Source organism: Macaca mulatta, chromosome 20 (assembly GCF_049350105.2).
Source record: "Macaca mulatta isolate MMU2019108-1 chromosome 20, T2T-MMU8v2.0, whole genome shotgun sequence".
Taxonomy (NCBI): Eukaryota; Metazoa; Chordata; class Mammalia; order Primates; family Cercopithecidae; genus Macaca; species Macaca mulatta.
The window spans coordinates 42,080,166-42,224,003 of NC_133425.1; the positions used below are offsets into that span (position 1 = coordinate 42,080,166).

At 44.8% G+C, this 143,838-nt stretch overlaps 3 protein-coding genes and 1 pseudogene across 13 annotated transcripts; 2 read left to right on the top strand and 2 right to left on the bottom strand.

The window, feature by feature from the left end:
• Positions 1 to 2,149: 2,149 nt before the first annotated feature.
• On the bottom strand, positions 2,150 to 34,193 carry VPS35 (VPS35 retromer complex component). 3 transcript variants are annotated; one of them, XM_015126074.3, is made up of 17 exons: positions 33,999 to 34,193; positions 27,192 to 27,290; positions 25,758 to 25,854; positions 24,737 to 24,860; positions 24,056 to 24,238; positions 22,338 to 22,551; positions 20,707 to 20,790; positions 19,662 to 19,771; positions 17,353 to 17,449; positions 17,103 to 17,251; positions 15,058 to 15,265; positions 14,497 to 14,652; positions 11,768 to 11,890; positions 5,924 to 6,103; positions 5,189 to 5,428; positions 4,670 to 4,813; positions 2,150 to 3,134 (listed from the first exon to the last, which is right to left on the bottom strand). In XM_015126074.3, the coding sequence occupies exons 2-17, from the start codon at positions 27,204 to 27,206 to the stop codon at positions 2,955 to 2,957; spliced, it is 2,304 nt and encodes a 767-aa protein (XP_014981560.1). In that variant the 5' UTR covers positions 27,207 to 27,290; positions 33,999 to 34,193; the 3' UTR covers positions 2,150 to 2,954. The 3 variants fall into 3 exon arrangements, with proteins under 3 accessions (XP_014981560.1, XP_014981559.1, XP_077843318.1); XM_015126073.3 differs by lacking the exon at positions 33,999 to 34,193 and adding an exon at positions 33,794 to 33,862; XM_077987192.1 differs by lacking the exon at positions 33,999 to 34,193 and adding an exon at positions 33,794 to 33,862 and having other exon boundaries at positions 24,737 to 24,880; positions 25,412 to 25,854.
• Positions 33,228 to 42,451, top strand: ORC6 (origin recognition complex subunit 6). 2 transcript variants are annotated; one of them, XM_015126046.3, is made up of 7 exons: positions 33,228 to 33,366; positions 35,661 to 35,790; positions 37,019 to 37,182; positions 37,726 to 37,815; positions 39,356 to 39,468; positions 39,885 to 39,953; positions 41,632 to 42,451. In XM_015126046.3, the coding sequence occupies exons 2-7, from the start codon at positions 35,743 to 35,745 to the stop codon at positions 41,757 to 41,759; spliced, it is 612 nt and encodes a 203-aa protein (XP_014981532.1). In that variant the 5' UTR covers positions 33,228 to 33,366; positions 35,661 to 35,742; the 3' UTR covers positions 41,760 to 42,451.
• A 7,777-nt stretch (positions 42,452 to 50,228) lies between these two features.
• Positions 50,229 to 106,548, bottom strand: MYLK3 (myosin light chain kinase 3). 8 transcript variants are annotated; one of them, XM_015126075.3, is made up of 13 exons: positions 106,237 to 106,548; positions 83,031 to 83,121; positions 80,656 to 81,088; positions 75,187 to 75,647; positions 73,514 to 73,619; positions 72,797 to 72,890; positions 72,322 to 72,431; positions 70,538 to 70,679; positions 64,604 to 64,674; positions 57,759 to 57,887; positions 55,738 to 55,890; positions 54,659 to 54,791; positions 50,229 to 50,634 (listed from the first exon to the last, which is right to left on the bottom strand). In XM_015126075.3, exons 1-13 carry the CDS (start codon positions 106,285 to 106,287, stop codon positions 50,575 to 50,577), a joined length of 2,034 nt encoding a protein of 677 aa, XP_014981561.2. In that variant the 5' UTR covers positions 106,288 to 106,548; the 3' UTR covers positions 50,229 to 50,574. The 8 variants fall into 8 exon arrangements, with proteins under 8 accessions (XP_014981561.2, XP_014981562.2, XP_077843314.1 ...); XM_015126076.3 differs by having other exon boundaries at positions 106,233 to 106,540; XM_077987188.1 differs by lacking the exon at positions 106,237 to 106,548 and adding an exon at positions 100,516 to 100,770.
• A 23,871-nt stretch (positions 106,549 to 130,419) lies between these two features.
• LOC100424637 (nuclear factor erythroid 2-related factor 3-like) overlaps positions 130,420 to 143,838 on the top strand; it is a 13,670-nt pseudogene continuing 251 nt past the window's right edge.

Consider the following 143,838-nt stretch of genomic DNA (forward strand, 5'->3'; position numbering starts at 1 on the left):
TAGGAAAGTCTAACACAGCAGGCATCTCTCATCCAATCACAGCATCGTCCTAGCTGTGTCCTCCTGAGCTATCCCTAGCCCTGGCTCAGCATTTCCATCCACCTGTGAAGGATTCCCCACCACACCCCATTTAAGGACAGGTACTTTTTTGTAAGATACAATAAAAATTACTAAAAAAGGAGAACAGGGAATAGCAGACACACAAAACACAAAGCCAAATGTTTATTACATCCGATAGACATAAAATTACTGTCAAATTGCTATAAAAGGTTTTAAATGCCAAGTCAATTTTTAAATACTTATTTCACTACAGACAGCCAAGAGTATAACTTGCTTCAGTCCATGGGTCTATCTGAGTAGCCTGGAACTGCAGGCCAAAGCACTGGCCTCAGAAGGCTAAATAGGCTATTGGACTTGACGTTCCATGAGAATTCACACAACCCTCTGCAGAACTTGCCCATCTCCAATCCCTCAAAGCTCTTCTTCACTGCTCTCCTGGGCACACCCATACCATCTTCTGTAACTACGGGTCTGTCTTCACAGCAGACTAACATTCTTGAAGCTAGGGACTATGATCTTCTTCACCTTTAGATTTAGTGCCTAACTATATCTGGTACTGAGTTTTTGTTCAACAACAAAAAAATCTGTAAGTTAAGGATACCAGCAGCGCTTTGCTTTCACTTTTATTTACTTTTTTTGTTGGTTTATTATTTTTAAAATTGGGTTTATCTCAACCCAGAAAATGAGATAATTTACACACTGTACTGACATTATTTCACCTGCAAACCAACCTCTCCAATTCAGTTCAAATTCAAGTATTCTCATGTCTTTTCTACTATTCCAGTTGTATTTCACAAAACATGTAAATCATATGGCTATGTCAAGCCATAATCAGGTTTATACAGGGTAAACTAACACCTGCAAAGAACAGAAAGGGTTTGCTGGACTATGACATACCACAGAATGGCTTAAGATTTGATACATTTTAGTGGTACTAATTCTTGGGAAACATCTGTTCATGTAAACCCCAGCAAGGGCTAGTCATTAAGTGCTAGCAATGGGAGGGCAAATGGTGAGGGGTTAAGTGATGTAGTCATTTGAAAATGTCTATAAATTCTCCCTTCAAGAGGTGGAGCTTAATTCTCTTTACCCTTGAATATAGGCTAGACTTAGTGACTCCCCACTAACAGAATAAGGCAAAACTGAGAGTGTCACTTCCACAGGGAGGCCATTGAAAGGCACTGTGGTTTCCTTCTTGCTTTCGTACTCAGCCACCATGCTGTGAGGACACTCTATGGAAGGGCCCTCAAGGAGAAGAACTGGGGCCCCTGCCCTCAAGGAGAGGAACTGGGGCCTCTGCCTAACAGCCAGGTCAGTAAGCAGAGAAGTCAGCCCCAAAGTGTCAGATGACTGCAGCCCCAACCAGTATCTTGCTTGCAACCTTATACTCTTTGCCTTATACTCTTCGCCAGGACCACCAGCTAAGCTGCTCCCAAATTCCTGATCCAGAGACCTGTGAGATAAATATTTGCTGTTTTAAGACATTAAGTTGGCCGGGCGCGGTGGCTCAAGCCTGTAATCCCAGCACTTTGGGAGGCCGAGACGGGTGGATCACGAGGTCAGGAGATCGAGACCATCCTGGCTAACACGGTGAAACCCCGTCTCTACTAAAAAATACAAAAAACTAGCCGGGCGAGATGGCGGGCGCCTGTAGTCCCAGCTACTCAGGAGGATGAGGCAGGAGAATGGCGTAAACCCCGGAGGCGGAGCTTGCAGTGAGCTGAGATCCGGCCACTGCACTCCAGCCCGGGCGACACAGCGAGACTCCGTCTCAAAAAAAAAAAAAAAAAAAAAAAAAGACATTAAGTTTTGGGATGGTTTATTATATAGTAGGTAACTAGTATTGCTGGTGAGCCTTTGGGGGGTTTATGTGAATTCATCATGCCTTGGGAAAAGCAGGGTAAAGTTGAGGAAAGAAAAGGGGTATAAATGACTAAAAGAGTAGATGCTGCCTTGTTCAACAAGTGCTTAAAACCAGAGTTAAGTGAGCTCTGTGAATATATGAGAATGACTATTAAACTCTATAGCCACTCTATTAGTTCTTTTTATCAATTAAAGATAGTATGAAAAGAGAAAAAAAGCTCCAAAATTGTTAATAGCAACTTTATTGTTTCACTGGTGCAAAAAAAAAAAAAAAAAAAATCATAATTGTGATGCATTTCCTGCTAAATTTACAATGAAGGTGATACATAAATTATATAGATCACAAATTTTCTTTTATACTATTTAAAACCAAATTATATTGATAAATATGTCCAGAGGACAACATAGGTTCTTAATGGATGGCTGAGTCCAAATATGCAAAATATAACTTCTCGTTTTGACCATGGTGTTTTAAAATTCTCAAACATGCATTAATATATTCTAGTTTTAGGGAAAATCTTACACATGGCCTTATCTTGCAATTTAGGGAAAAGCCCAAGCTGAATTTCACATACAGTATTCCTTTCTTCTAAATTAATCTCAAATTGGACTAAAGAACAAAAGAGACAGACACTTTTGGGTTAGTACTCCCCAATAATGAAGAAAATACACAATCAACAATGAAACAAACAAAAAAAAAAAGGAGGAGAGCTTCATTAGTAGCCAAGATAAGTGCTTGTGGGGTTTTTTTTGTTTTGTTTTGTTTTGTTTTACAGATCACAGGAATTTTAAATAGCAGATCAGTCATGCTACTTGGGGTGATCAGACAGACTTGAACACTTACCAAGTGAATAATTTTATTAAGGTCCTGAAGGTGAGTGTCCGGAGGTGCTGGGTAAAACACATCACAGGTAAGAAACGGGAAACCTACCTCAGCATTTCTGAAAGGCACAATCTATGGAAGGAAAACCTAGCATAATAAAACCCTCACTGCATGTACATGGAAAGGAGTATGGTGAGCTGTTTCCTTTTTAAAGGATGAGACCTTCATAAATTGGCCCCTCGGATTCTGGTGATTCCCGCCGCAAGCGCAAATGCTCCAGTGTGTTATGAAAATGTTTGTTAATCTGCTCTGTTTCTTCACTGGATTCAAGATTCGGGAGGTCTTCTCGAATCTTTTGGATAAGCTGGTTTAAAACCTGAATTGTTACCTACAAAAGAATATGTACAAATTCATGATCAAGCACATACCACAAAAAATGAAAGACAATTTATTTTTATTTATTTTTTTGAGATAGAATCTCACTCTGTCGCCCAGGCTGGAGTGCAGTGGCGAGATCTCGGCTCACTGCAACCTCCGCCTCCCGGGTTCAAGCGAGTCTCCTGCCTCAGCCTCCCCAGTAGCAGGGATTATAGGCATGTACCACCAGGCCCAGCTAAACACAATTTAATAAAATTGCTTTGAGGAGCTTCTGCTACTCTCATCAATTACCTAAGTAATTATGAAAAAAGAAAGATGGGGATACGATTCCTAGTTTGAACATCTACTGACTATCAAAAAAACCCAAACAACCCTTTAAAACAAGCAAAATTGGCCCCAGTGCTGTGGCTCATCCCTATACTCCCAGCACTTTGGGAGGCTGCGGCGGGCAGATCACTTGAAGTCAGGAGTTTTAAGACCAGCCAGGTCAACATGGTGAAACCCCATCTCTACTAAAAATACAAAAATTAGCTGGGTGTGGTGCTGGGCACCTATAATACCAGCTACTCAGGAGACGGAGGCATGAGAATTGCTTGAACCCAGGAGGCAGAGGTTGCACAGAGCTGAGATTGCACCACTGCACTCCAGCCTGGGTGACAGAACGAGACTGTGAAAAAAAGGAAAATTTTATTTAACTTACAAATCTTGACCAAAACTGTATTGCTAAAAGGATACTGCATTTAGGAATTATCTTTTTTTTTTTTTTTTTGAGACAGAGTCTTGCTCTGTCGCCCAGGCTGGAGTGCAGTGGCATGATCTCAGCTCACTGCAAGCTCCACCTCCTGGGTTCATACCATTCTCCTGCCTTAGCCTCCCGAATAGCTGGGATTACAGGCGCCTGCTACCATGCCCAGCTAATTTTTTTTTTTTTTTTTTTTTTTTTTTTGAGACGGAGTCTCGCTCTGTCGCCCAGGCTGGAGTGCAGTGGCGCGATCTCGGCTCACTGCAAGCTCCGCCTCCCGGGTTCACGCCATTCTCCTGCCTCAGCCTCCCGAGTAGCTGGGACTACAGGCGCCCACAACCGCGCCCGGCTAATTTTTTGTATTTTTAGTAGAGACGGGGTTTCACCGTGGTCTCGATCTCCTGACCTTGTGATCCGCCCGCCTCGGCCTCCCAAAGTGCTGGGATTACAGGCGTGAGCCACCGCGCCCGGCCTGCCCAGCTAATTTTTGTATTTTTAGTAGAGATGGGATTTCACCATGTTGGCCACGCTGGTTTCGAACTCCTGACCTCAGGTGATCTGCCCGCCTTGGTCTCCCAAAGTGCTGGGATTACAGGCGTGAGCCACTGTGCCCGGCCTAGGAATTGTCTTAAACTAGAACATTATGACAAATTAGGCTATTACTTGACATCTGTAAATTATTTTATATTTTTCAAATGAACAGTGATTAAAGTATCAGAATGATAAACTTTTGTACATATCAAATTTCCTGAGTAGGAAGGGAAAATGTTAGTTTATTAACAACACTTTACTAATTCACTTACCGCATCATTTTCCTTTTCATAAAAATAGATATATCTGTTCAGAATTTCTATAAAAAGCTGCACTTGTAGAGAGGGGTCCATGCACTGATTTGCTATTTTTAGAGCTTTCTTTAGGCACTCCATTACCCTCTTGCCTCCGTGAAGCTAAAATAAAAGGGCAGGGGGACAGTGAAGAGATTAACGAAACGTCCCGTTTTCATACAAAGAAACACAACACTACCGTGCTCTTTCGTGTTCTAAAGGGACACAACAAATTTAAATCCTTTTCATTCTCCTTCTTCTTTTGAAGTATACAGCTGTATTTTTTTAAAAACAGGTAGTGGTTTGAACTTGCTATGTTACAATATCCTCAAAGCAGAGGCTTCACTACAGGATGAGACTCTTTTTTAACAAAACAAAGCAATTCTCTTCATCAGATTTCCAAGCACCCCAAATGTTTCACCTCCAGAACACAAGGCCATGGCAACCGATCCCTGTTATCGATCCTGTCTGCTATCATGCAGTCAGGAATGACCTTACCTCCTCCCCATTTTTGTCCGTGTTTCTGCCAGACCAGAAGAGGTGTGCACAGGTGCTCACAGCTCGGCCCTGATCGGGTTTCTTCAGAAGTTTGGATGCAGCAAGGGCACACTGAGTCCTCAGAGGTTCGTGATTCTCTTCACTGAAGCACTTCATCCTTTCAAAAGTGCCAATGATCAAGGTGATGGCAGCTAACTGTGCTTTGGAATCGCTGATTTCATCTTCATACAGAGAAAAGGCCTAGTGAACACAAAGCAGAAAGGACTTTCAAGAACCAACCATCCTCTAGTTGAGCATTTTCCAAAGTACTTCTCACCGAACCTCCATCCTGTGAGACTTCTGCAGCCTTCAAATCAGAAAATGCTGCACCCTCTCGAGAGCCACAGGACACAGCTGAGATGGTAAAAATGCTAAAAAGTTGCAATAAAGAAACTTCTTTCAACTTTGTTTAACCCGGGTTCCCAAACTGAATTTTGGGAATGGAATGCATTTCCCAAATTTCATGTTCCATGGAACACTTTTACCATGACCCACTTGGAAATCTTAGATTTCATCAGCAAATGATCAATACCAGTCAATTATGACAATAATATTAAGAGGTTCCATGATGGTGGGAAGGTGGTTGTTACATATTCAGTAAAAGAAGAGTAAATTCATGTCATTACCACCATGCCTGCAAACAAGCAACTGACTCAGTAGAGCTGACGTGACAACACAGAAAGAACAGATCATCACCTGGGACATGAATTCATATGCGACTGTTTCATGATTTTCAAAACCAATTTCCCCAGCAGCTAGTGCTCCTTGAAGAAAAAGTCTTAAGGGCAATTCTGCCAGCTCTGCTTTGATCAAAGCACTGATAGTCTGGTGGGCAAATGAAAAAATCTTCTGGCATTTCTTTTCCCATTTGTCATCCTAAAACAAGAAAAAACATTTTAAGTTACCTTAAGTTCAAAATTAACTTGTTCCATGATTCCATTTTATTTAAAACTTTTAATAGAACAAAATAGTGAACACGGTAAGTTGAGCGCAGTTTTCCTGTCATTTTCCTTCTCTGTTTCAGTTATAGGGCACACAAGTAAATCAAGCAGGATGTCTTCTCAAAACATCATTTGAAGTTAAACTGCTTTTGCAATGTTAACGTATTTGATATTTGTTTTTTCTTTTTGAGACAGTTTTGCTCTTGTTGCCCAGGCTAGAGTGCAGTGGCGCAATCTTAGCTCACTACAACCTCCGTCTCCTGGGTTCAAGTGATTCTCCTGCCTCAGCCTCCAGAGTAGCTGGGATTACAGTGCCTGCCACCACGCCCAGCTAATTTTATATTTTTAGTAGAGGCAGGGTTTCACCAAGTTGGCCAGGCTGGTAACTCCTGACCTCAAGTGATCCGCCCACCTCAGCCTCCCAAAGTGCTAGGATCACATGCATGAGTCACCGCACCCAATCTGTTTTTTCTTTCCTTTTTTTTTTTTAAGCTCTGTTACCCAGGCTGGAGTGCAGTGGTGTGATCACAGCTCATTGCAGCCTTGAACTCCTGGGTTCAAGTGATGCTCCCACCTCAGACTCCCGAATAGCTAGGACTACAGGCTCACATCATCATACCTGGCTAATTTTTATTTTTTTTATAGACACAGAGTCTCATTCTGTTGCCCAGGCTGATCTTGAACTACTGGCCCCGAGCAAACCTCCCGCCTCAGCCTCCCAAAGTGTTGGAATTACAAGCATGAGCCATTACAACTGGCTGATATTTGTTTTTTCTGATTCGTAAGTAACATTCCAAAATTGGAGAAAATTAGAAAAATACACAAAATCATCCACACATCATCCCTAAATCTACCATCCAGGGATGATCATTGGTAACATTCTGATGCTAAATGTCTTCCTTTCTTTCTACATAAATGTAACTGGAATTTTTGTGTGTGGTTTTCTTTTTTCTCTTTGGCACGATCTCGGCTCACTGCCACCACTGCCTCCTGGGTTCAAGCCATTATTCTGTCTCAGCCTTCTGAGTAGCTGAGATTACAAGTGTGCCACCACGCCCCCGCTAATTTTTGTATTTTTAGTAGAGAAGGGGTTTCACCTTATTGGCCAGGCTAGTCTTGAACTGCTGACCTCAAGTGATCCACCCACCTCGGCCTCCCAAAGTGCTAGGATTACTGGCCTAAACCACCGCATCTAGCCCTTATTTTCTTACTTGAGAGTTAAACAAAATCGATTCAAGTAATTTGTATCTAATTTTTCTTTTTTTTTTTTTTTTGAGACGACGTTTCACTCTTGCTTCCCAGGCTGGAGTGCGATGGCACGATCTCGGCTCACCACAACCTCCGCCTCCCAGGTTCAAGTGATTCTCCTGCCTCAGCCTACCGAATAGCTGGGATTACAGGCATGTGCCACCACACCCAGCTAATTTTGTATTTTTAGTAGAGACGGGGTTTCTCCATGTTGGTCAGGCTCATCTCAAACTCCCGACCTCAGGTGATCCGCCTGCCTCGGCCTCCCAAAGTGCTGGGATTACAGGCGTGAGCCACCGCGCCCAGCTCTAACTTTGAGTTCACTTATTTTATCCTAACAATTTTCCCGATACTAATTTAAAATCATTGTAATGACTAGAAAATATTACAGAGACTGGCTATGGCATAATTTATTTAACTATTCCCTTTTAGAAATAATCTCTAATATTACAATGAATGTTCTATATACACTAAGCTTTACTGAGACCCTAATTATTCCCTTAGTATAAATTCTTGGAATTCTACTTGTAGTAAAATTATTGGATATTTTAACACCCTACTTACATACTGCCAACTTCCTAGAAGTATTACAGTAATTCACACTGCCAACATTAGATGAGAATGAATTTTCATCACACCATCGCCATTGCTAAACCTTATTTTTCATTTCTCTTTGCCAATTTGATTTCTTAAAAGGTTCGCTGTTGTAATTACAAGCAAGGTTAAATATTTTATCATGATTGACTATCCAAATTTCTTCTTGTTAAAGCAATCAGTTCTTTTCATTTTTAAAAGATGGCAACAGGCAGGGCATGGTGGCTCATGCCTGTAATCCCAACACTTTGGGAGGCCAAGGAGTCAGGAGGATCACTTGAGCCCAAGAGTTTCAGACCAGTCTAGGCAACACAGTGAGACTCTGTCTCTACAAAAAATAAAAAATTAGCCAGTGTGGTGGCACATGCTTGTAGTACCAGCTACTCAGCAGGCTGAAGTGGGAGGATCACTTGAGCCTAAGAGTTCAAAGCTGCAGTGAGCTGTAATCACACCACTGTATCCCAGTCTGGGTGACAAAGACCTTGACTCCAAAAAAAAAAAAAAAAAGTGACATTGACAGTCACAGACCTTGGCGCAGTGTATGGCAACACAGTAAGTAATGGTAGTAAATAAGTAAAGGCTAGTTACTTTTATTTATTTGCCCTAAATCATTTTGATCCCAGAATTTTTTCATCTTATAACTGAAAGTTTGTATTCTTTGGCAACTAGTGTTCTAGTCTTTGCTTATACAAGTTCAACCATTTTTTAGTGACTGGGTCTCCCTCTGTCGCCCAGGCTAGAGCGCAAAAGAATAATCATAACTCACTACAGCCTCCAACTTCTGGGCTCAAACTGTCCTCCTGCCCTAGCCTCTTATTTTTGAGATGGAGTCTCACCTTGTCGCCCAGGCTGGAGTGCAGTGGCGCAATCTCGGCTTACTGCAACCTCTGCCTCCCGGGTTCAAGTTATTCTCCTGCCTCAGCTTCCCGAGTAGCTGGGATAACAGGCATGTACCCTCACGCCTGGCTAATTTTTGTATTTTTACTAGAGACGGGGTTTCACCATGTTGGCCAGGCTGGTCTCAAACTCCTGATCTCAGATGATCCACCCACCTTGGCCTCCCAAAGTGCTAGGATTACAAGTATGAGCCACCACACCCAGCCCTGCCCTAGCCTCTTGAGTAGGTAGGACTACAGGCATGTACCACCACACCTGGCTAATTTTTTAATTTTCTTTTCTTTTTTTTAGACGGAGTTTCACTCTTGCCCAGGCTGAAGTGCAATGGTGCGATCTTGGCTCACCGTAACCTCTGCATCCCAGGTTCAAGTGATTCTCCTGCCTCAGTCTCCCGAGTAGCTGGGACTATAGGCATGCGCCACCATGCCCAGCTAATTTTGTATTTTTAGTAGAGATGGGGTTTCTCCGTGTTGGTCAGGCTGGTCTCGAACTCTGACCTTAGGTGAACCGCCTGCCTTGCCCTCCCAAAGTGCTGGGATTACAGATGTGAGTCACCACAATCGGCCTTTTTATTTTTTAATAGAGATTGGGTCTTGCTATGTTACCCAGGCTGGGTGAATTCAACTTAAAAAACAATTCTACATATAAATGAAGTCATGCAGTATTTGCCTTTCCGTGTTTGGCTTATTTCACTTAGAATAATGTCCTCCAGATTAATCCCTATTGTCATAAATGGCAAGATTTTCTTCATTTCTATAGCCGAATATTATTCTACTATGTAGAGAATGTATGTACATATATATATACACACACACATACACGTATATACACACACATATATACAAAACACAATGTCTTTACTCATCTATCGATGGACACTAAGGTTGTTTCCGTATCTCAGCCATCGTGAATAATGCTGCAATGAACATGGGAGTGCAGGTATCTCTTTGAGATACTGATTTCCTTTCCTTTCAATACATAACCAGATGTGGGACTGCAGGGTCACATGGTAGTTCTAGTTTCAGTTTTTTGAGGAACCTCCATACCGTTTTCCATAATGGCTATACTAATTTATATTCCCACCAATAATAAACAGGGTTCCCATTTCTCTACATCCTTGCCAACACTTGATTTTCTGTCCTTTTGGTAACAGTTATTCTGACAGATATGCGGTAATATCTCATAGTGGTTCTGATTTGCATTTTCCTGATAAATGATGTCGAACATCTGTTCATATACCAGTTGGCCATCTGTATGTCTCCTTTGGAAAAATGTCTATTCAGATCCTTTGCTCATTTTTAAATCAAGTTATTCATTTGCTTGCTACTGAGTTGCATTCCATATATATTTTGGATACTGACCACTTTTCAGAAGTACAGTTTGCAAATATTCTCCCCCATTCCATTGGCTGTCTCTTCACTCTGCTGATTGTTTCCTTTGTTGTACAGAAGCTTTTTAGTTTAATAGACTCCCACTTGCTTATTTTTGCTTTGATTGCCTAGATTTTTGGTTTCACATCCAAAAAAATCACTGACCAATGACAAGGAGGTTTTTCCCTATGTTTTCTTCTAGGAGCTTTATGGTTTCAGGTCTTTAATCCATTTTGAGTTCATTATTATATATGGTACAAGATGAGAGTCCAATTCTATTCTTTTGCATGTGGATATCCAACTTTCCCAATACTATTTATTGAAGACACCATCCGTTTCCCCTTTGTGTATTCTTGGTGTCCTTATCAAAGATTAGTTTATTGCACATGTATGGGTTTATTTCTAGACTCTCTATTCTGTTCCGTTGGTCTATGTGTCTGTTTTTACGCCAGTACCATATTGGCACACTGTCTTAATTACTATGGCTTTTTAATGTAGGCTGGTTGCTATTTTTATTGTTATATTCACAAATTTCTATCCGTAAATGCTGGTAAAGAGTGAATGATAAGCTGGCCTAATACAAATTGGCCAAAAGTTGCTGTTTCATGCTGGTAGGTCTACTTAATACATCCTTTTTTCTCTATTATGAGAAAATCAAGTCCCTACTGAGGCCGGGTGTGGTGGCTCACACCTACAATCCTAGCACTTGGAGAGGCTGAGGCAGGAGGATCACTTGAGGCCACAAGTTCGAGACCAGCTGATCAACATGGCAAGACCCTGTCTCTACTAAAAATACAAAAATTAGCTGAGCATGGTGGTGCACACCTGTAATCCCAGCTACTTAGAAGGCTGACACACAAGAATCGCTTGAACCCAGGAGGTGGAGGTTGCAGTGAGCCAAGACTGAGCCACTGCACTCCAGCTGGGGGACAGAATGAGACCCTATCTCAAAACAAACAAACAAACAAAATTAAGTTACTGAGGTTGTTCCTTAACATTAACCTGACTGTCCAACTTTCAGGTACATGAGCTTGAGGTATTTTCTTCAAAACTACACCGTGAAGACTCAAGCCATGATTCTGGTTTGAGGAAGAAAAAAGCTCATAAAAAGTTGCCCACAACTCATGATATTATGCAATTATATGCCTTTAGAGAGAAATGACTGCAATGCTAGACCCTCTCCTTAGGTTTTAAAGCTAACCTGAATTAGAACTTAGGAAAGAGTTTCAGCATAAATTCACACTGCTTTAATCTTGCATTTCTAAGTGCTTTTTATGTGATCCCTCATTTAGTATGTGATCCACCAACATCACCATTAGGAACACTTAGCACAGGATAAGTAACAAATACAGAGTTGCCAAAAATGGGATTTTATTATACCACTGTCTATTTTTGTATGTTTGAAATTTTTTATAACATAAAACAAACACACACACACTCAGAGTGATGAAAAAGGAAAAAAGTGCCTAAATATTTAAAAGTAAACTCACCACTTTAGAATTCTCTTTGTATCGAAAAGCCAGCTGGTAAGCTGCAAATACCAATGGTGGCAATGTGAAGCGAATCCGCTGATTTCCACCAGCTCCAAAATGTTTTCGTGCTGTGTTCAAAATCTGACCCAAAAGCATTAAAGAAAAAAAATTTCCAAACTATGATTAATCATTTGTGAAATAAATGTGGGCTCTAATCATCATTGCTAACATTTTGTGAATATATACAATGTACCATAGTTTATGGCAGGCAATTTATATATTTCTTATCTCCTCAAGTTGTCACAACAATTCAGAGACAGATACAATTCCATTTCACAAATGGGGAAGTATGAGTTTCAGAGAGGTTGTATAACCTGCCCAAGATAGTGAGTTAGAAGCAAAGATATATTTAAATATATTTTCATATACACACATGCAAAGTATGCTGCATTGATAAAGAATGTAGGCTCTGGCCAGATGTGGTGACTCATGTGTGTAATCCCAGCACTTTGGGAGGCCAAAGGTGGACAGATAAGTTGAGGTCAGTAGTTCGAGACCAGCCTGGCCAACATAGGTAAACCCCGTCTCTACTGAAAATACAAAAATTGGCTGGGCATGGTGGCGTACACCTGTAATCTCAGCTACTCGGGAGGCTGAGGCAGGAGAATTGCTTGAACCCAGGAGATGGAGGTTGCAGTAGTCTGGGATCATGCCACTGCACTCCAGCCTGGGTGACAGAGCAAGATTCCATCTCAAAAAAAAAAGAGAAAAAAAGAAGGCTGTGAAGACACTCAGAGACTCACATTTAAAAGTAAATCCTAATACTTGTTACATGTGTGGCTTTGGGCAAATTATTTACCTTCTCTTAGCCACAAGTTTCTGTAAACTCCCAGGGTTGTTGGGAAGATCAAGTGACCAAGTGAGGTTTCACCACTACTTAGCACAAGGCATACGCTCAGTAATATTAACTATTACTATGATACAAAACAACTATATGCATATTACTGGTACATCATACCTCCTCATTCCAAAAAATATTAAGACCGAAAAGGCTAATATACTTTAAAAGAGCTACTTGTGAAATATTCCATGAATTCTGTGTTTTTCTTGGATTTTTTTTCTGAAATGGTACAACATATAGCCAATTCAGAAAAATTACAAGAAAAAGAGTTTATAAAATGTTTTTAATATGTGTGACACAATGACATTCAGATTTTGTGAAATTCCTGATATGGCAGATGAATAAGAGAATGCATTTTCCCTCGGGCAGTCAGAGCTAATGACCCTATTATTAAAGATCGTTATACATGGGAATAACCAATCAGCCACATGCAGAAGGCATACTTTTTTTTGAGACAGAGTTTCACTCTTGTTGCCCAGGCTGGCGTGCAATGGCGTGATATCCACTCACTGCAACCTCCACCTCCCAGGTTCAAGTGATTCTCCTGCCTCAGTCTCCCAAGCAGGTGGGATTACAGGTGCCTACCACCATGCCTGGCTAGTTTTTTGTATTTTTAGTAAAGATGGGGTTTCACTGTGTTGGCCACGCTGGTCTTGAACTCCAGATCTCAGGTGATCCATCCACCTCAGTCTCCCAAAGTGCTAGGATTATAGGTGCGAGCCACCATGCCCAGCGGGAAGGCATACTTTCTAACTACTACATTTGGTATGCAATAGAAAATGAAAACACACAGACACACACAATCTCACACACAAACTTAAGGGAAACAGTTAAAATACTCAGTCACTCTGTACAGATGACATAGCTCACAGAGCACAATACCACAGTCCTGGAATGTTTGCTACTAAGCCAAGAGAAAGACCATCACACTATCAACAGCAGTCAGCCTCTTATTTCACACTGATTATGAAGAAGTACAGGAGTGTCAACTACAATGAAGAAAGTCAACAGAAAGAGATAAAACAGTCAGGACATCCTCAAGCAAATGTCTTTTTCATCATAGCAGCCTAACAGCCTTATGCATCCAAGAATGGTTAAACTACTTTGCCCAAACAATAATTAAGCAGCCAACCGTGCTAACCCTTCACTAAAATAAATTCTCTATCTAGTATCGATCACTGATACCCCTACTCAGGCAACATGCTTTATCCATTTCACAAAGTTTCCCTGTGGACTAATAATAAAGAGAACCTCATGTGATTGTTCTTTATCAGAAAAAAAAAAGTTAAGAAAAAGGCAAAATGAATTTTAAAACCTCTCATCAAAAAACAAAAACGCACATTTTCAATGTGACAAATATAATTTATACTTGCAAATTTGGAAAAGTAAAATTAAATGTAAGAATTGTATTTCTTATAAAGTTTATTATAAGCAATACATAGTTCAGAAAAAAATCAACATGGAATACTTATGGGCACTCAAGTAAAAGAAGAGACTTTTTTGTAATTCTCAGAGAGTCTTCAAAAGAAATCAGAGCAACTGAATTGTTACTCACATGCTCCAGAAATTTACAATTATGTTTATATATAAAGTAAAAGCCCACAGATGCTATGAATCTCTTTTTTTTTTTTGAGACAGAGTCTCGCTCTGCTGCCCAGACTGGAGTGCAGTGGCGCAATCTCAGCTCACTGCAACCTCCGCCTCCCGGGTTCAAGTCAATCTTTGATTCAGTTGCAATTCCTTCAAAACCGTCTAAGACCAGAAGGTGAATTAAACCATTTTAAGCACTTCAACATGTGATTTCACTAGGAGCTGATACAGGGATATACTAATAGTAAACTCATACCAAGTACTGCTGGTCAGGGTCCTCAGAGCGCAGTAGATGAATGAAGCGGCCCACAAGGCTCTGCTCATCAGCAAAGTCTTCTGGATCAGGGTCCTCTACAGGCTGATCTGGCTGATCTTGAATCAATGTGGATACCAAATTCATGATGGAATCCACCTGTAACATGTGAGGCATAAGAAACCCACTGACGTGAAACCATTGGCATATAAAGCCACTGTCAAAAGTGTTTCCAGTTATAAAATTACAATACAGTATCAACAAGATATTCCTTTTTTTGGATAGAAAGTCGATACACATGTATGCCATACACACATATACAGACAAAAGTCTGGACAGATATGCACAAAATGTTAATTTACAGTGGTTATTCTCTATCTGGTGGAATTATAAATGTTTTATGATTCTTTATACATCTCCAATTTTCTAATTTATATAATGAATAAGTTACTTGTACATTTTCTTTAGTATTGAATTACCCTCCCCTCCCATCTCAGGTATCTAGGTCCATAGTCTAAAATTGTAACACTGTTTCCCTAAAATAGCATGTAGGTATTCTCTTACCTGGTCTTGAGAGACAATTTCTGTATTATAATCCAGAACGTTACTAAGCACATAACAACTCATGCTCTTTCTGGACTCATAGTCAAAGTACTCAAAGAGTGGGTGAAAATGTTTTAATTTCAAGACTGTTAAAATATTGTTGTAAGTGTCAACTGGTATTTTCAAAAGTCTGGTGAGTTCCTTTGAAACTGCACTACTGGTAGCAATACTACAAAAAGAAAAACAGAAGTCTTAATGAACAAAATTAACTTTCTCTATACACAAATAGCACTTGTTCTGTAAGAATTTGAAATTTTTCATTACACATTAAAGGAAATGGGTCAGGTGAATCATACCACCACAGAAGACTGTAACAACCTCCTTTCAAGAGGATAAAAAATGCCTATCTAAACATAAATATATATATTCATCTATTATTTTTCTGTTGATACAAAACTAGAAACAGTTTCCAACTCATGAACAGACGGTATAGCTGGAGTTAAGATGACTGTCTAGAATTCGATGACATTTCTAAGGGAAGTATTTTAAGTGGTACTTTGGTTCCCAGGGGGCAGCCAACAAGTATTGTATATTCACGATGAAAATAAATAGGAAAAAAAATCCATGCAAAACCAGCAATTTGACACAATAGAAAAATATATAAACTATTTCTTCTGTATCAGATGTTGGTGATTAAGGAAAAGCAGGCTGACTGACTTAGGTAGTGGTTAGTAAAAGCATTCTGTAGATACTGAGGCATATTGGGGCATTTATTACAACCTCTTTAGAGTTTGTTATTTCCAATGATTTTGTCTATTTTTACTTTAAAATTCACTTGGGGAGAAAGACATAGATACATCATTTAGTTTTTTTATTTAAATTTTTTTAATTTTTAATTTTATTTTTTATTAGAGACAGGATCTCGCTCTGTTGCCCAGGCTGTTCTCAAACTCCTGGGCTCAAGTGATTCTCCCAACTCAGCCTCCTGAATAGCTGGGATGACAGGTGCAAGCCACCACACCTGGCACATCATTTAATTTTCACTCATACTTATTCCATATCTGAACTTGTTTTCCGTTCGCACACACACAAAACCAAAATGACCAAAAGAAAAGGGTAACACAAACGGAGGAAAAAAAGAGTAAATTTTCTTGATGCAGGTAAACCACTAGAAGGGAGATAGAAAGGAGGAACATGACATGAGGTAAAATTCTCAAGAATATGGGCGGGGGAGGCAGGCCTGGCTTGAACCAAGTCCAGAGCAGTGGGGAATGGGGCAGGAAGGGAACTGCGGGGGAAGGTAACAGGATCCGAGCTGCCCACAGTGGCCACTACAGGACGCCACAGGTCTAGGACAGAACAGCTGAGGAGGCTTCAAGTTGGAAACAGGACTGTTCATACTTCCTTGAAGGTATCAAAATCAAAGCTCAAAATAGAAAAGATATTTAAACCAATTTAATTCTGCACCTTAAATATACATACACCCTTCATTTTTCACCATGTGCTCATTCGTAGGAAAACACCTCTTATGGAAATAAATACTGCCTGAGAAAGTTTCCTTACCAGTTTAGGAACTCATTCACATACAGCAAGCTCGTCCAACCCGCAGCCCACAGGCTGCATGCAGCCCAGCATGGCTTTGAATGCAGCCCAACACAAATTTGTAAGCCTTCTTAAAACATTATCAGTTTTTTGCAAGTTTTTTTAAAGCTCATCAGCTATTGTTAGTGATAGTGTATTTTATGTGTGGCCCAAGAAAATGTTTCTTCCAATGTGGCCCAGGGAAGCCAAAAGACTGGATGCCCCTGATACACAGAAAGAGATCCAAATTGGAGTCACTGGTCCCTGAAGACTTCATATGGTCCATAGGTACCACAATTTCATTAATATACACAACCAAGTAATTGGTCACCACTTTCTACCCCTAGTAGTGCTAAGCATGACAATCTTAATGCATGATTAAAACAAGACAAATGCCAGCATTTCAAAAAACAATTGAGAAAGAAAAGCAAATCTAGGAAAAAAGTGTCTTTATGAGGATTTTTACAAAAATGTAACTGACTTACTGTTCAAGGTTGAGCTTATTGAATATCTCCACTGTTGTTTCTAGAACTTTATCAACATAGTCCACACGATCAGGGTAACATTTCATGGCAAGATTAATGAGAGAGACTTGTAAAGATACAACATCCTCTGAAGGCATGTCTTGTCTAGACTGGAATGTTTAGAAAACCATACAATTTATTTTAAACAATTGTAAAAGGAAGGCAGAGAAGTTTCAAAATTTTGAGAACTTAGGAGAAATGCTACACAAACCTGTATCACTGTAGCCACCTGCTGTGAAAATATATCAAAAAGTTTAATATCCGCTGGGATTCCAGGTCCATCTTCACGGTGAGCAAATAAAGCTAATCTAAAAAAAAAAACAAAACGCCTTTATTTTAAAAGATACAGGGTTTGGGTAGTGAGATCATGGATGACATCTTATTCTTTATTGCTTTTCTATATTTTGTATGAGCCCAAAAGGCTTGTTTTTTTAGACAGAGTCTCACTCTGTCAGCTAGGCTGGAGTGCAGTTGTGTACTCTCAGCTCAATGAAACCTCCACCTGCTGGGCTCAAGCTATCCTCCTCCCACCTAGGCCTCCTGAGTAGCTGGGGCTAACAGCATGTGCAACCACGCCCAGCTAATTTTTGTGCTTTCTGTAGTGATAGGGTTTCACTATGTTGCCCAGGGTGGTACTAACCTGGACTCCAGCAAGCCTCCCTCCTTGGCCTCCCAAAGTGCTGGGATTACAGATGTGAGCCACTGCACCCGGCCTTCTCAATTCATTTTTAACTAAACAGTTTTGCCAGTGCAACCTTTTTTCTTCAGCATTCTTATTTCATACCATACTAAGTAGATTTTCAACAAGATAATTCTCTCAAACTCTTTGAAGCATAATTAAGTAGATATGGACAGAAATGCATTAAAGTGACAAATGTATTCAACAACCATGATTCAAATAAATAATCTTTAAAAAATAAAAGTACATAGACTATTTTAAGATACTGCATTTTTACTAAAGTTTGAAATACAACTAAGTCTAAAATTCATAAAATTAACTTTTATTTCCCTCATCTTAAATTACTCAAAATAATGTCTGTTTCATTATCATTATCTGTTTGTCACAGTCACAACTACATCCACATTTTGTTACGCCCAGAAGCATCACTACTGACAGAGATGGGTAAGTGACATTACAGGCAACACAGGAAAATCCAGTTACTAGCTTCCTTTAAGAGGGGGCCCAATCAGTATGGGATTTTTGCTGCCCAGGATTGAGCTGATAATTTGGAAAATTTTGTAATCTGAATTCTCAGACTTTAAAATGAATAACTTAGTTTTTCAAAAAACATACAAAAGGTATCTGCAGAAATAAATCTTCACTTAGGTTTCTGGTTTCATGACAATGCTTACAAGTAGTAGGACAGACATTCTGTACTACTACACAACATGGCTGCAAAAAAGTCACCCATTGGCCAAACACAGTGGCTCACATCTGTAATCCCAGCACTTCAGGAAGCGGAGGCAGGCTGATCATTTGAGCTTAGGAGTTTGAGACCAGCCTGGCCAACCTGGCAAAACCCCATCTCTACTAAAAATACAAAAATTAGCCGGGCATGGTGGTGCATGTCTGTAATCCCAGCTACTCGGGAAGCTGAGACACTAGAACCCCTTGAACCCAGGAGTTGGAAGTTGCAGTGAGCCAAGATAGCACCACTGCACTCTAGCTTGGGTGACGGAGTGGGACTCTGTCTAAAAAAAAAAAAAAAAACTAAGAAAATAAAACTTAAAGTGGATGTACTAAACATATTTGATACTTAAAATTTTTTCTTTAAGAAAATGTGGGCTGGGCGCGGTGGCTCAAGCCTGTAATCCCAGCACTTTGGGAGGCCAAGACGGGTGGATCACGAGGTCAGGAGATCGAGACCATCCTGGCTAACATGGTGAAACCCCATCTCTACTAAAAAATACAGAAAACTAGCCGGGCGAGGTGGCGGGCGCCTGTAGTCCCAGCTACTCGGGAGGCTGAGGCAGGAGAATGTGGCGTGAACCTGGGAGGCGGAGCATGCAGTGAGCTGAGATCCGGCCACTGCACTCCAGCCTGGGAGACAGAGAGAGACTCCGTCTCAAAAAAAAAAAAAAAAAAAAAAAAGAAAACGTGATGATAGAGTGATTACTTGAACATTTCCAATCATCTGTATCTTATGGCTACTCTAAACCAAATGAGTTCCCACTGCAAGATACTTACATCACAGGAAAAAACAAATTTTGTTCTTCAATATGATCTCTGGATTTGTACAATTTAAAACAAAAGTCTGCACAACGTCTTTAAATGTCAATTAAACACACAGAATAAATATCTTATCTTCATGTCTCCTGCACATTTAAGTTAAGCCTCTTTCGTGTCTAACCAAGGCAAGTACCTAGTACTCATACTCACAAAGCTACACTATTTATAGTATAATTAAATTAAGATCATTGGTATGATAAAGATGTAACAGAGACAAATAATTCAAAAAATGTTTAAAATTCATTATTGTCAAGTCCGAGCATGTATCCTCCAGTGTTGGAAGGTCTTACCTATCAATTAAAGCAATGATTATGTTTTTCACATTTACATTCTGGTGTAACTCAGCACAGGCCCGAAGAAAAGGATTCAAAGTCTGGAGGTGAAATTCATCAGGGAAAACCTGAAAATCAAATGATCAATACAAGTAAAAGTATTTCACATAATATTCTGAACTAATATGGTAAAGTTCACATTTGTGGGGAAAAAAACACTGTAATCTGGTCGGGCGCGGTGGCTCAAGCCTGTAATCCCAGCACTTTGGGAGGCCGAGACGGGCGGATCACGAGGTCAGGAGATCGAGACCATCCTGGCTGACACGGTGAAACCCCGTCTCTATTAAGAAATACAAAAAAAACTAGCCGGGCGAGGTGGCGGGCGCCTGTAGTCCCAGCTACTCGGGAGGCTGAGGCCGGAGAATGGCGTGAACCCAGGAGGCGGAGCTTGCAGTGAGCTGAGATCCGGCCACTGCACTCCAGCCTGGGTGACAGAGCGAGACTCCGTCTCAAAAAAAAAAAAAAAAAAAAAAAAAAAAAACACTGTAATCTTATACAACTAAATTTGAACACATTACTTCTGAACCTCTCTACTAAACATAAGCTCAGACAGAAATATTCCAATAAACAAAGTGCACCTACAATTAAACTAAAGCTACAGAGACCAAGAAAACTCAGATGACTCATTCCTACAGTTTGGAGGAAAACAAACCACATTGATACAAAGACCAAGTTATAAGTCGGAAACAGAAAATCCCTGTTTTTAAATTGTTTTTAGAAGAAGCAAGATTACATGAAAAAAAATTTTTTTTTAATTATTTTAAGTTTTTATAGAAATGGCATCTTGCTATGTTGCCCAGGCTGGTTTTGAACTCCTGGCCTCAAGAGATCCTCCCACCTTGAACTCAGAAAGTGCTGGGATTACAGGTGTGAGTCACCACACCCAGCAAGGAAAATTCTTTATTCAGGAAAGCTTATTTCCTATTCCTTCAAAATTTTTTCAAAACAAACTTAACGAAAGATAAAATAGGTCATTTTTAAAAAATGACATGTTCCCACCTACCTGAATAATACACTCCATGAGATATTCTTGAGCCAAAGCATCCCTACAGTTTACAACTTGCTCCAATATGCCAGTCAAAACAATCTAAAAGAGAAAAAAACACACATAAGGGTTAAAATCTGTTTTCAAACTCTTAAGCTATTCCTCTAGCAACACATTTGAACTACTAACTTGAAAATCATATTTGAGATTTTTCTCACCAAGACTTCACTTCTAATCTTTAAAAGCTATTTTCTTTTTGAGACAAGGTCTTGTTCTGTTGCCCAGGCTGGAGTGCAGCGGGACACTCTCCACTCAATGCAACGTCCACCTCCTGGGCTCAAGCCATCCTCCCACCTCAAGCCTCCTGAGTAGCTGGGACTACAGGTACATTCCGCCATGCCCAGCTAATTTTGGTAATTTTTGTAGAGATGGGGTCTCTCTATGGTGCTCAGGCTTGTCTCGAACTCCTGGACTCAAGTGATCCATCTGCCTTGGCCTCTCAAAAGTGAGTTTTTTTCTCCATGGCTTGTGCTTTTTTGTGTATCCTCAGAAATCTTTGTCTAATCCTAGGTCATAAAGATTTCCTCTGTGTTTTCTTCTAATAGTTTTAGGTTCTATATTTAGGTCTCTGATAGATTTTGTTTTTTCTGTACGGTATAAGGGATGAGGGTCAAGGTTCAGGGTTTTTTGTTGTTTGCATATAAACATCAAATTGTTCCAGAATCACTTGCTGAAAAGGTTGCCTTTGTACTTTTATCAAAAATAACTGCTCATAAATATCTGGGTCTATTATGGATTGTCTAGTGAGAGATCGGTAAACTGAGCTGCTGCTTGTTTTTACAAATAAAGTTTTACTGGAACACAGCCATGCCCATTCACTTCCATATTGTCTGTGGCTGCTTTTGCAACATATCTGCAGTGTTAGTAGTTGTAGACCAGGGGTGTCCAATCGTTTGGTTTGAAGAAGAATTAGAAGAATTGTCTTGGGCCATACATAAAATACACTAATAACAGAAGATGAGCTTTTGAAAAAAAAAAAAAGCAAAAAATCTCATGTTTTAAAGTTTACAAACTTGTGTTGGGCCACGTTCCAAGCTGCCCTGGGCCGCAGGTTGGATAAGCTTGTTGTAAGGCATACGTCTTGCAAAGCCAAAAACCATTTATTATTTGGTCCCTCACAGGTAAAGTTTGCCATTCCCTGTTTTATTCTCCTCCATTGATTTGTGTGTCTATCCTTTTCACCAATACCACACAGGCTCTCACTGTAGCTTTAGAGTAAATCATGAATTCAGATAGTCTGGGTCTTTCAACTTGTTCTTCCTTTTCAAATTTGTTGTAGCTGTTCCAGGTTCTTTGTTTCCTCATATAAACTTCAGAATCAGCTTCTTAATTTCTACAAAAGTCTGCTAGGATTTTGTCTGAGATTACATTGGATCTATAGATCAATTTTTTTTTAATGCTATCTTGACAATATTAAGTCTTCCAATCCACAAACATTGCATATATATCTTTCCATTTAAGTCTTCTTCAATAAAAGCCATTTTAAGATGTTTTTCAATGTACTATTACATAACAAAAATATTCTGATTTTAAAAATCAGATTTCATTTTATCTCAGAACATAAGAAGAGGTAACAAAAAGATATAAACCTGTTTGTAACGTTCCACATTTACACCTTCCAACTGACTGAGGCGCACCAAATTTGTTCCCACTAAAATTCTCAGTTCTTGTCTTTCTCGTTCTCTTTTTTCTCTATCTCGGCTATGTCCCTGATGCTGCATTCGCACCCAGAGTTTGTTCATTTCTGCAAAGTTGAGTAGTACAAAATCCATGGAATCACTGATGTCACCAGTTGTTTCTTCGCTGCAAAGAAACAGAAAAGTCTTTACACAGTATTTACAGAACCAACTTACTACTATCCCTCTCCTTTGTGCATTTCCTACTTATCTCTGTAGTACACCAATGCTTTATGAAAAACCACTTTCAACTTCATTGGCTTAGTGTTAAATTTCAAAGGGAACAGACTCTAGGGTAAAAAGTACCATGAAAAGGACACTATAAATTTAAAGGGCAAATTACTTTCCCCAACTCTGTATCTGGAGTTGGGCCAACTGGACTTGCTCTTATGGCAAATTCCTTAATTCAAAAGGCTAGAAGGATGGACATGGGGGCTCATGTCTGTAATCTGTGCTTTGGGAGGCCAAAGCAGGAAGATCGCTTTAGGCCAGGAGTTTAAAACTTGCCTGGGCAACATAATGAGACCCCATCCCTACAAACCAAAAACAAAAACAAAACGCTAAAAATTTCAACACTTATGGTGTATTGCTAACTACATCATTTTACTGTTGAATATTTTGTTTTTAATTGGAATGTAAGTTTTGTGAGGGAAGAGACCATGGATTTCCTGCTTTATTTTTCTACGTCTCCTAGGATGGAGACTTCGGCAGCTTTCAAAAATTTTTATTGATTGCCTAACTAAATGCTCAAAATGGACAGTCAAAACATAATAAAGCAAATAACTTCATCGATTTCTCTACACTGTTAATTTTTTATCTTTTCTGTACTGTTTAAAAAGAAATTGATGCAGATATATTAAAAACCATTGAATTGTACATCTCAGAAATAAATGATTTTTTTTTTAAAAAAACAAAATCTGTTGGAGCAAACTGGAAAAAGATTAAAAATTTTAAAAAGAAAATAAATGAATAAACTTTTTTAAAAAGGAATGAAGTTCTTTAATCTGAGGACCTGTCATGTGAACAGCTTACCCCACTGAAGACCACAGTTGGCTGACCATCTGCCCCTGCTGTGGGATAAAAGTACAGTAGACTTTGATGCTAGAATACTGATTACACAAGAGAAACGAGTGTCTCTGAATGGCTTTTATTATTTCTCTTCTGGAGTTAATAGGTAACTTGTAACAGATAACTCAAATCACTTATATTCCAAGGTAACTAGCAGTCTATAAATTATAAAAACTGATAGACATTAAAGGAAAAATTATGAAATCCAGCGGGCTCACACTTTATTATTTCATTACAAATTTAATTTCCAAATATAACCCTCTTAAAAAAAATTGTATTTTCAAAGAATATTTAATGTAGTGCAAAAATGCTCAATTACATTAACTGAAAAAAGCAGGTCCTAAAAATCCAAAGATAAAATTTGCATAAGAGGACATTGTAGAGCATGCTACATATACTGAGGAGTTCTATATTACAAAGAAAATCTCTATACAAATGCTACCTAAATGGCTGACTGGGTGGAAGAATTATTCATACCTACTTTCTGTACATGTTTCCACGCTTTTATACATTCTACAATGAAAAAAAATGCTGCAACAAAATCAAGAAAGTAAGTCACTTACTCTGTTGGCTCTCCTTCATCAGGTAAGATGTTTCTGGTACACTGAAGAAGGTAATTTCGAAGAAACAGACCCCTCAAGGGATGCTGCACACCACGGCACATTTCTACCAAATCTTTCAAAATATCCTTCCTGGACTGAGGAAATGACTTGACATATACAACTCCAACTGTGATCAAAAGGTAACTAGGAGAAGTATGAAGAAATGCTGATTATAAATAAAATATTGAAATCAAGAACTTATTTCCAAACACACTGAACAAAATATTAAAGATAGGAACCATGTTGTTTTCTCCTGCATGACAAGGAAAATATCTGATTTAAAATATAACCACTGATCTCTAAAAATACATACACACACACACTTATACTGTACATACACAACATAGATATTACCTTTAAACATATTAGGAAGAGAACAATTATATTAATTTTTCTAACAGTCAAGACATTAAACAAAATAGCAAGCATGTACATTTTTTCTATTTCTAAAATTCCTCAAATATCTACATAAAACGTAAATCTAGTTACTCTAAAAACAAGTAAGAGAGTATCTACCAAAATGTTAATCTCTATTTGTTAAGAAATTACCCTTAAAACTTTTTCTTAAGCTGATAATCATAAAGGACATAACATAAAGTGGGAAATACAGACACAAAAGTCCTCTGATTTGTTATTACTTACAGCCTTGGGATAATGTTTCCAGCATACTGTACAAGTTCATAGAGATCTGCCACTTTCCTTCCTTTAGCAAACTCATCTGTCAGGTAGACCTCCAAGTAGTGCAGTTCATCAGAAATGGCCATATCTTTTAATTATGATTAAGGACTAAAAATAAAGATAAGTCAACCTAAGCAAAACTTTGAAACTTGGTGGAGTCATTGAAACTTGGTGGAGTCATTATTAACTACTGGGCAGGTATCTTAAGTTTTAGTCTTTTAAGAGAGTGTTCAAGTGAAGGCAGAATTTTAGTTGGGCTTTTCTTACTTTAAAATAAGGGTTTTGGCCGGGCGCGGTGGCTCAAGCCTGTAATCCCAGCACTTTGGGAGGCCGAGACGGGCGGATCACAAGGTCAGGAGATCAAAACCATCCTGGCTAACGCAGTGAAACCCGCCTCTACTAAAAAATACAAAACAACTAGCTGGGCGAGGTGGCGGGCGCCTGTAGTCCCAGCTACTCCGGAGGCTGAGGCAGGAGAATGGTGTAAACCTGGGAGGTGGAGCTTGCAGTGAGCTGAGATCCGGCCACTGCACTCCAGCCCTGGGTGACAGAGTGAGACTCCGTCTCAAAAAAAAAATAAAATAAAATAAGGGTTTTAAAGCATGTGTGGTGAAGCAAAGCAGTAAATATAACGGTTACCTGTCAAGACTGTTAATGGGTTTTGAAATGGCAAATGATTAAAATTCCTGTCCATTTGAGGCTGCTGCGTAATAATATCTAAGTATTAAAGAATCAACTGCGTCATAGCCTGAATATCCTCATGAAGGGTCTGAAAATTGAGATGCACCGACAACACACTTAAAGACATTGAGGCATAGGAAAGGAGTACTCTCCAAGTGTTTTCCTCACTTAGCACATCTGCATGGAGGAGTGCCATGTGACTCAGATAAGGAAGTAACTCCAGACAAACTTCATAAAGAACAAACAAAATTATCCTTATCAAGAAAAAGGTATGGTCCAAATGTCTTCAACATTCAAAAGATACAAAGTTCATAGTAGCTCTTTGGTGATAACATAGAAGTCCGGAGTTCACCAAGCATATTAGAAGCATGTTTTAGAGCATCCATAAGCTTGTTTTTGTCCTACAGAAATACCAAGAGAATAGATGAGAATGCTTAATTTAAATAAACATTTATCTTGGTTGTACAAACTCCTTACATCAAGGACTTGTTACATAGTTTTAAAAGTATACAGCACTTAAATGATTTTTAATCACATAAAAAAATCAACTTAGATCAGTTCACTTTGCCGTCCCTACTGAAAAAGAAAAAGATCCATGATACCTAGTAGAGTTCACATAGCTAAGACAGCAAGCTTCTTGATAGAATGTTAATCTTTTCAATCTATAGAGACTAGGAAACTAGCTCCATTCATCACATTTTACCTGCAATTAAAAGAACTGGCATACGGATTCAGGCGAAGGAAGATACTATCCTGACATGGCTTTGTCATGGGTTAAAGACTCTTCAGAGCTGTCTGAAATAACTATTCATGTAAGTTTGCTTTCTTCTTACATATTTCAAACCCTCACAATGCCCATATGTTCCACTTAACTCAGAAATGCAAGCAATTCAGTGAGACAGAGGAAACACTATCCATACCCAGGAAGAGGAAGAAACAAGCAATAGCAAAACCATCTTCTCCGTTCCAAGACATTTATTTTTCATTCCCAACTTGTTGGGAATGAAACCAATAAAAGATACAAGAGCATATTACTGTGCTTTGGAAAACATAGTAAGACATTTTACAAAGGTAAGACAGCAGCATCTTCATCACAGTAATTTATAGCTTGAAGTACCAACCAATTTGGCTCAATTCCTTATCTTTTAATCCAGAGAATCTACAGTATCTACACAGATTATCTCTTACTTTATCTTTTAGAATATGAAAATATATAAATAAGTGTTAAGTATAATTTTTAAGCTATCTTCTATAATAAATATATTCAGGAAAGAAATTAAAGTTTTCAAGTTATTTAGAAAAAAAGCTGAATAATTCAAATGCAAAGCATTTAAATTCATTCATTCAACAAACATTTACAGAGTACCTGTTATATGTTAAGTACTCCTCAGGTCCGAGGTATAGAACCAAGGAGGCTAGTAATTCTGGTCAGACACTGGTGTGGTAATATTACAGTAATGCGTAAATAAAAGGAAAAGCCTCTTGCTCTTATAAGCATGTATTCTAGTAGGGAAGACAGACAATCCCAAACCAAAAATATACATGTGAGTAAACAGGCCTCTTTGTTGAAATTGCTCCACACAGTGCTTGAGGAAGATGAGACTGAAGATAAATGCTGGTGGACAGTGAAGATTAGATTTGCCAGAAACAGTGGTGCCACCTAACTCTAGAAAACACTGCACATGCTTCCTTAGGAACACACGAACTGCAACCGTGCCTCCCACATTTCCATTCTTACCAGGCATCTCTTCATTTGGAATGACTGGACCTTTACAGCCTGTATGGCTTCATCCAAGAGCTTTTCCTGCTCATCCTGAGGGGACTGCTGTGTTGTAGGCTGAAAAATAAAAAATTCCACTGAGGTCTCGAGCACATTCTTCTAGTAAATATGTTATTTCTATAGTTCTAGCCATAGTCCTTCTCCAAGACTGTCACAAAAGCATCAATCCAGCTCTATACCTCAGACCCATTTACCAATTATTTTGTTTTTTGTTTTTTTTTTTTTGAGACAGAGTCTCGCTCTGTGCCCAGGCTGGAGTGCAGTGGTGCGATCTTGCCTCACTGCAAGCTCCACCTCCCAGGTTCAAGCCATTCTCTTGCCTCAGCCTCCCGAGTAGCTAGGACTACAGGCGGCCACCACCATGCCCGGCTAATTTCTTTTTTATTTTTAGTAGAGATGGGGTTTCACCGTGTTAGCCAGGATGGTCTCGATCTCCTGACCTCGTGATCCGCCTGCCTCAACCTCCCAAAGTTCTGGGATTATAGGCATGAGCCACCGCGCCTGGCCCATTTACCAATTAACAGCTGCTGCACACAGAGCCATGCCCCACCACTGAAGTTAACAGAGTAAGACTGACAAAGGAGAACAGTATGTGTACAGAGAATTGCCTCTCTCTCAGAAACTGACTCAACATTCTTGTAGTAGGCTGACATCAAAGAAACTTGCGGTGGTAGTTCATGGCTGTGTTCTGCTAACACACTCTGAATCAAACCCAGACAAAGCCATCTGACCAATCGAAATCTTGTGATAGGTATAGCTGAAACCAGTCTCTAAAGCCTCTCTTTTCCCCTAGACTACTTATCATCTGCATTTCAGTCTATTCTTAGACAGACTAAGGAACTAGTTTACAAGAACACTGACCAGCCCCTCCTTGGCAATATATAACAAGACTAAACAGCCTAGAAATAAAATAGCCGAAATTGTTAGTGACTTACAGTAGAAAACAATAAAGAGCACTGCCCTCAAATAGCTTACATCATTTCAAATGTACTGATCTACAGCTACAGTGGACAAAATATGTCTAGACACTCTTTTCTTTCCCATCAGCAAAAGTCTGCTTGCAAAATGAATTCAATCTCCCTGTCAAGAAGAATTAACCACTTCTTCAAGTCATATAAACACGGTTTACATCTCCACCACAGCATGCATCACATTATCATTATAAATGATGGTCATTTTTACATCCTTGCGACCCAACACACTGCTTGACACATAATGGGTGCTCCATAAATGTTCACTGCATAAATGAATACACTGGTTTTAGAATGTTTAGATATTTAACAAAAAAATGACTGAATAATTAATGGATGAATAAACAAATTGTGGTACATATATACAATTACAGAATATTATTCAAACATAAAAAGGAATGAAGTATTGCTACATGAACAAACCTAGAAAACATCATGCTAAATGAAAGAAGCGAGACACAAAAAGCCATATGTTGTATGATTCCTCTTAAATGAAATATTCTGTACAGGAACAGAAAGTAGACTGCTGATTACCAGGAGGGAGGCTGAGAGGAATAATCGCTTAATGGGTACTGGGTTTCTTTTGGGGGTGGGGAAAATGTTTTAAAGCCAAAGGTGGTGATTGTACAGTATTGTGAGCACACTAAATTGTTCACTTTAAAATCATTAATTTTACGTTATGTCATTTCACTTTTATTTTTTAAAACAATGACTAAAGACAAAATGCCTCTCACACAATGAGTTGAAGAGGTGGAAGGCAAGGACTTACACATCAACCTGCAAGTAAAATCTAGTCTGTTTCATTAACTAAGAAAAGTAAAACAACATTTCATTTTGAGATTAACAAAGAAACGTGAGTCACATAAAACCCACGTCTGAACTAGCATAGTTTTTTATAAAAATTGAAAACTTTCTCTTGTTCTAATTTTGGAAAGAGAAAAATATTAACTGAATAATGAGCAATGCCATGCATCTCCCCTTTTTTTCCCATGACTAACTCTAGTAAACTGAGCTCTGCTGCAAGCACTCTTCCTCAGAAGCACAAACAAATTTCTTTTTTTTTTTTGAGACGGAGTCTCGCTCTGTCGCCCAGGCTGGAGTGCAGTGGCCGGATCTCAGCTCACTGCAAGCTCCACCTCCCAGGTTCATGCCATTCTCCAGCCTCAGCCTCCGGAGTAGCTGGGACTACAGGCGCCCGCCACCTCGCCCGGCTACTTTTTCTGTATTTTTTAGTAGAGACGGGGTTTCACCGTGTTAGCCAGGATGGTCTCGATCTCCTGACCTCGTGATCCGCCCGTCTCAGCCTCCCAAAGTGCTGGGATTACAGGCTTGAGCCACCGCGCCCGGCTAAACAAATTTCAAAGAAATGCCGGGCGCAGTGGCTCAAGCCTGTAATCCCAGCACTTTGGGAGGCCAAGACGGGCGGATCACGGCGGATCACGAGGTCAGGAGATCGAGACCATCCTGGCTAACACGGTGAAACCCCGTCTCTACTAAAAAATACAAAAAATAGCCGGGCGAAGTGGCGGGCGCCTGTGGTCCCAGCTACTTGGGAGGCTGAGGCAGGAGAATGGTGCAAACCCGGGAGGCGGAGCTTGCAGTGAGCTGAGATCCGGCCACTGCACTCCAGCCTGGGCGACAGAGCGAGACTCCGTCTCAAAAAAAAAAAAAAAAAAAAAATTTCAAAGAAAAAGTTAGGTATCTTTTAAACTTCACTTAAAGGGAACATGAATGGCCAGGCGCGGTGGCTCACGCCTGTAATCCCAGCACTTTGGGAGGCCGAGACGGGCGGATCACAAGGTCAGGAGATCGAGACCACGGTGAAACCCCGTCTCTACTAAAAATACAAAAAATTAGCCGGGCGCGGTTGTGGGCGCCTGTAGTCCCAGCTACTCGGGAGGCTGAGGCAGGAGAATGGCGTGAACCCGGGAGGCGGAGCTTGCAGTGAGCCGAGATCGCACCACTGCACTCCAGCCTGGGCGACAGAGCGAGACTCCGTCTCAAAAAAAAAAAAAAAAGGGAACATGAATTTATCCCAGCAGAACTATTACCATAAAATGCTAGTTTCAGAGGCAAGGATGACCACCAGCATTTAAAGATTCTGACTTAATGAAATTTACTACTCATCATGGGCTAGTCTTCTCTGAACTTTAGTGAAACCAGGCCATCATTTGGAATATTTTGGCTCCTTACCTCTGGATGCAATAGATTTAATAATAATTTGAATCAATGGATTTCATTAAGTTCAACTGATCCATTTAGAGATAAACAGTGATACATCTGAATTTTTTTTATTTTTCTTTAAGATACATCTGGATATTTTAATTAAAAATGACTTACTATAGTGGTAAAATGTACGGAAAATTTACCATTTTAACCACATTTAAATGTGCAGTTCGGTGGCACTAAGTTAAGTACATCCACATTAATACAGTTACCACCATCTATCTCTAAAACTTTTTATCTTTACAAATGCAAATGGAAACTGTAGCCATTAAACTCCCATTCCGATCCCCCAGGCAATCCTACCTTCTTTTCTCTGAGTTTGACTACTCTATATACTTCATATAAGTGAAATCACACAATATTTTTCCTTTTATGTCTCACTTATTTCACTGATTATAATATCTTCAATGTTCATCCATGTTGCAGTATGTATCAGAATTTCCCTCCTTTTAAAAACGAAATATTTCATTATATATCTATATATATATATATATACACACACATACTACATTTTGCTTATCAATTGACATGTAGGTTGTTTCCATCTTTTGGCTGTTGTGTACGATAATTTTTATTACATAGCAAATGAAACTGTGGCTACAAAGGGTTACAAACAGTTACAAAAACATTTGTATAGAATGACTAGAAAGATTTAGAGATGTACAAACAAAGGAATGCAATTTTAGGAAAATTCTTCTATTTTGTCTCAACTGGGCTTAAAATAGAAATGTAAATACAAAATGTTGAAGATTACAGAATGACTTATTACAAAGTAAGCTACAAATGAAGACATAAAGCTATAGTAATGCAGTCTATTTTTATATATTACTCATAAAACAGTGTAGTTATGCTAGCAACAGCTATTCTAAGGGCTATTCTTGATGCCTTCCTAGGAAGGGTCACATAGAGCCTTAACAATTATAATATGAACACGCTATCATTAAACACAAGTCAATTAACCAATGTTTCCTCAATCATTAAAGCAGTTTTCCATTTGTAAATGACTGTACTTCGCAGATACACGGATCAGAAGAAAATGGAAACCCTACAGAATGGGGATCAAATTAACATTTGTGATTAGGCCCATTTTAGCTTGAGACCCACAAACAGCCCTCTCAAGACTACAGTTATAAGGTGCAGAGCAAAGCAAAGGTCATCATGAACTGATCACTTGGAAAACTACTCTCCATTCAAACAATGTGCTTTTGTTTCCTCTTCTATGAAACAGAGATGAGAGCACCCCCACCACTGTTATGAAGAACAAATGAAACCAAAGCTCAAAACGTGCCTACTACTTAGTAATAAGCACTTAATAAGTGCTACAATTATTATTCAGTTTAGATACAAATAATTATCTCCACTTACGTCAGAAACCTATTGTGGTTCAATCTCCCTGCTCATATGCTGTAGATGTAATCTGACAGTACAAGGTAAACCAAATGTAACACTCATCTCTTCAAACAAAGATACAGAATATCATGTTAATGAAAGAACTATTTTAAAAATGACAGGGCATACATTGACAACTGAAGTAGAGAGAAATAAGGATGATGAGGGCATAAGAACTTCAAAATGTAATTTGAACACCAAATGGCTCTAACTTCATTTCCAATACATATCCCCAAGAATCCTTTGATGGAGCACACTGAACATTCTGGCTTCATCTATTAGCAATACCTTTTCTTTCCACCTGGAGAATTTCTGTCCACCCTCTTTATAGTCTCAGTTCACGTTACTTCCTGTAGTTCCTCCCAAAATCCCCAGGCAAAACTATCCCTCCATGACCCCAAAGCACTGAGTTGACAATGTTAGTAAAGCAATCCACACACTGTATTACAGTTAAGTTCTACAAGCTTATCTCCCACAGTAGCCTCTTAAGTTCGACATTGGAACCCAGTGCCACAGTCCGTGACACTAAAGGCACACAAGATGTTTGATGAATTGAAGTGGATTCTAGAAGTTTAGGGCTTGGAAGGGCCAAAGGGGCCAACACTTTCTTTCGGATGCAAAAGTGCGACACCAAGAAGACTAAACGACCTGCCTAAATTATAGACAGTGACTGTGAAAGAACGAATACTCAAGTTTCCTTTCCCAGTAAAATTCATGAGGACAAGATTGTGTGTCTGGCTGATTGCTCCCAACTGGTTCACCCAACAAAGAATCGGAGTGCGTAATACAACCTCAATTAAGTGTTTTCCATTACAAAACAATATAAATGTCAATCCATAAACGCTGGGAAACACACAAATCCTAAAGTTAAATTTTGCGCCGGTCTTGTTTCAATTCCCAATTGCAAATATTCTGAGAAACAGACAAAAATCACCTTGTAAGGCAATGTTATATGAAAATAGTATTTGTAAAACACTTAATCCTTTCCGGCACTAAGACAGTTAAAGTGAAATCTGTTTCCAGGCTTACAGATTTACAGAAGCCTGTCTACACAGAGTGAGTAAGATAATTAAAGCGGACATACAGTATATACTCAAAAAATTTATTTGCACAGTGCAGGCTATGTCAAACGCTAATAAAATGCAAGTGACAACTTGCCTCTGTGGGAACCAGACAGAAAGATTCACATTTTGAGGAAGTTCAAGTTTACCGGCCAACAGCCACACCACGATTTGCTGCCGTCATAGACGGGCCCTAAGGAGAAGGACTGCTTCCAGCAAGTCAAATACTTGGATTTCATCAACCGAGAGACAAAAGAGCCAAGGTGCGCCCAACGCACAAATGCTAAAGGAAACAATCAGTCTCCTTTCCGACCGTCAGGATTAGAAGACAGCCTGATTCCTTCCAGGAAATTCATGTAAGCAGGTCCCCAGAACTCGCTGACAAACACTGCAGCCGAAGGCGGGTATGAGGCCAAGAAAAGCCAAGGAACCACTGCGACCCCTCCAGGAGGGCGTGAGGACGGCCGAGCACAACTAGGCACAAAGGTAGAAACGCAACATCTGGGCGGGTCCTGGCGCCAACTCCGATCTCAGGGCCTCCGCGCGCCCAGGGGGCCAGATGCTCAGACCTTGGACTACGGGTCCCCTCGTGGCGGGCAGGCGGCCGATTCCACTTACAGGAGGCCGCAGGCCTTCATGGACCCCAAAGCCTACAGGCCAAGTCACCCCCACAGAGAGGCCGCCCCGTCTCTCAGCAACGGCCGCAGCCAGGAGCCGCCGCCCACCCCGGCCCGGATCAGCCTGCCCGCGGCCTTTCTCCTCCTGTCCCCTATCCCGCAGGCCAAATCGGGCTGGTCTTAGTCCCGAACGGTCTTTGGGGCCTCTTCTCCACTCGCTAGGGTCCGGGGCGGTGGGAGAGAGCAGGGACTACAAGGAGGGTCGGCTAGGGTGCTACTGCCCCCTCAACACTCACCATGGCGACTCCCCACAGCCTGCAGCAAGGAGCACCCACCCCGCGCGGAGCCTCCCGCGGTCATGTGACGCTGCGGCCCCTCCAAGCCCCGCCCTCTCTAGCCCCACCCCCGGGCCCTACAGGCTGCTCATTGATTGGCCTACTTCTAGGAACCGAAGTCTCGCGTGCTTATTGGCCCCGGCCACTTAACGCTAGATGGACGGACCTGGGCGCCAGCCAATCTCACCACAGCGTGTGAGAGTGGGCGGTGGGTGCAGCGCAGTGGGGATCCCCCGGCGGCAGACAGGAGACAACAGGAGGGAAAGGCAGTGTGTGATGAGTTTGTCAAGAAGAAAGGAATGGAAGGAGGGAAAGCCTACAAGTCCACACTCACCATATCTGCCTTGGCGAGTGGGCTAGTGATGCGCATGCGCGAAAGGAAGACCCTGATTGGCTTGTGGGACGGTCTCAATGTCCTGTCCCAACCAATCCACATGAGCCGGGGGTGGGGCCTGGCTCTCACTGGCTGGTGCAGCCTTTGCGCGCGGGTTTCATTGCCCCGCGGCTTTTGCCCGAGTTGTTCGCTTTAGTCCCGGCGCTATGGGGTCGGAGCTGATCGGGCGCCTAGCCCGGCGCCTGGGTCTTGCCGAGCCCGACATGCTGAGGTGAGTTCGGCCGCGCAAGACCAGGGCTGGGCTCCCGCCTCGCGGCCCTGGGCCCTCAGGCGAGGCCGGCGCCCTTCCCAGGCGTCGGGCGGCGCGGAAGTGACGGGGAGCGCTGGGGCCGCGCGGGGTTTAGGGCCTACTTCAAGAGAAACTTCCCGGCCGTAAGCTTGAATGAGATGGCAAGAAGGGCGATAGCAAACGGTGATGGCAAACGTCCCTGGGAACAGCCAGCCCTGTCCGCGGGTAGCACGGTGGTAGAAAAATGAGCCAGGGAGAATTTGCCGCTCATTCCGCCAACGCCTACTGCAGTCGGGTTTACAGCAGGGAACCCGACAACGTGGCGCAGACTCCGTTGTCTATAAGGGCGAGGACCTTAACCGGGCCGTGTGCCAGAACCACTGGGCGTGGGGTGGAGCGCGGCCTAGCGGCTGCCTTTAACAAAACAACAAAAACTCGGAAAAGCGGGCGCTGTTCCCGCTGAGGCCGGATTGATGGCAGGTGCTAGGCGAGGAAAGATATGGCAAGAGCTGCCCAGGCAGGGACGACAGCTCCTGCAAAAGCCTTGAGATGGGAAGCGGGATCCGGGGTTCGAAATAAAGCCATTGTAGCTAAAACGTGGAGCAGTCAGGCGAGGGAAGGCAAGGAATAGAGCACTTAAAAGATTTGAAGACACGCCTGCAAGACTCGGTAGTCGTTTAGAACAGTGGTTCTCAAAATGTGGTTCCTGGGCCAGCAACAGCCATATCATCTTGTCTCTTGTTAGAAATACAAATTCTTCGGTCCCACCTCAAGCCTACTGATTAGTAACTCGGCCTGGGACCCAGTAATTTGTTTTCACAAGCCCCCAAGGTGATTCTCGCCTACAATTAAGTTTAAGAACTACTGATTTAAAGGAATAGGAGGAAAGGAGGAACCCTGGTCTAACCTGCCTGCCTCTGTGATAGTTCATGCTTGTTCCAGTAATGGAAGGAGGAAAGAAGGGTTATTTTTTTGTCGAAATTTAACTTCCTTTTGCCTGAAAGCATTTGAGCACAGTGATGTTCGGAGTCAGTGCTGGTTCTGTCTTCCTCTCCCCAGAGGTATGACCTTCATTCCCAGCCCCAGATAAACGTGCCACAGGAGTTAGGTTTAGTGTGAAGCTAACCAGGCTGTATTCATTGTTTACCAACGTGTTGAGCAAACTTCTGAATAAGTTGTAGCAAACACACTGCCCTTTTAACCAGGAAAGCAGAGGAGTACTTGCGTCTGTCCCGGGTGAAGTGTGTCGGCCTCTCTGCGCGCACCACGGAGACCAGCAGTGCAGTCATGTGCCTGGACCTTGCAGCTTCCTGGATGAAGTGTCCCTTGGACAGGGTAAGTAGGTCCCACCGAATGTCTGAATAATCCAGTGTAACAGTGAAGCTCTTTTAACTTTTGGTTGAACTAAACCCCAGTAAAATCCCTTGTTTTAGATTGGTCTGGCTATTCTTGTATGTTATTCTGGAAATACTGTAGAATCATTTTGCTTTGGAAAAAAATTTTGCCATGTTTTCTTTACTCATCACTGTTTTCCCTGACCACCTCTTTCTCGGCTGGAGGCCGTCTTCCACATTGCTGCTAGCATTACCCTCGTTTTAAAGCACGTCCAAACCCCTGTGCTTTTCTTCCAATGTCACAGTGTTTGAGAGAACAAGCTTTGGGGTCAGGAGGAGTTGCGTGTTGAGGTCAAATCTCCACACTAGCTAGTTCTGTTAGCCTCCAGTTGTCATCCATAAAGTGAAGATAAAATCCAATTTCGCTGGATTATTGTGAGGAGGATTAAACGTACATAACACCGTTAACACGGTACCTGTGTCATAATGTTACACTCATTAAATGGTAATATTAAAAACAAAGCTTTGTTGATGACCATCAAACCCTCCAGCCTCTCTTGAATCCTGGCCTCAAGCTACAGTATTCACTTAACAGACTCTTCACTTCAATGATTTGTGGCTTTGAAAATGCAATACCTTGTTTTTTCCTGTAGTACTCTTCTGGTAAACTATTTGTCTTACATGACCCTGTCTTATTGTTACATTGAAACTTTACTCAAGTCTCCCAGACAGAGCTGGTTTCCCACAGTGGAGCCTCCTGTTTCTTTTCCTACTTTCCTTTTCCTCTTTCACACACACACACACACACACACACACACACACACACCGCCGCCCCATCCCGTCCCTACTCCACTCCCAGTACTTCTCTCCTTCCTTTTCCCAATAAATAACAGTTAGCACCTTTGTATAAACACAAGTAACCATATATGTGTTTCCTGTGGTTTTTTACTGCCTGTTTGACTATGTTAGTATTGTGTTATAATTTTAAATCATCTGTGCATATGCATGACTGCCTGCTTTTGTATAGTTTGAACTCTTTGAAAGCAGTACTTCCTCAGCCTGACATAATTACCAATTTTTTTACTAAATGAAGCTAAACCTTTAGGTATTAAGGTTTGCCACAAAATTAACTTTGAAAAGTTATACTGCTTATTAAACAAGTGTTTAAGGGTACTAATATATAGAATGTAAAGTTTTTATGATTTGTGTATGTGTGTTTCCTTTCACAGGCTTATTTAATTAAACTTTCTGGTTTGAACAAGAAGACATATCAGAGCTGTCTTAAATCGTTTGAGTGTTTACTGGGCCTGAATTCAAATATTGGAATAAGAGACCTAGCTGTACAGTTTAGCTGTACAGAAGCAGTGAATATGGCTTCAAAGATACTAAAAAGGTATGGGGCATAAAGAACCTTAATTGAAAATGTATACCAATAGGCGGGGTGTGGTGGCTCACACCTGTAATCCCAGCACTTTGGGAGGCCGAGTAGGGTGGATCATGTGGTCAGGAGTTCAAGACCAGCCTGGCCAACGTGATGAAACCCCCTTTCTACTAAAAATACAAAAATTAGCTGGGCATGGTGTCATGCACCTGTAATCCCAGCTACTCGGGAGGCTGTGACAGGAGAATTGCTTGAACCCAGGAGGTGGAGGTTGCAGTAAGCCGAGAATGCATCACTGCACTCCAGCCTGGATGACAAAGCAAGACTTCCTGGTGGGGGGTGGGGAGTGGGGCGCACCAGAAAATTTATACTGATAGATACAAATTATCTGTTGTCCTATTCTGGTTAATTTTCAGTCTTAAAAAAATAACTCATGTTAAGTGACAGCACACATATCTCATCCGTTTTAAAAGCTTGTAAGTTCTGGTTTGCACTTTCAGTCTCTTTTCAAATAATATTTTCTAACAGATAATTCTGCAATAACTTCTCCTTTAGCTATGAGTCCAGTCTTCCCCAGACACAGCAAGTAGATCTTGACTTATCCAGGCCACTTTTCACTTCTGCTGCACTGCTTTCAGCATGCAAGTAAGTATTTTATCAGTAAAGTTACCAATTTACAAGTTGGTTTTTCATCCCCAAGGAATACTTCTAATTTAGTTGATATCAATTCAGAGCATCTTTTCCCCTAGAAATAATATTAGGAATAGTGGCCAAGTGACCATATTCCTAGTTTATCCCATAATGTAGCTAACAACTTGGAACTAGTGTGGTCAGAATTCCACCAGCCAAATAGCAGCTGTATACATATGCTGGGAATTCTGATTTCAGCCTGCCTTTTATAAGAGATGATATCTCTTATAAAAGAGATATCATTAAAACAATCTTCATATGTGATTTTCTGCTCGTATATTTTTAAAAGTACTGGCTGGGCCAGGCATGGTGGCTCCTGCCTGGAATCCCAACACTTTGGGAGGTGGAGGCAGGAGGACTGCTTGAGGCAAGGAGTTCAAGACTAGCCTAGACAACATAGTGAGACCCGAATCTCTTAAGGAAAAAAAAAAAATAGCTGGGTGTCAACGCATGCCTCTAGTCCTGGCTTCTCAGCTACTCAGGAGGCTGAGGCTGAATTCTCACTGGAGCCTAGGAGTTCTTGGTTATAGTGAACTGTGGTCATGCTACTACACTGCAGCCTAGGCAACACAGCAACACCCTGTCTCTAAAAAAAAAAAAAAAAAGCACTGGCTACAACTGTTCTTCAAGGAATTTATAACATATTTTAGTGATAAATTCTCACATCTGAATCTTAGAATTGTGGGTTATCTATGTGTATACTGAAATGTTACCTTGGAAATATTAGTAATAGTTGATATCTTTGTCTAAAATTGTCTTGTTTTTATCTTGCCAGAAAACTCCTTAGAAAACAAAATGTAGTTGGCCCTTAAAGAATGGATTTCTCACTACCTACTCACTAATTTTGGTATGCTTGGCTCTATTAGCTACATACCTAGGAGTATTAATTGGCATTTGTAGAAAACATCTTTTCAATTCAACAAAAGTATGTGCATATAAAGAGGGAATGTAGCTGTTATTGTAGAAAACAGTGAGACTAGTCAACCCTACTTTTGAAACCATATTATGCTGAGTAAGAAAAGGTCTTGACAGGTCTATTATCCTGAAGAAAAAGCTTATTTTGTGTTTGTAATTAGTGGTTGCTGTGGAGTGTTACTAGGAGAGTTTATTTTCAGGGTGGGGTGGGGTTGTTACATTCCTGTAATATAAATATAAATATCCTGTGAGTTAAAACGAGTGGAACATTCAAAAGTCCTATGATTGTCATTCATTAAATTAATCTGAGATTTACTAAAGAGTTCTAAAAGTCACAAAACACTACAGCAAATGTCTTTTATGTACTCCTTTTGTTATAAAACAGATCCCATGTGCATTTTAACTCTCAGTCCAATAAACAACTAAACAACTTAGCACAGATAATAACATGTTTGGAATGAAGGAAAAAACTAGAGGCTCTTAAAGCATGGTCAAAAAGAAAATAAGTTGATTATCTGGTTGCTCAGAGAAGAAAACTGTACAGGTTTTGAGAAAAGCAACTTATGAAATTGTTTTGTAGGATTCTAAAGCTGAAAGTGGATAAAAACAAAATGGTAGCCACATCCGGTGTAAAAAAAGCTATATTTGATCGACTGTGTAAACAACTAGAGAAGATTGGACAGCAGATCGACAGTAAGTATTCTGTAGTTCAAGAATGTGTCATTTGAAAATGTAGTACTTTTGTTTGTAAAAGTCAAATATTTTCAAATGTGTAAACTGGCTGCTTCCTAAATTCTGTATTACATGTGGACCAGGTATGTTTTTATTGATGTTTCTAACCTATGACTCTATGAATCTATGCCTGGAAAATAGATTCTTTATTAACGTGTTCCCATGTTAAATACCAGCCTGTAGATACATAAGCCAGGATAGAAATGATTCACAAGTCTGACAAGAGAAGCCAAAGAAAAGAGAAGTCTAAGATCATTTGTCTTCTCCTTCTCATATTTGATCAGTTAAGGTGTCTAATTTTATTTGTGATCCAAAACATGCCCAAATACTGAAATTGAGGACAGGAGAAAAATTAACCTTAATAACACTTCTTAAAGGAGAACCTGGAGATTTAGCTGCCCCACCACGGAAGAAAAAGAAGATAGTGGTTGAAGCCCCAGCCAAGGGTAAGTTTTACTAACACGGTACTGACATTGACATTTTATGCAGTGAACAGCCTAGTGCTGCTCTAGCAGGTTGCCTGACAGGAGTCCAGTTTTAAGTAAATTCTGACTGTGAATCATTTGATAAGACCAGTTTTCCAAGCAATCAATAATGGAAGTAACATCAGTATTGGGTAATTAAGAATATGTCTGGTCTGGCACAGTGGCTTATTCCTGTAATCCCAGCACTTTGGGAGGCTGAGGCGGGAGGATTGCTTGAGCCCAAGAGTGCGAGACCAGCCTGGGCAGCTACAGCTAGGTGTTTGTCTTACCTGGGCATGGTCTGATGGGAAGTCTCTAGTTGTACAGCCAGTCAGCTGGTTGGTTGGTTGGTTGTGATTGGCTGGGGATTATTTTTGTCTTTCAGAGGTTCTTTTCCCCCCACAAAAAAAAAAAAAAAAAAAAGTTTCCAAGTTAAGTTCCAGGTTGCTTATAAGAGCTTTAGCTACAAAGACAATCTCAGGCAAATGGCTGCATTATTGTTTTTTTGAGACGGAGTCTCGCTCTGTCGCGCAGGCCGCAGTGCAGTGGTGCGATCTCGGCTCACTGCAAGCTCCGCCTTCCGGGTTCACGCCATTCTCCTGCCTCTGCCTCTCGAGTAGCCGGGACTACAGGCGCCCGCCACCACGCCCGGCTAATTTTTTGTGTTTTTCAGTAGAGACGAGGTTTCACTGTGTTAGCCAGGATGGTCTCGATCTCCTGACCTCGTGATCCGCCCGCCTTGGCCTCCCAAAGTGCTGGGATTACAGGCGTGAGCCACCGCGTCCGGCGCATTATTGTTTTAATATCACCTACCAGCTATGTGATTTTTTGTCTGTTTGTTTTTTGGTTTTTTTTTTTGTTTTTTTTTTTGAGGCATGGCCTGGTTCTCTCACCCATGCTAGAGTGCAGTGGCACGGTCTCAGCTCACTGCAGCCTCCGCCTCCTGAGCTCAAACCATCCTCCCACCTCACCCTCCTGCATAGCTCGGACTACAGGCATGTGCGACCACAACTGGCTAATTTTTGTATTTTTGGTAGAGATGGGATCTCAACTATGTTGTCCAGGCTGGTCTTGAACTCCTGGGCTCAAGTGATCGGCCCCCTTTGCCTCCCAAAGTGCTAGGATTGCAGGCATGAGCCATTATGCCCTGCCACTGGCTATGGGATTCTAAGAAAGTCTGTAATTTCTGTGAGCCTCAGTTTCCTGATCTATAAAATGTGATTAATATTATCGCCTATTATGGAGTGTAGTAGGGGTTAAAGGAAATAATGCCATTTAAAGTACTTGGTTCAGTGCCTCTCAAGCACCAGTTAAGTGCTTGATAGACGTTAGCTATTGTTAGATGTCTTGGAATGCTTGGAGTGTAAGGGAGAGAAAAAAGTGATAGCTAAGCTAGGTGTGGTAGTGTGAGCCTATAGTCCCAGCCATGGTCCCAGTTACTCAGGAGGTGGAGGTGGGAGGATCATTTGAACCTAGGAGTTTGAGTGCAGCCTGAGCAACATTACAAGACCCCATCTCAAAAAAAGTGATAACTGCTGTTTCTCCACTTCATTTCAGTGTCTTCTTTTCTATTTTAGACAATTTAAACAGGTTTACCTTTTTTTAAATTTCATTTCTAAGCATAAGAATTTTGAAATTGCTTTTGATGATTTTCTGTCAGAAATGAAGAAGGTAGAGGAGATGCCACATAAACCACAGAAAGATGAAGATCTGACACAGGATTATGAAGAATGGAAAAGAAAAATTTTGGAAAATGCTGCCAATGCTCAAAAGGCTACAGCAGAGTAATTTCAGCTTCCAGACTGGTATGCATTCCAAACTGATAGTACATTGCCACCTCCAGGAAGACTTGAGAGCTTTGGGATTTTGTTTAAACTTTTATAACAAGGATCCTAAGACTATTGCCTTAATAGCAAAGCAGCCTACCCGGAGGCTAAGTCTGGGCAGTGGGCTGGTCCCTGGTGTGGGCATTAGACCAGCCACAGCGCCTGATTGGTATAGCCTCATGCGCTCTCCTACAAAATGGAATTGGAGGCCGGGTGCAGTGGCTCATGCCTGTAATTCCAGCACTTCGGGAGGCCGAGGTGGGTGGAGCTCGAGACCAACCTGGCCAACGTGGTGAAATCCCGTCTCTACTAAAAATATAAAAAGTAGCCAGGTATGGTGGTACGTGCCTGTAATCCCAGCTCCTCAGTAGGCTGAGACAGGAGCATCACTTGAACCTGGGAGGCGGAGGTTGCAGTGAGCCGAGATCGCACCACCACACTCTAGCCTGGATGACAGAGCGAGACTTATCTCAAAATAAATAAATAAATAAATGGAATTGGAGTCATTTTGCTTTGTTTTAAATAAATGGCAGTCCCTTGTCTTATTCAGAATATAAAACTCAGTCTGAAAGACATCTTACAGATTTTTACTTCAGGTTTTGTGCAAGGTATTTATTGTACAGCCTAACTTAATAAATGTTATTTGTATATGCATTCAAGTTGTACTTGTCATCAGTTTGGGGGAATCCTTCTTATGCTCAAAGCTATGTCTCCTCTATCAGGTTCCTGTCCACTGAGCCACACTGCCCGCCAGACCACAAACTCAGATCAGACTTTAAAACCCTGCTCAGCCACTTATCACCTGTGAAACCTTTAGCAAATTAATTAACTTTTTTATGCCTCATCTATAAAGTAGGAATAGAAATGGTACCACCTCATAGATAATATGGAGGAGTTTCTGAGCCAATACATATAAAGCATTTAGCACAGTACCTGCTATGAGTAAGCATTTAGAAAATATTAGAATAGAGAAAGAATCTCACATATGGAGGTCTCATAATGAATTAAACATTAGCACCTTTTTAAAAAATCAAGTTTTTCTTTTTTAATGTCTACATATTGAAAAATGTAAACTTAGTAAATACTACTTGTTTTAAGACTATGGAAGAGGACCGTTTCATGGATGGTAAGAAGTTGCTAAAGGCATCATGCCAGACATGATTTTAACTAAAATTAAGAATATATGATATAATTAGGCCGGGCGCGGTGGCTCAAGCCTGTAATCCCAGCACTTTGGGAGGCCGAGACGGGCGGATCACGAGGCCAGGAGATCGAGAGACGATCCCGGCTAACACGGTGAAACCCCGTCTCTACTAAAAAATACAAAAAAACTAGCCGGGCGAGGTGGCGGGCGCCTGTAGTCCCAGCTACTCGGGAGGCTGAGGCAGGAGAACGGCGTAAACCTGGGAGGCGGAGCTTGCAGTGAGCTGAGATCCGGCCACTGCACTCCAGCCTGGGTGACAGAGCAAGACTCCGTCTCAAAAAAAAAAAAAAAAAAAAAAAAAAAAAAGAATATATGATATAATTAAATATTTCCATGATAAAGGGATTACATCCAAATGTTTAAAATCTACTTAGAATGGCATCAGTAATAATAATGGTTGCCTTTTTTCTGCTACAAGTAATGAATACCTGCTACATAGATCTAGAATGACTAAAGGTGATGTCTCTTTTTTCCCCCCTACCCTTTTTAGTTTTAGAACTTTAGCAGACTAAGGCTAAAGAAATACCACAATCAAATGATCCCAACATAAGCATGTCTGGCAAGGCCTGTGGTATTGGGGAATAAACATGAGCTTTGGAATCACACACACTTGGGTTTAAATTCTGGCTCTGCTACTTCTCCCCTAACAAAAGCCCAAAATCTCACTGAGCCTAAGTTTTCCTATTTATAAAATAGAAAAGCTGGGCACAGTGGTGTGCACCTACAGTCACAGCTACTCAGGGGCCAAGGCAGGAGGATCACTTGAGCCAAAGAGTTTAAGTCTGTAGTATGCTATGATCATACCTGTGAATAGCCACTGCACTCCAGCCTGGGCAATATAGGGAGACCCCATCGCTTAAAAAAAAAAAAAGAATAACAATAGCTAAAGTAGAAATACCTGCCTTGTGAGGATTAAAGTTATTATTGTATTTGTGAAGTGCACTTTGGGAGGCTGAGGCAGGCAGATTGCCTGAGCTCAGGAGTTCAAGACCATCCTGGGCAATATGGCGAAACCCTGTCTCTACTAAAAATACAAAAAATTAGCCAGGTGTTGTGGCTTGTGCCTGTAGTCCTAGCTATGCAGGAGGCTGAGGCACAAGAATTGCTTGAACCCGGGAGGTGGAGGTTGCAGTGAGCCGAAATCGTGCCACAGCACTCCAGGCTGGGTGACAGACGAGACTATCTCAAAAAAACAGAAGCTATGTAATTTGTTATTTGGTGCCAAGATTTAGATTTCTAGCTCCCAGCCTACATCTTTGTCCTATGCTGGATGCTTCCTGCTTTCAAACATCAGACTTCAAGTTCCTCAGTTTTGGAACTCGGACTGGCTCTCCTTGCTCCTCAGCTTGCAGACAGCCTATTGTGGGACCTTGTGATCATGTAAGTTAATACTTAATAAACTCCTCTTTATATACATATATATGTATATACATATATATATGTATATACACATATATGTGTGTGTATATATATCTCCTGTCCATCTAGAGAACCCTGACTAATATAGATGCTTACTAGTTAGTGAATTCATGTGTTTCAGTACTGTTATAAACACTTTTTGGAAGCTCACTTCTTTAACAGTTCTTCATGGTTTAACTGATTTAAAAGGTTTTTTTGTCATGTTTTCAAATACAACAGTAAAGAGGACAGTATAATGAAACCCATACACATCACCTAGACCCAAATTATTAGATGTTGCCATACTTGCTTAACTATACCTTCCTTTTTCTCTGAAGTCATTTAACCACATTGCCAATATCACATCTCACAAAATTAATAGTAACTCTATCATCAAATGTGAAATTCATAATCTAAATGTCTCAAAAATATCTTTTTATTGTTTGCTCAAATCAGGGTCAACACAAGGTTCACACTTGACATTGAGTTGTGAATTTTTAATTATAAAAGTAATACATGCGGGCCAGGCACAGTGGCTCACACCTGTAATCCTAGCACTTTGGGAGGCCGAGGTGGGCAGATCACGAGGTCAAGAGATCAAGACCATCCTGGCCAGCATGGTGAAAGCCTGTCTCTACTAAAAATACAAAAATTAGCTGGGCGTGGTGGCGCATGCCTATAGACCCAGCTACTCGGGAGACTGAGGCAGGAAAATCGCTTGAACTCAGGAGGCGGATGTTGCAGTGAGCAGAGATTGCGCCACTGCACTCCAGCCTGGCAACAGAGCAAGACTCCATCTTGAAAAAAAAAAAAAGGAATACGTGCTTATTGTAAAAAAAAAAAAAAAAAAAAAAAAGATTCAAAAGGTTCAGAAAGATAAATGAAAAGTGGAATTCCACCTCTTCCAATCACCCACTTTTCACATTCCACTGTTAAGTTTCTTGCATATCCTACAATTTTTTAATGCACATATAAGCATATGTCTCTTCACAAATGGGATGATACCATATATACATTCTATAATTTTTTTAAGAAAAAATGGCTTTCAGTATATCTAGATATATCTATAACAGCTGTGAGGTATTCCACTATATGGATATGGCAAAATTCATTTAACTAAAACCAAACTAATAGGCATGTGTTGGTTGTTTCTACTGGGCCATTAGCAACTGTGCTATAGTAAACATCATTTTGCATAAATCTCTATACAATTGTTCAAGTACAGAGGGATAAATTTCTAGAAATAAAATTACTGGATGAAAGAAAGCATGGGCATGACTTTTATTTGGATACATATCCATCAAAAGTGGGAGAATGCCATTTTCCCCACACCCTCACCAATTCTTCACCAATCTGACAGGTGAAAAGAGGGGGCCCCAACTACCTTTTCGAGTTTCTCTGCCCAGCAGTTTCCAGTGACTGTACATGCACATGGAAAAGTCCCATTAGAAATAGTTGACCCAACACAGTTGCAATTAAATATTTGAGCTAAGTACATACTAGCAAAGTACTAAAATCCAGAAAAACTCAAGCTTCATAAAACCTCAAATTTCAAATCAGGGATGCTAAAATCCACATAGCTCACTTGTGTGGGCCTGGCCTAAACAGACCCCTCAAAGGAACTTTGGAGGGAAATTGTTTCTCTAGGTAAGGAATAACAGCATAAAGGGAAAAAAATTAAAATTGATAGATACAGGATTCTTTCTAGATCTGCCCTGTCCAATATAAATGCCACTAACCACATGTGGCTATTAAACACTTAAAATGTGGCTAGTGCAACTGCAGAACTGAATTTCTAATTTTATTTGATTTTAATACAGGTAAAAGTGGATACTTCAGTTATTGGAAAACTGTGAGTTATATTTCAAACAACTTGAGTATGTAAATACATTTTTCCACAGTAAGTTTTAAGAAATCTAAATACAGGCCGGGCGCGGTGGCTCAAGCCTGTAATCCCAGCACTTTGGGAGGCCGAGGCGGGTGGATCACAAGGTCAGGAGATCAAGACTATCCTGGCTAACATGGTGAAACCCCGTCTCTACTAAAAATACAAAAAACTAGCCGGGCGTGGTGGCGGGCGCCTGTAGTCTCAGCTACTTGGGAGGCTGAGGCGGGAGAATGGCGTGAACCCGGGAGGCGGAGCTTGCAGTGAGCCGAGATCACGCCACTGCACTCCAGCCTGGGAGACACAGCGAGACTCCGTCTCAAAAAAAAAAAAAAAAAAAAAAAACGAAATCTAAATACAGATTAAGTACGTCTGATGAAAACCTAGCATCTGAATTGACAAGATTTTTTGTGTGGGGGGGGTGGGGGGTGGGGACAAAGTTTTGCTTTGCCACCCAGGCTGGAGTGCAGTAGTGTGATCTCAGCTCACTGCAACCCCTGCCTCCTGTTTAAGTGATTCTTGTGCCTTAGCCTCCCAAGTAGAGCCCAGCTAATTTTTGTATTTTTAGAGATGGGGTTTTACCATGTTGGCCAGGCTGGTCTCGAACTCTTGGCCTCAAGCAATCTGCCCACCTTGGCCTCCCAAAGTGCTGGGATTACAGATGTGAGCATGCCCAGCCTTGACATGTGTTTTTAAGTGTAAAGTATACCAGATTTTGGAGACTTAGTATGAGAAAAAGAATAAAAATCTCTTTTTTTTGAGACAGAGTTTTGCTCTTATTGCCCAGGCTGGAGTTCAATGGCGGATTCTTGGCTCACTGCAACCTCCACCTTCTGGATTCAAGCGATTCTCTGGCCCTAGCCTCCTAGTAGCTGGTAAAATATCTCAATTTTATCTTGATTATGTATTGAAATATTTTTGATACACTAACATATAAATTATTAAAATTGATTTTCAATGAGTTTTGTTAGAGAAGCTACTAGAAATGTTTTAATTATGTGTATAGCCTGTACTATATTTTTGTTGGGCAGTGCTGCTCTAGATATGGTAATTAACTACCTTTTTCTGGGGAGATGATTCTAGCATTCTCCAGAATCTTAAGTCCAAAGGAGGGTATGAACCACAATAGAACTACAAAATACACACTCTAGCTCCTTCTGGAGGCTGCCCTCAAAAAACCTTTTAAGGAAAGATAACTGACATTTAAAAAATAAGACATTTTACCAAATCACTGTCACTGTCTCATCAAAGGACAACTTCCAGCAGCTGTGTCTTCTGATGTTCATTCTTCAGCTGACCAACTTGGAGCAGGCCTACACTTGCTGATACTGAAACTGTTCCCAACGAGGGTTAGCCTTCCAGAGGAAACTTAACAACCTGAGAACTGCAGCAGCAGGATAACCTCTCCACCTGCCTACCTCTCCATCAAAAAAGAAGAGCCTCTGTTTTGGAACAAAAATCCTGAAAGGTGGTGAAACTGTTGCATGTCTAATTAAAATCTAAAATTCACAACATTGACTAAAGCTGCTCACCTGAGGCTAAGCACAGTGGCTCACGCCTATATTCCCAGCTCTTTGGGAGGCCAAGACAGGTGGATCACCTGAGGTCAGGAGTTCAAGACCAGCCTGGCCAACATGGCAAAACCCCATCTCTACTAAAAATACGAAAATTAGGGCCGGGCGCGGTGGCTCAAGCCTGTAATCCCAGCACTTTGGGAGGCCGAGATGGGCAGATCACGAGGTCAGGAGATCGAGACCATCCTGGCTAACATGGTGAAACCCCGTCTCTACTAAAAAAATACAAAAAACTAGCCAGGCGAGGTGGCAGGCGCCTGTAGTCCCAGCTACTCGGGAGGCTGAGGCAGGAGAATGGCGTGAACCCGGGAGGCGGAGCTTGCAGTGAGCTGAGATCCAGCCACTGCACTCCAGCCTGGGCAACAGAGCGAGACTCTGCCTCAAAAAAAAAAAAAAAACAAAAAACGAAAATTAGCTGGGCGTGGCAGCACATGCCTGTAATCCCAGCTACTTGGAAGGCTGAGGCACAAGATCACTTGAACCTGGGAGGCAGAGGTTGCAGTGAGCCAAGAACATACTAGTGCACTCCAGCCTAGGTGACAGAGGAAGACTCTCTCAAAAAAATAAAATAAAAAACTAAAGCTGCTCACCCGAGAAAAAAAATGGGAATAGCACAAAAATCATGTAGAAGTAAGGAAATTTAAAAGATTGTGTATTTTTAAATAACAAAGTACTCCTTTTAACCATTTTGCAAGTTGGTAAAGTATCTAAATATACATATGTACAAGTTTGTAAATGTGTTAGTTGAAGCTGGGTGTGGCGGCTCACACCTATAATCCCAGCACTTTGGGAGGCTGAGGCAGGTGGATCGCTTGACCTCAAGACCAGGTTGTGCAACATGGCAAAACCCTGTCTCCACTAAAAATACAAAAATTAGCTGGGTGTAGCAGTGGGCACCTATAGTCCCAGCTATTCGTGATCGCCTGAGCCCAGGAGGCAGAGGCTGCAGTGAGCCAAGATCACGCCACTGCACTCCAGCCTGGGCAACACAGTGAGACCCTGTCTCAAAAAAAAAAAAAAAAGTGTTAGTTGCTTGCCATGTTGAGAACAGTGTGATTTCAGTGAAGGGATCACAGGGCTACTCTAATGCATACAGAAAAGTGTTTAAATGTACAGTGGACCCTTGAACAATGTGAGGGTTAGGAGTGCCCTACCCCCTTGCAGTTGAAAATCTGGGTATAACTTTTGTCTCCCCAAAAACTTAACTACTAATAGCCTACTGTTGACTGGAAGCCCTATCAATCATATAAACAGTCAATTAACACCCATACATACACATGTACATGTGTGTGTATATATACATATACTGTCTTTTTTTTTTTTTTTTTTTTTGAGATGGAGTCTTGCTCTGTTGCCCAGGCTGGAGTGCAGTGGTACAATCTTGGCTCACTGCAAACTCCACCTCCCGGGTTCAAGCAATTCTCCTGCCTCAGCCTCTGGAGTAGCCGACATTATAGGCATCTGCCACCACGCCCCAGTAACTTTTGTATTTTTAGTAGAGACGGGGTTTCACTGTGTTGGCCAGGCTGGTCTCGAACTCCTGACCTCAAGTGATCTGCCTGCCTCCCAAAGTGCTGGGATTATGGGTATGAGCCACCGCACCCGGCTTATATACTGTATTCTTACAATAAAGTAAGCTAGAGAAAAGTTATTAAAATCATAAGGAGGAGAACATATATTTACTATTCATTAAGTGAATCATCATAAAGGTGTTCATCTTCGTCATCTTCCTGTTGAGGAAGCTGCGGAGTGGGATGAAGAGGAGAGCATGGTGTTGCTGTCCCAGGGGTGGCAAAGGCAGAAGAAAATCCACGTATAAGTCGACCGTGCAGTTCAAACCCTGTTCAAGGGTCAACTGTACATGTATATAGGAAGTGTACGTGTAGAGTGACAACATCGAGCGTGCTACAGCCTGAGGCAGCAGAAGAGCCGCTTTCCTTGATGTCTCAGGATGTATCATTTCTGTGTTTTCTCAGAAAGCTGAACCTCATTACATTCTTATCTCTTTCATAAATGGCCTATCAGCTTCCAGACTTACAAGACCAGAAATTTGTAACTAAGACAGAGGGGTTAGGACAGGGCAGAATTACCAGAGAGGTGCAGGTGTGTGGAGATTTAAAAAACACATTCAAAATGATCACTGCTCCGATTTGGCTATGAGAGTTGACATATTTTGACATTTCAAGTGATGCTGATTCTCAAGAGGGAGCATAAGTTAAAGCAAGTTTGAAGATCACTGTCCTAAATCCACATGGCTTGACACAAGAATGGGGTAGTACAATAAAATGTCAGCTCATACCTGAGCAAATCAAAATTCTAGGAATTCTTTGTACTGGAGGAGATAATACGAATAACATGGCCCCTGCAAAGTAGTCTACTGAGTTATTTAATCAGTGTGAGTTTAGAATTTAAATTCGACATATGCAAAGTACCCACCTAAAGCATCCCTACACTTACCACCAAAAGTAGGTATATTTGAAAGGTACACAGAGCATTTCACACGTAGTGATCTTACAAGGCAGAAAAAAAACGTTCTTAGGAAGCTTCTTTACAGCCACTTTTCATCCACAAGGAAGGCAGCAGCCATAACCATTTTTACAAAATAAGTGGAATCAATAATACCAAAAAGCCAAATTATTTAAATTTTCGAGTCATCTCTTCACTTCACCACTGGCCTCAGTAATTTCTGGACCCACTGGAGCAGCAGAGTTGAAGGTTAGGGAGAAGTCGGAAATTTCCTTAACCTGTTGGCAGCAGTCACCACATAGAAATGTTTCTTGAGGCAAAGAGAATAAAAGAAAAGAAAAAGCATATATTTCAGACCAGTTGCTTTATGAAGAAACAATAAAAGGATTTAAGTGAGTCCAGCTGCTGGGGTTGGTTTAAATCTGATCACCTAAAGGAAAAACAAGTTTCTAAAATAATTATAGAATAATCATATGACTTTCAGGGGCATGTTGGGAGTAAATATGAAGTGGGAAGATATATCATCCTACCCCCTTTTTTTCTTTTTTTTTTAAGGGGGGGTGGGGGTGGGGATGGGGTCTGGCTCTGTTGCCCAGGCTGGAGTGCAGTGGCATGATCTTGACTCACTGCAACCTCCACCTCCTGGGTTCAAGCGATCCTCCCACCTCAGCCTCCCAAGTAGCTGGGACTACAGGCAAGCGCCACCACGCCCAGCTAATTTCTGTCTTGTTTGTAGAGATATGTCTCCACTATGTTACCCAGGCTTATCCTGCCCTTTTCACATTTTAAAAATGGAGCACCCTAGAACAGTGTCTTATTTTTATTTTTTATCAGCCTACATCGTGCTTTGATAGAACAGTGTTTTTCAAATTGTGATTCACAACCAAGCAATGGGTCATGAAATCAAATTGGTGGGTTGTGAACAGCATTTTAAAAATAAAGCCAAGTGGCACAGAATAGAAAATATCAGAATACATCATACTCTGTTAGAGAAAATGTTGTGATTTTTTTAAAACAGAGATGGGAGTCTCACTCTGTCACCCAGGCTGGAGTACACTGGCAAGATCATGGCTCACTGCAGCCTCAAACTCCTGAATTCAAGTGATCCTCCCCACTCAGCCTCCCGAATAGCTGGGACTATAGGTGTAGGTCACCATGCCTGAGTCAAATTTTTGTTGTGTGTGTGTGTGTCTTTCCCAGTATGTGTGTACACGTATAGGTATTCTTGTGTACTGGCTCCATACATAAAGGGTTTTGTTCGTGCTTTTGGATCCCCAGTGAGGATCTAAGTCTATATTAAATTGTTGGAAGCCACTTCCCTGGATTACAATTGCTTTTTTTTTTTAACTATACTTTAAGATCTAGGGTACATGTGCACAACATGCAGGTTTGTTACATATGTATACATGTGCCATGTTGGTGTGCTGCACCCATTAACTTGTCATTTACATTAGGTATATCTCCTAATGCTATCCCTCCCCCTCCCCCCACAATAGGACCCGGTGTGTGACGATCCCCTTCCTGTGTCCAAGTGATCTCATTGTTCAATTCCCACCTATGAATGAGAACATGCGGTATTTGGTTTTCTGTTCTTGCAATAGTTTGCTGAGAATTATGATTTCCAGCTGCATCCATGTCCCTACAAAGGACATGAACTCATCCTTTTTATGGCTGCATAGTATTCCATGGTGTATATGTGCCACATTTTCTTAATCCAGTCTGTCACTGATGGACATTTGGGTTGATTTCAAGTCTTTGCTATTGTGAATAGTGCCACAATAAACATACGTGTGCATGTGTCTTTATAGCAGCATGACTTATAATCCTTTGGGTATATCCCCAGTAATGGGATGGCTGGGTCAAATGGTATTTCTAGTTCTAGATCCTTGAGGAATCGCCACACTGTTTTCCACAATGATTGAACTAGTTTACAGTCCCACCAACAGTGTAAAAGTGTTCCCATTTCTCCACATCCTCTCCAGCACCTATTGTTTCCTGATTTTTTAATGATTGCAATTCTAACTGGTGTGAGATGGTATCTCATTGTGGTTTTGATTTGCATTTCTCTGATGGCGAGTGATGATGAGCATTTTTTCATTCGTCTGTTGGCTGTACAAATGTCTTCTTTTGAGAAGCGTCTGTTCATATCCTTTGCCCGCTTTTTGATGGGGTTGTTTGTTTTTTTCTTGTAAATTTGATTGAGTTCTTTATAGGTTCTGGATATTAGCCCTTTGTCAGACGAGTAGATTGCAAAAATTTTTTCCCATTCTGTAAGTTGCCTGTTCACTCTGATGGTAGTTTCTTTTGCTGTGCAGAAGCTCTTTAGTTTAATTAGATCCCATTTGTCAATTTTGGCTTTTGTTGCCATTGCTTTTGGTGTTTTAGACATGAAGTCCTTGCCCATGCCTATGTCCTGAATGGTATTACCTAGGTTTTCTTCTAGGGTTTTTATGGTTTTTGGTCTAACATTTAAGTCTCTAATCCATCTCGAATTAATTTTCGTATAAGGAGTAAGGAAAGGATCCAGTTTCAGCTTTCTACTTATGGCTAGCCAATTTTCCCAGCACCATTTATTAAATAGGGAATCCTTTCCCCATTTCTTGTTTTTCTCAGGTTTGTCAAAAATCAGATGGCTGTAGATGTGTGGTATTATTTCTGCGGGCTCTGTTCTGTTCCATTGGTCTGTTTCTCTGTTTTGGTACCAGTACCATGCCATTTGGGTTACTGTTGCCTTGTAGTATAGTTTGAAGTCAGGTAGCGTGATACCTCCAGCTTTGTTCTTTTGGCTTAGGATTGTCTTGGCAATGCGGGGTCTTTTTTGGTTCCATATGAACTTTAAAGCAGTTTTTTCTAATTCTGTGAAGAAACTCATTGGTAGCTTAATGGGGATGGCATTGAATCTATAAATTACCTTGGGCAGTATGGCCATTTTCACAATATTGATTCTTCTTATCCATGAGCATGGTATGTTCTTCCATTTGTTTGTGTCCTCTTTTATTTCACTGAGCAGTGGTTTGTAGTTCTCCTTGAAGAGGTCCTTCACATCCCTTGTAAGTTGGATTCCTAGGTATTTTATTCTCTTTGAAGCTATTGTGAATGGGAGTTCATTCATGATTTGGCTCTCTGTTTGTCTGTTACTGGTGTATAAGAATGCTTGTGATTTTTGCACATTGATTTTGTATCCTGAGACTTTGCTGAAGTTGCTTATCAGCTTAAAGAGATTTTGGGCTGAGACAATGGGGTTTTCTAAATATACAATCATGTCATCTGCAAACAGGGACAATTTGACTTCTTCTTTTCCTAACTGAATACCCTTTCTTTCTTTCTCTTGCCCAATTGCCCTAGCCAGAACTTCCAACACTATGTTGAATAGGAATGGTGAGAGAGGGCATCCCTGTCTTGTGCCAGTTTTCAAAGGGAATGCTTCCAGTTTTTGCCCATTCAGTATGATATTGGCTGTGGGTTTGTCATAAATAGCTCTTATTATTTTGAGATACGTTCCATCAATACCGAATTTATTGAGAGTTTTTAGCATGAAGGGCTGTTGAATTTTGTCAAAGGCCTTTTCCACAATTGCTTTTAAGATAGGTTTTATGTCCATGGTACTAAAGAATTCTGTTGTAAACAAAATTATAAAGTTTTAAAAGTTTAACAGGCCTTTCTTATCTTCCATTTCTAAAATGTGGAAGAATCAGGCCTCAAGCTCTAAGAAGTTAGTTCAGGAGCTTCACTGTGATTGCCACTGAGAACATACGCTTAAGCTTCATTCTGTTACTTCAAGTATCCATATAAGCACAACCAAATGTAAGTTTTATGCCAGTTATTTTTGCTCTGTGACATTTTTAAATCAAGTTAGCAGCTTTTGACATGAGAGAGATTTTTCCCCCTAAATAATCTTTCTGTTTAGAATCAAAATGTAAGTAAAAATTTGGCTACAGGCTGGGTGCAGTGGCTCATGCCTGTAATGCCAGCACTTTGGGAGGCTGAGGCAGGAGGATTGCTTGAGGCCAGGAGTTCAAGACCATCCTAGGCAACTTAAAAGACCCTGTCTGTGCAAAAAATAGAAAAGTTAGCAAGGCATGGTGGTACATGCCTGTAGTCCCAGCTACTTAGGAGGCTGAGGTGAGAAGATTGCTTGAACCCAGGAATTTAAGGTTGCAGTGAGCCATGATCATGCCACTATACTTTAGCCTGGGCAACAGAGCTAGACCCTGTCTATAAAAACAAACCCAAAAATAAGAAAAAAAGAAAAGTAAAGAAAACTTAGCTGCAGTTTTTTCAAAGGACAGATTAGAATGACAAATTTCACGTTTACTAAGAGAAAAACCAAATACCTTCCATTTTCTTTGAGCTATGTATTTCTGCAGCAGTAGTTGGGATTTGAGACGAGTTTTGGATCTTGAAGCTTTGGCAGGCAAATTATTCAGCCACTCGTGTTTCAGGCACTGTGTGGCACTCATTCTGCAGCTGTGAAATCAAACAGCAGTTAAGACTTTTAGTTGGAGTTGCATTTTCTCATCCAAAAATCTGTTCAGTTGGGTAGGAAGCCTGAGTCAGTGGAACAGATTAATCATTTAGGCAGATTCATGCCATGTACAAAAAAGGGAACTCCTTGTGTCTAAAATTCCCTTCCTTCAAAGTGCCAGAAGGTCGTCAGCAAAATGTTCTCTGACCTCTATAGCGGGAACATATTCCAGTGATTCTGGGAGGAACCACTTCCCAGAGCAGGCTAAGAAGTTGAAGCAGGGCAGTAGGAAGGCTAGCTATGCCTGGAATTGCTCTTAAAGAAGCAAAAGAACAGGAAATTTGAAGGAAGTCATTTCTCCTTCCAGAGTATGAAGGCAACTTGTTCATCTGACTTAGATTTTTTTTTCCTCTCACATAACTTTTCACAGTCAGAAAGAAACAAAACTGTAAAAGTCAGGGAAACACAAGCTATCTTAGAGCCCAGACTCTTAGGCCTTAGCCTTGGGTTGTTAATACCTTTGGTTATGTCCAGTTATTACCTTATTCTGAGTATCAAAAAACTCACATGGCTTGACCCATGACTTTGATACAGATGCTGAAGCCTAAATAGATCTTCTTCACCAAGAAACAAGGTATTCAGATCTTTCTTCTGCAAATAACATCTGCATAGCTCAGGTTTTTTTCAACCTTAGCCTATGACAAGTGATAACTTGCAGATAGGACCAATCTACATATGCTTCTTTCTAAAACTGTATTTTATGCCCCTACTTGTTTGTTTCATTTATTTCCTTTGTCCCTTTCTCTGTTCCCTTTATTCTTCCAAAGAAGTAGCAAACTAAGAAATCTTGAAAGGAATTTGTCCACAGAAAGAAAGACCTTCACAGTCAGCAGTCCTGCCCAGCTCCCAGACCTGGGGTCCCCATGAGTGACAAGCGATGAAAGGTACCTCTTCTCTTTGACCAGCAACCGGGAAACAAAGTCCTTGGCCTCCTCTGAGAGCCCTTCAAAGGTGTCAGCATCAAAATCCCAGCTACAGTTTACAATGAAATTCATGGTCTCTGCATCTGTTTCCCCTAGAAATGGGGACAAGCCACTGAGTCTACAGAAAAGAGAAAGGACCATCAGTAGGTAGAGGCCACATTTGCCAACGTGCATTGGCAGAATAGAGAAGCTTACAGAGTTCAAGTGGACCTAGCCAGAACCAAGAGGGTTCAAAAGGAAAGCACCCCCACTACTTCTCCACAGGATGGGGTCCAGTGTGTTCATTAAAGGGAGGACACGGAAGGATTTAAAATTTGGAGGCAGGAAGAATTTTTGGAATAAGTCCCCTCTTGTGCTCACCTCTTTGCACCTCATTCCTGAAGTAAAGAGTAAAATTAGGGCCCTACTTCATATGCCCAGTTATCAAGTACACATTGATTTAATTTTAGAAATAGAAATAGTCTTCCATGTCCTTGAGACAGCCAGGCTTGTTTAGATGCTACCCAGGCCCCAAGCCAAAGGAAAATGGGCTTTATTAGGCTCCCGCTAGAGGGAGGGTAAAAGAAGCAGGATACCGTGACGGCCAGCCTCAGGGATCTGAACTTCCCCAGCCTGGTGCAGCTCACACATCCGAGTGCAGGGACAGTGCGTAGCAGTTACACAATAATCAGAAGATCAGAAGCAAAACATGACTTTGCCTCTGAGAAAGCAGCCACAGGAAGTCCACAGCCGGACAGAGAAGAAAACAGGGAGCACGGGTTCAACGATGCCATAAAGGGTATCCTGCCCTGCCCCCCACCCCCTTACCCCTTCAGTGCACTCCAGCCTCATTTGGGTTTTTATTTTGTTTTGTCTTTAAACAGGGCCTCATTCTGTCACCCAGGCTGGAGTGCAATCATAGCTCACCGCAGCCTCAAACTCATGGGCTCAACCAATCCTCCTGCCACAGCCTCCCAAAGTGCTGGGATTATAGGCATGATCCAGCTCCATTTGTACCAGAGCACATGCATGTCTCTGCTGGAGGGCTTTCTCTCCAGCCGAAGCTTGCTTTCCCCACCCAGAAGTATCAGGAAATCAATTCCACTCCATCTCCATTAGTCCACATGGAATAACTGATAAGAGTTAGTGTATAAATACCCCAACTCCCTCCCCTAGATGAAATAACTCTCAGGGGGTATTCCATGATGGATTCTGGAGTTCCCCAGCAGAATGAAACTCTAGTTGCCCACAATTGGGCCTTACTCCTGAGTCATGAATACTTTTGTTTTTTTCAGTTATTACTTTTATGTCTCAGTACCAAAAAATTCAATGGCTCAAGCCATAACTTTTTTTTTTTTTTTTTTTTTTTTTTTGAGACATGATCTTGCTCTGTCACCCAGGCTGGAATGCAATGGCATGATCATGGCTCACTGCAGCCTCAACCTCCCAGGCTCAAGCAATCCTCCCACCTCAGTCTCCCTAGTAACTGGGACGACAGGCACGCACCACCATGCCCAGCTAATTTTTTTTGATTTTGGTAGACAGGGTCTCTCTGTGTTGCCCAGGCTGGTCTTGAACTCTTTGGCTCAAGTAATCCTCCCACCTTGGCCTCCCAAAGTGCTGTGATTACAGGCATGAGCCACCGTGCCCAGCTCAACCCATAACTTTGATACAGCTGCTGAAGCCCAAGTAGGCCTTCCTCACCAAGAAACAGGCCTTTAGACCTTTGTTCCAGGGAATAATATCAGCACATCTCAATTTTTTCAATATTAACCTACTACAATAACTTGGAAATACGACCGCCTTGTAAATATGGTAACTGGCTTGATAATATACCCTTCCCTGGCTCCTTTCCTTCCCCGTCTCACTACCCTATTCCTCTATTGGAGTTTCCTGGGGATACTTCCCAAATAGACTACTTGTACTCAAAATTTTGCTTCTAAGACTACCCAAAGGAAGACAAATGACCCCCATCCCCATTTCAGAGCCAGGCTGCTAAGCACTCACAGCATGTAGGTGATGACTCCCACACTCCACATGTCCGTGGGGAATGAGACAAACTCATAGTTGACGACTTCTGGGGCCAGGAATTCAGGAGTGCCGAAGTTCACCTTCAGCTTCTCTCGAGGCTTGTACCTGGGGAGGAGGGAGGGTACAAAGAACCATGGGGTGAGGCCTGGGAGATGTGGATGCTGGGGCTCATTTCTGGTGGGATGCAGACATTCCCCACTTCCCATCAGCCATATGGCCTGGACCCCACACCCACACTACACTTGTGAATTACTGGGGAATACTCAGATCCCAGGCCCCAAACTTCAGGCTTTTCTAAGTCAGTGATAGAATCAGAAAACTACAGTCTTCCTCCTCCAGGCATTTGCTTCTGTCAGTAGTCAAATTTATAGAAACAGAAATAAGGAAGGGGTTGGGGCAGGCAGAAAATGGGAAGTTATTATTTAATGGATATAGAATCTCAGTTTTGCAAGATGAAAAAGTTCTGTAGATTAGTTGCACAAAAATATGAATGTACTGATTGTACATGTTTATGGTATATATGACGCTTTTTTTTTTTTTTTTTTTGAGACAGGGTCTCACTCTGTCACCTACGCTGGAGTGCAGTGATAAGATCTCAGCTCACTGCAACCTCCACCTCCCAGGCTCAAGCAATTCTCTAACCTCAGCCTCCTGAGTATCTGGGGCTACAGGCACATGCCACCACATCTGACTAATTTTCTGTATTTTTTGTAGAGATGAAGTTTCACCATGTTGCCCGGGCTGGTCTCAAACTCCTGAGCTCAAAAACTCCACCTGTCTCAGCCTCCCAAAGTGCTGGATTACATGTGTGAGCCACTACACCCAACCGGTATAGATGATGCTTCGATACATGTGTACATTGTGGGATGGCTAAATCAAGCTAATTAACATATGTATTACCTCACATACTTATTTTTTATGGTGAGAACACTTAAAGTCTATTCTCTTGGCAATTCTCAAGTATACAATACATTGTTATTAACTATAATCACCATGTTGTACAATGGCTCTCTTGAATTTACTCCTCCTTTCTAATTGAAATATTGTATCCTTTGGCCAACATCTCCCCAGTGCCACCTGCCCTGCCTTCGGTAACCACCATCCAACTCTGCCTGTAAGAGTTTGTCTTTTTCAGATTCCACACCTAAGTGAGATCACGTGGTACTTGTCTTTCTGAGCCTGGTTTATTTCACCTAACATAATGCCCTACAGAGTCATCCATGTTGCTGCAAATGACAGGATTCCCTTCTCTTTTGAAGCAGAACAGTATTCATTTGCATATATATACCCCAGTTTCTTTATCCACTGACGGACACTAGCTGATAACTTTTATGTTATGTATTTTTTAAACCACAATTCCAAAAATAAAAAATTAGAAAAAGTTCTGGACATGAAGTTTAAGGCTAGGAAGAGAGTCAATGGCTGAGTGGGAAAGGGGGGCAAATAGTGTGTTTTAGAATCACTCTTGAAGAAAAAGAGTCTCTAGCTAAAATTTCATGGGCACTTTTTATTTGCCAGGTACTATGCTAAAAGTTTTATACATGCGTGGCATCTCTTTCCCTCCTTCCAAGAGCCCTATGAAATAGGTAGGATTATTATCCCCATTTTATAGATGAGGCAATTGAGAATAACAATAATAAAATAAATAAAATGAATATTCTGCCAATATACCCTGCTTCCTTTAAATCAGCTTTCAGAGAGCAGTCTCCTCTCCTCCAAATTTGCTGAGAGCCAGGCAGACAATGACTCAGCGCCAACACAGCTAAGCCCATCCAGTGAAAGAGCAGCAAGGTGGCGGGGGTTGAGGGACTGGGCCAGGGGACTAGATGGTTAGATAGATAGATAGATAGATAGATAGATAGATAGATACATGTTATGAGATACATATATGGATACATATATATATATGTGGGCTGTGTATCTATATATACATATATATATGTTTGTGTATATATATATATTTTTTTCTGGCTTCTAACTTGCATAGTCCTTGTTATAATGTTGGGACACTTTAGGCCTCAGGAGAGAATCTCTCTCTCTGTGTCCTTCTCCAGTCCTTCTTTCACCTGCCCAAGGCAGGACTCTAATCTGACTATGGATCAAAAGACCCTCATTCTAGAGAGTGTCCTGCCCCCTACCCTAAAGGAAGGAATGCAATACAGAGAGGCTAAGAAAAAGACAGGCCTTGCTGGGTTTAGATCATGGGCTTTTTGTCCAATCATCTTTCTGTGCCATTGTCAATCATGCCTATGTAATGATGCCTCCATAAAACCCCAAAAGGACAGGGTTGGAGAGCTTCCCAAGGGCTGAAAACGGGGAGATTCCTGGAGAGGGGACACTCAGGGAAGGCATGGAAGCTCCATGCCCCTTTCCCCATACCTCGCCCTATGTCCCTCTTCACCTGTATTCTTTGTAATATAAACAGGTAAATGTAAGTAAGTGTTTCCTTGAGTTCTTTGAGCCATTCCGGCAAATTAAGCAAACCCAAAGAGGGGGTCGTGGGAACCCCAACATGAAGACATTCCATCAGAAGCTCCAGAGGCCTGCACTTGTGACCAGTGACTGGGGGAAGAGGGGGTATCCTTGAGGACTGAGCCCTCAACCTGTGGGATCTGACGCTATCTCCCGGTAGGGGATGTCAGAACTGAACTGCAGGACACCCAGCTGGCATCCGCTGCTCGCTGGTGGGGAACCCACCTGCCCGCTTTTGATCACAGAAGTCTTCAGTGTTGTTTGCTGTGGTGTGAGAGCAGAGGAAATATAATTTGAGAGCTTTTCCCCAAACAGCCACTCGGCATGGAGGTTTTTGGTTTGACTAAGTTTTGGTAAATTGACCTACAGCCCTTTTCACCTCCCCACCAGGTAAGACTCTGGCCTATAGGATAATGTTCAGACGTGTGAGCCCCGCATTCAGGATTCCCCATTAGTGCCCTCATCTTCGACTGTATTTTCCCCCGACCGGCCTGCACATACAGGGTGCACCCTGTTCTCAGCCCACAACTCACAGGGCCCCCCCACCTCCCCTCCAGGTAGTGCTACACTAGAGCTGGCTCTCAGGTGCACGGGAGACCTGAGTGCCTCTCCTTCCAGCTCCGCCTTCAGTGATATCATCTTGGTAGCTTGTAATTAGCAAACACTGGCAAAGATTACAAATCAAACCCATCCCCTCTCACTCCCCACTCCCTCAGGGCTGGTGCTGAAGCATTTGCCAGCATAGCAGCATTGCCTGCAGACAGCAAATCCTGTCCACCAGTCCCTGCCGACTGCTCAGAAAAGCCTTCCCTGACTCCAGGGGCGTCCAGTGGTTGCTTCTTTCTCGGTGTTCACAATGTGTCCCTGCACATGCTCATTTGGCAGCGGACCATCAGGTATTTGAGAGTGTACTGCATACACCAGCGTGTGCATTCTCAGTGAAGACAATATTGCCCCGTGGGGGACAAATATTGGTTCTTGGGGGACAAAACAGTCTTAGCTATTACAATGGTTTGTGGCTCTCCAAAGGGCCACAGCACATAAACAGATACATGGTACATCAGTGGTATTAAATTTCATGGCATTGGGGGACTAGGCGATTGGGGAAATAAAGTCAAAAAGGGCTCACTACAGGGCAGGTAGCGATAATGAAATAGGTTGAGAAACACTGCCCTAGTGTATACGACATGCAAGCGTGTGGGAGGCATCTGAATTTTATAGCATATTATCAGGGAAAATACTAAGCAACTTGCTAACATGGTAGATTGCATGTGATTTTTTTCTGTTTATGAACTACAATACACTGTGTGATAGAGACCCTGAAGGCCTCGTGGGATGATGTGAACTTCCTCCTGCATTTACACTAGCAGCACATGGGGCACTGAAAATGCATCATCACACTGCAAATGGGTAACGTTTACACTTCAACCAGTGGAGGAGTGACCAGGAAAACCAGCACTGAGGGTGTGGATGCTGCTTGGGAGGCAGGTGCCGGAAGGCAGAGCTGAGCTCAGGCACGCGGCTCTGCATCCAGGGGCGATGCTGTGTTTCCTTCCACTCGTGGATGTGGTGGAGGGCACGGCGTGGTGGCTCATGCCTGTAATCCCAGCACTTTGGGAGGCTGAGGTGGGCAGATCACTTGAAGTCATGAGTTCAAGACTAGCCTGGCCAACATGGTGAAACCCTGTTTCTACTAAAAATACAAAAATTAGCCAGGCGTGGTGGCGGGCACCTGTAGTTCCAGCTACTCGGGAGGCTGAGGCAGGAAAATTGTTTGAACCCAGGAGGCAGAGGTTGCAGTGAGCTGAGGTTGCGCCACTGCACTCCAGCCTGGGTGACAGAGAGAGACTCTGTCCAAAAAAAAAGGGCCGGGCGCGGTGGCTCAAGCCTGTAATCCCAGCACTTTGGGAGGCCGAGACGGGCGGATCACGAGGTCAGGAGATCGAGACCATCCTGTCTCTACTAAAAATACAAAAACTTAGCCGGGCGAGGTGGCAGGCGCCTGTAGTCCCAGCTACTCGGGAGGCTGAGGCAGGAGAATGGCGTGAACCCGGGAGGCGGAGCTTGCAGTGAGCTGAGATCCGGCCACTGCACTCCAGCCTGGGTGACAGAGCGAGACTCCGTCTCAAAAAAAAAAAAAAAAAAAAAAGAAGAAGAAGAAGAAAAAGAAAACAGCCAGCCATTAGGAAAGAGAAGCAGCTTCCAGAAGAGTTGAAAATTTAGCTGTAGCTGAAAGACCTACCTAGAAGATATGTGATTTGGCCTGCCATGGTGGCTCATGCCTGTAATCCCAACACTTTGGGAGGTCAGGCAGGCGGATCATGACGTCAAGAGATCGAGACCATCCTGGCCAACGTGATGAAACCACATCTCTACTAAAAATACAAAAATTAGCTGGGCATGGTGGCGGGCACCTGTAACCCCAGCTACTTGGAAGGCTGAGGCAGGAGAATTGCTTGAATCCAGGAGACAGAGGTTGCAGTGAGACGAGATTGCGCCACTGCACTCCAGCCTGGGTGAGAGCATGAGATTCAGTCTCAGAAAAAAAAAAGAAAAAAAGATATGTGATTCCCAGAGAAATGTCATTCTTGGAGGCAACAGAATCCTGGAGGAATCCTGGAAGCTGGGCATACAACTACTGCCATGTTTCTGCCATGTTTACGAACTGCGGATGTCTGAAGGTTTAGGGGAAGCCTTCCCAAATGCCAAGGGTCTGCTACTACCACTGCCAAGAACCCACACCCCTGGGCATGCATGCCATGGGCAGGAGCTCTCCAGGCGCACAGTATTCAGCACACGTGACTGGACTTCACAGCACCTATCTGTGAAGAGAGTAGGGTGATGGTGAAGGGGGCCGCTGAGCAGGGTGCTGGGCTGCTCAGTTCTGTGGGCTCCCCAGGCCTCCTGGGGTCAGGGCGTGCTGGGCTATGTGATGCATCTGCCACCACCCCTGCCCTCCAGGAAATGACCAGTTTAAATACAAAAAGTGAGTGACAGTGTTGGGTGGTGCCATGGGTAGTGTGGCATCCCTGGGCTACACAGCAATATTAGCCACACTGCACTAGCCTTCAGGTATTTTAAGAGACTATGAGATTTTTAACATCGTATACAATGGGCCTGATGTGGTGGCTCAGGCCTGTAATCCTAACACTTTGGGAGTCTGCGGCAGGAGGAACACTTGAGGTCAGGAGTTTGAGACCAGTCTGGCCCACTTAGTGAAACCCCATTTCTACCAAAAATACAAAAATTAGCCATGTGTGGTGGCGGGTGCCTGTAATCTCAGCTACTTGGGAGGCTAAGGCAGGTGAATTGCTGGAATCCGGGAGGCAGAGGTTGTAGTGAACAGAGATTGCACCACTGCACTCCAGCCTGGGCAACAGAGTAAGACTCCATCTCAAAATAATAATAATAATAATAATAAATATACAATGTTTACTTTATTATTTATTTATTTTTAGACAGGGTCTAGCTCTACTGCCCAGACTGGAGTGTAATGGTGTGATTTTGGCTCACTGCAGGCTCAAGTGATCCTCCCACCTCAGCCTCCCAAGTTGCTGAGACTACAGGTGCTCACCACTATGCTGGGCTAATTTTTGTATTTTTTGTAGAGATGAGGTCTTGCTATGTTGCCCAGGCTGGTCTTGAATTCCTGGGGTCAAGAGATCCTCCCTCCTTGGCCTCCCAAAAGTGTTGGGATTATAGGCGTTAGCCACTGTGCTGGGCTTACAATGTTTACTTTATGCCCTGAAACTTGAGAACCTAACCTCCCGGATAGGATGGGTCCACATTGTCTGTGTATTTTCTCATTTAACGCTCATAACCATCCCCATGCCAGCAGGTAATGTATTACATCACCATTTCACCAAGATCTAAACCAGTCCTGAGAGGTTACAGAAACACCTACCCATGGCGCCACCCAACACCGTCACATGCTCGCTTTTTGTATTTAACCTGGTCATTTCTTGGAGGGCAGGGATGCTGGCAGATGCATCACATAGCCCAGCACCTCTTGGCCCCAGGAGGCCTGGGGAACCCACAGAACTGAGCAGCCCAGCACCTCGATCAACAGCCCCCTTCACCATCACTGTCCTCTTTTCTCAGATAGGTGGAGTGAAGTTCAGTTAATTCCACAGCCTTTTAGGAAGAAGCAGAGCCCACAACACAAAGCCAGCCCATGCAAGAGCAACAAGGCCTGTCTGCAAGTCAAAGGCCACCAGCCTCTGTGCACAAGAGCTTTCTTGCATCAGTTCCAAAACTCAAGCATTAGCTGGGTCAGGAGTAACCATACCTAGAGAGCCACAAAGAGTCCCAAGGAATTTTGTTAAGGTATCTAAGTAAAAACCCCTTACCTTCTGGCCAGCCCGAAGTCAATGATCTTAATTTGATGTCCTGTCTGATTGATGCACAATATGTTCTCCGGCTGGGAAAGAAAGAAGTCTGCTTAGCCCAAGCAATAGCTGAGGAGGTCTGCAGCTGCCACACTTGTCTATAGGCCTCTGTTTTCCAGCCTTCAAGGGACATAAATGGCTCAGGGCAGCCCTGCAAGGGCTGGATAGATAAAGGAAATACATGAAGGGACTGGCAAGACAATAAGGATTGGAGTGGACTGTGGGGAACTGGAGGCTCCCAGCCTGTGTAAAGGGACAGCACTACCCAGTCCCAGACACTGGTCACCATGTAGGAGTGTAGGCACAACGCCAGAGTTTCTCAGTCCTCAAGAGAAGCCGAGAATTCAGGGATTTTTGTTGTTGTTGTTGTTGTTGTTGTTTTGGTCAGTTTTGTTTTTAATTAAAAGAACAGAGGTGGGGTCTCACCATGTTGCCCAGGTTTGTCTCGAATTCCTGAGCTCAAGAGATCCTCCAGCCTCAGCCTCCCAAAGTGCTGAGCATACAGGTATGAGCCACCATGCCCAGCTAGGAATTCAGGTTTTTATGTGAAAATTCCATGCTTTTAAATGTTAACAACTAAATGAAATCTAAATTCACATCTCAGAGCCCAACAGAATACCTCTGTGAGGTATAATTGGCCCATGAACTGCTTGTATGGAACTACTGGTTTGGGGGTGGGTTCCCAACCCTGGCTGTATGTTGGAATCATCAGGGGAGCTTTTAGAATCCCAATGTTATACTGGAATGCTAAGAGAATTAAAAAAAGAAAAAGAAAAAGAAAAAATCCCAGTGCCCAGGCCTCAACCCTGACCAATTACATCAGAATCTCTGGGGTAACACCAAAGCATCACTGGTTGGTTAAGGAGAGCAGAGCTGCTGAATGTCCACCTGCCACTCTGCAGTGACAGCTGTGGCCCATGGCATGAGGGTGGCAGCCTTGGCACGCCTCCCCTCTTACGGCATTTGGATCAGCTCTGAGGCCCTGAGGGAGTCTGGAAGGATGCTCTCTGCTCATGCATGACAAATTTGGGGGTAAGTGTGTTGGGGGTTTGGGGAGAGAAGCTGAATGAAGATGTAGGGCTTATGACAGACAGGACTTTGCAGACCTAGGGTCTAGTGCCTGAGGCCTAGGGGCTCATTACCTGGTTCTGTAGCCCTAGATGAGTCCCTCTCCATTCCTGAAGACTCAACGTCTCCATATGTAAAACGGGAGTAATAACCTCTTCCTGTCTGCCCCTCAGGAGGGTGTGAGGATAAAATGACATAACATGCATGAAACACTTTACAGCTTCCAAAGCAAATGTCAGCTACTGTTTCTCCCAACAGAAGCTTTCACTCTTACTTATGTTACAATGGGGTTGTACAATTCCTTCAGAAAGGTGTGAGAGAGTGGTGTTTAAAAATCTCTATGTCTTCTATATAGGATCTAGAATAACACTATCTGATAAAAATATAACACAAGCCACATATATAGTAATTTAAAGTTTTCTAGTATGCACATTTAAAAGGGTCAAAAGAAACAGGTGAACTTAAATTTTATAACATTTTAAGTAATACAAATAATACTGATTTTTTCCATAAAACTCACCTTTTTTGGGGTGGGGGTGGGGATAGTGTTTCACTCTTGTCGCCCAGGCTGGAGTGCAGTGACACAATCTCGGCTCACTGCAATCTCCGCCTCCCGGGTTCAAGTTATTCTCCTGCCTCAGCCTCCTGAGTAGCTAGGATTACAGGCGTGGGCCACCACGCCCAGCTAATTTGTTTGTATTTTTAGTTGAGACAGGTTTCACCATGTTGGCCAGGCTGGTCTCAAACTCCTGACCTCAGGTGATCAGACTGCCTCGGCCTTCCAAAGTACTGGGATTACAGGTGTGAACCACCTCGCCCATCCAGAACTCACCATTTTAAAGTGTGCAATTCATTTATTTTTAGTATATTCACAGAGTTGTGCAATGATATCACTATGTAACTTTGGAACATTTTCATCACTTCAAAAAAAAAAAAACAAACCCATACCCATCATCAGTCCCTGTCCATTCTCCCCTCACTTCCCATGCCATGGCAATCATTAATGTCCTCTTTCTCTGTGGATTTGCCTATTCTGGACATTTCATATAAACAGAATCATAAAACATATGGCCTTTTGTGTCTGATTTATTTCACTTACCAGAATGTTTTCAAGGTTTATCCATGTTGTGTAGCAGGTATCAGCACTTCATTCCTTTTCATGGCTAAATAATATTCCATTGTATGGATTAGACCATATTTTGTTTATCCATTAACTAATAAAATTAATGAACATTTGGGTTGTTTACACTTCTGGCTATTATAAATAATGCTGCTAAAAACATTTGTGTACAAGTTTTTGTGTCAACTTATGTTTTAATTCTCTTAGGGGTATACCTAGGAGTAAAATTGCTGGGTTATATGGTAATTCTATGTTTAGCATTTTTAGGAACTGCCAAACTTTTTAAAAAGTGAATGCACATTTTACAACCCACCAGCAATGTATGAGGGTTCCAATTTTCCCATATCCTAGCTAATGCTTTTTTTTTTTTTTTTTTTTTTTGAGATAGGGTTTCACTCTTGTCACCCAGGCTAGAATGCAGTGAGTGCTTTGATCTCTGCTCACTGCAACCTCTGCCTCCCGGGTTCAAGTGATTCTCCTGCCTCAGCCTCCCAAGTAGCTGGGATTACAGGCATGTGCCACGACACCCAGATAATTTTGTATTTTTAGTAGCGACTGGGCTTCTCCATGTTGGTCAGGCTGGTCTCAAACTCCAGACCTCAGGTGATCCACCTGCTTTGGCCTCAAAACAAACAAACAAACAAACAAACAAACAAACAAACATTTGGTATAATTCACCAGTGAAGCCATATGGGCCTGGGCTTTGCTTTGTGGATAGTTTTTGGTTACTAATTCAATCTCTAATTGCTATAAGTCTATTCAGATTTTCTATTTCTTCTTGAGCCAGTTTCACTAGTTGGTGTCTTCCTAGAAATTTGTCCATTTCTTCTAGGTGCTCTGACTTATTGGCATACAATTTTTTATCATATTTCTTTATAATCCTTTTTTATTTCTGTAAGACCAGTAGTAATGTCTCCTCTTTTATTCCTGATTTTAGTCACTTGCATCTTCTCTTTCTCTTGGTTAGTATAGCTAAATATTTGCCAATTTATTGATCTTTCTAAAGAACTAACTTTGGTTTTAATGATTTTCTATATTTTTTTCTGTTTTTTATGCTCCAATTTTTATTTCCCTCATTCTGATTGCTTTGAGTCAATCAGACTCAAAGAACTTGCTGTTCTTTTTCTAGTGTCTTTTTTCCCCCTTTGAAACGGGGTCCTGCTCTATTGCCCAGGCTGGAGTGCAGTGGCACAATCATACCTCACTATAGCCTCCAACTTCTGGGCTTAAGCAATCCTGCCTCAGCCTCCCAAGTAACTAGGACTACAGACATGGCTAATTAAAAATAATTTTGTTTTTTAAAGACAGGGTCTCACTATGCTGCCCAGGCTAGTCTCAAACTCCTGGCTTCAAGAAATCCTCCTGTCTTGGCCCCCTAAAGTGCTGGGATTACAGACTAATAATATATTTTATTTAACTGGATATATCCAAAATAGTATCATGTCTAAATACTGATGCAATTGTGTCCATTCTTTTTCATATTGTCTTTGAAATCCATTTGAAATCCAGTGTATATTTTACATCTACAGTGTATCTCAATTCAGACCTTAAGTTTTCATCAGAATTTTTTTTTTTTTTTTTGAGACAAGTCTCACTCTGTTTCCCAGGCTGGAGTGCAGTGACACGAGCTCAGCTCACTGCAAGCTCCGCCTCCTGGGTTCACGCCATTCTCCCACCTCAGCCTCCTGAGTAGCTGGGACTACAGGCTCCCGCCACCACGCCCGGCTAATTTTGTTTTTGTATTTTTAGTAGAGACAAGGTTTCACCATGTTAGCCAGGATGGTCTCGATCTCCTGACCTCGTGGTCCCCCCACCCCGGCCTCCCAAAGTGCTGGGATTACAGGCGTGAGCCACCGCGCCCAGCCCAGAAATATTTTATCTGTATTTAGATTTCAAGAAATTTAGAGTTGAAAAGTAAATTCATATATCCAAATTGTTCCAAACATACTAATAGTTTTCCAATAACTGCATCAAGGGTCAGTTTATTAATTTAAATTAATAAAATGTAAAGTTTGGTTAGTCATACTAGCTACATTTCAAGTGTTTAGTGGCCCCATGTGGCTTGTGGCTATTGTCTTGGACAGTGCAGTTCCAGAGCTCTTTCTCTATATTTAATCCACACAACACCCCAAGAGGTAGGTATTATGTTTCTCTATTTCACAATTGATGAGTTTAAAGAACTTACCCCAAGTCTCACAATCAGAAGGGGCTAAACCCCCACAGCCCCTTTAATACAAGTGGCAAGAACAGATATCCTTGTCTTATTCCTGATTTTAAGGAGAAAACATTCAGTCTCCTACTACAAACTATAGCGTTAGCTGAGAGAAACAGCCTCAGCAGCGATCTCCTCTCTGCTGCAGCCACAGGCGGTGCCCCAAAGGCTGGTCCTTGCCCCAGAATCACAGGGCAGGTTCCTGAGCTTTTCCTGGCTGCCCACCGCAGAGCAGCTGGTGCAGGAGGCTTGGGATGAGCTCTAATGAGCAAAAGGGGCCTGAGGCCAATCTCCTCACCCCTACCAACTTTCCAAGCACCCCACCTTACAGTCTGATGTCCACAAGGAAAGACGGTCAGAAGGGGCAATGTGAATCCTCACAGATGCAGCCAACCCACCGGCCTTCTGTGGGGAGCCACCGACATTCACCCCCTTCCTGAAATGAGTTGTAAAGAAACACCCTCCTTTTGGCCCAGAGGAGTGGAAAATCACAGAAACTCCCACCATGTCTCAAGTGATTGCTATCAGCCAGGCACCGTGCCCAGGGTGTTATGTACCTGACACTCCCAGGACACTCCTAGGAGACAAAATAGTGGAATTCAAAAGTGTATTCACTCCATAGAGTATCACACAGCTCTTACAGAGAATGAGGAAAGATGTCTATACTGTATGACTAACAAAAGCAACATTAAAAACAAGATGTGGGCCAGATGTGGTGGCTCACGCCTGTAATCCCAGCACTTTGGGAGGCTAAGGCAGGATTGCCTGAGTCCAGGAGTTTAAGACCAACCTGGGCAACATGGTGAATCCTTCTCTCTATAAAAAATAGAAAAATTAGCCAAGTTTGGTGGCACGCACCTGTAGTCCTAGCTACTTGGGAGACTGAGGATCACTTAAGCCTGGGAGGTCGAGGCTGCAGTGAGCTATGATGGCACCACTGCACTCCAGCCTGGGCAACAGAGAGAGGCCCTGTCTCCAAAAAAAAGAGAGGAGAGAGGAGAGAGAGAGAAAGAGAAAGAAAGTCAGAAAGAAAGAGAGAAAGAGAGAGAGAGAGGAATGCATTGTAGGATCTCCTTTTGTGTGTGTGTGAGTCATGCCAGCTTGCTCACAGAGAAGTCCCCTCAGCAGGGAGGCCTGGTGGGAGGAACTTTCACTGTGTATTTTACACACTATTCTGCTGTCTATATTTGTTACCAAAAGCCTATGTTCCCTTTTGATCTTTTAAAAAAACTAATCTTAAAGGTATTTTTAAAGAAGAAAAGCTCATTGTTTCACTTAATCTTCAAATAATACTTAAAGAGGTACAATTATCCAGATGGAAGAACTACAGCCCCAAGAGGCAGCAAGAGTGGCCTGTCCAGACTCCAGAACTACAAAATGACAGAGAGCCAGGAATGGAAGCTGGGGCTGTCTGTGGACAGAGCTCTCAATGGTGAGAGCACGCCAAGGGCTAGGGCATCAGGGGCCCCTACCGCATGCCCAGGGCAGAACCCACCTTGAGGTCCAGGTGCAGGATGTAGTGCTGGTGCAGGTAATGCACGCCCTCACAGATCTGCCTGGTGAACAGGACCACATCCAGTTCGGTCAGGTGGTACTTCTCATCAGTGATCCGGTCGAAGAGCTCACCCCCGTCCACGCTGCCAGAGCAAAGGGAGAGGCAGGTACCAGCCTGAGCAAGGCTCTTCAGGGCTTGTCCACTGTCATCACGGGGCCAAAAGAGGCCAGCCTGGGTAGGCCCACTGTCACACCTCATGGGTCACAGGGCTGCTGCCATTGCCATTGGGTTTTTTGCGTGTTTTGTTTTTAGACAGAGTCTCACCCTGTCGCCCAGGCTAGAGTGCAGTGGCGCAATCTCTGCTCACTGCAACCTCCGTCTCCTGGGTTCAAGTGATTCTCCTGCCTCAGCCTTCTGAGAAGTTGGGATTATAGGTGCTCACCACCACACTCAGCTAATTTTTGTATTTTTTCATAGAAACAGGGTTTCACCGTGTTGGTCAGGCTTGTCTTGAACTCCTGACCTCAGGTGATCTGCCCGCCTCAGCCTCCCAAAGTGCTGGGATTACAGGCGTGAGTCACCATACCAGGCCTGCCACTGGGGTTTTACTGGGACCTTTGCTCCAGTCCACTCCCAGCAAAGATTAGGGGTGGTAAAAAGGAAGTGACAGATCAAAGGGAAGAAGGGATGGCCATCAGTGTTGATGATCCAGGCACACTCTAGATGGTCCTGACCAGGGCCGCGAACTCATTCGCCTATGGAGGCCAACTCGGACCTTTGTGGCATAAGCCTAAATGGACCAATGAGGCCATCCGTGAAGCAAACATGTTCTGAAGACACACAGTCTTTCACTTATTTTTTGTTTTTCCACTTTCGATAAGGACATGACATGACAAACGCTTTATTCTCTTCAGCTGCGCCCCGAAGGAAAACAGCAACACAAATGCAAATATGAATGGCCTCTGAGTCCTTGGCCCCAGCACTGGGGCGGTTGGGAGTGCTGGGGATTGTGGCAGAGGAAGCCTGGTCACCCTGTCTACAAACGGCAGTCCCTGGAAGCTCCCACACATCATTTCCACTTGGAAAGGCAGGCCCGGCATTTACAACATCTTTTAAGTTTTCGAGAAAAGCCAGATATCTAGGTTTTAATGTGAAGATCCTAATTTCCAATGGTTAACAACGAATCCCACATTACTAAAAATAGGCAGAGTGTGGTGGCTCACACTTGTAATGCCAGCATTTTGGGAAGCTGAGGCAGGAGGATTGCTTGAGTTCAGGAGTTCAAGACCAGCCTGGGCAACATAGCAAGACCTCATCTCTACAAAAATTTTTAAAATTAGCTGGGCATGGTGGCACATGCCTGTGGTCACAGCTTCATGGAAGGCTGAGGTGGGAGGATCACTGGAGTCTGGAAGTTCGAGGCTGCAGTGAGCTGTGATCACACCACTGCACTCCAGCCTGGGCAACAGAGTAAGACCTTGTCTCTAAAAAAAAATTTCAATTTAATTTTCAAAAAATTACTAAAAATAGTATAGGCCAATCAACATACGTACACCTGCAGGTCAAATCAGGCTCACTGGCCACTGGTTTGTGAGGAAGTTGCTTTGTCCTCCACATTCCATATTGGAGGTCAAATAGCCAAGCCAGAGAAGACAGGATGACACGACCCTGGACATGTCAGGAAGGGGAAAGGACAGAGAGGGCTTTGCCTTGAATTAAGGCTCTAAGCCCTAGCGCTGAGCCCTGGCTTGAGCCGAGGCGGCCGCCCCGCCTCTGATACTCACTACTCCATGACGAGGGTGCAGCTGTGCTTGCTCTCGAAGGCATCATAGAGCTGGATCAGGTTCACGTGGCTAAGCTGGTTCATGATGTTGATCTCGTTCTTCACATCCTCCTTAGGGGAACCAGAGGACAGAGGGATTTCCAAGCGAATGAGTCAGGAGGAGGAGCCAGCTGACCTCCCAACACAGACACAGAACTCCTCATCCTTCCTCAGTTTCCTATTCTCACACCAGGTCTCCCTGACTCAACACCCAAACCAGATTCTACAACACAAAGGGCCTGAGTGTGACCCACTCATCTCACAGACAGGAAACCTAAGGCCCAACAAGGACAGGAGAGCTGACTGGAGGGTGGGAATCCTGGAAAAGAGCAGGAATAAGTAGCGTTTCCAGCGCAGCATGGGAGCCTGGGGGCCCTGAGGGAAGGAAAGGAATCCTGAGGCTAGCCATAGGGACCTGGCCCAGGCAGATGCCTCACCCGGTCCTTGGCGCTCTTCACTTTGATGATCTTGGCAGCCAGTGGGAGGCCTGTGGACTTCTCTGTGCACCTGTGGACCTGGCCAAACCGGCCCCTGCAGAGACACAGCCACACGGCAGGCTGAGAGCCCAGAGGCTCATCCCACACCCATCCCCGGACTTCTGGGTCCAACTCCTCCACACACAGGTCATGTGGACCATCTTACATCCCAGAGTGCAGCCTGTCATCACCCCAAAACCCTGCTGACTATCCTGAAACCTGCAAAGCAACTCTTCACCCCACACCACCCAGGCCATCCTGCACCCCAGGGAACATCCCCTCACCCCACACCACCCAGACCATTCCACACCCCAGGGAACATCCCCTCACCCCACACCACCTGGGCTATCCACCCTAAAGAAGCTTCTCCTCACCCCACCCCATGTTGGCTCTCTGGCCACCTCCAGGCTGTGCCTCCCATACCCATAGGGTGCCTGCCCTCCCGAGCCTCCCCTCCCCGACGCCACGTGGGCTCTCCTGTCCTCTCAGGCTATTCTCTTTCCTCCACTCTGTGGGCCGTCATGCACCCCACACCGTACGGGATGTCCCACCCCAGCCTGGGCTCCATTAGCTCGAGAGAGTCATCCTGCTGCACCCACCCCAGTTCTCCAGGTGGTCCCGACCCCACCCCGTGACTCCTGCTCTGAGCCCCCCCCACCAAGGCAGATGCCCACCTACCCTCCCAAGACTTCGTGCTGGCACACCTCGTAATCTGCCGAGATGGAGGTCTCCTTGACGCTCACTACCCGGTGTTCAAAAGGAGCTGGCGGGGCCGGACTGTCATCTGCTCGGGAGGCAACAGGAACCCGTGAGCCTCCTCTGTGCAGCCCACACCTCTCGGTCACCTATGCCAGACCCACTTAGCTTCCCTTGGTCCACCAGGCCCTACGGCCAACCCTGGTATTTGAAACCTTTTCTCCAAACCATCTCGGTAGAGCCATCCATTCGGCAGAGAAGGGAGCTGAGTGTCAGAGAGGTGAGGTGACCACCGAGGTCACACAGGGAGCCCGTGACAGACGACACTCAAATCCGGGTCTCCCAGCACCCAGGACAGTGCCCTTGGCAAGGCTGAGAAGTTCTATCCAGTCTGTTCATGATGTCTAGAAGGCGATCCTAGTGGATCTGTGTGGCCCGCAGGAAACAGAGGGCCCACGTGGACAAGGTGATGGGGCAGTTAGTGACGCCACTATTTTTAAAGGGCCTGTAAAGTCAGGGCTGTGGAAACTCGCGCTGGTATTATGAGAGGGAGGCAGCTGGAGAAATAAACATCCACCCTCTCTCCTCTCGCCCTCCATCTCCTGCCAGCTGAGCCCAACCAGAAGCTCAGCATGACAGCCCGTGATGGAGCCAGGGGGCAGGCCCCGGGGCACAGGACTGGGGAGGGGGTCAACAGGGTATCTGTCTGCAAGGGAAATAGAGGACAGCCAGCACTTGGAAAGGTTTGTTTGCTTGTTTGTTTTTTAATGGTTTAGGGTTGTTTTATTTTAATCTTGTCCTTCAGAGGTGATATGAATACCTAGAAATCTTACAGGAAATAGACTAAATGAATAAAACAGAATCTAGAACACACAGCAAGTGCAGTGGTGTGAACCGGTTGTGCATCAAGGGCTGGAAGGAAGTCGGCTCGGCTGGCTCAGCTGGCGTTTGTTTGTTCAGGGCTCGCCACGGGAGCACTCTGCCTGCTCTCCGACTACAGGGAACTCTGAGAGCGGTCCGTGGACAATTCTCAGACCAAGAGGGTGTGACCCTAGGGCTGGAGGGGTTGAGGGCTTTTAGGTCACAAGAACACACCCTGGGTCACTAGCCTGGGTGGGTGGGAACCGCTGACAGTGGTCACATACTCCAATTCATGTCTTTGCTTTTTAACAGAAGCCTTCTCTCTCTATATCCAAAATGAGACTCATGGAGGCAAGCGCAGGCAGGCAGGTGGCGGTTAAGAATCCTCCCCAGTGGCCAGCCACAGTGGCTCATGCCTGCAATCCCAAAGCTCTGGGAGGCCGAGGCTGGAGGATCACTTGAACCCAGGTCAAGCCTGCAAGGAACTATGATCGTGCCACTGGACTCCAGCCTGGGCAACAGAGCAAGACCCTGTCTCCAAAAAAGGGAAATGTACCCAGGTGGGCCACACATGTCCCCTCTCCCTTACCCCTGCAGCCAGCCCAAGTTCAGGCCCCACATCTCTGTGCCTTGGTCTCCAGCCCCAGGATGTACCTGGAGATGTTCCCGACTCTTGGACGCTCCCAGACTCATATGAGCTACCCCTGGAAGTTTCAGGAAGACTCCCCAGGAGTAGGGGCTCCAAACTCCCTCCCCTCAGGGCTCATGTCTAACCAGCCAACAGCCCCACTTACCCAGAACCACGCTGCCAGCCTCGACGCCTGGGGGCATCCTCCTTACTGCTTCGGCTCTCCCTGGAGCCCTGGCTGCACAGTCCTGCTCAGGCTCAGGGTTTCCTGCTCCTGGGCCTTTGCCCTGCTGCAGGCCCAGGGCCCCAACTGCGTGGTCATCGTCGTCCCTCCTGGCCAAGCTTGGTCTCGTGCTAGGCTCAACCCCAGCCCTTTGATCCTCCTCTGACTTCGCCCCCCTGGGGCTGCTGCTCTCCTGCAGTGGGGAGAGCTCTCTGGCTCCTTCAGGAGTCTGTTCTCTGGGCTCCGTCCCAGGGGCTTGGAGGCAGCGCCCAGTCCCAGGTGGGCCCTGCTCGCCTGGCTGGGCAGCTGCTGGAGCCTCTGTGGCGGGGCTGGGTCCAAGGCTGCCCCTGCGTGTCACCAGCATCTCCCCAGGAGTATCCATCTCTTGCATGTGGATGGAGATCCTGGGGCAGAGAGAAACACGGTGCTGAGGTTAGAGGCAAGGACTCCAGAGTCAGAACAGATGTGGGTTCCAATGCCCACTGCTGCCATCATTGACAATGGCCCTGAGGCCCTGCTAGACAGGACACCAGGGCAGGAGCTGGCTTCAGTGGCAGGTGGTGCCATCAGCTCTCAGGATCCCGCTGGATGAGGGTCCCGGGAAGCTTGACGGTGGACAGGGGTGAGGACCATACACCCCCAAGAACCTGTTTCTGCCCCAGGAGAACTGAGGCCTGTAGGAGGTAGGCCCAGGTCCCTCTACCTTCCCCGGGCCCTGTTCCCCTTTCACTTAAATGAAGAGAAGGAGAAACCAAGTCAAACGTCACACTGGAAGCCCCAGTTCAGAAGTATTTGTTTAAAATCAGTCAATTTCAGTTGGGCACAGTGGCTCACACCTGTAATCCCAGTACTTTGGGAGGCCAACATGGGAGGATCTCTTGAGGCCAGGAGTTTGAGACCAGCCTGGGCAACATAGCAAGACTCCATCTTTACAAAAAATAATTTTAAAAAACTTAGCCAGGAGTGATGGTCCCAGATACTCAGGCTGAGGCAGGAGGATTGTTTAAACCCAGGAGATGGAGGCTACAGTGAGCTATGATCATACCACTGCACTCCAGCCTGGGCAACAGAGTGAGAGAACCTGTCTCAAAAAATAAAATAGAATAAAATAAAATCAGGCAATTCTCATAAAAAACTAGACTTTCTGTTCATCTTGAACAAACAGAAGAGCTAGCTGTGCTGGGCCCACGTGCCCACGTGGTTGAAGAACAGCCTTCCACCTCAGCACAGGCCCTGCGCACCCTGGCGATGCCCCAGCTCACTTCACTCCTTTTCACTACCCAGACCTTGCAATACTAGGGTTTGTGAGCCCAGCTGGAGGTGGGAAAGGCCCTCTGAACCCCGACCTCCAGAAGGAAAGACCCTGATCCTGCCAGTCACGTCACCCGGGAATCCAGACCCTCCCTCTCTGAGTCTCCCCAACTCTGGCTGCCTCTCGGTGGGGCTTCTTTTTGCTGGGCCACAGTCCCACAGCATGGGGTCTATGTGTGTTGGGGGGGTGAGGGTGACAGTGTCTGGCGGGGACTGAGTCTCAGCAGGGAGGCAGGTGGCCTTGATTCTGGGCTTAGCTCTGCCAGCAGGTTGCTGGACAGCTTTGGATAAATCTGGCCTCAGTTCCCTCTTTTGTCATCAGGGACAGTGACACCTTACAGATGTACCAAGAGTCAATCAAGAGAGGAAGGCACAAATGCAGGGGTTCAAAAGGCCTAAAATGGTGCAACTGCTGTGGAAAACTGGAGGCTCTTCAGAAATTAAAAGTAGGATTACCGTATGTTTCAGCAACTCCACTTCTGGGTATATATCCGAGAGAATCCAAAGCAGAGTCTCCAAGAGACATCTGTCCCCTCATAACGGTAGCAGCATTATCCACAACAGTCAAAAGGTGGAAGCAACCCAAATGCCCAGTGACAGATAATGCACAGGTGGTGTCTATGCGTTATATAGCACAGAATACTATTCAGTCTTAGAAACGAGGGACGTTCTGACACGTGCTACAGCGCTGATGGACCCTGAGGACACTGTGCTCAGTGAAATGAGCCAGGCACAAAAAGACAAATCCTGTGGCCAGGTGTGGTGGCTCACATCTGTAATCCCAGCTCTTTGGGAGGCCAAGGAGGATGGATCACCTGAGGTCAGGAGTTTGATACCAGACTGGCCAACATGAAGAAAGCCCATCTCGACTAAAAATACAAAAATTAGCCGGGTGCTGTGGCACATGCCTGTAGTCCCAGCTACTTGGGAGGCTGAGGCAGGAGAATCGCGAATCGCTTGAACCCGGGAGGTGGAGTTTGCAGTGAGCTGAGATCACGCCACTGCACTCCAGCCTGGGTGACAGAGTGAGACTCTATCTCAAAAAAAAAAAAAAAAGAAAAGACAAATCCCGTATGATTCCACTGATATGAGGACCCTCAAAAATCTGTGTCTCAGATTCACAGAGACAGAAAGTACAATGGCGGCTGTCAAGGGCTAGGAGCAGGAGATGTTATTTAGTGGATGATGAATCTCAGTTTTGCTAGATGAAAACGTCCTGGAGATCTGTCTCACAACAACGTGAATATACTTAACACTACTGTGTACACTTTTAAAAGGTTAAGATGGGGCTGGGCACTGTGGCTCACACTTGTAATCCCAGCAGTTTGGGAGGCTGAGGCAGGAAGATCACTTGAGGCCAGGAGTTCGAGACCAGCCTGAGCAACATAGTGGAATCCGTCTCTACAAAAAAAAAAAAAAAAATTAACCAGCCATGGTGGGACATGCCTGTAATCCCAGCTACACTGAAGGCTGAGGCAGGAGGATCTCTTGAGCCCGAGAAGTGGAGGCTGAAGTGAGCTGAGATAGCACCACTGCACTCCAGCCCCGGTGACAGAGTGACACCCTGTCTCAAAAAAAAGGAGGGGGGCACTAACATGTTAAATTTTACATTATGTGGTTTTTATCCCTATTTATTTATTTATTTATTTGTGACAAAGTCTCACTCTTGTCCCCCAGGCTGGAGTACAATGGCACGATCTCGGCTCACTGCAACCTCTGCCTCCCAGGTTCAAGCGATTTTCCTGCCTTAGCCTCCTGCGTAGCTAGGATTACAGGCACCTGCCACCATGCCCAGCTAATTTGTGTATTTTTAGTAGAGACAGGGTTTCACCATGTTGGCCAGGCTGGTCTTGAACTCTTGACCTCAGGTGATCTGTCCACCTCGGCCTCCCAACGTTCTGGGATTACAAGTGTGAGCCACTGTGCCTGGCCAGTTTTTATCCCAATTTTTAAAAAGAAAACAGTGAAGGCTTTCTCCAGCAGCTGAAGGCCCCGTCCCCGTGTCTCAGTGGCTGGACCTCTCTGATACACCTGTCCCTAGGTGCGTGTGACTCATTGGATGAGCGGTAGAAATCCTTCCAACACTGTGCCTTGGGACTGGGCATGGTTCAGTAATGATAGGTAGGAGGGGAAGTGTGGCATCCACGCCAAGCCACTCCAAATCTAACTCAGGCCTCCTGCCAGACCAAGGGACACAGGAAATTGCTGCTAGTCAACAGTCAGCTGAGAAAGCCAGCAATCATGACTTCCCTTTGGGTCTTCACTTCCAGGGCCATTGAGTGAAGCCCCTAAAGGCACTTCCAAGCAGCTCCTGCCACTTTGAGTACCCAAAGCTGTCCACCTGCCGGGTGGCAGACCCATGCGGGCAGTGCTGACCAGTTCCAGCTCAGTGCCTCAGTAGGCATGGCCTCAGGATCCTCTGGGTTTGTTTGCTGCTGTTGTTGTTTGTCTGAAATAGGGTCTCACTTTGTCTCCCAGGCCGCAGCGCAATGGTGTGATCATAACTAGCTAGAGCCTCAACCTCCTGGGCTCAAGTGATCCTCCCACCTCAACCTCCCCAGTAGCAGGCATGGATTACAGGTGCCCGCCATCATGCCCATGGCAGCCCAGCTAATTTTTGTAGAGATGGGGTCTTGCTTTGTTGCCCAGGCTGGCCTCAAGCTCCTGGGCTCAAGCGATCCTCCCGCCTCGGCCTCTCACAGTGCTGGGATCAAGGCGTGAGCCACAGCGCCTGGCAGGATCCTCTGCACAGGCAATCACGACCCATCAGAGCTGATACTTCCAACCTGTTTTCCTCAAAATGCACCCAGGTCGGAGGTGAGGAAGGGCAGATAGTGATCTCCTCACTTCCTGAGGCTGCTGCAGGTCTGCTGGGCCTGAATTCAGCCAAGGGTTGAACCTGAGATAGAGAACTTTTGAGGCCCATAACAACTTCATAGACAGTTCATCCCCAGCCCCAGATTCCACATTTAGTGTCCTGGTTCCAGTCCCGGGATGCCTGCCAGGAACCCCTTCCTCCAGCCTGTGAGGCCCCCTGGGAGGCTCCCATTTCCTCCTAGAACCAAGTCTGACAAATGATCTGGGCTTCTCTGCCTGTCACCACAGCAAACACAGACACCAGATCCACTCCCTGAGGCAGGCCTGGGTTCTCCATGACAGGTCAGGGCCACCCTTGGCAGGCACAGAATATGCTAGGAAACACCAGGTCCCTCCGAGAAAAGCCCGGGGGCACAGCACCCTTCAGCAGGGCCGCCCTGGGGACCAGGACATGCTGGGGAGGGCATGGGAGTCTGCAGGTTCTTCACTCTGCTGCAGACATCTGCCAGAGCAGGTCCTCAGGCTGCGTTCTAGGGCCAAGACAGCTGCCACGACTCCGCCTCCAGGACCTCTGCGTGAGCCTCCCGAAAGCCCCTGGGGCTGACTCAGCCTGCACCCCTCTCACATTCCTGAGGTTCCTGTCCTTCTTGCCTCACCGTATTATTTAGAACTTAATTAAATGTCGACTTGAGGAAGCAGGATGGTGCAGTGATTGGGGCACAGGTTCCGGAATCCGGTAACCCGGATTCAGATCCCAACTCTATGAATTCCTAGCTGTGGGGCCCTGGGCACTTGGAGCCTACGTATTCTCATCAATGAAATGGGGATGACAACCACATTCATCTCCTGCGGACGGCTTGAGAATAAAAGGGGAAGCCAGTGAAATGCCCAGCCAATGGCCAGCCCGGGGCAGGTGCTCCATGAGCCCCATCTTTTAGCTACTGTTAGTACTGATCTTAGAGCTAGTGATTCTCAACCCTGCTCTCCATTAGAACCACCTGGGGAGCATAGAAAAAAAATCTAATTCCTGAAACTCACTCCAGACCAATTCAATCCACATCTCCAGGCATCTTTATTTTCCAGACTACCCCCAGGTACTTCTGGTGGGCAGCCGGTGAGCAGTGGCACTCTAAGCTCCCAGAGGCAGGGCCCAGGCCTCCTTCCCACTCCCCTTGCAAGAACAGCCCAGGAACATGGATGCAGTGGATGCTGCCCACAGCCGAGCTCCAGCGAGGTGCCGCAGTCCATCCCCTCCCTTGCCCAGCCTGGAAGAGCTCCCCTTACCTTGGAGGTGTTTTTCCACCACTGTGGGCTGCCCTGGCCTGGGATGGCAGCCCTGGAGGCCCTGGGCACTGGGGGCCAGGCCCTGGAGTCAACCTCGTGCCTTCCTCTAAGGGCCAAGGGTCAGGCCTGCTGGATGACGCTCCTTGTCCTGCACCTGGTGCAACCTCCAGGCTCGGGGAGACCACATTGACCCTGCCGGGTGCTGGAGCCAATTCCAGGCCAGTCCTGGGGCTCTCGCTGGGTGTCTCAGGAGGCTTGGCTTCCACCTTTGTGGGCAGGGGCAGGTGGCCAGGGAATGCCTGGGCTGGGCCAGGAACACCATCTCCCTGGCCTGGTGAGGCCCATGCCTGGGCGGGGTCAGCTCCCAGCCCCGAAGCTCTGATGGGGGGCAGCCTCTCCACTGTCCCCTCCAGCACGTCCACCTTCTGGCTCTCTACAGGAAAACAGGCAGGACAAAAACGCACTCCCATGTGGAGGAGTCTGCCGCAAAGATACTGCGAGGAATCTGTACAAGGCCATTCAGTGCTCAGGTTTACAACAGCCAAAGACTGGAAACGACCCAAATGAAAGGGGCTGGTTGACTAAACCATGAAGCATCCAACAAGGAGTTGGCACAGTCGTGAAAAAGAAGAAATTAATACCTCTATGGAAGCCTGGGCAACACAGTGAAAGCTTGTCTCTACTAAAAATAAAAATTTTTAAATGAGTTGGGCATGGTCGCACATGCCTGCAATCTGAGCTACTTCGGAGGCTGAGGCAGGAGGATTGATTGAGCACAGTAGATAGAGGTTGCAGTGAGCCATGTTCACGCCACTTGCACTCCAGCCTGGGCAACAGAGTGAGATCCTGTCTCAAAAAAACCATCTTTAAGCGCAACTATGGAGTGATCTCTGGATATACTGTAAGTGAAAGAAAGCCAGGTGGAGAACGGTGTGTCTGGGGTCCTGTTTCTCTAAGAAGGGAGTATGTGTGAGCGTGTATGTGTGCACGTGTGCACATAACCACTGACCATGTTGTCTAGGTAGACTGGACCTCAAGGGAAAGAAAAGACAAAAGCTTTTTAAATGGTTACTTACGTATCAGGGGAGGAAGCGGGGTGCAGAGAACAAAGGTAGAAGATAGACTTCTCTTTTATTTATTTATTTTTTTGAGACAGAGTCTCGCTCTTGTCACCCAGGCTGGAGTGCAGTGGCGTGATCTCGGCTCACTGCAGCCTCTACCTCCCTGGTTCAAGCGATTCTCCTGCCTCAGCCTCCCAAGTAGCTGGGATTACAGGCACATGCCACCATGCTTGCTAATTTTTGTATTTTTAGTAGAGACAGTGTTTCACCATGTTGGCCAGTCTGGTCTCAAACTCCTAACCTCAGGTGATCCGCCCACCTAAGCCTCCCAAAGTGCTGGGATTACAGGTGTGAGCCACCATGCCCGGCCTCTTATTTTTAAGCAAAAAAAAAAAAAAAAAAAATTCATAGTGATGGAGTCTCACTATGTTGCCCAGGCTCGTCTCAAACTCCTGGGCTCAAGTGATACTCCTGCCTTGGCCTCCCAAATTGCTGGGATTACAGGAAGGAACCATTGCATCTGGCCTCTAGACTTCTCTTAATACACATTGTTTTGTCTATTTGACTTTGGAACCATGTAAATATCATGCAAAATTATACAAGAAAATTAAAGGTTAACAAAGTAATCCATAAACATTTAAAGCATTTGAGTACCAAGTTGGTGGCATCGCCTGCACAGAAAGGTACTACAGTTGGCCCTTGAGCAACACAGGTTTGAACTGCGTAAGTTCACTTAGATGCAGATTTTCTTCCTCCTCTGCCACCAAGACAGTGAGACAAACCTCTCACCTTCCTCGTCCTCATCAGCCTACTCAATGTGAAAATGACAAGAATGAAGACCCACTTCCACGGAATGAATAGGGAATATATTTTATCTTCCTCGTGATCATCATAATAACATTTTCTTTTCTCTAGCTTACTCTATTGTAAGAATACCATATTTAACACATAAAACATTACGAGCATGTGTTAATCGCTTATTTATGTTATCAGCAAGACTTCCAGTCAACAGAAGGCTATCAGTAGTTACATTTTGGAAAAGTCAAAAATTATACTTGAATTTTCAACTGTGCAGAAAGTCAGTTCCCCAACCCCGAGTTGTTCAAGGGTCAACTGTATTCCAAGTGGTTTTGAAACATAGCAATTGACTATGTGTCTCTGGTGGGATATATATGACAAAAAACCCTGCAAAAACAAACAAAAAGAAGCTTTGACAGTTGCCCAGGAATCATACTGTGGGCCATGTCGTTGGGGACTTTATTCTGAAGCTGTTGTGTCTGCAATGTCAGATAAAGCAAACGGGGTCCCACTCACCTTCCCCAGGCTCCCTGGCATCAGACTGCACCCCACTGGCGCTCAGCACATGCTTTGGTTTTGCTCCTTCTTCTTCCACTCGCTCTTTGTTCTAAAATAACAACCATTAAAAAATGTCATCATTATCATCAATATTGCCTTTCAGGCCACAGACATTTGCTGAGCACCTCCCGCGTGCTTAAGGTAAGGGCATTTAGGTTATTTCACACAGTATCACAGTAACAGTAACATTGGAGAGTAGACACTGCAGTTACCACTTTAGAGAGAAGGACACTGAGGCCTTCCCAATGTCATAAAATTTAAAAGAGGAGGCACCCACCTTCACACCAAGAACCACTTCCTTTCCAGGGCTTCACCATATTCCCCATAAGGGATGAACCCAGCTCCTGATACAGGGTTCAAAATAGGCTGGACCCCAAAAGACTTAAGACTAGAGATGGAAAATAATCATTTAAATATATATGTGTGTGTATATATATATATATATATATTTTTTTTTTTTTTTTTTTTTTTGAGACAAGGTCTTGCTCTGTCATCCAGGCTGCAATGCAGAGGCACAATCTCAGCTCACTGCAACCTCTGCCTCCCAGGTTCAAAAGACCCTCCCAGCTCAGCCTCCCGAGTAGCTGGGATTACAGGCATGCATCACCATGCCCGGCTAATTTTTGTATTTTTAGTAGAGACAGGGTTTCACCATGTTGGCCAGGCTTGTCTCGAGCTCCTGGACTTAAGCTACCCTCCCTCCTAGGCCTCCCAAAGTGCTGGGATTACAGGTGTGAGCTACCATGCCTGGCCAGAGATGAAAATAATCTTAATATGCCAACCCAGATCAATTGATCATGGCTACTACAGCATTGGTTTCGGTTGAATTCTGAAGTCAAATCCCTGCTTGGGGGAAACAGTGCCAAGGTCAATTAGTAATGTGTGCCTGGGAGCTGGGTTGGGGGATCCCATGGTCACCTCTTTACAGTGTAGCAGTGTAGCCAGGGGCATGGACTCTGGAGCCAGCCATGCTGGGTTTGAACCCCACCTTCACCACTTGGTCAAGATCCTTAAATTCTCTGCATCTCACTTTCCTCATCTGTAAAATGGGGATAATCACATTATCGGCCTTGTAGAGTCAGTGGGAAGATTTGGGAGTAATGTGCAAATGTCCTAGAAGTGTGCCCAGCACATAGTGGGTGCTCAATAGCTCTGCTGATTTTGTCCTGCCAGGAACCAAGAGCTATCAATGTTAAATGAGCCCAGTGTAAGGACACTGACCCAGAGAAGCTCTCAGCAGCTTTTCCTTAAATCCAAATGGTCCACACCAGACCAGTGTCTGGCCTGCCCATGCTTTCACCCATAAAACAGCCCAGAGCCCTCAGTATGCTCAGCTAGTCCATACTTAAGCAAGTATTTCCAGATGGTCTGACCTCTTGCTGGGTCCTCATGCAAGAGCACGATGTTTCTGGGGTTTGCACCCTTCGATGAAGTCCCTAAGATGAATTCTGGCACATGTTACAGCAGCAGTGCCAGCCACAGCCCAGAGCCTTGCTTGCCCCCGAGGTGTAAAGCACTCACCAGTCTTGGGGCTTCTGTGGCCAAGGCAAGAGAAGCCCCTGTATCAGTGAGTGCCTTTCGCCTGGGGGCCCAGCCAGGGCCTTCCCCTGCCTTGCCACAGAAGCCCTTAATTAGAAGCCCAGAGGCCAAAAACAGCTCAGGACATATTTTGTTGGGCTTGGATTTTTTTTTTTTTTTTTTTTGAGACAGGGTCTCGCTGTGTTTTCCAGGCTGGAGTGCAGTGTTTGGATCCCAGCTCACTGCAGCCTCAACCTTCCAGGATTAAATGATCCAGTGATCCTCTCACCTCAGCCTCACGAGCAGCTGGGACTACAGGCACGTGCTGCCACCTCCAGCTAATTGTTGGTTGATATTGTTTTATAGAGACAAGGTACTCACTTTGTTACCCAGGTTTAACTTTTTCAATTTGTTCCCAACTTTTAAAATCTATGAGATTTTTACAGTTAGGATCCCTTTTGGGGTGACAGAATTGTTTCCCATTTTTACTGTGGTGGTGGTGACATGGATAGAAACATTTGTGGAGCTATATATTTGACATGTGCATAGTTTGTGAGTATGTGCAGTTTATTACATGTAAATTATACCATCATAATTATTATGTAGTTACTAAACCTTAATAAAACTCTCTAGGAAAAAAAAAAAATCTAAGTACCCCAGCTTTTCTTAAAAAAATCTGAGGATGGCCGGGCATGGTAGCTCACACCTATAATCCCAGCACTTTGGGAGGCTGAGGAGGGTGGATCACCTGGGGTCAGGAGTTCAAGATCAGCCTGGCCAACATGGTGAGATGAAACCCTGTCTCTACAAAAATACAAAAATTAGCCAGGCATGGTGACAGGCACCTGTAATCCCAGCTACTCGGGAGGCTGAGGCAGGGAGAATCACTTGAACCCGGAAGGCGGAGGTTGCAGTAAGCCCAGATCACACTGCTGCACTCCAGCCTGGGGGACAGAGTAAGACTCTTGTCAAAAAAAAAAAACACACACACACAGAAAAAAACCTGAAGATCTGGCAACTCTAGGCCAAGATGGCAAAACTCGGCTAGGGCAGTCTCCTCTAAGCAGGGCACTACAGCTGTCCCAAATGTCTCCCCAACCCTAAGGTGTTGGTTCCACTGTTTGTCTACACCATGCCCACTACTCTAAATTACTACCTGCTCATTACTTTGCGATTCCAGGACACCAAGCTTTGACCTCTGAACAGTAAGGACATAGCACATGGAGAACACACAGCCCAGCACCTGGCGTGGGGGAGGCACTTCATCAAAACTGCTCGCTGCCACTGTCACCAGGATCACCAGAGTCATCAATGTGGCCCAGATCCCTTGCTCGGCAGACAGCTCCCCCTTATCCTTCTTCAGACTCTGTCCTGCCGCCCCCAGAGCTGGGGGGACTGGAGGCATGAAATAGACCTCCTCCTCTTTCACCCACTGGCAGAAAGGGACTTGGACAGACTGTCCTTTGGCAGACCTTGTTGGGTTCAAACTGTCCTCTGCTTCCCCCCTCTTTAGGGTAGGCAGGCCCATGCATGTGCACCCCCCACCCCCAGCTGGGTTCTGTCTTCAGGGCTCAGCCTTCTAGTCCCTGCTGTTTCTGTGCTTCCTCACACACCATTCTAGAGGACTGGTGCCTCTGAACACATATGCCCGGGACTGTTTTCCAGAAGAGCACACCTGGCTTCCAGGTATCATCAAATTCACTGCTGGAACCAAATGAAGTGCCACTGGGGACTTCTGAAGATCTCAGGAGGACCTTCACAAAGTCCTGGCACAATTTTCAAATTTAACCGCCAGTGCTAGGATTTAATTCCATTCCAAAGATGGTTGCCATGCTCCACTCTCCCAGGAAACTCAGTCCCCAAGAAGCCTCCATAATGCACAGCATTCAGCACTGACGATGTGTTTAGCAGCCGTGGCTGTGTCTCAGTTCACCGCTCATTCTCTGAGCCCTTCCTGCAAGACCTGCCCTGGCCTCACAACATGGAGGGAAGCAGAGGTTTCCTGTCATGGGCCAATCAGCAGCCGACAGCCTGATGGGGAGACTGGACCAAACCTAAAGACATTCCTGATACGTTTATTAAACGCCAGGGCCAGAGGAGAGATTTAGTAAGTTCCAGTGGAGCAGGACAGACGGGAAATGGCACAAGAACTCAAAAAGTAGGAAGTTCTGTGACTTCCCTTAACCAGAAATGCCTTCATGCAACATATGTAACAGCTAATTTCATTACTATATGAAGCACTCTTACAAATCAATAAGAAAAAGGCAAAAAAAACAAAATAGGAAAGAGGGGGAAAAGATATGAGCAGGCAGTCCACAGAAAATACAAAAGGTTTCAAACCTGTGAGTGATGTTCAGTCTTCTAGCAAAATAAATATAAATCAAAACTATAAGACATATTAGTCTAGTTTTGGTTATATTTGAAATTTTCCATAATAAAAACCTAAAATTTTTTTCATAAGTTCAAAAGGTTACCTTTAAGAGACATAAAAATAATTGTCTTATTTGGGTCTGATACAAATAAACTATAAATTTTTATTTTATTTATTTATTTTTGTGTGTGTGTGAGACAGAGCCTCACTCTGTCGCCCAGGCTGGAGTGCAGTGGTGCGATCTCGGCTCACTGCAACCTCTGCCTCCCGGGTTCAAGTGATTCTTCTGCCTCAGCCTCCCGGGTAGCTGGGACTACAGGCGCCCGCCACCACGCCCAGCTAATTTTTGCACTTTTAGTAGAGACGGGGGGGGTTCACCATATTGGCCAGGCTAGTCTCGAACTCCTGACCTTGTGATCTGCCCACCTTGGCCTCCCAAAGTGCTGGGATTACAGGTGTGAGCCACCACACCCAGCTTTTTTTTTTTTAAGATGGAGTTTTTGGTCTTATTGCCCAGGCTGGGGTATGGTGGTGCAATCTTGGCTCACTGCAACCTCCAACCTCCTGGGTTCAAGCAATTCTCCTGCCTCAGCCTCCTGAGTAGCTGACATTACAGGCATGTACCACCATGCCCAGCTAATTTTTGTATTTCTATTAGAGACAGGGTTTCAGCATGTTGGCCAGGCTGGTCTCGAACTCCTGACCTCAGATGATCCCCCGCCTCAGCCTCCCAAAGTGCTGGGATTACAAGCTTGAACCACCTCGCCCAGCCTAAAATATTTTTAAAGTATAAGATAATCAGGGAAATTAGAACACCGAACTTCAGTAATACTAAAAAGTTATCATTCGGCCCAGTGCAGTGGCTTGTGCCTATAATCCCAACACTTCGGGAGGCTGAGGCAGGAGGATCGCTTGAGCCCAGGAGTTCAAGACCAGCCTGGGCAACGTAGTGAGACCCTGTCTCTAAATAAAAATAAATAAATAAAGGTATTCACTTTATTAGGTGTGATGACAGTATCAAGATTATGTTTTTTTAAAAGAGCCCTTATCTTTTTGCTATAAATGCTAAACATTTATGAAAGAAATGATCCAACATCTCAGATTTCCTTAAAATAATCCGAAGGGAGAAGTGGGTGGGGAAAAGAGAAAAAAAAAATGCACAATAATTTCCCATTTTCATTCACCAGAAAGGCAAAGAATCAAAAGCATTCCCACACCTTGATGGTAGGAGACTTATTTGGAGTAATTTCTTTGAAGGCTGATTTGCCTTTATCCGTATCAATTTACCATTTGGCTTGGCATTTCCACTGTGAGAGTGTATCATGCAGATAAACTCACACTTGTGTTCAGTGACATACATCTATGGATATTCACTGCATCATTATGTATAGTTGCCAAAAATGAGAAACAATAGAAACAAACGAGGATCTGGGCTGGTTAACAACTGAAGACACAGCCCCCCAAAGGGAGTACTCGGAACATATTCATAACAATATAAACATCAATCAATGCCCAAAATATATTAAGTAAAAAATTAGAAATCAGGGCCAGGACAATGTGAATAACATTTAAATTAAAATAAAACAATTCTGCCAGGAGCGGAGGCTCACACCTGTAATCCCAGCACTTCGGGAGACCGAAGCAGGCAGATCACTTGAGGTCAGAAGTTCGAGACCAGCCTGGCCAATATGGTGAAACCCCATCTCTACTAAAAATACAAAAAAATTGGCCAGGCATGGTGGTGGGCAGCTGTAATCCCAGCTACTCAGGAGGCTGAGACAGGAGAATCGCTTGAACCCAGGAGGCGGAGGTTGCAGTGAGTCAAGATCACACCATTGTACTCCAGCCTGGGTGACAGAGTGAAGCTCCGTCTCAAAAACAAAACAAATCAACAAAGCAATTCTGGTGGACAGATTGTGGGAAAAACAAAACAAAACAAAAGGGTGCTGTGGATACCAAGTTGCTTGTAGACACAGCCTCTATCTGGAAGGATTCAAAGGAAATCAGAACCCATGCTTGCCTGCGGGGCAGGGTATTGGTGTTCTGGGGCCTGGGGGATGGAATAGGAAGGAGATGTATGCTCTTTACATTATTATTTTTTTACTATGTGCATATTAATTTGGTTAACGCTATTGATTAGATCTATTTTATTACTTACAGTCGTGACTCTGTATCTGCCAGGGATCGGTTCCTGGGCCCCCTCCACACCAAAATCTATGGCTGCTGAAGTCCCTGATATAAAATGTCATGGTATTTGCATGTAACCTACACATATCCTCCCATACACTTTAAATCACCTCTAGATTACTTATGATACCTAATACAATGTAGATGCTATATGAGTAGTTGTTATACTATCGTGTAACAACTGTATTATTATTTAGAGAATAATGACAGGAAAGAAAAACCTGTCCGTGCTCAGTACGGACACACCATCATAGGACTAACTACATTTTGATCTGAGATTTGATTGAATCTGCAGATGTAGAACCCACAAATATGGAGGGCTGACTATAATTAGATTAAATTTCTTTCTTTTTTTGAGAGACAGGGCCTCACTCTGTGGCCCAGGCTGGAGTGCACTGGCACAAACATAGCTCACTAAAGCCTCTGTTTCCAGGGCTCAAACAATTCTCCCACCTTAGCCTCCCGAGTAGCTAGGACTACAGGTATGTGCCACAATGCCTGGCAAATTTTTAAATTTATTTTTTGTAGAGACGGGGTCTTACTCTGTTGCCCAGGCTGGTCTCAAACTCCTGGCCTCAAGAAATCCTCCCACCTTGGCCTCCCAAAGCACTAGGATTACAGGCATGAGCCACTGCACCCAGCATAATTTTATTTCTTTAAAACTGGGCTTGGTTAGGGTCACACTGCCCTGCAGGCCAAGCCCTCAGGAGAGGCACCGTGGAGACAGCAGGGGCTGGGGAGAGGGGCAGCTCTGACAGGAGCTGCAGGGCAGGGAGGGGAAGGGGCAGCAGGGGAGCTCCGGCCTGGTGCGGGGAGGGGAGGCACGCTCCTGTCCTCGGCAGCTGACACAGAGTCAAGCGCAGACCCCTTTGACCCCAGCTCATCTCTTGCCAGAGGCTGGTAAGTCACTTCAGGGGTCTGAAATGGTGGCTCCAGGTTGTCTGAGTGTTGTTAAGTGGCTGACCCCTAGCTGTCCCCAAACAGGGTGTTCCCTCTGCAGACCTCACCCCCCATATCCTTCTCCCAGCGGCCAAGCTTCCATTAGCCTGCAGGATTGATTATGCAACTCTTGGGAACAGCCGCTCCCAGGAATGCCACCCTCCACCCCCGGGCTCCGGCTCCTGCCTGCTGTCCCCCTGGGTCACTGTCAACACTCGTCTCCCCACAGGCAGCTGCACTGTCCACCCCCTCTGGAGCTAAGCTCAAGGTTGGGAACAGGAGGTGGCGGGTGGGTTTCTGAGCGGGGCTCCATCAGGAGAGACTGGCCACTCCTGCCTGTCCCATCCCATGTGTGAAGGAGCAGAAGGGCAGTCACGGGGGTGTCAGAGAAGTGTGGTGGTCCTCTCTCCCAAACCACCAGCGTGTCCCCCACGGCTAGGTTCCCTGGAGCTGCCAAGACCCCGTAGTCCTGGCCAGAGCCCCGCTTCTTCCCTTCCCTGGGGAGAATGGCAGGCAGTATCCTGCCTGGAAATCCACTTATGACCCGTTTAAGGTTCCGGCTCTCCTTTTCCCCATCAACAGATCACACAGGAAGGGGACACCATGCCTCCAGCTCTCCAAACACTGGCTGCCTGGCCAGTCTCCCACCAGGGCCGGGGCCTCCCGTCCAGCTAGGGCAGGGAAGCAGGAACCAACCTCCTCGGGGCTGTCACCTGGGCTGCCTCCCCTCCAGGGGACATGCCCTTGCATGAGGAAATCCGCCACCTTCGATTTCTGCAATGTGGCCCCCACCAAAGCGATGGCCCTGTCCACCGCAGCCACCATCCTGAAGAGGGCCTCCAGCCTGGCACCGTGCTGGGCCGCATCCTGCTGCATGGCCCTCACCAGCTCCAGGACCTCGGGCCACCCGGCCTGGGTGTCAGCGCGGGGAACCCCATCAGCCCCGCCTGGGCCTGGTGCCCGGGAGGCCTCCAGCCTGCGCAGGCCCTGCTCCAGGTGGCCCATGTCTCGGCACACGCTCTGCAACTTCTCTGTGACATCTTCTTGGAAGTGAAGGAGCTGGTCCACCTTCTCGTTCAGCATGTTCAGCTTTTTGTCCATGGTGGTTAAGCAGGCCTTGCCCAACCCTGGTAGCCCCCAGTGCCCCAGACTCTCCTTGGAGGTTCCTGACATGCTGGTGCAGGCTTGACCAGGGTAAGAGTGGGGAATGACGAGAGGCACAGACCCCTGGTTCTCACTCAGGCGGTGGTGTCTGCAAGGTCATTGTCCTCCGCAGCTGACAGCCTCCCGGCAGCACCAACCCCCACGATGGCCTGGGCTGTGTGAGGAGCGCAGAGACCCGGGTTCTTCCTGTACCTTGGCTTTGCTTATCTCCCACCCTCCACGGGCCTGTGAGTGACAGGCCGAGGTCGGCCCAGGCCCTTCTCCTTGGGGCCCCTTTGACATCACGGCAGCATTTAACATTCCTCTCTGAGAGGCTGCTGATGGGCAAATATGTTAAGAATCTGCCCAGAGCAGGCAGGGTTCATGCAACTACTGGTTCGGTTCAGTGGAAAGGAAAGGGTCCTTTGGAGAATGGACCTGCTGGCTGGGCTCCAGGAGGGATCCCAGGGCAGAGGAAGGTCCTTAGAGGCCCAGAGCCCTGAGGCCACACATATCAGAGTCACAGTGAAAAGCAAGACAGAGACAGAAAGGAATGTGAGACCACTCAGCAAAGTTGTGACTTCTGCCATGATGAAAATTTTGATGCTTCTGCAAATTTAAAACAAACTTCAGGTGCCCCTACTACACCAGCGTTCAGAACATGTGTTTAGACTGTCTGTGGGGTGGCTGGCTGGTCCCTCCCCACCAGGGCCTTCAGTCACTAGTCACTGGTACCTAAAAATAGAACTGAGGGCAATGGCCCTGGCCACCTGCCAAGTGCTGTCCTGAGGGCCCATGTTCTTCACTGGGCCCTCGGGGGGACACTCACCAGAGACACTTGCTCCCCCAATAACAACTATGCAGGTATCACACACGCAGTTTCCATACTGAAACAGACTTAGCAGGGACCCAGAGCACAACAGGCCTATGTTTCCTGTGGTTTACAAATGTTTTTGCCTTAGAAGCCCTGGGTTCAAATAAAACATTTTACAGAAGTATCAGTCAATAAAGCAGACACAAGCAGAGATGCTAAGGTTACCCCCGAGGTGGGGCACAGGGAGCCCCTCAAAGTCCCAAGTACTCCACGGGGCAGTCTGACCTACACCATTTCCATCCAGCTCCCCTTGGGCAGAAGGCAAGGCCCAGAGAGGGGCATTTGCCCAAGGTGGCCCAGGCAGGCACACGGCCTCCTGAGGATGGTCCAGCCATGGGCAGGGCTGCCCCCAACGGAGGGGGCTTTAGTGTCCCCGTCAAGCTTCCCCCTTCTGAATAAAAGCAATTATTATAAAGTCTGACCTGGACATTTGGAATCTAAAAGCACTATTAGGGACGGGTGCAGTGGCTCACATCTATAATCCCAGCACTTTGGCAGGCGGATTGCTTGTGTCCAGGTGTTCGAAACCAGCCTGGGCAACAGAGCAAGACCCGGTCTCTACAAAAAATAAGCCAGGCAGGGTGGCACACACTTGTGGTCCTAGCTACTCAGGAGGCTGAGGCGAGAGGATTGTTTGAGGCTGCAATGAGCTCTGATCCTGCCACTGCACTCCAGGCTGGGCAACAGAAGGAGACCCTGTCTTCAAAATAAATAAATACATGAAAGCACCATTAGAGGTTTTGCTATGTTAAACCATTAACCTATCAATGCAATGAGCTTGCTATGCAAATGCAGCTTGACCACAGCCTTCTCTACCTACCCCTCTATCCTGCTAGTTGCCCCTGGGCAGCCCACAGAGAAATCCAAACCCATTCCTGAGAGCACAGCCATGGGTGTCGTTGGTGGAATGACCCAGAACATGCTAGAAAGAGCAGGGTCTGTTATATTCACCGCCGCTGAAAAACACACAAATAAAGTCTCCTTGGAAAAGGAAATTTGAAGGGTAACCCCGTGTTCCAGTTCCTCTGGGGATTCACCATGTGCCTCAGGAGGACCTCATTTGCCACAGAAGACTCCCCCAGTCGACCAGGGCAGCGGGCTCTCCCAACACTTCACGCTTAGCACTTCCCTGCAGATCTGGGCTCCCTGGGCCAATCTTTGGGAAAATGGCTGCCTAGAGAAGTCTCTAGAAGTCTAACACACCCAGCCCCTGTGCCTCTCCCCAGTTGGTGCCTATACTTTTTGTGGAATAAAAGTCCCACCAGACAAGAGAGGCAGACCCTGGCCTCTGGAGAACCAGCATCCAGGCAAGTCCTAGGTTAATACAGCTGGAAAGGGCCGGGGGCAGTGGCTCATGCCTGTAATCCCAGCACTTTGGGAGGCCAAAGCGAACGGACCACGAGGTCAAGAGATTGAGAACATCCTGGCCAATATGGTGAAATCCCGTCTCTACTAAAAATACAAAAATTAGCTGGGCATGGTGGTGCGCACCTATAATCCCAGCTACTTGGGGGGCTGAGGCAGGAGAATTGCTTGAACCAGTGAGGCAGAAGTTGCAGTGAGCCGAGACTGCGCCACTGGCGACAGAGCGAGACTCTTGTCTCAAAAATAAATATATAGGCCAGGTTCAGTGGCTCATGCCTGTAATCCCAGCACTTTGGGAGGCCGAGGCAGGTGGATCACCTGAAGTCAGGATTTCGAGACCAGCCTGGCTAACATGGTGAAACCCCATCTCTACTAAAAAAATACAAAAAATTAGCCAGGTGTGGTGGTGCATGCCTATAATCCCAGCTACTTGGGGGGCTGAGGCAGGAGAATCTCTTGAACCTGGGAGACGGAGGTTGTGGTGAGCCAAGATTGCGCCATTGCACTCCAGCCTGGGCAACAAGAGTGAAACTCTGTCTCAAAAAATAATAATAATAAAAATAAATAAATAAAGCCAGAAAGATAACTTCAAAGTCTAAATGAATCCAAAGGAAAACACCAAATACCCAGACATGTACCTATACCAAACGTGAATTATCAGGCACAGTGGCTCATGCCTGTAATCCCAGCACTTTGGGAGGCCAAGGCAGGCGAATCACTTGAGGCCAGGAGTTTGAGACCAGCCTGGCCAACATGGTGAAACCCCATCTCTACTAAAAATACAAAAATTAGCAGGACATGGTGGCGAGCGCCTGTGATCTCAGCTACTCAGGAGGTTGAAGTATGAGAATCGCTTGAACCCGGGTGGCGGAGGTTGCAGTGAACCAAGATGGTGCCACTGCACTTCAGCCTGGGTGACAGAGCAACACTCTGTCTCGAAAAAGAAAAAAAGAAAAGAATTAAATTACAAAAGGATTTGTCATGTCTTCATTAAGCATTTACATTAACCTTGTAAACAAACAAGTTTACAAGGTAGCTCATTTGCTAAGAAGGTGGCTACGGCTGGAAGCTCCCTGAGGGCAGACCAATCCTCTTGGGCTTGGCCTGGATTCCCGGAGGCACCAGCTGCCTGGCACATGGCAGGTGTTCAACATGGAGGAATGAGCTAAGGAGGAGGCAGCAGGAGGCTGAGCAGACCGTCCTGAGACTTTTGTGGAAGGAGGAGGCATCAAAGTGAGCACAGGGCAGGAAACCCTGACAATCCGGGAAGGGAGCTCCAGGGAGCTCCAGGGAGCTCCAGGGCCCTCTGGGAGAAAGCCTAGAACACACCGTGGGTGGTTCCTGGGGCTTCTTTGGTGGAAGGGAGTAGCCAGAAGGACAAACTTTAACCTCTTTCATTCTCAGCTTTAAGAGATAGGAGTTTGGAGCACATGGATTTCCTGTAGGGATGCTTCTCTCTAACTCTCCCTGATGCATAGGACACAGCAGGGGGCTTGGCCAGTTTTTGTGTGATGGTGCTTGCCCAGAGGATGGGGAGGCATTGACCCCCCAAGCCCAGAGAAGGAAGACCAGAGAAGAGGTAGCTGAACTAGATCGACAGAGCAGCAAATACAATAACCCCTTGTCCTTCCTGGGTAAGGACAGGGCAGGGCAGTGGATCCTTTCCCGGGAAAAGACAGGCTGACCTCTATTCACCCTAGGTGGGGGCCAGCACACACTAAACCCCAAGACTCTTCCCTGGCCTTCTAGTGACCTAATAGTCTTGGGGATCATGAGGTGAGAGAGATTTCAACACCCTCATTTTATTTTACTTTGTTTTTTTCTAAGATAGGGTCTTGATCTGTTGCCCAGGCTGGAGTACAGTGGCACAACCACAGCTCACTGCAACCTGGAACTCCTAGGCTCAAGCGATCCTCCAGCCTCAGCCTCTTGCATAACTGGGATTACAGGTGCATGCCCCCGCACCCAGCTAATTTTTAATTTTTTTTAAATGTCATCACCCAGGTATTAAGCCTAGTACTCATTAGTTAGTCTATACAACAAGCCCGCATGGCACAAGTTTACTTATGTAACAAACTTGCACATGTATCCCTGAACTTAAAATAAAAGTTAAAAAAAAAAACTTTCTTTTATAGATGGGGTCTTTCAATATCTTTCCAGGCTTTTTTAACCCAGGAGAGTGGTGGCTCACACCTGTAACCCCATCACTTTGGGAGGCTGAGGCAGGAGGATTGCTTGAGCCCAGGAGTTCAAGATCAGCCTGGGCAACAGAGCAAGACTCCGTCTCTACAAAAGAACATATATGTATATATTAGCCAGGCATGGTGGCATGTGCCTGTCATCCCAGTTACAAGGAGGCTGAGGCAGAAGGATCTCTTGAGCCTGGGAGGTTGAGGCAGCAGTGAGCAGCAATGGAGACACGTACTCCAACCTGGACAACGGAACAAGACCCTGCCTCAAAAAATAAAATAAAATAAAATAAAATAAAATAAAATAAAATAAAATAAAATAAAATGATATCAAGGCTCTGACTCAAGTTGAAAGACTGACCTTTCATATTTCTCTCCTTCCCCTCCAGAGACTTCGTGGTAAAGGAAGAAAATAAATACACACCTGCAATGATGAAGAGAATAGAAGGGGCTGTTGGTGAATGAGTGTTATCAATGAATTTCTGGAAAACTAGTGGAGGAGAGGTAACTGGAGAAACAAGAAAGAGAAAACTGCAGCCTCACTGGCCACAAGGGTGAATACAGATAAGCATGGAGCCAGCTTTCCCTGTAGGACCCCAAAGAGGCTTCAGACCCCGAGACCCCCAGTGGGGTAAATAGGGAGCAGGAATGCAAGACTGAAAAGTCCATCCCTCTTCCTGCCCCACACCCCGGCACAGAAGGGCCTGGCCAGGCCCACCCTCCCTAGAGATCAGAGCCTGCTTCTGGAGAAATGTAATGGTCCACACCATAATAGTTCTAGGGGCTGGCTTTTGGGGTTTCTCAGGAGCGCCCTACCTGCTCATCCTCAACAAAACCACGCAGTTAACAAGCCTCAACCACCCCAGCTGTCAGTACCTTCTTCAGAAATATGCACAGACAAAAAGGATCACTGAATGTTCAAAGAAAGCCTTCAAGATGAAAAGGGAAGACTAAAGCAAATAAACAGAAACATGATCATAGAAGAAACAGAGGAAATGAGAAACAGAAAGTTTCAAAAAGGCTGTCATTTGGCGGGGTGAGGTGGCTCACACCTGTAATCCTAGCACTTTGGGAGGCCAGGGAGGCGGGGCTCAACTGAGCACAAGAATTCGAGACCAACCTGGGCAATATAGAGAGACCCTGTCTCTACCAAGAAACTTTTTTAATTAGCTGGGTGTGGTGGCATGCGCCTGTAGTCCAGCTCTTTGGGAAGCTAAGGTGGCAGGACTGTTTAAAGCCCAAGAGGCGGAGGTTGCAGCGAGCCATGTTCGTGCCACTGCACTCCAACCAGGGTGACAGGGCAAGACCCTGTCTCAAAAAACAAACAGACAAGCCTGTCATTTGTAGCCACAGAAAAGCATGAAAGCCTATTCCATTCTTTAAAAAAGGAGAGGATGCTATGGAAAAAGAACAACTGTAGAATAAAAGAGAAGTCTTGGAATTTTAAAGTATGAATAGTGGAATTTAAAAATATGAATAGTATAATTTAAAAATTCAATATAGGGATGAGAAGATGAAGCTAAGATACTATCCCAGAAAATAAAACTAAAAGATGAAGACATGTGCAGGAGAGAAGCTGTTCGACAATGAGTCCAGCTAGCCTCACATCCAATTAACTGGAGTTTCGAGAGAAATGAAAGAAGGAAAGAATTTATAAAAGAAATGCTACAGTCATTATGAAATTTTGGAACACAGGGATAAAGAGAAGATTTTAAAACTCCCCAAAATGTAAAAGAAAAAAACCACACACTTGTGAGAATTTGTCCCCTTCAAAATTAATGTCAAAATTTAATCCCAGTGTGGCAGCATTGAGAGATAAGGCCTTTAAGAAGCAACTGGATCATGAGGGCCCTACCCTTACGGGTTAATGGATGAATGGGTTATCATGGGAGTGGGGCTGGTGGTTTCATAAGAGGAGGAAGAGAGACCTGAGGGAGCACACTCAGCCCCTCCCCCATGGGATACCCTGGGCCACCTCTGGACTCTGCGGAGAGGGCCCACCAGCAAGAAGGTCCTCACAAGATGCAGCCCCTCAACCTTGGACTTCTCAGCCTCCATAACTAAAGAAATACATTCCTTTTCTTTATAAATTACCCAGTTTCAGGTATTTCTGAAAATAGACTACCATACATAGCAAAGAACTAGAATCAGAATGACATGAAACTTCTCATCCTAAAAACAACTGGATGCTGGAAGAGAGGCTGGCTGTCAAAGTCTAGATAGGAAAGCACTTCCCCTTAGAATTTTGAAGACACTGCACCACCATTAGGGGACAAAATGAAGGGTTTTATGATTTGCAAAAATGCAAAAAATTCATGCTTTTTTTTTTTTTTTTTTTTAAGACATGGTCTCACTCTGTCACCCAGGCAGGAGTTCTGTGGCATGATCTCGGCTCACTGCTGCCTCAGCCTCCTGGGCTCAAGCAGTCCTCCACCTCAGCCTCCCAAGCAGCCAGGACTATAGGCGTGTGTCACCACGCTTGGCTGATTTTTGTGGGTTTTTTTTAGAGATGGGGTTTTGCCATGTTGCCCAGGCTGCTTCTGAACTCCTGGGCTCAAACAATCGACCTGCCTCAGACTACCAAAGTGCTGGGATTATAGGCTTGAGCCACTGCACCTGACCCATGCATGCTTTCTAAGGAAGCTACTTTGAGGATATACTACAGCAAAATGAGGGGGTAAACAGCCTGGCCAACATGGTGAAACCCCATCTCTACTAAAAATACAAAAAAGTTAGCTGGGCATGGTGGTGGGTACCTGTAATCCCAGTTACTCGGGAGGCTGAGGCAGGAGAATTGCTTGAACTCGGGAGGCAGAGGTTGGAGTGGGCCAAGATCGTGCCACTGCACTGCAGCCTGGGTGACAAGAGTGAAACTCCATCTCAAAAAAAAAAAAAAAAAGAGCTCCAAGAAACAATAGCTTCAACCTAGGCCCAAAGTTGAAGCAAGAAAATCAAGAGTGTTCAACAGGAACCCTCCCAGGGGAAAAAGAGCATACAATAGAATGCAATTAAACACATGCAGTAAAATGGGAAGAGCACAGGGCCTGGAGCCAGACTGCCTGGATTTAATTTCTGCCTCTGCCAGTTATTAGCCACAGCCCTGGGCCAGTCTTCACTTAACCTCTCTGAGTCTATACTTCCTTGTTTGTAACAGGAGAATAATAATAACACATACCCTTATGGAGTGGTCGGGAGGTGCCATGAGAATGCCTGGGAGGCACCCAGCAAGTGCTCAGACATTAGCCATCAGCATGATGATGGCAGATACTGCAAAAGGGGAACAAAAGGAATTAGAGATGCCAGGACAACTGGAGTTCTTTTTTCCTTTTCTTTATCTTTTTTTTTTTTTTTGAGACAGAGTCTTGCTCTGTCACCCAGGCTGGAGTGCAGTGGCGCGATCTCGGCTCACTGCAAGCTCCGCCTCCCGGGTTCAAGCAATTCTCCTGCCTCAGCCTCCCGAGAGTAGCTGGGACTACAGGTGCACACCGCCACACCCGGCTAACTTTTTGTATTTTAGTAGAGATGGGCTTTCACTGTGTTGCCCAGGCTGGTATCGAACTCCTGAGCTCAGGCAATCCGCCCGCCTCAGCCTCCCAAATTGCTAGGATTACAGGTGTGAGCCACCACGCCTGGCCCAGAGTTCTTACAAGAAAGAATGAGATTAAAATACAATCACTGATTTTGCATTGAAGAATATTTACAGTTGTAGTAAAGTAAACCCTTTATTAAGTAAAAGCAGCGACATCTGTCTTGTGAGGGTGAGAGAGGGAAAGTGGGGAGTGTGAGAGAGCTAAGTCCTCATTTATCTTACCAGCAACTCCATAGATCATGCACAAAACAGAGAATGAAGAAATATGGAGGCAAATATCAAAAGAAACAAAGAAACAGCTTCAATGTGTTTGCTTCTGGGGACCAGGATGGGAGATGGGTTATCCAGAACCTAAGGACAGCCTCTAAGGGGACAAACACACGGTGCCCTTCGTAGATTTGTGTATTTCTTTATAACAGTCGTGTTGCAGTGTGTAGCAGCGAAAGGTCTTGTTCTAACACAATCAAATATGATGACAATTTTCCGAGAGAAGGTAGCCACGTGTTGAGAGGAAAGTTTTCTAATTCACACAAAATGCCATAGGGGCTCACGGTGCACCTGGCACTTAGCCTCTCTGAACGCAGCTTTCCTCATCTGCACTGGGGGCCCATTAACTGCAATAACCACACGGCTGTTGGACATTAACGTAAGCAGTAAGCAAAACATCTAGCACAGCACCAGGCACGTGGTAAGTCCACGAAAATGGCAGCGATTGGAACAGCCATCCTTAAGACCAACCCCACACCTTCTCCCTTCTGACCACAGATGGTCAGCCCAGCAAGGCAGCAGTGTGCTTGCTCGGTCACTTCGTTGTGGGGTGGGGGGCAGGAGGAAGAAGTGGGGGGACAGCTTCTCAGTCCTAAGCCAGCTGACCTCCTCCCAGCCCAGGCCACCTCCCTGCCCGCACCACACCATTACTGGAATGCAGTGCGGAAGTACACACATTCCCTCCATGGCGCCAAGCTCACTTAAGAAAGGAAAGCAGGATGAAGAAGAGCTCCCCAAAGCCACGCAGAGTTCAATGTGGACAACTTTAGGGGTAGCTGCCATCCACATCGTCTGTCCACCACACCCTGCATTTGTTGCAGAGGCCCAAGCTGACCATCCCCAAACTGTCCCCCTAAACCAAAGCTTTCTGCTGACTTTCTTGGCGCAAGATAACCCAGGATTGGGGAACAACTGTCACCAGGTCTCCCTTAGTCCCGTGACCCAACCAATTGTTCCTCGGGCTCTTACTTCAAAGCACACTTGCCCGGAGCTGCCCTTACCGCAAATATCTGGGTGTAACCCGACGCCCGCTACTGGCCTCTGGTGCTGGGACCGCGCAGTGCTGGAGTGGGGCACAGAGTCCCCATCCATCAGCCGCTGTGACTGTGCCAACTCCGTGTTTACTCTGCCTGGAGATGGATGCTGCCCAACTGCCCGGAGCGCTGGGAATGAGGTGGGCTGGCCGGCCAGGCTGATTTCTCTGGAAGAACTCAGGCAGGAGCGATAAGCCTGGCATTTCCGCTTATCTCTGACCCTGTCCCCGGCCCCAGCGGCATCCAGAGGCTTCACTTGGTTATCTGCCTTGCTGGGCTCTATCTGCCTCCCCGGGGGCCTACTTCCTGCATCACTTAGCAAAGTGTCCATCTGTGAAACAAACACTGTGTGGTCCAAGGAGAAAGGAATGAAGAGAGGGAGTCCTCGGGTAGAACTGACCTGAGTTCAAAACCCCGCAACCGGGTGCAAGGGGCCCTGGGGATGTGCAGGGACTCCTTGCCTTCAGGGAGCCCTCAGGACAGAGGAGAGGCCAGGTCCGCAGCAGAGAGGTGGCAGCCCTGCAGGTCTTCAGTGGGGCTGCTTGTACCCTGGCCGGGCCTGGTCGGTCACCTCTGGGCTGGGAGGGTCCTGCTATTGGCCCTCCAAATAAAACTACTCAGGAGGCAGCAAAGAGGCACAGAGTCCCCAAAGCCCGGGGCTGCAGTGCAGGAGAAGACAAGGAGACAAGGACACGTGGCTCTGCCAGGGAGGTGCCAGGGAGGGCTCCCTGGCCAGATGTTCGCAGAGCACCTGGGAGAGACCAAGTATGCACACGCACACTGCCATGCATACACACACACACTCTCTCTCTCTCTCTCTCTCTCTCTCTCGCTCAACTTTGGGACCACAAATTAACTAGCTTGGCTGATGGGAAGGAGAGACAGGGCTGCCGGCTTCTGTACGCACTCACAGCCCCTGCGCTGAGCGCTTTAGCTGCCTCTCCTTATTTGAGACACACTGCAGCCCCGTGGGGTGGGTCATTGTTTGTCATCTCCGTCTCATAGAGGAGGAGCAACCTGGAGAACTTTAACAGCTGCCCAGGGCCACTCCACCAGAAAGGCATGGGGACAGCGTTCTGAACCCATGCTCATCACTCACACCCTCCGCCACTTTCACAGACAGCAGGGATCTCACACACTGGAAGGGTCATCTCCCTTATTTTGTAGATGGAGATTCTGAGGCCCAGAGATGGAAAGGGGCTTTCTGAAGGTCACACAGCACGTCAGCAGCAAAGACAGGGCCAGATGGTAAAACCATTGCCCTTGGAATGACCTGGAATGACCTGGAACTCCCCGGCTCTGTGGGTTGAGAGGTGTGTGCGGGGGTACAGAGTGAGACTGGCCTACACCCCCAGGCTCGGCTCTGACGGTTGTCTGAGAAGATGGGGAAAGGGCCGAGGGGCGGGGACTCTGAGATATTCAATGTTGGTTGCTTATTCTTTCATAGTAAAATGTCTATGACCTGTCTCATCCTGGCCATGCAGAAAGATGATAAAGCAACAGCCACAGCCCTGCTGGGATGAATCAAGGAGCTGAGCTGGGGAGCAAAATCAAAGTGCAAGTCTGACTCTACAGAAGCGGAGAGGGAACAGCAGCCGCAGGGAAACCCAGCCTGGTGACAGCGTGTCCCCACTGGCTCTCTGGTGCCGCTGGGTTTGCTCCCAGATCTCACTGCCTTCTGTGTGTGGCCCTGCACCCCTGGGCGAAGCCTTCTCATTTCCTCTCTTCTTTCTCCACATGCAAGTCAAACTGTTCCCTGCCTATGCAAAGTCAGATGGAATCAGCCCCAAAATGCTAGAGAATAACAAAAAAGCACCCTCTTGAGCCAAATCCAGACCAATGGCCATTCATTCATCCATCCATCCATCCATTCATTCACTGAGTAACAGGAATTATTAGGAAATAATAACACTAGTGTTGATTGAGCCAGGCATTGTGCTACATCCTTACATCAATTACTGTACTTGCCCTTCACAACAATTCGAGGAGGAAAAAACTGTTATCCCCGTTTCACAGACAAGTAGACTGAGGCACAGGGTGATGAAGGCATGTTCCAAAGTCAGTGTAAGATGCTGGATTTAAACGCAGACTCCAGAGTTTGCCTACAACTGAGGGTAGTATCACTGTAGCTTTCTTTTCTTTCCCATTTTTTTTTTTTCCTTTTCTCCACTTTTTTTTTTTTTTTTGAGACGGAGTCTTGCTCTGTCGCCCAGGATGGAGTGCAGTGGCACAATCTCAGCTCACTGCAACCTCTGCCTCCTGGGCTCAACCAATTCTCCTGCCTCAGCCTCCCTAGCAGCCAGATGACAGGCAGGCATGCACCACCACACCCAGCTAATTTTTTGTATTTTTAGTAGAGATGGGGTTTCACCATGTTGACCAGGCTGGCCTCGAACCCCTGACCTCAAGTGATCCACCGACCTTGGCCTCCCAAAGTGCTGGGATTGCAGGTGTGAGCCACCACACCCAGCCCCTTTTCCACATGCTCTAATCTCACTGAAACTTTCTGCTTTCTGTCTAGAACCCAACTTTTTCTCTGAGGGGCTACATCTTCCAGCTGCCATTTCAGAAAACTCAATTATGCTTGCAGGTTGGAACCAGGCCAACCCACCTCATGCAGGGTTCCACCTGCAAAGTCCTTGAGCACCAGTGTTCCCGATCGCTGCTAATCCAAGGGGGAAGGACCACTGCCCCATTTCACTTGTGGAGAGACAGGTCACAGGGAGAGTCGCGCAAAGCTGGGCCTCAGACCTGGCTCCGCTGCTCTCAGGCCTGTGTTCACTGTGGACAAGAGGGTTTCTGGAAGTCCCCTCAACTCCTACAAACATACATACAGCTTCGAGACCCCGCCTCACCTCCCCTGGCTGACAAGAATCAGAGAAGCGACTGCAGGGTCTTGAAGTTAACTCGCTTCTCTCAGCCCGACCATGGGCAGGCCCCGTGCTCAGCACCTTAGCTGCACTGTCTTATTTAATCCCCTTCACTGTGCCCACTCTTGTGGGCTCCAAGCTCTGCTTGTGCCATGGGAAACCCCAAAAGTCTGGACAGCAGTGAGGTTAACACATAGGAACAACAGAGAAACTGTGAAGTGCAGGGGACGTGAGTGAGATGGGGCGACTGTGTAACTCATCAGTGCTCCCAGCCCCACCCCACATCCCATCAAAAGAACTCTCTCTTCACCTGTGAACTCTCTCCCCTCAGTCTACCCCTACCCTCTGAGCTGAGCCCAGTCCCAAGATGTCTTGGTATCAAATCCGAAGAACTGGTAGCAGAGGTGGGACCTGAGGGTCCGTAGGAGAGGACTTGGTTGATCTGGGTAGCAAAGTCCCAACATTGGGGTAGGAAAAAGGTGACACAGACACCTAGCAGGGTCTGAGGTCTGGGGAGGGACAAACCCTCAGGCAGCCCCAGGATGTGGGAGAGAAGGGATGAGGACAGAGGAGGGCTTGGATAAATGTCTGCTCCAAGATATAAATGGTTGTTGGGGATCAAAAGTTGGAATGACACAGCGGCCAGGGAAGGCTTCTGGGGCCCTAGACCTACAGAAACTCAGCCACATGGTGCCAGCGAACTCAGCGTGTAAGAGAGAGGCAAAGAAACTGGGGAGGACTTCTTGGAGGAAACGGGACTTAAGCTGAGCCTTGAAGGATGGGCAAGACTTGGAAGGCTAAGAAAAGACGGTTCTAGTGAGGTCACAGAGGGAACAAAGCCCTCTGGTGGAGCCTGACAGGTAGGAGTGAGGATGCAGGGCCCACCCTCCAGCCATGTGACATCAATGGAGGCCCAGCAGGTAGAATAAGACGGTGGACCAGGAAAATTAGGCGGAGACATACAGACCTGAAGCAGCAAGACAGAGGGACTGTGATGCTATGGAACATTTTGGGGTGGGCAGTAACATGATAAAGTCAGTATTTAGGAATGAATGGAAGTGGTTACCTGGGGCGGAGGGATTGGAGACCAGCCTGGCCAACATGGTGAAACCCCATCTCTACTAAAAAATACAAAAATTAGCCGAGCGTGGTAGCGCACGCCTTGTAATCCCAGCTACTCAGGAGGCTGAGGCAGGAGAATCACTTGAACCTGGGGGGTGGGGGTTGCAGTGAGCTGAGATCGCACCACTGCACTCCATCCTGGGCAACAGAGTGAGACTCCATTTCAAAACAAAATAAAAAGCGAATTCCACAGGCTGTAATGTGTGTGTATTGCACTGCATGTGAGTCATGACTTAATCAGTTCTGTTAGCATGAAAAAAAAAAAAAAATGGGAAGGAGGATAGAAGGGAGTGGTAGGGACCGGGCGCGGTGGCTCACGCCTGTAATCCCAGCACTTTGGGAGGCTGAGGCAGGCAGATCACGAGGACAGGAGATCGAGACCATCCTGGCGAACACGGTGAAACCCCGTCTCTACTAAAAATACAAAAAAATTAGCCAGGCGTGGTGGCGGGCGCCTGTAGTCCCAGCTTCTAGGGAGGCTGAGGCAGGAGAATGGCATGAACCCAGGAGGCGGAGAGCTTGCAGTGAGCGGAGATCACGCCACTGCACTCTAGCCTGTGCGACAGAGCGAGACTCCGTCTCAAAAAAAAAAAGAGAAGGGAGTGGTAGGGACCAGCATCCACATAGAAGCTCAAATCAGCAAGTGTTTACCACTTCTGGGAAGCATGTTGTTGCCAAAACACAGGGGCGCTAAGTGGAGCAACATCTCAGGGAAGGAGTCTTTGAAAGTTCTTCCAAGGTCTCTCATTCCGCCATCCCGCAGGCCAGCAACAGAAGCAGGACCCCTCCCTGCCGCAGGCAAAAATCTCTAAGGATATGCAATGCTCTTCCAGGTTTACTAGGTAAAGACTTCACCTCAAGCATATACATAGAATCCCATTTTTGTTGAAAATATACATGTATGTATGCCAGTATGGTTCATTCCGCATGAGGGAATTGCAGATAATCTATATTTTCTATATTTCATGTATATTTTTCTAATAAAACAGTTTATTACTCAACAATTTTTTTTTCTATAATAGTCATCATTCACCTAGAGCCAGAGGAATTATTCTAGACAGATGATATGCCTAAGAGACAGGTTTAACTAACCAAGAACGCAGAGCAATAGACTCCCGCAGGACCCCAGCAAACGGAAAACATTTACTAACGTTATTGGGAGGTCTGAGGTCAATTGCTTAGGCTTAAATGAACAGAAACACGTATATTTAGCAGGCGCAGGAAGACTCCTCAGAAATCACACATGTCACGGGGAAAGAATAATTATCCCCGTGTGCTTTGCTTTTAAATAGATTCCCCACTCACCTTGGGAAGAAATGTTCAGACTCCACGTACAACTCATAAACCACACAGTAGAATTGGGGAGTTTTGTAAAGCAAAGTTGGCAAACATTTGGCAACAATCACTGTAGCATTCTCAGATGATCTGAGCACCTGTATTACTCATCACAGCAACAGGTGGAAAACAATTCTGAAGTCTGAGTTACACATGCAGTTCTCCCAGACCTGTGCAAAACCAAAGCAAGCCCATGCACTTACAACCAAGAGCTGCTCATTTTTCTTGTCGTTTTTGATCAGACTCCAAAAGTGTTTTCTGGAGGGTCTACATGTCCCTAATGCACAGCTGAAAACACACACACACACACACACACACACACACACACACACAGAGTAGGTTTATCACTGCACTTACATACCACCTTCCATCCATGGGTCCCAAGGGATCTGTCCAAAAATCTTGTTTTCATAAGTCTCCAGTGAGATGCATAAATATTGTTACCTCCATCTTATACACAGATAAACTTAAACCTGGAGGCAGTTAAGTGGCTTGTCAACAGTTATAACCCAAGACAAGATCTGTGCAAGCTGCCCTCTGGTCTCCCTTCCTCTACTGGCCGGCCCTCTGAGCGTTCTCGTTGGCTCCAGTTTAAATCATGTCCGCAGACCATTGTTTCCCTGGCAATGGAGGTGGTATTCTATTTCCTGCCCTGAATCTGGCCTGGGGACCTGACTGCACCGCATTTAGCCACAAGTGCATCAGCCGTGTGTGCGTGAGTGGGGACAGCTTGGCTCCCTGGAAACCTAAGTGGCGTGTGTCAGCTGGCCCAAGCCTGCTCAGAGCCGCTCCAGGCCATGCTGCTAATTCCCCCATCATTTGCCCGGAACAACCCACAATGAAGGCAATGACGTCCCTTGGAGCTGGGCGAACAAATGGGAACATCTCAAAGGCAAACTCATTGCAGTCTGGCCCTTGGGGAGAAATAGCTCTCAGGCATCTGGGACCCGGGTGCCTAGATCAAAACAGCCCTCCCTCTGCTCATTTCCGTGGATAATATAGCAAAGCATGCAGATCACTGGTTACATTCCTGATGGGCAACTGAATCTGCACTTATAATTCCCAGTTGCCATGTTTACTTTTATGTTTATTAATTAAGTGTCCTGGAATGACCACTCAGAATTAGATCCAGAAAATAAGAAGTTACTGGGGCATTCACTGGGTAACAAAAATTACTACCTGAAAAGTGTTTCTCTGATGGCTATAGTCACACTAGAAATTGGAAGTGGAGGCTGGGCCTGGTCGCTCACACCTGTAATCCCAGCCCTTTGAAAGGCCAAGGTGAAAATACTGCTTGAGGCCAGGAGTTTGAAACCAGCCTGGGTAACATAGTGGCCCCTGTCTCTACAAAAAATAAAGATAAAAAACATTAGCCAGGCATGGTGGCGGGCACCTATAGTCCCACCTACTTGGGAGGTCATGATAGGAGAATCATTTGAGGCCAGGAGTTGGATTCCGAGCTAGGGCAACATGGCAAGATCCTGTCTCAAAAAAAAAAAACAGTAATTAGCCAGGTGTGGTGGTGGATGCCTGTAGTCCCAGCTACTTGGAAGGCTGAGGCAGGAGGATCATTTGAGCCCAGGAGTTTGAAGCTGCAGTGCTCTATGATCAAGCCACTGCATTCCAGCCTGGGTGATAGCGTGAGACCCCGTCTCAAAAAAAAAAAAAAAAAAAAAAAGGAAATTAGAGGTGGAGATTTTTGGGTGAATTTCCTGCCAGGTGGTCAGTAAATATCATGTATTGTCACTTTTAACTAATTTCAACTTCTTTGCCTCTAAAGTGCCCTGTGGACCTTACTGGATAACCAAGCACATCACATGAACTAAAGCTGGGTTTGTCAAGTGGCCCACGTACTCCCAAAAAACCCACACGTGCGCCTATCAGAGCCAGTGATCACAATACCTCATCTTGGTTGAGCATATACTCATGCCAGGCCTCCTGCCAAGCATTTTAAATTCCTTAGTTTTAAAAAATACTAGGCTGGATGTGGTGGCTCATGCCTGTAATCCCAACACTTTGGGAGGCCACAGCAGGCGGATCACTTAAGGTCAGGAGTTCGAGACCAGCCTGGCCAACATGGCAAAACCCTGTCTCTACTAAAAATACAAAAGTCGGCCAGGCGTGGTGGCGCATGCCTGTAATCCTAGCTAGTCAGGAGGCTGAGGCAGGAGAATCGCTTGAACCCGGGAGGTAGAGGAAGCAGTGAGCCAAGATCGTGCCATTGTACTCCAGCCTGGGTGACAGAGCGAGACCCGGAAAAACAAACAAACAACAACAACAAAAAACTAGGTATGTATCATTAATATCCTTGTTTTACAGATAAAGAAACTGACGCCTAGAGAGACCACACAGTCACTGTATTAGTTTCCTATGCCTGCTCTAATTACCACAAACTTAGTGGCTCAAAAGAAATTTATTCCTTCATAGTTCGGGAACTATGCTGACTAATGCGTGCTCTAGGGGCCTCAGAGGAGAGCCCATTCCTTGTATCTTTCAGTTGCTGGCAGCCGCCGGCTTTCGGGGTTTGTGGCTGCATCGTTCCGGTCTCTGCCTCCAGAACCACACCTCCTCCTCTGTGTGTGTCACACCTCCCTGTGCCTCCCTTTCATATTAATACACGTGATCGCATCGAGGCCCCACTGGCTAATCCAGGACAGTCTCCCAATCTCAAGATCCTGAACTTAATCACATCTGCAAGGTCCTTTTTTTGATTTGTAAAGTGACATTCACAGGTCCCAGGGATTAACATAGGAACATCTTTTTTTTGGAGGGACCATTATCTAGTCTACTACAGTCACCCATCCAGTAGTTAACAGGTGGTGGCTGCAGGTCTCCCTTCTCATATGCTCAAGAGGGCTCACTGAGCCAGATGGGGTGGCTCACGCCTGTAATCCCAGCACTCTGGGAGGCTGAGGCAGGAGGATTGTGTGAGGCCAGGAGTTCAGGGCCAGGCTGGGCACCATAGGGAGACGTTGTCTCTACACAAAATAAAAAGTTAGCTGGGTATAGTGGTGCATGCCCGGAGTCCTAGTTACTCTGGAGGCTGAAGCAGGAGGATCAATTGGGCCCACGAGTTTGAGGATGTATTGAGCTATGATTGCACCACTGCACTCCAGCCTGGGCAACACAGTGAGACTCTGTTGAAAGAAAAGAAAAGAAAAGAGAGAAGAGAAGAGAAGAGAGAAGGGGAAGGAAAGCAGGAGGGAGGGGGAGGGGAGGGGAGGGGAGGGGGGAAGGGGGGAAGGGGGAAGGGGGGAAGGGGGAAGGGGGGAAGGGGGAGGGGAGGGGAGGGGAGGGAAGGGGAGGGAAGGGAAGGGAGAAGAGTTGGTTAGTGGTGAACATGTAGCACAGAGGCTAAAAGCCCAAGCTTTGGCCCCAGAGAGACTGGGTTTGAAGCCCAGCTCTCAGGAATCTGAAGCACTGTGTGACTTAAGCAAGTGACCCAACTGCTCCGGGCCTCAGTTTCCCCATCAAGGCCTATTGCATGGGATTATTTTGAGGATTAAGTGAGAAAATGAATGTGAAACTCATACAACAGTGCCTGCACATAGTCAGGTGGCCCCTGAGTGGTAGCTGCTCTTGTTAAGAGCAGGATGTAAGCTGGAGTTCTGACCCAGTCTTGCAAAGGGAGACCTGGTGAGTACCAAGTTTCTGCAGATTAAAAAAATGTGAAAATGGGAAGTAAAGTCATCCTGCCACACAGCCAGTGAAATTCAATGCTAATCTCAGCATAGCAGACCTCTGAAAATCTTTTGGTGTGGAATGGTAGAAAAGACCTGCCAGAGCTGGCCAGCTAAAGGATTTGTGCTCTTTCAAACATGGAGACCTCGGCTGGGCGCAGTGGCTCATGCCTGTAATCCCAAGCACTTTGGGAGGCTGAGGCAGCAGGATTACTTCAACCCAGGAGTTCAAGACCAGTCTGGGAGACATAGTGAGAGCCCATTGCTACAAAAAATAAAAAAATAAGTTAGGCAGGCATGGTGGCATGTCACATGACTATGGTCCCAACTACTCAGGAGGCTGAGGTGACAGGATCACTTGAGCCCAGGAGGTGGAGGCTGCAATGACCTGTGATTACACTACTATACTCCAGCCTGGGCAATAGAGCAAGACCCTGTCTCAAAAAAAAAAAAAAAAAAAGAAAGAAAGAAAGAAAGGAGACTTCTCCCTTTCTCCAGGGAAAGTATGGATCTAGATCCTAAAAATGTGTGTTTTTGTCTACAGATGTTCTCATTGGTTTGTGTTTTTGTTTTTGTTGTTTTTTGTTGTGGTTGTTGTTGTTTTTGAGACAAGGTCTCACTCTGTCACCCAAGCTGTGAAAGGAGCTGGGCACATTCCTCAGCCCCGGGCTCAAAACTCCCTGAGCCTAGCACAAACACATCCCATCCTCCCATCCCACCACCATATATCTCTCAAACTCCCTGAGCCCAGTACAAACACCACCTGGAAAGTCTCCGATAAGGGGACAGCCGTTCAAGGTTACTGAAAGCGCAGGAGCCAAAAGAATTTCTTTGTTCCCCTGCAACTTTCGGGCTATAAAAAGCAAACGCTCGCATTGTTCGGGGCCCTCTTGTATACTGTGTAAAGGAGGGACCAGGTTCGAACTTGTAGTAAAGATCCTTGCCGCTTGGCTTTGACCCTGGACTCTGGTGGTCTTCTTTGGGGAACAAACAGTCTGGGCATAACAGCTGGAGTGCAGTGGCACAACCACAGATTACTGCAGCCTCAACCTCCCAGGCTCAAGCAATCCTCCCACCTTAGCCTCCTGAGTAGCTAGAACTACAGGTGTGCACCACCGTGCCCAGTTAATATTTTTATTTTTAAAATTTTTGTAGAGATGGGATCTCGCTTTGTTACCAGGGCTGGACTCAAACTCCTGGGCTCGAAAATCCTCCCACCTCAGCCTCCCAAAATGCTGGCATTACAGGAATGAGCCATTGTGCCAGGTCCATGTCTTCATTGTTTTAAATGGGATTTGACTGGAAATTAACATTGCGATAGTCTCTTTGAGGTTAAACCGATTCCAGTTGCAAGACCTATAACAAAAAGAACAACTGATAAATCAAGAACTTAAGAGTGTAGAGAATAAGAAAAGTAGGCAGAAAATAGTAGGAAACAAACAGCAGGGGAGAAACAAGGACATTTTAAACTTGGGCACTTGTTATAAATATATTTAACAGAAGAAATGCAAACTGGCTTGTCTCCTTAACTCGGAGCAAAATAAATTTGATTTGATTCTGCTTCTTTCATGAACTGGGATAGAATAACACGTTTTATTAAATAAGTTTTAGTATTTTATTTGGCTGATGTTTAAACTGCACTTCTAAGTTTTACCATATTTATGTATGATCCACTCAACTTGTTTATTTCATCCAATTAGGTTTTTCCATTCAACACACTGGGCTTCTTTACAGATATGACCAGGATTTCTCAGTTTCAGTGAGAAACATGCTAAGAGTCAACGAAACGAGAAAGCAACAGATCCTGCCTTTTTAGAAAACTGTAAACTACTTAAACGTCACCCAGTAGAGGAAAGAATGATAGCTCTACATCTACCGACATGGAAAGTCACCCAAGGCAATGACCGAGTTAAACAAAAAAAATTACAAAATAATACATACAATTTAATCCCGTCTACATTGAGAAGAGACTGATAATCAGACGGATGAACATGGATACGTAAACCCATTAACGATGGTTAGCAAAGATACACACTCAATTATTAACAGCAGCCACTTCCTGGGAAAAAAGCAGAACTGGGGCGGGGAAATAAAGGGAAAAGCCATTTTGTATTTGCATTTTTACAAGAAGCATGTGTTTTTTAGGGATTTTGTTCTTTCTTTCTTTCTTTCTTTTTTTTTTAGACAGTGTCTCACTCTGTTGCCAGACTGGAGTGCAGTGGCACGATCTCAGCTCACTGCAACCTCCACCTCCCAGGTTCAAGCGATTCTCCTGCCTCAGCCTCCCAAATAGCTGGGACCACAGGCGTGCGCCACCATGCCCAGCTAATTTTTGTATTTTTAGTAGAGATGGGGTTTCACCATGCTGGCCAGGATGGTCTCGATCTCGACCTCATGATCCGCCTGCCTCAGCCTCCCAAAGTGGGATTACAGGCATGAGCCAAACCGTGCCCAGCCTAAGCATGTTTTTGTATATTACTTACATATCTTTTAAAGCAACACATTATTTACTTCAGTGGAAATAATATGTTAATTTACAGTTCTTTTACTAGAAATACTACCCATGAGACAACAAATGCTAAACGTGCATGTGGGTTTTTATTTTTCATTTTTTATTAATAAACCAGACATGCTGTCTCTGCCTTGACTCTTCAGATTGATGGACAAGAAGTCCAATAAGGAATAAACTCATACCCTGAGGACAGGGTAAGTGGGTACCACACAGGGATGACAGTCCCTGTACCCTGGAAGCTGAGGGCAGATAGGAGAGGGTTAACAGACAAACAGCAGGTGGCAGGGAAGGGCTGCCAGGAGGCTTGTGAACTGGGAAAGCTCTAGGGTGGATCAACTGTACCCACCTGCTTCTCTTTCTCCTCCCCCACCTTCCCCCATCCCCAGGCCCTCAGACACACACCCTACAAGTCCAGGCAGCTGGTATCTACCCTCAGGCAAAAGTAAACAAACAAGTCCTTGACAGCTCTTTAAAGAAATTAAGCATTGGGCAGGGCGGGCTTGGTGGCTCACGCCTGTAATCCCAGCACTTTGGGAGGCCGAGACAGGCGGATCACGAGGTCAGGAGATCGAGACCATCCTGGCTAACACCGTGAAACCCCTTCTCTACTAAAACTACAAAAAAAAATTAGTGGGGCATGGTGGTGGGCACCTGTAGTCCCAGCTACTTGGGAGGCTGAGGCAGGAGAGTGGCGTGAACCTGGAGCAGAGCTTGCAGTGAGCCAAGATCGCGCCACTGCACTCCAGCCTGGGCGACAGAGCGAGACTCCGTCTCAAAAAATAATAATAATAAAATAAAATAAAAAAGAAATTAAGCAATCCATATTGGAGAATCAAAGGCTTTTAGTCATCACCTTGGTACACTAAAATCCTCATTCTGGGCAATCAAGTGACCTCATCCTCCTTGACCCCACACCCAGAGCACCCACTCAGAATTCTCACTGGGGAGAAGCCACCGAGTCATATAGGCCTTCTTTTTAAGATATGACCAGACAACCAAAGATCACCAAGACATTCCCAGGACCAGCAGCCTGAAAAAGAAACACTAAGATATATAGGTGAAAAATGAACTCTGGTAGAAAGAAAGATCATCAGGGAATAGAAGAAAACTTGGCTCAAAGAGGTTTTTTGTTTGTTTGTTTGTTCTGAGACAAGGTCTTGCTCTCTCACCCAGACTGGAGTGCAGTAGTGCAGTCATAGTTCACTGAAGCTCCAACCTCCCGGGCTCAAGCCAGCTTCACAAAGTGCTAGGACTACAGACATGAGCCACCTCGCCCAGCTGACTAGAAGAGGTTTAAGAAAAAGTTTATAAAACCAGAACAGGTCGATCTGAAAAAAGAATAATCAGAAAACACGAGGAAGCAATTAGATAGATTAAAAATATGATAGCTGGCCGGGCACAGTGACGAATGCCTGTAATCCTAGCACTTTGGGAGGCCTAGGCAGGTGGATCACCTGAGGTCAGGAATTTGATACCAACCTGACCAATATGGTGAAACCCCATTTCTACTAAAAAAAAAAAAAAAAAAAACTCAGCTGGGTGTGGTGGCGGGCACCTGTAATCCCAGCTACTTGGGAGGCTGAGATAGGAGCATTTCTTGAACCAAGGAGGCAGAGGTTGCAGTGAGCCAAGATCACACTTCTGCACTCTGGCCTGGGTGACAGAGCGAGACTCCGTCTTAGGAAAAAAAATGATAGCTGAAATAAAATGTTCAAAGGAATAATAAAAGAGGAAACTTCCCAGAACCTAGGGGAAAAAATAAATTGTGAAAGAACAGATGAGAAACAAAAGGACAGTTCAAAACTCTACAATTCACTAATGGAGTCCCAGGAAAAGAGAATAAAGACCAGGATGAACTGCAGTCTGCTATTCACTGCAATCAAGACTGCGCTCCAGCCATTTCCACACCTTTGCATCTTTCACTCCCAGGGCATCTGATGGGAACCTGTTTGGCTGCCACTGTGGGAGCTTAGCTCCTGGATTTACTATGCCACAAAGACTGGGGGATGGTATTTTGAGGAAGGGGAATTGACAGAGGGTGGTCAAAAAAATGACAAATGTGCACGACTTTCTTAATGTGGCCTGCTTGCACCAAGGAAGCCAGGGCGATAGCCTGTGTGTGGACGCTTGCTCTCTAGGGATAACTCATTTCAGTCATTGAAAGAAAAGCTAAAATCAGAGCAGAGTGAGCAAAGCCCTTCAGCTCATCACTGACGACTTGTCTCCAGGGTGATATCAGTTCACCCTCTTTGGGTGTGGTTGTTCCATTGCTTACAATCGCACACAAGTCCCCAGCTCATGTTTCTCCATGTTTGGACAAGAGCATCACAACTTTTTGCAATCCCTTGGTCTACAGCATAGAGCAGGCATTGTCTTGCATGAGTGCCTGGCTAAACCCAGTCTACATTGATGGTAGATTTCTGTCAATTTGAAACAACTGGATTTTCCATCCTAGGACGTTAAAAATTGGTCTGGTAAGACGCAGATTCTAGAGACAGTCTTTAGGTTTCAGCCTAGAGAGGCCATGAACGAAAGCCCATAAATCAGAAAGGACAAGGTGAAACACACACACACACACACACACACATACACATACACATACAAATGAGGATGTACATGACAAAAGGCTCAGATAAGAAACAAAGTATCTTTGTCAACAACGGGGTTTGTAAGAGAAGAGTAGGGCTGTGATGTAGATAGAAGTAGATTAACTAAGCAGGGTGTGGTGGATTACTCTGCCTGTAATCCCAGAATTTTGGATTGCTTGAGCTCAGGAGTTCAAGACCAGCTTGGGCAACATGGCGAAACCCCCACCTTTACAAAAAATACAAAAATTAGCTGGGCATGGTGGCACGTGCCTGTGGTCCCAGCTACTTTGAGGGGGCTGAGGCGGGAGGATCACTCGAGCCCCGGAGCCCAAGACTGCAGTAAGCCATGATTGAACCACTGCACTCCAGCCTGGACGACAGAGCAAGACTCTGTCTCAAAAAAAAAAAAAAAAAAGAAGAAGTAGCAGATTAACTGGAGACCTGGAGACTTTCAAACCTCAAATGAAGAAGTAGAATCCATTAAAGACAGGTTTAGGGAAGTCATTAAGGTTAGAGGTAGAAAGATGAGGACATGGTAAGAATTCTTAGGAAAGGAGACTTTTGAAATAATACTTTGTTCAGGAAGAAGTGGTGACACCAATGAAGAGAGAACACAGTAACTGAAATAAAAGCCAATCAAAATATGAACAAGGGCAGGCGTGGTGGCTCACGCCTGTAATCCCAGCACTTTGGGAGGCTTGGGCGGGTGGATTGCTTGAGTCCAGGAGTTCAAGATCAGCCTGGGCAACACAGCGAGACCCCTGCCTCTACAAAAATACAAAAATTAGCTGGGTGTAGGGGCGCACCTGTAGTCCTAGCTATTTAGGAGGCTGATGTGGGAGGACTGCTTAAGCTCAGGAGTTTGAGACTGCAGTGAGCCATGATCGCACTACTGCAGTCAGCCTGGGCAATAGACTGAGACCCTATCTCAAAATCCAAAACAAAATGTGAACAAAATACTAGAATCCACCATTTGAATCTGGGCCAGGTGTGGTGGCTCATGCCTGTAATCTCAGCATTTTGGGAAGCCAAGGTGGGAGGATGGCTTGAGCTCAGGAGTCTGAGGCTGCAGTGGGCTGTGATCGCGCCACTGCACTCCAGCCTGGGTGACAGAGTGAGACCCTGTCTTAAAAAATAAAAATAAAAATAGACCTCAAAACCCCCCAAAATTTGAATCTGAAAAGAAAACCTGCAACATATGTAGCAAGAACACCTGCATCAACCAGAAAGGTTACGATGAGCACTTGGCCTTCTGCGCTCGGAAGTAACATTACCAACACAGCTTAAGGACCAAAAGGTCTTTATATCCACTGAAATCCTCTATTTTCTAAATAATACCTATGTTGCTTTCCTAGTCAGTTGCAATAATTACTAAGTTATTTGAAATGTGTTTTCCTGTTTCTCTTCCACCCAACAAGCTGTCAATACTTCTGCTCCAAAACAAGAGTCACACTGACCTAGGTTTGTATCCAGGCTCTGTCACGTATGAAGTATGTGACCTGGAGCAACTTTCTTAGCTCTTTGAGCTTTGTTTTCCTGATTTGTAGTGATCAAACACAATCATATATGGAAAGTATTTGGCACCGTGCCCAGAGCAGCGACTACTCCAGAAATGGTCACTCTTTTCTACCGTTTTTACTATTGTTTCTTGTAACCACACTCAAATGTTGGCACACCATAAAAGAATTCATAACTGCTCACATGTGTTCAAGTGATTTTTTTATTTTTATTTTTTTTGAGACAGAGTCTGGCCCTGTCGCCCAGGCTGGAGTGCAGTGGCACGATCTTGGCTCACTGCAACTTCTGCCTCCCAAGTTCGGTGCCTCAGCCTCAGCCTCCCCAGTAGCTGGGATTACAGGTGGATGCTACCATGCCTGGTTACTTTTTTGTATTTTCAGTAGAGACAGGGTTTTGCCATGTTGGCCAGGCTGGTCTCGAACTCCTGACCTCAAGTGATCTGCCCGCCTTGGCCTCCCAAAGTGCTGAGATTACAGGCATGAGCCACAATGCTCAGCTTCAAGTGATTCTTTTAACTTGTAACAAACATGAGTTTTACTTTTTTTAGGTGTTTTATATTCCTATAACCTCAAAATCCCACTTAAAACTTTGGACCCCGAGTTTCCTGATGAAGAGGAGGGGTGACATTTATCTGTATCCCTAACGCCAAGGGCATGTGGCTCCCAACCGAAATAGGGCACCTGGCAAGCTTCTGTTAGAGTCATTGCTGTTGCTGGTGACATGAAATGGCAGCAACCAAAGGCCAATAAGTGAGTGGTTTGTTTTGTTGTGTTCTTATTTTACTAAAGAGATAAAATTTTCCAAGCAAAAGAAACGTGAAGCTTAACAGGTCTATCACGGGAGCCTTATGAGTCTCATTCCTAGATCGTATCCCTGGTCAGCCACTGTGGGTTTTTTTTTGTTGTTGTTGTTTGTGTTTTTTTGAGACGGAGTCTCGCTCTGTCTCCCAGGCTGGAGTGCAATGGCGCGATCTCTGCTCACTGCAAGCTCCGCCTTCTGGGCTCACGCCACTCTCCCACCTCAGCCTCCCAAGTAGCTGGGACTACAGGCGCCCGCTACCATGCCTGGCTAATTTTGTTTTTGTAGTTTTAGTAGAGACGGGGTTTCACCGTGTTAGCCAGGATGGTCTTGATCTCCTGACCTCATGATCTGCCCGCCTCAGCCTCCCAAAGTGCTGGGATTACAGGTGTGAGCCACCGTGCCCAGCCTTTTTTTTTTTTTTGGATATGGAGTCTTGCTCTGTCACTCAAGCTGGAGTGCAGTGGTGCAGTCTTGACTCACTGCAATCTCTGCCTCCAGAGTTCAAGAAATTCTCCTGCCTCAGCCTCCCATATATCTGGGATTACAGGCGTGTGCCTCTACCATCTGGCTAATTTTTGTATTTCTAGTAGAGACAGGGTTTTACCATGTTGGCCAGGCTGGTCACTTGAATTCCTGACTTCAAGTGATCCACTCGCCTCGTTCTCCCAAAGTTTTGGGATTATAGGCGTGAGCCGCCACTCCTGCCTCCTGGTCAGCCACTCTTTAGCTGCATAGAAACAGAAAGGGCAGACTCTGGAAACAGCTCGGATACATGGGAAGCAACTTGAAATCACCATCTGCTTCATCTATTGCAAAGAAAAATCTGTCACATATGGGCAATTATCATGGAAACATGAAGCAATTTTCTATGGAGTACTTTCTAGATATGTTAGATATAAAACATCAGAAATAATACCAAAAATCCAAAGATCACTTGGGGAGCAGATAGATTTGGGCATTAAAACACAACCCCTCCCAGGCCAAGTGCGGTGGCTCACTTTGGGCATTTGAGGCAGGTGGATCACTTGAAGTCTGGAGTTTGAGATCAGACTGGCCAACATGGTGAAACCCCTTCTCTACTTGAAAATACAGAAAACTAACTGGGCATGATGGTGTGCACCTGTAGTCCCAGCTAACTGAGAGGCTGAGGCAGGAGAATCGCTGGAATCTGGCAGGCAGAGGTTGCAGTGAGGCAAGATCGCACCATTGTACTCCAGCCTGGGCAACAGAGCAAGACCCTGTCTCAAAACAAAAAACAAAAAAACCACAAGCCCCACTGAAACAATCCCATTCAATTGTTTTTTTGGTTTTTTTTTTTGTTTTTTTTTTTTTTTTTGAGAGGGAGTCTCGCTCTGTCGCCCAGGCTGGAGTGCAGTGGCCGGATCTCAGCTCACTGCAAGCTCCGCCTCCCGGGTTTACACCATTCTCCTGCCTCAGCCTCCCCAGTAGCTGGGACTACAGGCGCCCGCCACCTCGCCCGGCTAGTTTTTTTTTTTTTTGTATTTTTTAGTAGAGACGGGGTTTCACCGGGTTAGCCAGGATGGTCTCGATCTCCTGACCTTGTGATACGCCCGTCTCGGCCTCCCAAAGTGCTGGGATTACAGGCTTGAGCCACCGCGCCCGGCCAATCCCATTCAATTGTTGTTCTCAAAAATGGTCAAGTGATTTAAATAGATATTTCTATAAGCAGGACACAGAAATAGCCAATAAGCACATGACAAGCTGCTCAATATCACTAGTCATTAGGGAAATGTAAGTTAAAACCACAATGAAATACCACTTCACACCCATTAGAATGGCTATTACTCACAAAAATAAGAAATAACATGTATTGGTGAGGAGGTGGGGAAACTCAGACACTGCATGGCTGATGGGAATGCAAAAATGATGCAACCACTATGGAAAATAGTTTGGTGATTTCTCAAAAAGTGAAACATAGGATTACCACATGATCCAGCAGTTCCACTCCTAGGTACATTTTTTTTTTTTTTTTTTTTGTTTTTGAGACGGAGTCTTGCTCTGTGCCCCAGGCTGGAGTGCAGTGGCGCGATCTCGGCTCACTGCAAGCTCCGCCTCCCGGGTTCACGCCATTCTCCTGCCTCAGCCTCCCAAGTAGCTGGGACTACAGGCGCCCGCCACCTCGCCCGGCTAATTTTTTGTATTTTTTAGTAGAGACGGGGTTTCACCGTGTTAGCCAGGATGGTCTCGATCTCCTGACCTCGTGATCCGCCCGTCTCGGCCTCCCAAAGTGCTGGGATTACAGGCTTGAGCCACCGCGCCCGGCCCACTCCTAGGTACATAACCGAAAGAATGGAAAACAGGAACTCAAACAAATACTGGTACATCTATGGTCACAGCAGTATTATTCACAGTAGCTCAAAGGTGGAAACAACCCAAATGTTCAACAGATGAATGGGTAAACAAAACGTGGAATATATAAACAGTAGAAAGTTATTCAGCCTTATTATTACTTATTCAGAAGGAACGAAATTCTGATACCTGATACAACATGGATGAAGCTTGAAACCATTATGCTAAGTGAAATAAGCCAGATACTGAAAGGCAAATGTTGTTATGATCCCACTTATATGAGGTACCTAGAATAGGCAAATTCATAGAGACAAACAGTAGAATAGAGATTGCTAGGGGCTAGGGAAGGAGGGAATGAGGAGTTACTGTGTAAGGGGTACAGGGTTTCAGTATGGGATGATGAAAAAGTTCTAGAATTAGATAGTAGTAATACTACTAGTAGTAACACAATGCTGATGATACACAGCATTGTGAATGCCCTTAATGTCACTGAAATGGACAGTTAAAAATGATTAAAGCCAGATACGGTGGTTCATGCTTTTAATCACAGCACTTTGGGAGGCCAAGGCGGGCAGATAGCTTGAGCCCAGGAGTTCGAGACCAGCCTGGACTATATGGAAAAGCCCTGTCTCTACAAAAAACACAAAAATTAGCCAGGTGGGGTGGCAGGTGCCTGTTGTCCCAGCTACTTGGGAGGTTGAGGAGGGAGAATTGCCTGAACCAGGAAGTTGAGGCTGCAGTGAGCTGTGATCATGCCACTGCACTCCTGCCTGGATGACAGAGTAAGACCCTGCCTTGGAAAAAAAAAAGGAAAAGAAAAAGTAAATGTTGTTATATAGTTTTTACCACAACTAAAAAAACCGTAACTCCACCTTGACCCACATTCTAAAGTTCTTGGGCCATATATAATGCATGAAAATGTTTGATAAGTACATCTGGGAAGCAGCTCAGCCTACGAATGATACCATAATACATAATGAATAATAAAATGATCTGAAGCAGATTTCTCTTACTGGTAAGGTCAGAAGTGACTTTTTTTTTTTTTTTTTTGGAGACAGTCTCTCATTCTGTCACCCAGACTGGAATGCAGTGGCCCGATCTCAGCTCACTGCAACTTCCACCTCCTGGGTTCAAGCGATTCTCATGCCTCAGCCTCCTGAGTAGCTGGGATTACAGGTGCCCACCACCACGCCCAGCTAATTTTTTGTATTTTTAGTAGAGACAGGGTTTCCCCATGTTGGCCAGACTGGTCTCCAGCTCCTGACCTCATGTGATCTGCCCACCTTGGCCTCCCAAAGTGCTGGGATTACAGGGGTGAGCCACCTTGCCTGGCCAGAAGTGACTTTTTTAATTGACAAAAAAGAAAGAGGCCAGCTGTGGTGGCTCATGCCTGTAATCCCAACACTTTGGGAGGCTGAGGTAGGTGGATCACTTGAGGCCAGGAGTTTAAGACCAGCCATGGCCAACATGGTGAAACCCCATCTCTACTAAAAATACAAAAATTAGCCAGGTGTGGTTGCACACACCTGTAATCCCAGCTACTCAGGAGACTGAGGCATGAGAATCACTTGAATCCAGGAGGTGGAGATTGCAGTGAGACAAGATCGGGCCACTGCACTCCAGCCTGGGTGATGGAACAAGACTGTCAAAAAAAGAAAAAAAAAAAAAAAAAAGAAGGAAAGAAAGAATAGAAGGAAAGGGAAGGAAAGGAAAGGCAAAGCCAAGCCAGAGTTTTTTGAGAGCTATGTTGTTAAATACACAGTGAATGAAGATTAGTACGGAGATCAGAGCAAAGGCATGGCCTTTACCATGCAGCAGGAAAATTAGTTGGAATCTCAAGTGTTTTTTTATTAACAGTAACTGGTTAAAATCAATATGTAGCCTATTTGCACATTTTAAAACCTTACAGTAAATATGAATATGAGCTAAATAATAAAGATAGGGTACTCCTACATTCAGCCAAGATAAAGCAGGACTGGATTTACCCTCCTAAGGTAACAACTAAATGTGGACAGGATATGGGAAAGATCAGTGCTCAAGACACTGGACATGGATGATGCGGACAGTGAGGCATGAGAAGTGACGAGAAAATGAGGTGAACCCTCTGATGGCCCCAGCATCCAGATGTTAAGCAGAGACATGGAACACATTTTTATTTTAAAATTTTTTATTTATTTTTATTTTTTTGAGACACAGTCCCACTCTGTCGCCCAGTCTGTAGTGTGGTGGCGCAATCTCGGTTCACTGCAACCTCCACCTCCTAGGTTCAAGCAATTTTCCTGCCTCAGTCGCCCGAGTGGCTGGGACTACAGGCCTGCACCGCTAATGGCAGTGGCTGCTGTAATCACGCAGGCTGCCGCAGGGGCTGCATACTCCATGGAGCCTGAGGGAGCCTCGCCCCTGCTAAATTGGAGCCAGGAGCTCCCCGGGTGCAACTGTAGCTGCCCAAATCCCAGCTGCAGACCCAGACGCCCTGCCCTCCCCAACTGCAACTGTGGATCCGAGCCTCCGTGTGCTCTTGTGGGGATGGGGTGTGGTGCGGGGGCACGGGAACAGGCAAGATCTGCCCTCCCAGGTGCAGCGGAACTGTGGCTGCAGACCTGGGCCTCCCACTCTACAGAGCAGGCAGGAGCCGGGGACAAGCCTGAGCCTTCCGAGTTGTGGGGACTGGAGCTCCAGGGTGCAGCTGCGGATGCCCTCCCAAGTGCAGGACGGAACGTCTCTGCAGCCCGCACCTTCCAAGGCCCCAGGAAGGACCTTCCCCCCACCTCTGCAGGCTCAGGGGTGTCTGCTGCCACTGCCTGGTCTCTCTTGGCTCCTGGTGCCTGCTCCGATCTCAGAGCAGGGTTGGGGCCCAGCCCCAGGGCCATGAATGGCAGTGGGACACAGACAGAGCCCTGGGTAGAAGAGGCAGGTCCCCAGGAGGGCCCCACCTTCAGACCAGGGAGGGCCAGAAGGCTGGGGGCTGGGCTGCCCATCCAATGGACCGGAGTGGGGACTTGTGGTGCCTTTTCCTGCTGGCCAGTGGCGGCCCATGATGCCCATGGACCAATGGGCACACACTTCCTCCCCTTTGAGGTCCATAAAAGCCCTGGGCTCAGCCAGAGCAGGGCAAAAGACGGCCAGAGGATGAAGCGGCAGAGAGACAACAGGGTGACCAGTTGCAGAGAGGAGTCCCCTGTCTGCTGAGAGCTGGAGAGGATGGGACCACCACCTGAAGAGAAGAGCTACCCTCTCTGCAGAGAGCTGCAGAGACTACCTGATTGCAGAGAAGAGGCATTCTCTCCAGGGCCTCCTCTCCACTGAGAACTGCAGACATCTGGGAAGTCCGGTTGCACAGAGGAGCTACCCTCTCCAGGGTCTCCTCTCTGCTGCGAACTGAACACTTGGTGGATGTCCTGCCTATAGAGAGGAGCTACCCCCTGCAGGTCTCCTCTGAGCTACTGTAACACTTAATAAAGCTCATTTTCATTTTCTGAGTTGTTGTAATACTTGATAAAGTTCATCTTCATGTTCACCCTTCACTTTGCTGAACACAGGACAAGAACTCAAACAATTGGTCACTCTTCACTTCTCTGCTCTTCCTGGACACAGGACAAGAACTCAGGCAAAGGTGCCATAGCCTGCCGAGGTTTCTGGGAAGAAAACTGACACCGCAAAGATCCCGGCCGTGCTTTAGTAGAGATGGGCTTTCACCATGTTGACCAGGCTGTTCTCAAACTCCTGCCCTCAGGTGATCTGCCCACCTTCACCTCCCAAAGTGCTGGATTACAGGTGTGAGCCACCCACTGGGCCCCCCTGGAAAACATTTGTTAAAGTCCGAAGTTGAAATTCTAGAGATGAAACCTAAAACATTTGAGATGAAAAATACACTGGATGGGACTAAAGACAGGTTAAAAACCACAAAGGACAAAAATAAGTGAAGATTAAGATACAGTCATAACAATAGAAACTATCCCCAAAAAAAGAGGAAAAAAAGAGCAGTGAGCTGTGGGACTTTAAGTGGCCTAATATCTGTGTAATTGGAGTTTCCAAAGGAGAGGCGAGAAAATAGTGGCCACGTCATTTCCAAATTTGATGAAAACTATAAACCCAGCCAGGTGCGTTGGCTCACATCTGTAATCCTAGCACTTTGGGAGGCTGAGGCTGGAGGATCACTTAAGCCCAGGAGTTCAAGACAAGCCTGAGCAACATGGTGAAACCTCATCTCTACAAAAAGTTTTAAAAATTAGCTGGGCATGGTGGCATGAACTTATAGTCCTAGCTACTTGGGAGCCTGAAGCAGGAGAATCGCTTGAACCCAGGAGGTGGCATGCAGTGAGCCAAGATCACCCCACTGCACTCCAGTATGGATAACAGAGCCAGACCTTACAAAAACAAAGAAAACAAAATGAAAGAAGAAAGAAAGGAGAGAGAGACAGAGAGAGAGAGAGCACAACTATAAATCCACAGATAAAAAGAAGAAGCTCAATGAACCTCAAGCACAAGAAACATCACTCTGTCATCAGGCCTCAGTTAAATGTCATCGTCCCAGAGAGATCTTCCCTTACCAGTAAACTCTAAGAATCATTATATATCTTGTTTTTTAAGTGGTTTACTTTTTTATTGTGTATCCTTACCCCCACCCTAACGTAAGCTCCACAAGGACAGGGACCTTGTCTGCATCCTCACCACTGATTCCCAGGGCCTAGCAGAACACCTGACATTTAGCAGGTGCTCAATACGTACTTCATGAATGACTAGTAAATGATCTCTTCCATTCGTAAGCTTTAGGAATCAATTCCTATTTCAAAATCCCTCTCAAATTATCAAAATATTCTTTTTGCATTCCCGACCTTTCCTTCTGCTCCCAGACTAATATAATGTTACCATTCCACAATATTGGCCAGCCACAGTGGCTCAAGCCTGTAATCCCAGCACTTTGGGAGGTCAAGATGGGTGGATCATCTGAGGTCAGGGGGTTTGAGACCACCCTGACCAACATGGTGAAAACCTGTCTCTACTAAAAATACAAAAATTAGCCGGGCGTGGTGGTACACACCTGTAGTCCCAGCTACTCAGGAGGCTGAGGCAGAAGAATCACTTGAACCCAGGAGGCAAAGGTTGCAGTGAGCTGAGATTATGCCATTGCACTCCAGCCTGGGCAACATAGTGAGTGTCCATCTCAAAAAAAACAGAAACAAAAACAAAACCCCCAAAAAGGCCAATATGGAAGCACCAATTCTATCTATCATCTATCTATCTATCTGAGTCAGGGTCACTTTTTAAAAATTTGACATAATTGTACATGTTTAAGGGATACATAGTGATATTCTGATAATACAGTATAGAGTGATCAAATCAGGGCAACTAGCATATCCATCATTTCAACCAGTTATCATTTCTTTGTGTTGGGGATATTCAATATCCTCTTTCTAACTATTTGAAACTATATACTAGCCTGGGCAATATTATGAGACTCTGTCTCTACAAACTACTTTTAAAAAATTTAGCTGGTCATGGTGGCACCCACCTGTAGTCCCAGCCACTCGGGAGGCTAAGGTGGGAGGATTGCCTGAGCCCAAGAGTTTTAGGCTGCAGTGAGCCAGGATCGCTCCACTGCACTCCAGCCTGGGCAATACAGTAAGACCCTGTCTCAAAAAAAAGAAAAGAAGAGAAAAAAGAAACTATGTATTATTAACTATAGTCATCCTATGGTGCTATGGAACACTAGAATTTATTCCTCCTCTCTAGCTGCAATTTGTAGCACTAATTCTTTTTGACTAATAGTAAAGTCACTTCATTTCCTGAGGAATGACCTATTTAAAAAACTATCCTTCCTCTCCAGAGTGACTCCAGGTAAGGTTCCAGCAGCCCCACTGCCTGCCGTGACATCCAGCTCTACCAATCGTGTATTCCCAGCACTCCAATAGACCATCATTTTCATCAATACAGCAGTTTACTAAACACTTTATGCTTTGGTAAACACTTTATGCTTTATATACATTGTCTAATCTATGAGGAGTTTACAGAGGAGCAAACTGAGGTCTAGGAAGGTGAAGTGACATACCGAGTCACATCTCTAGTAAGTGGCAAAGCCAGAATGTAAATCTAAGTCAGTCTGTTTGACTCCAAAATGTTGTTCTTTATGCCACACTAAGATGAAATTTAAAGTATTATGAAATTGTAGCTAAGAATCAAACAGTATACATCTCTCTAAGAGGGTCATAACCTTTTAATCATCTTTTCTGTCTGATAAAATGAAAAAAAAAACAAATTCTTAATATATATGTTTGACAACTCAGTCACAGAGCCTCTGCTATTGCCTGAAATAAGAATCAACAACAAATCATTGCCTTGGCCAAAATATTTTCTGTTAAAGCTAGAAACATTTTAAAATCTGAAGTCTTGGAAGACAGAAATTATTTTACAGAAATTCATGTATCAAAGACATGTAATTGAATCACGAAAAATAAAGTCTCTATGTTCTAGGGATTGGCTGAAGCAAAACATATTTCATTGACTTTAAGATGCACTTTCTTTTTTTATTTTTATTTTTTATTTTTATTTTTTGAGATGGAGTCTCACTCTGTCGCCCAGGTTGGAGTGCAGTGGCGCGATCTCGGCTCACTGCAAGCTCCATCCCCAGGTTCACGCCATTCTCCTGCCTCAGCCTCCCAAGTAGCTGGGACTACAGGTGCCCGCCACCACGGCCAGCTAATTTTTTGTATTTTTAGTAGAGACGGGGTTTCACCGTGTTAGCCAGGATGTTCTCAATCTCCTGACCTCGTGATCTGCCCGCCTTGGCCTCCCAAAGTACTGGGATTACAGGCGGCCCTTTTTTAAATTTTATTTTTTATCTTAGGTAAAGACAGGGTTTCACCATGTTGCCCAGGCTGGTCTCGAACCCCTGAGCTCAGGGGATCCACCCACCTCAGGTTCCTAAAGGGCTGAGATTACAGGCGTGAGCCACTGTGTCCGGCCAAGATGCACTTTCGTCCCTCACTTTTTAACATCTCTGAAATTCACGTGCATCATACAATCAATGGTATCTGACACCATCAGCCAGGTAGCAGTTGTGGTATGGTTATCATTGTCTGCACATGAGTGAACTTGGCCACAGCTGTTCATCATCATTAATTCTATGTGTAAATAAGTCTAAAATAACTTTTTTTTTTTTTTAGAGACAGAGTCTTTCTCTGTCACCCAGGCTGGAGTGCAGTGGCGTGATCACAGCTCATTGCAATGTCAAACTTGTGGGCTGTATCCTCCTGTCTCAGTTTCTTAAGTAGTTGGGTCTATAGGCGTGCATCTTGTTTGGTTAATTTTTTTTTTTTTTTTTTTTTTTTGCAGAGAGGCTGTCTCCCTATGTTGCCCAGGCTGGTTTCAAACTTCTTGCCACAAGCAATCCTCCTACCTTGGCCTCCCAAGGTGCTGGGATTACAGGCATGAGCCACCATGCCCAGCCTAAAATAATTTTTAAGTATAAAATTAAAATGTTAAAGGTTAATTGGCTTCCTTATACATGTTACATAACATGAAGGTGTATTTCACAGCTGATGGTGTCTTAGATCAAATGAGGTTCAACATTTTGTTCAGAAAGACTTTTTTTTTTTTTTTTTTGAGACAGTCTCGCTGTGTCGCCCAGGCTGGAGTGCAGTGGCATGATCATGGCTCACTGCAACCTCCGCTTCCTGGGTTCAAGCAATTCTCCTGCCTCAGCCTCCAGAGTAGCTGGGATTACAGGCACCCACCACCATGCCTGGCTAATTTTTGTATTTTTTTTTTACTAGAGACAGGGTTTTACCACATTGGCCAGGCTGGTCTCGAACTCCTGACCTTGTGACCCGCCCGCCTCAGCTTCCCAAAGTGTTGGGATTACAGGCATGAGCCACTGCACCCGGCCAGATTTTTGTATTTTTAGTACAGATGGGGTTTTTACCATCTTGGTCAGGCTGGTCTCGAACTCCTGACCTCAGGTGATCCACCCACCTTGGCCTCCCAAAGTGCTTGGATTACAGGCATAAGCCACTGCACCCAGCCCAGAAAGACATTTTTAATGGCCTTTTGAACAGGTTGGCAGCTCATCTCTTCCATCCCCCACCCCTAATATGTGAGGTGTATTACCCAGCATAACAAAATAACAGAATTTTCTATTGTTCAGCAGACACACAGGCAGCCAGAGGACTGGGCCTCCTAAGAAACAGAAAGAATGGGACAAACAGAAAGGCCTCTGTAGGCAAAGGCTTGGTGTTAGTGAGAGAAACTAGCAAGTGCAAGTTTTGAAACCAAAGTCTTCAGCACTAGCAGCAACAGCACAACCATACCTGTCTCTAAGTACCAAAAACACACCAGGCACTGAGTGCTTGACGTTAACTCATTTAATCCTCCAAAATTTGTGGGGAAAAAAAAAAAAAAAAAAAAGGTACTATCGTTACCATGATCTTACAGGTGCAGAAAGGTTATGTAACTTGTTCAAGGTCACATGGCCAATAAGAATGATGTTGGGCACCGTTACCTGGCTGGCCAATTCTTTATAGCAGTGATATCTAGAAAGCTTTACCGATCAGGATCGTTGTGGAGGGCACAATCACATGGAGGGCTATCCAGGGGTAGAGTCATTGTCAACTGCAAAGTGACAGTGACAAGGTGGAAAGTTGACTCAGGAACAACCTGAGGGTTACTGGCCTGGTAGGGAGAATATTTAGACAAGACTTACAGATGTGTGGATTAAATGAGTGCCACCAGTTGACAGAGATAATGGCCAAAAAGGAATTGTCACTTGAATTGGCACTGCAGATAGGTAAAACGGAAGGAAGCTTAATGAGCGAAGACCTTCAAGCAAGAGACTTATCCATCTGAGGATCTGATAGATTTTTCTCATAGGGATTCCAGCCTGTCCCAATATACATACTACTGTCTTAGAGAGATGAGTAAGGAGGAAAAGAGTCAATCCTTAGCTACCTCCTATACTCCTAGGACTTTGCTATCCATGCCTGAAATTTGTAGTCAGGAACTGAGTCCCTGATTTTGTGAAGCTCCCCGATTCTGAACATAAGTGGGCTGTCCAGGAAGCTAGCAAGTTCAGTGCACTTTATCCCCAAACTGAGTTATAATCCAAGCTGCCCTTGACCCCCAAACAAGGGCAGGGGTTGGGAGGTTCATACATTAAATGGACACTCTTGAATTCATATTTAAAAAGGAATAAATCAACACTAGGCATGATAAAGGCAGACTGGTAAAAAGATTAATTTAACTCTAAAAGCCCGTTTTTGCTCTTCTACTATAACATCTTACATGTAATAATTACAGATGTCATCTTTGGTCCACCTGCCAGGCACTATGCTACATCTTTTACCTTCTGAAAGGAGAAATTCCACCCGTGAACAGCAGTCTCACCCCATGCCCAAGAGTGCTAGCCTGTCCTCATGCCAGCCTGCCCTAAGGATTTCAGGCTTGCCTAACCAGCCTTTACAATCATGTATGTAAATTCCTCGCAATACATTTCTTAATATCTGCTATTGGTTATCTCTGGTTGAACACTGACTGATAGACTCTGGTACTGGAAGTGTTTCTAGAGGACAGGACTCTTAAGAATGAATTTTCTGAAGTATTTCTGGATTTTCTGAAACTGATTTTCTAATTTTTTTTTTTTTTTTTTTTTTAGACAGATTCTTGCTCTATCGCCAGGCTGGAGTGCAGCGGCGCGATCTCGGCTCACTACAACCTCTGCCTTCTGGGTTCAAGTGATTCTCCTCCCTCAGCCTCCCGAGTAGCTGGGATTACAGGCGCCTGCCACCATGCCCAGCTAATTTTTTGTATTTTTAGTAGAAACGAGGTTTCGCCATATTGGCCAGGCAGGTCTCGAACTCTCGACCTCAGGTGATCCGCCCACCTTGGCCTCCCAAAGTGGTGGGATTACAGGTGTGAGCCACCGCACCCGGCCAACTTTCTCATCTTATTAAAGGCATTCATGACTCTATTTCCCATAGTAAAGAGGGCCCTGGTAATCCACGACAAGATGTGGCAATAGAGATACACAAAATATCACCACTGGATTCTTCTAATAAAATACCTATTGAAGGTGAGACACTAAGGGACTGCACGTTTTCCATATTAGAATATTTTAGTCAAGGTAAGAAGTATAATGGAATTACCTCAGCACGTTAGAGAGTTGTGAAAGAAAAGGATGAGCTCAGGGCTTCAGATTCCCAGCTCAAACTTTTCACTGATCTGAAAGCTATGTCTGCCCTGAAAGAAATTCTCATCTCCTGTAGCCCTGCGGCTCATTCAGCAAGTGACTGAATTACAAGGCAAATTGATTTCCCAACTTCCTAGAGTGTCTTCTGTTAAAGTGAGGACATTGATTGGGAAAGAATAGGATCCCGAAATCTGCAAGGGAGACATGAAGCTAGGGACACTGAACCCCTAAATTCTCCTGTCGTCTTTGCCAGCGGAAGCAGCTCTTCCACTCTTGCCTGAAAAGCTAGCCTTTCTTTGCCTGAAGTTGCCCTGCAAAGCACTGCAGATTCTCCTCAAGACACCCTCCCACCACCCCTTTCCTTCTCTATAACTACACTTAAGTCCTGGAAGACTCTGAAAGATGAGTTACAGAGTGTGACCCTTTTCTGCCCAGGCCTCCCACTGCCATTCATGGCCTCAGGGCTCCGTCCCAACCTTGCTCCAAGATTGGAGCAGGTGCCGGGAGAGGTGAAGGGCCAGGCAGTGGAAGCAGACACCCCAAGCCTGCAGAGATGGGTGGGGAGGGGCTTCCTGGGCCCCCAAGGGTGCATGCTGCAGAAATACCTTGGTCCTGCGCCTGGGAGGGTGGCCACAGCTGCACCTGGGGAGCTCCCACCCCGCCAACTCGGAAGGGGCAGGCTTCCTGCTTGTTCTCAGGTCCTGCCTGCTCTGTGAAGCGGGAGGCTCAGGTCTGCAGCCTCCTCCAGTGGTCACAACTGCACACAGGAGGGCAGATCCTGCCTGCTCCTGGCCCTGTCCCAGAGCACAGCGAGGCTCAGATCCACAGCCGCAGTTTGGGCAGCTGTAGCCCCGCCCAGTAGAGCAGGAGGCCTGGGTCTGCAGCCTTAGTTTGGGCGGCTGCGGAAGCACCGCTCCCGCCCTAACTCGGAAGGGGCGGGGCTCCCACTGGCTCCATGGCGTGTGCAGCCCCAGCCGCCCCTGGCTGCTCTGGCTGGTGTGATGGCAACAGCCGCTGCCTTCAGATGGATGTGGGTCCACTAAGCAGAGGTTCTGAACTTGATGTTTTAACCCAAGGACTCTAACAGTTTGGATGGTCAACTGAACCAAGGGCCCATAGGTGGCCTACACCAAATCAGTCAAAAGGTCAGAGCAGCCTTGGTATATGATAGAGGAAGGCATCCAAAAGGTTAGGGATATGTTCTTCCCTCTCTTATCTACTTGCCATCTCTAATATGAAGTGTATTCATAATGGTTAACTTTATATCACAGGATCAAAGAAGCAGCAGGAGCATCCTACCAGGACGTTGCATTGTCCTCTGAGTAAGTCTGCACGTTTTCAGTTGTAACATGTCAGGTGAAATTGTGACTCTCTTATTGCCTTTGTTTGGAGATTAATATGGCTTAAGGAGATAAGTATGGGTGTCACAAGGGGTGGACTGTGATGCATATGTGAACTTGACTAGGCCACATCCCCCAGTTATTCGAACACAAACCTAGGTGCTGCTGTGAAGGTATGTTGTAGATGCGATTAAAGTCCATGATCAGACTTCTGGTTTCAACTTTAGAGACCTTAGAATTCAGCACTCTCATCCTTACAAGAAACACCTGGACGAACTAAAACATCAATGACTTTTCCTGGACCAATCAGAACTGAGGTAGTGGGGCAAACCGCCACCCTGCAATCTGGAGACATAAACAAATACAGAGCCACAGTCCAAATCTGCTTACACAGAGCATGAGAACCAGGCTCAGATGTGACTTTGCGATGATCAAACAGGGAAACAACTATGACTAATATGCTAAAGGCGCTAATGGAAAAAGTAGACAACATGCAGGAATAGGTGGGTAATATTAAGTGGAGAGATGAAAACTCTAAGAATCAAAGGAGGCTGGGTGTGGTGGCTCATGCCTGTAATCCCAGCACTTTGGGAGGCCGAGGCGAGTGGATTGTGAGGTCAAGAGATTGAGACCATTCTGGCTAACATGGTGAAACCCCGTCTCTACTAACAATACAAAAATTAGCTGGGTGTGGTGGCGCATGCCTGTAGTCCCAACTACTTGGGAGGCTGAGGCAGGAGAATTGCTTGAACCTGGGAGACGGAGGTTGCAGTGAGCCAAGATCGCACCACTGCACTCCAACCTGGGCGACAGCGTGAAACTCCATCTCAAAAAAAAAATCAAAGGAAATGCTACATAAATCAAAAACATGTAACACAGGCTGGGCGTGGTGGCTCACGCCTGTAATCCCAGCACTTTGGAAGGCCGAGCTGAACAGATCATCTGAGGTCAGGAGTTCAAGACCAGCATGGCCACCATGGTGAAACCCCATCTCTGCTAAAAATACAAAAAATTAGCCAGGCATGGTGGTACACGCCTGTAATCCCAGCTACTCAGGAGGCTGAAGCAGGAGAATCACTGGAACCCGAGAGGCAGAGGCTGCAGTAAGCCGAGATCACACCACTGCATTCCAGCCTGGGCAACAGAGGGAGAGTCCATTTCAAAAAAAAAAAAAAAAAAAAATCAACAAACATGTAACACAAATGAAGAATGCCTTTGACAGCCTCATCAGAAGATGGGACAAAACTGGCTCCAAAAAGAATTGCTCGGCTTTAAAGTTTGTCAAGAGAAACTCCCCAAACTCTTATGCAGAGAAAAAGAAAACAAACAAACAAGAATATCCAAGAACTGAGGGATATTTCAAAAAGGAAACATGTGTCTAACTGGATACCAGAAGAAGAGAGAATGGAGGAAAAAAAAAAAAAGTTGAAAGTAACAATGGCTGAGAATTTTCCAAAATTAATGACAGACACCAGACTAACAGAAGGCCAGAGAAAACCAAGAAGAATACGTACCAAAATATTTATCCTAGGCACATCATGTTCAAAGTACAGAAAACTAAAGACAAAGACAAAATCTTGAAAGAAGCCAAGGGGGAGAAAATACCTTATCTAGAGTGGAACAATGATGAGAATTACAGCAAACCTCTGTCAGAAAACATGCAAGCCAAGAAAGTGGAGTGAAATATTTAAGAGTTGAGATTTTTTAAAAACCAAAACTTAGAATTCTATACCCAGTGAAATTATTCCTCAATAGTGAAGAGGAAATAAAGACTTTCCAAGCAAAAACTGAGGGACTCCCCTGCCAACAGACAGCCTAGCAAGAAAGAAATGTGAAAAGTTCTTCAAGGAGAGGGAACATGATGTAGGTGAGAAACTTGGATACATAGGCAGGGCACAGTGGCTCATGCCTGTAATCTCAGCACTTTGGGAAGCCAAGGCAGGAGGATCACTTGAGGTCAGGAGTTCAAGGCCAGCCTGGCCAACATGGTGAAACTCCATCTCTACGAAAAATACAAAAAAAAAAAAAAAAAAAAAAAAACAATTAACCAGGTGTGGTGGCGCGTGCCTATAATCTCAACTACTTGGAAGGCTGAGGTGGGAGAATCACTTGAACCCGGAGGCAGAGGTTGCAGTGAGCCAATTTCATACCACTGCACTCCAGCAGCCTGGGTGACAGAGCAAGACTATCTCAAAAAAAGAAAAAAAGTGGGCCGGGCGCGGTGGCTCAAGCCTGTAATCCCAGCACTTTGGGAGGCCGAGGCGGGTGGATCACGAGGTCAGGAGATCGAGACTATCCTGGCTAACATGGTGAAACCGCGTCTCTACTAAAAATACAAAAAAAAAATTAGCCCGGCGTGGTAGCGGGCGCCTGTAGTCCCAGCTACTTGGGAGGCTGAGTCGGGAGAATGGCGTGAACCCAGGGGGCGGAGCTTGCAGTGAGCCGAGATAGCGCCACTGCACTCCAGCCTGGGAGACACAGCGAGACTCCGTCTCAAAAAAAAAAAAAAAAAAAAAAAAAAAAAAAAAAAAAGAAAAAAAGAAACTTGGATACATAAAGAAAGGAAGAGGCCAGGCATGGTGGCCCATGCCTGTAATCCCAAAACTTTGGAAGGCTATGGCAGAAGGATCACTTCAGGCCAGGAGTTTGAGACCAGCCTGGCAACACAGTGAGACAGTGCCTCTACAAAAAATTAAAAAAGAATGTTGGAGAAAAAATAAATGATAAAATCTTTTCTTTTTCTTTTTTTTTTTTTTGAGACGGAGTCTCGCTCTGTCGCCCAGGCTGGAGTGCAGTGGCCAGATCTCAGCTCACTGGAAGCTCCGACTCCTGGGTTTACACCATTCTCCTGCCTCAGCCTCCTGAGTAGCTGGGACTACAGGCGCCCGCCACCTCGCCCGGCTAGTTTTTTGTATTTTTTAGTAGAGACGGGGTTTCACCGTATTAGCCAGGATGGTCTCAATCTCCTGACCTTGTGATCCGCCTGTCTTGGCCTCCCAAAGTGCTGGGATTACAGGCTTGAGCCACTGCGCCCGACAATCTTTTTTGTTATCTTTAATTGATGTGTAACCGTTCATGCCAAGTGTAGTGGCTTGTACCTATAATCCCATCTACTCAGCAGGCTGAAGCAGGAGGCTCAGCCTGAGCCCAGGAGTTCAAGGCTGAGGTGAGCTATGATCACTACTGCACTCCAGTCTGGGCAACAGAGTGAGATCCTATCTCTAAATAATATTTAAGTATATTATTTATTTATTGGGTGATCACAGCACATAGATTAGTGAATAAATGATAGCAATGTTATAAGGGATAGAAAAGAGGAATTGGGGATGCTTTAAGGTACCTGTACTACACATGAAGTGGTACATTATTGTTTGAAAGTGAATTTTGAGGCCGGGCGCGGTGGCTCAAGCCTGTAATCCCAGCACGTTGGGAGGCCGAGACGGGCGGATCACGAGGTCAGGAGATCGAGACCATCCTGGCTAACACGGTGAAACCCCGTCTCTACTAAAAAATACAAAAAAAAAAAAACTAGCTGGGCGTGGTGGCGGGTGCCTGTAGTCCCAGCTACACGGGAGGCTGAGGCAGGAGAATGGCATAAACCCGGGAGGCGGAGCTTGCAGTGAGCTGAGATCCGGCCACTGCACTCCAGTCCGGGCGACAGAGCAAGACTCTGTCTCAAAAAAAAAAAAAAAAAAAAAAGAAAGTGAATTTTGATTACTTGTAAATGTATATCACAAACTCTAAAAGCACCACTACAATTACTTTAACAGTAGTATAATTGAAACACTGAGAGGAGCGAAAACAGTCATAAAATGCTCAATTAAAACCAGAGAAAGCAGGAAAAAAGGGGGAGAAAAGGAAACAAGTGTAATAAACAGAAAACAGTTACAAATATGATAGACATTAGTCAAACTATATCAATAATCACTTTAAATGTGAATGGTCTAAATACATCAATTATAAGTCAGAGATTATCAGAGTAGACAAAAAATAAATCCAACCATCAACCCACCTTAAATATAAAGCCCATAATTAGTTGGCTTTAAAGATTACTGTAAATATTCTGAGTGAACCTGATTCAATCATTTGAATAGTCTTAAGGGCAGAGCTGAAGCTTCATTCCCCCAAAAGAAATTCCACCTGTGAACAGCAGCTTTTCCCAGTGCCTAGCAGTTCCAGTCTGCTTTTCCTGATGGCTCCTTGCAATAAATTCCTTTTCTTTTTTTTTTTTTTTTTTAGACAGAGTCTAGCTCTGTCACCCAGGCTGGAGTGCAGTGGCACAATCTCAGCTCACAGAAACCTCTGCCTCCCAGGTTCAAAAGATTCTCCTGCCTCAGCCTCCTGAGTAGCTGGGATTAAAGGCACCCACCACCAAGCCCAGCTAATTTTTTGTATTTTTAGTACAGACGGGGTTTCACGTGTTGGCCAGGCTGGTCTCGAACTCCTGACCTCATGATCCGCCCACCTCGGCCTACCAAAGTGCTGGGATTACAAGCATGAGCCACCGCGCCCGGTCGCAATAAATTTCTTAATAGTTATCTCCTACTGGTCCTCTTTCCTTGGTTGAACCCTGACTGACAATGCTTTACCCTCAACAGATAAAAGCAGAAAGGAAACCCTATAGTAAGATTATGGCATAAAACATTCAGTATTTCAAGTGGCCCTTTTCGGGGGGCATCCTAGAGGTTTTTGCACTCCATACAATGCTCCACAGTAAGATTCAGATGAGTAAAGGTTTCAACTTTATTTTGCCAGGTGGGAGAAGGACTAGAGAGAAAGGGGTAGTAGAAAGTAGAAAAGAACCTATATAATGCCATAGTAAATAATAAAATAGAAGTTGAGGTTCTGGAATTGAGTTCCTTAAAATTACCCATTGGATATAAATATAATAGAGAATAGAAAAACAATAGAGAGAATCGATGAAACCATAAATTGGTTATTTGAAATGATCAACAAAATTAACAAATATTTAGCTAGACTAAGGAAAAAGAAGATGCAAATGACTAAAGTCAGAAGTGAAAATGAGAACATTACTACTGACCATACAGAAACACAAAGGATTATAAGAAAAGACTATGCACAATTGTATGCCAACAAATTAAATAACCTAGATGAAACAAATTCCTAAAAACACACACACTACCTAAATGATTCAAGAAGAAATAAAAAATCTCAACAGACACATAATGAGAGATTGACTCAGTAATCAAAAACCTTTCAACAAAGGAAAGTCCAGAATCAGATGGTTTCACTGATGAATTCTGTGAAACATTTAAAGAATTTTTCTTTTTTTTTTTGGGACGGAGTCTCGCTCTGTTCCCCAAGCTGGAGTGCAGTGGCATGATCTTGGCTCACTGCAACCTCTGCCTCCTGGGTTCAAGCGATTCTCCTGCCCCAGCCTCCCGAGGAGCTGGGATTACAAGTGCGCACCACCACGCCCGACTAATTTTTGTATTTTTAGTAGAGATGGGGTTTTGCCATGTTGGCCAGGCTGGTCTCAAACTCCTGACCTCAGGTGATCCCCCTGCCTCAGCTTCCCAAAGTGTTGGGATTACAGGCATGAGCCACTGCACCCGGCCTAAGGAATTTTAATATCAAATACTTCCATAAAACAGAACAGGAGGCAACACATACTAACTCATTCTATGAGGCCAGCATTACCCTGATATAGACAAAGACATCACAAGAAAAGAAAATTAAGCTGGGCGCAGTGGCTCATGCCTATAATCCCAACACTCTGGGAGGCCAAGGCAGTAGGATCACTTGAGCTCAGGAGTTTGAGACCAGCCTGGGAAACATAGTGACACCTCACCTCTACAAAAAAATTTTTTTAATTAGCTGGGTGTGGTGGTGTGTGCCTGTAATCCCAGCTACTCAGGAAGCCTGAGGCCAGAGAATTGCTTGAGCCTGGGAAATCAAGGCTGCAGTGAGCTGTGATCATGCCACTGCACTTCAATCTGGGTGAGAGAGCAAGACCTTGTCTCAAAAAAAAAAAAAAAAAGAAAGAAAAGAAAAAGAAAATTACAATAAACATTAGCAAGATGGCAGAAAAGGAGAATGTTGACTTTATCTCCTCTCACAGACACACCAAATAAACATCTACACACAAATTAAATCCCTCTGAGAGAATGCCAAAAACTAGTTGAAAGACTCTAACACACTGAGCAACTGAGAAAATATTCACATCAGAACAGGTAGTAAAAGCTGAGACACTTTTGTGCACAAACCCCACCACAGGGACAGCACTTTACAAACAGGAAGAATCCCCCAACTCCCAGCTTCTCCTTCAGGAATGAAGGGTTTGTTTGTGAGCTCATCTAGCTTGTAGAGTTAAAGGGCACTTCCAGTGGCTGTAGCCCACCCAGGACTAGTCCAGAGAGAATAAGCTAAGAGGCCTAGCTCCAAGTATCTCTCTGAAAGAGGTCTGCCTGCACACTTTTCCAGCTACTGCCTGAGGTTCGGGCTTCTGGCTAGCCTGTATCTTGGAGCAAACAGAGCAGATAAACAATAAACCTCTGCAAGGCTCAAGGGAAGAATGGGCACTTCCTGCACCTTCTCCCCCAGCTCAACCGAGTGATAAATCCAGGTCTGAAGATTTCCTGGAAAAAGTATATGTAGGCACCAAGTGCCTCAATTTTAACAGCTCCCATATGAGCAACTGATTCCTAAATCACCTAGCTCTGGGAGTTGACGGGGCTCTGTATTCTGGAGTCTCCCTAGGACACAGAAGACAAAAAAAGCTGGTTGCTAAATGGGTGCACATCCGGTGGATTCCTTTGAAATTCAGAATGTGCAGACTGCATAAAAGTGCAGACATTTGCCACAGATCCTCTTCCAGGCTTAGGACAGAGTGAGTGGGAGATAAACTCTAGCTCTCAGCTTCTCCCTGAGGTACAAGGAATTGGAACATAAATCTAGCACTCTGACTTTTCAAGCTGCATCTCAAGGGACTGACTTCTGTCTCACATATCTTGGGGCACTGACAGAAGCTGGCACACCCTAGTATCCAAAGGGCCATGAAGAACAAAGCAATTTGGAAAAGCAAAAAGATATGAGAGGCATCTAGAGTTAGAATATCTGGCAGGGCTGGTTGGTGAGGTCCATCTCCCAGATAAGGCCAGTATGACAAGACTAGAAGAGGTGGCTGTCTTACCTACTGTGCAAAAACCAACACAGAAAGTCAAGAAAAATGAAGAAACAGGGAACTATGTTATAAATATAACAAGATAAATCTCCAGAAACAGAACCTAGTGAAATAAAGATATGTGATTTACCTGATAGGGCATGTGAAATAGACATTCACCAAGATTAAAAGAGTAATTCTTGAACTGAAAATTTCAACAGAGATAGGAAATATTTAAAATTATCAAGCAGAAATCACAGAGCTGAAGAATAACTGAACTGAAAAATTCAATAGAGTTCAACAGCAGACTAGATCAAGAAGACAGGATCAGTGAACTAGAAAAGAGGTCAATCACAATTATGCAATCTGAGAAGCAAAAATGAAAAAGAATAAAAGAGTAAAGATATCTTAAAAGACTTATTGGAAACCATTAAGTAGAACAATTTATGCATTACTGGAGTACTAGGAGGAGAGAGAGAGAGGGAGAAAGACATGGCTGAAAACTTCTCAAGACTGGGGAAGAAAAGAGAAATCTGAATTCAGGAAGCCCAAAGGATGCCAAATAAGAAGAATCCAAAGAGATCTACACAGAAACATATTATAATCAAACTGACAAAAGGTAAAGACAAAGAATTTTGAAGCAGCAAGAGAAAGGCAACTTGGTACACACAAGAAATCCACATTAGACTTAACAGTTTTCAGCAGAAACCTTGCAGGACAGAAGGGAGTGAAACAGTATATTCAAAGTACTCAAGGAAGAAAACTGCCAATCAAAAATATTATGCCCATCAAAACTATCCTTAAATAACAAGGGGCTGGGCCAGGTGGGGTGGCTCATGCCTGTAATCCCAACACTTTGGGAGGCTGAGGCAGGCAGGTCACCTGAGGTCAGGAGTTCGAGACCAGCCTAGCCAACATGGTGAAACCCCATCTCTATTAAAAATACAAAAATTAGCCGAGCATGGTGGCAGATGCCTGTAATCCCAGCTACTTGGGAGACTGAGGCAGGAGAATCACTTGAACTCGGGAGGTGGAGGTTGCAGTGAGCTGAGATCACACCACTACACTCCAGCAAGAGCAAGACTCCATCCAAAAAAAAAAAAAAAAAAAAAAAAAGGGGCTATAAAGACTTTCTCAGACAAACAAAAACTGAGGGAGTTTATCACCACTAGACCTGTCTGACAAGAAGTAAGAAATGATATGCAGAGTCCTTCAAGCTGAAAGAATGCTGAACAACAACAGGAAAGCAAAACAAAGCATAAAACTCACTGGCAAATGTACATATACAGGCAAAAAATCTTTTATTATTCCAACAGTGGTGAGTAAATGGACTGCAATCCTACTATAAAAGTTTAGGCCAGGCACAGTGGCTCACACCTATAATCCCAGCACTTTGGGAGGCTGAGGTGAGCAGATCACTTGAGGTCAGGAGTTCGAGACCAGCCTGGCCGACATGGCAAAACCCCATCTCTACTTAAAAAAAAAATACAAAAATTAGCTGAGTGCGGTAGTGCATACCTGTAATCCCAGCTACTTGGGAAGCTGAGGCAGGAGAATCACTCGAATGTGGGAGGTGGAGGTTGCAGTAAGCCAAGATCAGGCCACTAGCCTGAGTAACAGAGCAAGACCCTGTCTCTTAAAAAGCAAAAGAAAAAAAAATCTTTCGAAGTATTAGGCCAGTCTCCGTGGCTCACACCTGTAATTCCAGCATTTTGGGAAGCTGAGGGGGGCGGATCACCTGAAGTCAGCATGGCAAAACCCCATCCCTACTAAAATTACAAAAAAATTAGCTAGGCATGGTGGCAGGCACCTGTAGTCCCAGCTACTTGGGAGGCTGAGGCAGGAGAATCGCTTGAACTGGGAGGCAGAGGTTGCAGTGAGCCGAAATTGCGACATTACACTCTAGCCTGGGCAATGAGTAAAACTCTATCCCAGAAAAAAAAAAAAAAAAAAAGGTTTAAAGTATTAAAAACAACTAATACTAAAATATGTTAATGGATACATAATATAAATAGTAGACAATTGTGACATCAATAGCATAATGTGGGAAGAAAAGAGAGAAAAGCATTCTTGCATGCAAGGGAAGTTATCAGCTTAAAGTAAACTGTGAGAACTATATTGTGTGTAGGCCCCTTGATAACCACAAAGAAAAAGGGAATCAAAACCTAGCAATGCAAAATAATAATAATAATAATAATAATGATACAAATGACAGCAAGAAAAAAAAAAAGAGGAATAAAATAACCACAAAACAAATAAAGCAATTAACAAAATGGCAAGAGTAAATCCTTCCTTATCAATAACTACTTTAAATTTGAATGGAATAAAGACATTAAAATCATGCTGAAGAGGTATCTGCACTCCTATGTTTATTGCAGCATTGTTCGCAATAGCTAGATATGAATTCAACCTAAATATCCATCAACAGATGACTAGATAAAGAAAATATGGTATATACAACAATAAAATATTATTCAGCCTTTAAAAAGAAGAAAATCCTGTCATTTATGATACTGTGGATGAACCTGGAGGACATCATGCTAAGTCAAATAAGGCAGGCACAGAAAGACAAATGCCACATGATCTCACTTATATGTGGAATCTAAAAAATGTCAAACTGACAGTACTAGAGTAGAAAGGTGGTTACCAGAGGCTGGGGATTGGAAGAAGGAGAGAACAAGGAATCAGAGTATCAAATAAATGATCTAAGAGTACAAAGTTTCCATTAGGATGAAATAAATATATAAGATCTAATGCATAGTATGGTAACTATAGTCAAGGATAATGCATTATGTATTTCAAAATAGCTAAGAATAAATTTTAAAGGTCTTACAACAAAAAAATGAGGTGATAGGTATGTTAATTAGCTTAATTTAATAATTCCACATTATATAATACATCAAACCATTACATTGTGCCCCGTTCATGTATACAATTATAATACATCAAATAAAAATATATATATTTTTTTTTTTTTTTGAGACGGAGTCTCGCTCTGTCGCCCAGGCTGGAGTGCAGTGGCGCGATCTCGGCTCACTGCAAGCTCCGCCTCCCGGGTTCACGCCATTCTCCTGCCTCAGCCTCCCGAGTAGCTGGGACTACAGGCGCCCACAACCGCGCCCGGCTAATTTTTTTTTTGTATTTTTAGTAGAGACGGGGTTTCACTGTGGTCTCGATCTCCTGACCTTGTGATCCGCCCGCCTCGGCCTCCCAAAGTGCTGGGATTACAGGCGTGAGCCACCGCGCCCGGCCATAAAAATATTTTTAAAAAACAAAAAAAAAGTAAATGGAATAAACTCCACAATAGAAAGATGTAGAGTGCCTGAACAGATTTAATATTTATATGTTGTCTACAAGAAACTCATTTAGATTCAAGGACACACAAAGGCTGAAAGTGAAGGGATGAAAAAACATATTGCATGCAAATGTTAACCCAAAAAAGGTAGAAGTGGCTATACTCATATCCAACAAGGCAGACTTTAAGTCAAAAACTGTCACTAGACACAAAGAAGGTCATTTAACAAAAAATGGGTCAACAAGATATAACAATTAAAAATATGTATGTACCAAACATAAAAGCACCTAACAAAGCAAATATTGACAGATCTAAAAGTACAAATTGACAGCAACAGTAGTAGGAGACTTCAATACTCCACTTTCAGTAACAGACAGGACGTCCAGACAGAAAATCAGTAAGGAGTGAACTTGAACATTATAACAAATGGACTTAACAAACATAAATAGAACTTTTCATTCAACAGAATATACATTCTTCTTTTTTTTTTAGATACAGGGTTTCACTCTGTCACCCAGGTTGGACTACAGTGATATGAGCAGAGCTCAGTGTAATCTTGAACTGGCCTCAAGCAATCCTGCCCCTTCAGCCTCACAGTGCTGGGACTACAGGTGTGAGCCACCAAGCCTGGCCCACACATTCTTAAGCACACATAAAACATTCTCCCAGATAGATCACGTTAGGCCACAACACGTCTTAAATCATATCAAGTTATCTTTTCCAACTACATGGAGTGAAATTAGAAATCAGTAACAGCAAAAAAAATTTAAAAATAAAAAAAAGAAACATTCACAAATATGTGAAAACTAAATATAAACATACTCTTAAATAGCCACTGGACTAAAAAGGAAATAAGAAAATGGACCTCACCCTCTGCATGCCACCGCCCACCCAGCTCCGCCCACCCAGCTCCGCCCACCATGCTACTGCGACGAGCTGCTGCTCCGGAAAGGCCCCGCCAGCTCTGCCTCCGCGCTCAGCCTCTTCCCTGCCGGGAGAGGGTGAGGGTGCGCGGGCCAGCTGCTCCAGGAGGTGCGCGCGCTCGGGGTCCCCTGCATCCCCCGCACCCAAGTGGATTTGTGGCTGGTGCACAGCGTGGCAGCTAGGGATGCAGACATGGCCCACGGGCTGCTCGGCGCCACCGCCACGTTGACCAGAGGAGTCGGTGCCAGCCAGGCTGCGCAGGAGCGGGGCAGTGGGGATCCCCAAGCAGCTCGGAGTAGCCCCGAGGCCGGCGGGGAAGAACAAGGAAAATGAGGCACTAAGAAAAGAGCATGAAGCTGGGGCTCCCAGTTCCCAGCACGAGGAAAATGCATCAACCCAGAAGAACTCATTACAAAGCAGAACAATGAAGATGAAAACAAATAGCAGATGAACATGACTGGGAGGCAGAAAAGACCACTGAACCTAGAAATGAGCCATCTGAATAGGACAGATACTTTCTCTCTGGAAGATTGTTGTTTTCATCACAGCCTGAAAATTCACTGGAGGGATCCATCGGGAGATACCCCTCCTCTTTCAGGCAGTATCAATGATAGCATGAATTTCTTCAGCACATTATAATGGAAACTTTAGCCAGGCTATAACTCATGATGTCAATATTCATGAGGCCATGTTGCGGTGTCCCAACAATACATTTAGAAGAGATCCAGTAGGAAGGACTTCACAGGCACAAAAACCATTTCTACAGTTACATTCTCATACCACCAATCCTGGGCAAACCCTTCCTAGAACTAATTTGACAGGATCTCTTCCACGTGTTGACAATCAGATGAGGAATCTAAAAAGCCAAGACCTACTGTATTACCTTCCCGTAAATATATTTGAAAAACTTAATGTCATTAGCCACAATGACTTTGATCCAATGGATGTTTCTCGGCTTTTTGACGAACCAGATTTTGATTCTGGCCTTTCTTTAGACTTGTCACAATAGCACCTTATCACCAAGTCTAATTCTTCTCACTCTGTGAAGATGCTATAGGTTTTAGTATAGTCTCATTCCCATCATGACTTAGAAGGTGCTGTAGGAGGCTGCTACCCAGAACCCAGTATGCTTTGTCACATGGATCACAGTAGTGATTATAGTTTCCATAGGGATCTTGCATTTCAAGACGTATTTCATAACCACACTTACTACTTACAGCCAAGTGTACCAGAATCTACTTCTGAATCTTTTTCAGGCCTGGAAAGTCACAGAAAATGAGTAGGTACCTCAATGACACAGATAGAAACTTGAGCTGTGATGAATGGCATGCTAAAACTTTGCATATCCCTTTTTCTGTAGATGAAATTGTCCACATGCCTCTTTTTTTGAGACCAAGTCTTGCTCTGTTGCCCAGGCTGGAGTGCAGTGGTGTGATGTCGTCTCACTGCAACCTTCACCTCTTGGGTTCAAGCAATTCTGCCTCAGCCTCCCAAGTAGCTGAGATTCCAGGAATCCGCCACCATGCCTGGCTAGTTTTTGTATTTTTAGTAGAGACGGGTTTTCATCATGTTGTCCAGGCTGGTCTCGAACTCCTGATCTCAGGTGATCTGCTCAGCTCGGCCTCCCAAAGTGCTGGGATTACAGGCGTGAGCCACTGCGCCCAGCCCACCTGTTGATTCTTTCAATAGCAT

Coding starts and splice junctions, on each gene's coding strand:
- ORC6 (XM_015126046.3), top strand. CDS start 35,743: ATGTGCCTGGACCTTGCAGCTTCCTGGATGAAGTGTCCCTTGGACAGG. Junction 37,183..37,725: donor GCTTCAAAGATACTAAAAAG/GTATGGGGCATA, acceptor CTTCTCCTTTAG/CTATGAGTCCAGTCTTCCCC. Junction 39,469..39,884: donor GATTGGACAGCAGATCGACA/GTAAGTATTCTG, acceptor CACTTCTTAAAG/GAGAACCTGGAGATTTAGCT.
- MYLK3 (XM_001113601.5), bottom strand. CDS start 91,260: ATGTCAGGAACCTCCAAGGAGAGTCTGGGGCACTGGGGGCTACCAGGG. Junction 81,089..83,030: donor TGCCAGGGAGCCTGGGGAAG/GTGAGTGGGACC, acceptor GTTTTCCTGTAG/AGAGCCAGAAGGTGGACGTG. Junction 57,888..64,603: donor GACTTCGGGCTGGCCAGAAG/GTAAGGGGTTTT, acceptor CCTCCTCCCCAG/GTACAAGCCTCGAGAGAAGC.
- VPS35 (XM_015126073.3), bottom strand. Junction 24,239..24,736: donor GGAAACATTATCCCAAGGCT/GTAAGTAATAAC, acceptor TACTTCTCCTAG/TTACCTTTTGATCACAGTTG. Junction 19,772..20,706: donor TCATGGAGTGTATTATTCAG/GTAGGTGGGAAC, acceptor TTTGATTTTCAG/GTTTTCCCTGATGAATTTCA.